Source organism: Ornithodoros turicata, chromosome 5 (assembly GCF_037126465.1).
Source record: "Ornithodoros turicata isolate Travis chromosome 5, ASM3712646v1, whole genome shotgun sequence".
NCBI lineage: Eukaryota > Metazoa > Arthropoda > Arachnida > Ixodida > Argasidae > Ornithodoros > Ornithodoros turicata.
In genome coordinates this window covers 40,066,780-40,210,958 of record NC_088205.1, presented here as the reverse complement: position 1 = coordinate 40,210,958, position 144,179 = coordinate 40,066,780, and the positions used below count along the sequence as shown (strand labels likewise).

Sequence of the window (144,179 nt, the reverse complement as noted above, 5' to 3'; positions counted from 1 at the left end):
TTTTTTTTTTTTCAATTTCTTTGAGGGGCACTAGTTATCACTTTCAAACGATAGCTAGATAGCTATAGAAATCTCGCAGCCATCGCTACAAATTCCGTATCAAATCTTGCGTCAATCTCTTCCTTTTGTGCTGTATTTCACATGAAATGCATGTTTCTCCACAACTGGCACCCCACTTTTTATCGCCTGCATTCAGAAAAGCATCTCAATTTGAACCAGTCCCACCCTGCTTATTATACTACGTGAAACATCTTGTTGGGCATTCACGTCCTCAAAACAAGGAAAACAATGGAGAATGCTCGATTGCTTCGTAAGATGATATGCTTAAAAAATGTTTAAAAACACGACAACAGCAACAACAACTTTATTGCGAGATGATGAATGGGGAGTTTCATCGCCAGGGGCAATACTGTACCCCATTGCTGGTGGTGATGCGGGGAATGAAATAATGAGCCCCTTCACAATAAGGATTGAAGTCCCATGGTATCCATAATAGTGAAGAGAGCTTTGAGGGCAGGGCGTTGGTGGACTGGATGTGGCCGGGGACCAAGCAATTTTGTGAGATAGAGGGGACGAGAGTCTAGCTCGTTAAGCGATCCGGAGGGTACGGTTCGGGAAGGTTGGTAGTGTGGGCAATGGAGAAGAATGTGCTATAGATCTTCTACAGCACCGCAGTGACTGTATTGGGGAGAGTCAACTTGTCTCAAGAGGCAACGCCAATGCGCTGTAAAAGCCACGTCAAGGCCCATTCGATGAACTAATGCGGCATCTTGACGAGAGGTATGTCGAGGCATGCGGAAGGCGAGCGCTGGATCAACTCTGCTCGGCATGGCGGGGGGGGGGGGGGGGGTGAATGTCAGCGGTCCATTGGCGGGTAGCCAGGGTGAGTCACGATGCGTCGAAGTATGGAGCGACGATTTCCTCTCAGCAGCGCAATACGCGTCCGTCTCCGAGATGAGAGAGCTGCTTCTGCGGGGCTGTCGGCCTGTTCAATTCCCTTCGACACCGCAAGTGGCTGGAACCCATTGGAGCCTGTGCCCTGCTTCGTAGACAAGGTTGTAAGCCATTAACACATCCATCACCAACGGTGCGGATGAGCCTCGGATGCCAGAATTTTCAATTGCTTGCATCGCAGATGTTGAATCACTGAACACGACCCATTCCCGTGGGATCAACGATGTGCTGCAGGAAGAAAAATATGGCATAGAGTTCCGCAGCTGTGGATGAGGTTTGATGCGAAAGGCGACGTCCTTCCACTACGCCCTCGGATGGGATGACGAATGCCGAGGCGGACTTGCCATTTCGAAATGCGCCATCGGTGTATGCTGCAGCAGAGATAGAAAACTTCGCGTCTACCAGAGCATAAAAAATGGGCTCGAAGGACTTGAGGGGGACCTGATCTCTTCGTTCCTGGAGGTCCTGAAGACGTAAGAAGGTAGGTGGCAGAGGCAGAGACCAGGGGGCGTGACGTCCTTAGCTATGAAGCCAGTGAGAGCCTGGCGTGTCCTCTGCGCTACGCGATGGAAATCACTTTCAGGACGGTATCAAATTTCCCTGAGGAGCGGGTGACGGGGAATGTGCGCACGCAAACGTAGGAAGTGTCGAGCCGTTTCACGCTCACGAAGAACCTCCACCGTGAGTTCACCAGCTTCAGCCAGGACTTGCCGAGTTTCAGCCATTCTTGGAACTCCAAGGCAGCAACGAAGGCTTCGGGCAAACAGGGTCCGAAGGGTATTTAACGACGTTGTGGAAATCCTGTGCAAGATTGGAAGGCTGTAAAGCACAGTCGCCCTCACCAAAGCCGCGTGAACAGCTAGAAGGGAGCGCTGGTCACAGCCCCATCCTAAGCCAGAAATATGTTGAATTGCACGAAGCCATCGCTGCACTTTGGTTTCATGGTGCTTAATGTGGCGAGCCCAGCGCAGGTCCGAGTCCATGACCACACCAAGGAAGCGATGGGAACGTCCAGGCTCGAGGTACTTTTCACCAACCCAAAGAGGGAATTTTCTCATAGCCTTGCTGGTGAAAGGGAGCTCGACCCACTTTTCGGGCGAAAGGTCCATCCCAAGTCGCGTGAGGTACAGATTGGCATTATTTAAGGCTAGCTGCGCAAACGACGCTGAATGGCTGGTAGTGACTTGCCTGCTGTCCAAAGGGCAACGTCATCGGCATACCATACACAGAGAACGCTACTTTGCGAGGAATTATCGATTTTGGACCTGTCATTACCACATTAAAGAGTGTAGGACTCCGAATGCCTCCTTGGGGTACGCCTTGATGAACAGGACGCTTAGGGCTTTGGCCGTGGGATGTGCGGACAGCGATAGTTCGGTCCGTAAGGAAATCGTGCAGTCAGCTGAAGAGTCGACCAGATACTCCAAAAAAGGGCGAGGCGTGCAGCACACAAATGTGCGAGACGGTATATGCGCGCTTGATGTCCAGGAAAACCGATACGACGATCCGCCGATGAGCACGAGCATGTTGGACTGTAGAGACTCGGTCGAGAACTGGATCCATGGAACTTCGGTGGCGACGAAATCCGGCCATTTCTTGTGGGAACACACATTGCTTTTCGAGCCACCAGTCGAGGCGATGCAAAACCATTCTCTCCATCAGTTTTCCCATACAGCATGTCAGGCTCACAGAGCGAAAGGAGGATAGGGCATTTGGGGGTTTGCATGGTTTCAGGATGGGAACAGCTAATGCCTTTTCCAAGTAGATGGTAGGGATCCCTGTTGCCAGGACGTATTATAAACATGAAGGAGAGCTTGGAGTGACCGCCCGTCAGCGTTTCGCGGTGCGGCATAGGTGATTTTATCTGGTCCCGGTGACGAGCCCACATTCACAAGTTTCAACGCTGTCTTCAGCTCGATGAGAGTGAAGTCGCAGTCCATAACCTCTGGTGGACGGAGCCAGTCTTGGTGAATTTCCGTCGTCAAGCTCTGGACAAAACTGCTGTGTACCGCAGTCGTCGAGGCAGCCGCCGGTGTCGTTAGTACGACGGAGAAATCTGTCGCTAGCGTGTTTTCGTCTACACCCTTAACGATAGCCAATGCCGCGAGAGGATTCCTTTGTGGGGGCGCATGCTTCAGAGCTCGAATTGTCCTCCAGATCTTTGTGGTCGGGTCAAACGGTGAAAGGTGTTGACAAAACCTTACGCCAACGCTTCGGGTCTTCTTTCTTAAGTTCTCGTGTTACTTTAGCTTTCATCCGGCGTTATGCCACAATGTCAGGAAGTTGCCCAGTTCGGCGAGCCCTTCTCTCTGCTCGGCGACGTAATGCCCTAAGGTGGCTAATTGTTGGAGAATGACCGACGTGACCTGTTACCCTTTTAGACAGGACCACCGCGTCCTGAATGGCGCAACGAATGGCTTGCGAGAGGGCCTCTGGGGACATACCGGTGTGCACAGATGTTCGAAGGCCGTCACGAAAGAATCTCCAGTTCGTGAAAGTAATCAGACCAGTAGTGGGTGAGAGAGGCAGTCTATCGTTGCGAAATATACAGGGAAAAGTGGTCACTACCTCGGGTGTCGACATCGATAGCGCACGACAAGTGGAGAATTATGTCTGTTGAGCACCACGAAAGATCCAGTACATCGACTGCCGTTGGCGATCGCATATAAGTTGGCTGTCGGTTGTTAAGTAGGCGCATGTGAGGCTTCCAACAACCTCCTTCCTCATCCGTCCGTCCGTCCGTCCGTCCTACGGCTTCTTCAGGCCGTATGATGAGTATCGAAGTCACCCAGCACGAGAACTGGGGATTCCAGTGAATTGAATAAGCGTTCGAGGTCAGTTCACTGAACCTGTACCGCGGGACGTAGACAGATACTGACGACTGTTAACAGCATGTGCCCAAGGCGGATCTTGCAGGTGACATAATCATAAGAGCGACGACAAACTGACCCTATGGGTGCAGCAACGAGGTCATTACGAACGTATAACGCTGTTCTGCTCTCAGAGGATTGATGAGATCGATAGACTGTATATCCATTAACGCGGTGTGCAGCATCAGTGCCATGTTCGCATCCAGCTATGGCAGGGAACTTGTACTGTTGTAGATGAGATTTAAAACCAGGGAGCGTGTTACGTAGGCTGCGATGATTCCACTGCATCGCTATGGCCTTTCTATACAATTCCATTATGCTTAAATTTCATCATGAAGTAATGATAATGCCTCCAATGCCAGAAGCGCTTGAACATCGGGCAGTTGCGACGCACCAGGAAATGCAGAGACAATTGCCTTGACTGCCGCGAGTCACACATTACGATTCATACGAGTCAAACAAACGCGATTAAAAACACGATATCACTATTTAACCACTCAAATTCACGGAAGAAAAGTTTTTTTAATTCTTTTGTTTTATCTCTTTTTTTAATTCACGAGTTTTCGCTGTCTGTCCAAGTCGTTTTAGCGAACGAAAATCACATTTTAGCGGCCGTTAAGCTTAGCAGGGCGGACACGACGAAACAGCACGTTGGTTAGTTAATTATTAGGTTAGCCAAGTTTGGTGTTATATGCCAAGTTATGTTACTGAAATCTTCTTGTCTTACTTTACATTCGTGCAAAATATTTTGGCTCTACGTAATGCGAAAGCTAGAATAAATTATTTTTTATTTTTGAGAACTGTGACGTCATGTTAGGCTCCAACTGAACGCCCGACTCTCATCTGGCAACGTTGTTGCCCTTCGCGTCCTCCGGGGGGCTCACTTTTTGCACTCCGTTAGCGGAGCCCCACATGACATACCCCCCCCCCCCCCCGACCTTCCAGAAAACACAAGGATTTCCATTTTTCCCACCATTTTTTCCCTCGCTCGATCAGCGTCACGTGACATCTCCACCATGTGACCCTCCCGGAAGCCGGCTTCGTTGCTAGGAGACGAGTGCCCCCTCCAGAACATGACATCATTGCAATTTGCGGGCTAATGATTACGTCACCCACTCCTTGCGTCATGGAAACTTGTGGAGGCTCAGCAGATCTTCAAAAATTGACAGAAATGCACAGCGTTCGTAAACAGGATTGAAATTTCACACACAGAATCCTTGAGGCACCTTCTTTTTATGTACTAAATAAAATAAACGTTGTTTTCCGAGTTCGTAGTTTCACTTTAAGTTTGCTGTTGGCAGTTTCCGGCGCGTGACTGCGCATTTTGCAGTCAGATGACATTTATTTACAGTAGTTTATTTTGCAATAGGGATTTCGATCACCGAGGTACACCAGCCATAAAAATATAAGTTTTTTGCCATTTTTGACTGATTGGATAGCCCCAGAAAGGACCGTTTTGTTGCTGTTCCGCAACAACACAAGGCAGTCCTATGGATATCTGATATATGTCTAAAAACGGAAACGGGTATTTGGATATCCAGCGGATAATGAGTTTCGTCCGTTACATGTACGCTCACGGGTCCAAGTGAGATAAACTTGGAGTCTGCGGGGACGTCCGACGGACATCTGCAGAGACACATGAGAGGACGATGGAGGGATGTTTCATTGACATTGTTATTCGTTTATGTGGAAGGCTATTTATTTATTTGTTTATTCATGTGAGTACCTCAAGTGCCCGCAAGGCCATTACACAGAACTTGGAAATAATTTGAGCAGTATAGTGTAGGGAAAGGGAACCTAAACTATCCCTGTATAATTTTAGAACTATATTTAGCATGGCGTGTTTGAACGCCGGACGTGAGCCACGGGAATCCAAGTTTTTGAGAGTTTCCTCAAAGGTGTGAGGTCTTTGTACGACCCGCATGATGAGACCAACCTCCGGTTGCCTCTACCAACGGTGGGAGTTGACTCCGACGTCACCTCGGGCAGTTCAGACGATGACTAGGACCAACATCATCTGAAAGGCTCTCTTTAGGGCCAGTCAACAATGGCAGAAAAACAGCGTTTTGTAGTGCCACCCAATATGTCAACACCACCAGCAAAACGTTCCTTTTTAGGGCCACCCAATATGTCAACAACAGCAACAAAACGGTCCTTTTTAGGGCCACCCAATACGTCACAACAGCAACAAGATCCTTCTTAGGGCCACCAAATATGTCAACAGCAACAAATCGGTCCTATTTAGGGCCACCCAACATGTCAGCAACAGCAGCAAAACGGCCCTTTTTAGGGTCCACCCAATATGTCAACAACGCCAACAACATCGAATATGTGGCTGTACATTAACGTCCGTGACCGGATTCGTACGTCCGGTGGATACTCCTCAAATATCCAGCGCGGTTGAAGACAATATATCCGTTTAACATACAGCATGGATATCCCTGGGAATGTCAAATACAGCACGCTGTAGTTCCTTCGTGCCGCGCACCGCCATAGTCCGTCGCAAGCAAGGTTTACGAAAGAATTACAAAAAATTGGTCACTTATTGGTCCTGGCAACATTCAGTAAGAGCTGGCATTTGTCTCTCAATAGGCTCTCATAAAAGTACCTGTAGGTTTGAAAATTCCTGCGAAAATATTAGATGTATTAGAGTACCACCTGTTCAGTAAGTTCAGTCACACAAGGCAACAGAAGAAATCAGACCCGAAGATCTCTTTGTGATCGCGTGACTATAAATTATACGCATGTTGCAAGAAAGCCATGCTAAATATAATTCTAAAATTTGCATGGATAGTTTTGGTTCCCTTCTCCTACACTATACTGCTCAAATGAGGTACTCACATGAATAAACAAATAGCATTCCACATAAACGCTCAAAACAACTAGAATAACAATGTCCATGAAACATCCCTCCATCGTCCGCTCATTGTCTCTGCAGACGTCCGGACGTCCCTGCAAACTCCTAATTTATCTCACCTGGACCCGTGAGCGTACATGTAACGGACGAAACACATTTTTTATTTATATTTGTTTATCCGCTGGATATCCAAATATCCGGATTCGGACACACATCAGATATCCATAGGACTTCCTGGTGTTGTTGGGGAATAGCAACAAAACGGTCCATTCTGGGGCTACCCAATCAGCCAAAAACGACAAAAAACAGACATTGTTAGACTGTAGCACGATCCTCCCGTCCCATTTCCCCCACGACCCTTTTCAAAAGTCAGTCTGGCCACCTTCTAGCAGACGACATTCGGTCATATCTCTGGCACGTCGTACATGTGGTGCCGTGTATGGTAAGCAAACGCGCGATGGCGAATGAGAATATTCAGTGGTCGAGAGACTTGACGAACATACCAGATGGTTTTCCCCAAAGACGTGTGGACGCCTTTTGTGAACATATAGTGCATCTGGCACGACTGGCCGCGCTAGCGAGAACAGTTATTATGCGTATCATATACGGACTCTACTTCCATCCGTGTCGCCTTGTCGACTTTCACATACGGTACACCATATTTTTTCATGCTGTATTGTGTTTCCTATGCACATTTCAAGACCAGTCGTGTATTTTGAATGTGGGACCTTACTGTGTTGCATGCTTTCGCCGATGCTTCCTACTATCCTACTATATGTTCAACGCTTTCGCCTGCGAGGTATTTATAGTTCGTCCATTTAGAATGGCAACAGAACGCCTCTGACGATAGTTACTTGGAAAGCCATGTATCATGTGAACTTTAACCGCCAAACAGTTTGTGCACACGCTTGTCTCTCACGCCACGCTGGCTGCAGAAGGGCACGCAACAACAGACTGACATTACAAATGCAGATGGACGATCCACTCATGAAAAGAGCGATGCTTCGATGAGGAAGCAGACCAAGACCAAGACCATACTGTCCGCGCGCGGGCCACGCTTCCGTCCTTGCCCAAAATATGGCGCACGCGCGCGGGGAGCAACTCCGAGACTATCCCCATTGTGCATATTTGACGTCGCGAGTTTAAGGCCTGCCGCACACTCTCCGCTGTTTGTCGAGAGGTAAAGTGTCGGACTTTGGCACGAAAGGTCCGCAGTTCGATTCGAGACATTCACATCTTTTTGTTATTTTTATCAGTACTTTGTTATTTTTATTTTGTTGTTATATATTTATGCTACAATTATTGTTTCTACGAGTCACTGGCGTCTGTGCTGACTGATTATGGAATTTTTAGTTGCTCTTCGTGTTGTTTTACTAGTGCATACTTACGTATGCCGACGTACAAGTGTGATCAGATAGTACGGATGGCAATGTGGGCAGTACACACACAGATGGTATTATAAATGAATGCTGCCAGCAGTGAGTCTGAGCACAAGGCGATTGTCAATTAAGAAATCAAGAAATGGCCAAGGAAAGGTAACTTCATATGCTATCAAAGCTCGCCTGAGATGTCGGTATCTCGGAGACTCTCAACTGGATGTACCAGCGGCTGTAAATTAGGCTATAAACACACAGCGCTTACAATGCCAGTCAGGAAAATCTAGTGCTCGAAACAGTATTCCCTTTTCTTTTTCTTTTTTTTTTTTTTTTTTGCTGCACTCGCTTACATGCAATTTACCTTGATAATAACTCTATTATTCATGCAAAGATAACATTTTGGTATATATATTTCTGGTAAGTAAGCATTATCAAATATTTGAATTCATTTGGTGCAAAATACTTTTCAAAAGTCTCGTCGCAGAATAGACTTCATATTATTACCCGGAAACTTCAGTACGATATTTGAAAGACTCCTTTCCCCCAACCCCCAGTGACAGGGGACTCCCTTTCTTCTCGGATCGGTGTGCTAGCTTGCAAAACCGTACAAAGGAGGTGAAGGGCGATAAAGGCTTCGGGTCGACACACAGCAAACCAACCAGCTCGCTTGCTACCTAACTTTCCTTTCGCAACCAAGGAAGATACCGAAAGGTCGAGTGGCGAGGCCTCGCAGCGGGAGTCGCGATATTCTCAACATAGGCTTTTTTTTCTTTTTGGATGCCAAGAGGAACGATTCGATAAAAATCAAAGGACACATTGTAGATGTTTCTTACTCATGTTTGTACTGTTATCAATTACTTTTCTTCAAATAACAGCTTAGGATATCGGAATATCCAGTTATAATATGATGAGGAGGATGCGATGGACTGAGGACTCTCAAAAACAGCTCAGCGGGGGCACAGCGGGGGCACGGCAGGGGCACAGCGTGGGCACAGCATCGCTCAAAGAATGAAGCACTCAGCCTTTCTTGCGCTGCAGGTTCTGCTTGTTGCGTCAAGCTTATCGGAATCATCACGCTTCATACCAGCATTTTCGACAACTGTTCCACATGATGGCAGAGTTGAGGATCTTCGTCTGATCAAGTCAAGTACGGCGATTTTGACATCTACCACCTGTCAACATTGATCGGAGCCCATCTCACTTCTTCAAAAGGACCGGAACGCCAGCCTTCAGTCGGGGCACGGCATCGCTCAAAGAATGAAGCACTCACCCTTTCTTGCGCTGCAGGTTAGTTATCTCGGTGGTACAGGTCCCGATAAAAGTTTACGGAACACACGAGCGGTGTATTTTCTCCTCGCTACGACACCCTAGCGGCAAGCGGAAGCTGGCCAAATCAGGCCAGTTCACTGCCTCAGAGGGGCGGATGACTGTGCTCTTAGCGACACACAGCGGTAGTTTCAGTATGATTACTGTTGTATGTGCCCGCGAAGTGAGTTGGATTTTACTGTTGTGCTCGTCAACAACTCGTGACTCACGTCAGTTGTTTATCAATCAATCAATTATCAATGTCAGCGTCAATTGTTTATGAGCTCGTCACGCGTCGTCCATAATAAAGCAACTGCTTACAAGATACCTTTCTTTCTCTTGTCTACGTATCATGGCTTTCCAATAAAAGCAATACACCGTAAAGTGTTGCCACCATGATTCATCCTTGTTATCACGATGATAGCGGCGAGCTCCCTGTCTCAACAATCCTTGAATCACGTGTTGTTGGCGAGCACAACAGTAAAATCCAACTCACTTTGAGGGCACATACAACAGTAATCATACCGAAACTACCGCTGTGTGTCGCTAAGAGCGCAGTCGTCCACCCCTCTGAGGCAGTGAACTGGCCTGATTTCGCCAGCTTCCGCTTGCCGCTAGGGTGTCGTACCGAGGAGAAAATACACCGCTCGCGTGTTCTGTAAACTTTTGTCGGGACCTGTACCTCTTCGTTTCGCGGCAATGATATTTATCTTGTGGCGGTGCCGTGCCCAGGCTTTCGGAGGCGCTATGTTTGCTTGCATTGTGCGTTACGTACTTATGTCAGTAGACTTCTCACCCTGTCAGGAGACATTGAACTTAACCCTGGCCCCCCAACTCTCAAATCTCAGGACGACGTAATGACTGCCCTAAGAGGCATACATGAAAGTCAGTCCAACGTACTTCGGGAGTTACACAAGATTCAGGAAAACCAAAAAGTTACTGAGCTTTCCCTTCGGTCACTCACCGATAAAGTTGCGGGTATTGAAACCGAGCTAACTAAACTTCGTGGCCTGTCATGTGAAGTAGCGGCTGTTAGCACCTCAGTATCTGCCCTATCCACTACGTCAACAATGTATCATCTCGTCTGATAGACCTCGAGGACCGCTCGCGTCGCAACAATTTAATATTCTTTGGGCTCAGTGACCCGTCAACCGAGACATGGGCGGAGTCTGAAAGGCTGATAACCTCTACGTGTTCGTTGCACCTTAAGGTCTCGTCTTAAGGTCGCCTCGCACGAGATCGAACGCGCACATCGTCTGGGTAAATACACACCTGGTAAAAACCGCCCAGTCATTGTGAAATTGGTCTCAACTAAGGTTAAAGTTCAATCTTAAGTTAAAGGTTAATCTCAAAGAGCAGTGCCTTTCGTGAAACTGGTGTTTCTGTTAGTCAAGATTATTCGTTAACTACAAGGCGCGCTAGAAGTAAGCTTGTTGAGCACGGGCGAACTCTTGGTCACCCTTTCAAACTCCGCTTTGATAAGCTGTACGCCGCTGGAAAGTGTTTTGTCTTTGATCATTGTGCCAATTGCGTACAGGAAGTACCAATATAGCAAATTGAGAGCAATGTCACGCAAACACGTCCGCCGTCGCCACCACCCCGACAACAGTTATCTGTTATTCTTGCTAACGTGCGAAGTATACTGAATAAACAAGATATCGTTTCAAGTGTTATAGATGATTGCTCGTGTGATGTCCTACTTCTTACGGAAACGTGGTTGACCTCCGCTATTTGTAACAATGAAATCACTTGCTTGCATCCAAACTTTGATGTCTGTCGTTGCGATCGTGCAAGTCGTCGTGGTGGCGGCGTCCTCATCGGCGTAAGGCAGGGCGTCCAGTGTTCACCAGTTCATGTCGAGTCTCCTTTAGAAACGTTATGGGTCAAACTAAAGCTCGCATATGTCGACTTACTTTTAGGCGTTTTTTATAGGCCACCGGACTCTGTTGGTTTTGTACATTTGTTCACTAATGCACTGTTGACACTTATCACACGTCATCCTAATGCTAAGATGTGTATCACGGGAGATTTCAATTATCCGGGTATCAACTGGAACATCCCTACTGGGTCTTCGCGTGAGAAATTTGATTTCGCCGATGTTTGTTCTACTCTTGGTTTAACACAACTAATTTCTGAACCTACACGTACTTCGTCCTCAAGTGCATCAATTCTCGACTTGATACTTGTTAATGACCCTTCTATCACTGGACCAATATCATTCCCATTGCATATTAGCGACCACAAAGCTATTCATCTGCCGCTTCGCTTATGCGCTCCTATTAGACAAGCCGCTCGTAAAACAATAAGGCTCTATGACAGGGCTGACTTTGTGGCAATAAACCACGAGCTACTTTCTTACTTTCCATCATTCATGGTCGGTGGCGGTGAACGTTCGGTTGAGGAAAATTGGATCCTCTTTCGAAATAAACTTAATGAGCTGATTGACAGGCACGTCCCATCAGTTGTAATAAAACCATCTACGTGCGCTCCTTGGTATTCAAATAACCTAAGGAAGCTCCGCAATAAGAAAAAGCGCCTCTACCGGCAAGCCAAACGAACTAGTACTGAGTCCGCGTACTCAAAATATCACGAGTGTTCGACCGAGTACATAAGGGCTATTCGTCATGCAAAGCGCAAGTTTTATTCCACGGAGCTTACCACTACGTTATCTAATAACCCTCGCAAATTTTGGAAAATTATTAATCCACCGGCGCGCGATTCCATCCGCCTGACTAACCCCGACGGATCAGCAATGTGTGACGCCGACTGTGCGACTGTCTTTAACGAAGCTTTTGTCAGTGTGTTTACGCATGACGACCGTCAAAGTTTCCCCCGTGCTCTCATATCCACCGGCGCTTTCACTCCTATGCCCAAAATTGTGGTCTCCCAGCCCGGGGTACTTAAGGTAATTGAGAACATGAAATTATCGCACTCTTGTGGACTTGATTCCATCAACTCTAAGGTACTTAAAAATACCAAAGAACCCTCGTCCATGTTCCTGACCTTCATCTTCACGCAATCACTTGAACAGGGGCACGTGCCCCACGACTGGCGACAGGGCAAGGTCGTCCCCTTTTTCAAAGGCGGCGATACGTCATCTCCCCTCAATTATCGTCCCGTTTCCTTAACTAGTATTTCGTGCAAAATTATCGAACACGTAATTTACTCAGCTATCTCGTCTCACCTCGAAGGCAACAATTTCTTTTTTGATCAAAAACATGGTTTTCGTAAGGGCTTTTCATGCGAAACCCAGCTCTCCCATTCACCTTTGATATCCTCTCCAATATGGATCGTGGAGTCCAAACAGATGCAGTCTTTCTTGATTTTAAAAAAGCATTTGATTCTGTGTCACATTCAGGTCTTTTACACAAACTTTCGCTCCTTAACCTACATTCCGACGTCTTTAACTGGATCGTGAGTTACCTTTCTAAGAGAGCTCAAACAACCATTGTAAACAACTCCTCTTCGGCCTTCCTCCCTGTTTCTTCGGGTGTACCCCAAGGTTCTGTTCTTGGTCCTCTTCTATTTCTTATGTTTATAAATGACCTCCCGCACTCCATCTCGTCCTGCATCAGGCTCTTCGCCGATGATTGCGTATTATACAGTGCTATTAAATCCCGTTCAGATGAAATAACCCTTCAGCAAGACCTTGCGTCAATTTCCAACTGGTGTTCCTTTTGGCGTCTTCCCTTAAATGCTTCCACGTGCTGCCATGTTCCATTTTCTCGCTCTAGGTCCCCCCTCACCTATCAATACCACATTGACGAATGGGTTGTCAACACTTCTGATAACTACAGGTATTTAGGGCTTAGTTTCTCATCAAATCTTTCCTGGTCAGATCACGTTCATACCATTGTAAAGGATGCAAATCGTAAACTTGGCTTCATACGTCGTAACCTTAGGCCTGCTCCCCCGGACGTCAAACGTCTTGCTTACCTAACCCTAATTAGGCCCAAACTAGAGTATGCCTGCAGCATATAGATCCCTACCACTCAACTCTTACGGATCTTCTCGAGTCCATTCAAAATCGTGCAACCCGTTTTATTTTGTCTAACTATTCACATCCGTCTAGTATTACCTTGTTAAAATCATCCATCGATCTTCCCCCTCTTGCACTCCGTAGAAGATACTTTTGTTTGTGTCTCTTTCACAAGTTTTACTTCAATCAAGCCATCCGACCCTCTTTCATTGCACCAGCACACTACGTCTCCGCCCGGACTGATCACACATGCAAAATTGAGCATATCCATTGTCGTTCATCCCAGTTTCTCCATTCCTTCTTTCCACATGCTATTGACATTTGGAATGACCTTCCCCAATCCATCGCCACCATCTCTGATGTTTCTGCATTTCGTAGACAGTTGTGTTCCTTTTTTGAATTATAAAGTGTGTCTCATTTACTTGTATTATTTTATCATTTATGTGTGTTACTGAACATATGTAACCTCGCGTGCTTGTTTATATTAATATATTCATTATGTGATGTATAGTTCTTATTGTATTATTCGTTCACACCCCCCTCATGTAACGCCCCTCGCGGGCATTTGAGGTATTTGCATAAATAAATAAATAAATAAAAACAAGCCTAAACTAACCTAACCCCTGAAAACTAACCTAGGTTCCCACTCGGGACGATTTCTCCGGGGACGAGTTTTTCGTATCCCGGAAATTACAGGAGCGCCGTTGTGAACAGCTGAGGAAACGGATCATAGCCGATGAAGTGCTATCGCGTTATTTGTTTAAATTGGGAGACGGGACTTTTAAATTAACATTCATGATAATGCATAGTAAAACCATTGAACAGGAAACATAAATGCGGTTACACCCGCTGCACCGCTTCCATTGTGCCGATTACATCTGTTCTTTCAGTTCCTCTCTCGCAAAGTTTGCTGAACACAGATATCGCGGCAAGATTCTCCAACAACAAATACATTTTGACTATGCCACGAGGTGATTCGTCACTGGTGATTTTCCAAGGTCCTGCTACCTTCTATGTATTTCTTTCCGATATGTTGGAAAAATGGTAGCCGCGTTCTTTTATAAAGGGGAGTACTACAGAATACTGAACGCAATGAGACATTACCTTCAGTATTCGTACCAATGAAATGAAACGCATATGCCCACTATCCTGAGGATCTGACTTCACGCTCGCTGAACGTGGGTATCGTCGGATCGTCGGACGTAGTTCCCAACTCAACCAGGACAATGATGTTGTAGTTGTTCTCAATACTTTCTATGTTGATGAACCGTATTTTCAGCAGAAGTGGAGTTGTAAAGGCAATGAAACAACTGAATTAGTGGGTGTAGAGCTTTTATAACCCATAAACATCGGCCCAGAAAAAGATGTAAGATAACTGTAACACCTGTGTCTGACCGACAGTGGAAAAATACAAGCATCCAGCGAACGATATCGCCAGCAATCTAATGCAGCGAACTCTATCCATTTTATGTTGCCCGTTGAATGGAATGTAGATTTAATTAGTCATTAACACATGCAAAAAAGAAAAAAAGAACCCTGTGTCTCCCAATTTTAACAGATCCGCAAAGCGAACGATAACACTCGGTCGGCTGTGATGTGCTTCATCGGCTCTATAGATTTCAGTTCTTACTTGCACCTATATTTCAGGGGCTTTTAGTGCACAATTATCCGCACTTCACCCACAACCCACTTTCTTTTCGTAGTAAACATGTTGTAGATTATCGTTTTTCATCTTCGCTGGCTAGTCTATTTGCAGCACAAAATGCTATGCATTCCAGTAATTTGATTTCTAATACAATAGCCACAAAACTTTTTCGTAATCTACACCATCCCATTCAGTGATCATTCACTGGAGTGTCTCCACAGGAGTCACCCTGTGTCTCTTTGGCCTTTCCATTTTCAGCTTTCTTATTTTCGGCCTTCTGACAGTTCGGCATTATGATTTTTCGGGGACTATTCTCTGGAGAGCTGGCATGAGATTTTCCCTTTCCCTCGCGCGCCCCGCCCACCCGGAGCGCGCCAATGGGAGGACGCATGGGCGGAGTCGGTTGAGTGCCATCTGGGAGCAGAGGTTCGAACGTAGACGGAGACGTCCTTTTGGCGATGCTACATCCACTAGGTCGAACATCCACCACGGCCCTGAGTTGGCCCAGAGATGGCGCTGCTCGAGCTGTGAACCTAGGGACGCGCGTTCCTTGGGACCGCGAAAATGGTCGGCGATAAGTACTGAGTCATTATCCCATTACTGTCTCTCTTTTTTTTCTTTTTTCTGTTTTCGTGGAATGATTTTTTTTTTATTGCGTGTTAGCGCCGCGAAGCAACTGTGGCTATGAGCGACGTACAGATGTGGACAGACGGAGAGAGGACAGCAGGAAGGAGTGGGGGACAGGGGGTTTTCGTGGAATGAATTGACGGATTTTGACGGCTCCTGTGTTTGCTTTATGTTTACGTGTAGCACGTAGACGTTTATTAAAAGTAAAAAGCTTTTCATAAACGTTTTATGGTCGGCGTCCTTGAGCGATGCCCGCGTTTGTTTGTTCTTGCTTTTCATGAACGTTTTATGGTGGCTTGAGTTATTGCCTGTTGTTATGCGCGGACTTTGAATGGCGCGTTTGCGGCGTCCTTGAGTGATGCCCGCGTTTGTTTGTTTCATTAAACATACGGAACACGCGTGTTTAGATTGATCTTGATAAGACGCCCGCGGAATCGTTCCGCCCGTGTTTGGGTGACAGTACGGCGTTCTTTGGTGTGTGTGTCCACGTGCCTGAAAAAAGAAAAGGAACCGAAAAGCAAAGGAAATCTGTGCTTCTACAGCCTAACCGCAATGAAAGCGAGGAGGAGGAGGAGGAGGAGTGTCGTTGGGAGGAACCCGAGAGGTCTGCCTGCCTGATTAGGCGGCATGTTTCTCGGGAAGGGAAAGGTGGTGGAGAGGAGGAGAGGAAAAGGGTGAAGTGGAAGACCGAGCGGAATCCGCTCGGGGGGAGGATAGCTGCGTCCATGGGCCGACTTCAGGGGAACTGGCGTTCTTTGGTGTGTGTGTCCACGTGCCTGAAAAAAGAAAAGGAACCGAAAAGCAAAGGAAATCTGTGCTTCTACAGCCTAACCGCAATGAAAGCGAGGAGGAGGAGGAGGAGGAGTGTCGTTGGGAGGAACCCGAGAGGTCTGCCTGCCTGATTAGGCGGCATGTTTCTCGGGAAGGGAAAGGTGGTGGAGAGGAGGAGAGGAAAAGGGTGAAGTGGAAGACCGAGCGGAATCCGCTCGGGGGGAGGATAGCTGCGTCCATGGGCCGACTTCAGGGGAACTGGCGTTCTTTGGTGTGTGTGTCCACGTGCCTGAAAAAAGAAAAGGAACCGAAAAGCAAAGGAAATCTGTGCTTCTACAGCCTAACCGCAATGAAAGCGAGGAGGAGGAGGAGGAGGAGTGTCGTTGGGAGGAACCCGAGAGGTCTGCCTGCCTGATTAGGCGGCATGTTTCTCGGGAAGGGAAAGGTGGTGGAGAGGAGGAGAGGAAAAGGGTGAAGCGGAAGACCGAGCGGAAGCCGCTCGGGGGGAGGATAGCTGCGTCCATGGGCCGACTTCAGGGGAACTGGCGTTCTTTGGTGTGTGTGTCCACGTGCCTGAAAAAAGAAAAGGAACCGAAAAGCAAAGGAAATCTGTGCTTCTACAGCCTAACCGCAATGAAAGCGAGGAGGAGGAGGAGGAGGAGTGTCGTTGGGAGGAACCCGAGAGGTCTGCCTGCCTGATTAGGCGGCATGTTTCTCGGGAAGGGAAAGGTGGTGGAGAGGAGGAGAGGGAAAGGGTGAAGTGGAAGACCGAGCGGAATCCGCTCGGGGGGAGGATAGCTGCGTCCATGGGCCGACTTCAGGGGAACTGGCGTTCTTTGGTGTGTGTGTCCACGTGCCTGAAAAAAGAAAAGGAACCGAAAAGCAAAGGAAATCTGTGCTTCTACAGCCTAACCGCAATGAAAGCGAGGAGGAGGAGGAGGAGGAGTGTCGTTGGGAGGAACCCGAGAGGTCTGCCTGCCTGATTAGGCGGCATGTTTCTCGGGAAGGGAAAGGTGGTGGAGAGGAGGAGAGGAAAAGGGTGAAGTGGAAGACCGAGCGGAATCCGAGGATAGCTGCGTCCATGGGCCGACTTCAGGGGAACTGGCGTTCTTTGGTGTGTGTGTCCACGTGCCTGAAAAAAGAAAAGGAACCGAAAAGCAAAGGAAATCTGTGCTTCTACAGCCTAACCGCAATGAAAGCGAGGAGGAGGAGGAGGAGGAGTGTCGTTGGGAGGAACCCGAGAGGTCTGCCTGCCTGATTAGGCGGCATGTTTCTCGGGAAGGGAAAGGTGGTGGAGAGGAGGAGAGGAAAAGGGTGAAGTGGAAGACCGAGCGGAATCCGCTCGGGGGGAGGATAGCTGCGTCCATGGGCCGACTTCAGGGGAACTGTGCCGGCATACGCCTATTACACATCTGAGGGAAACCCAGGAAAAACCCCAGACGGCACAGCCGGCCCGCGGATTCGAACCGCGGACCTCCCAGTCTCCAAGCGCACGCGTTACCGCTGCGCCACCGGAGCTGGTCGCAATGAAAGCGCCTGTTGGTCCGCTGGCATTATTATTGCCTTCTTCGTGGACGAAGAACTATCCTATACTGTCTTGCCTTTCGCTTCCTTTCTTTTTTCAGGCACGTAGACGCCACAACCGAGGCATTACGGCACGGGTTTCAGAGGACCGCCCTCAACTACATGTACTGTTGTCATCGCCAACAAAAGCCTGTCCATGCAGTTCCTTGCAATAAATGTCATGTGCATTAATTTCGCAGCATGCTGTGGTCAGTTGCATGCGTCTCCTGGTTTCACATAGAAAGACGATGCGCGCCCAGTCGATTGACAGCGGTACGGTGCCACCAAAAGTTTAATGAAATAAACCACAAAAAAAAGTAGTCTTCTTTCGTCATTAGCCAGCATTACCAAACATACGCACAAATACGGCCTGGGCGTCTCGTCAAAGTCATTCTGTAACAACATGTGTGGCATCATGTTCAGTAAAAGGGGGAAAAGAACCAGAGTCTTCTGTCAGCATTATCTAAACATACGCACAAAAACGGCACGGGCATGGAGTCTCATCAAATTCCTTTCGTAACAACACGTGTCGCATGACGCAGTGAAGACAAAAAGGGGGTATGAAACAGAGGGAAAAAAATGCAGAGGGAAACAGTCGATAATGACGCATTGTCCCGCGAAATTACAAGGAAACAAAAACGGGGTATACCTCTCATCGCCCGCGTCCCAGTCCACAGCGCATCGCACACGAATCGCATGACATGCTCAATAAAAGGGAAGGCACGCACACACACACGCCAAAGAACGCCCTACTATCCAGAGTTCGAGATAACTCGTTACTGTAACTAAGTTCCTTTTTCCGATAACTTGTAACGTAACTCGGTACTTTTGCGCCGTGGTAACTTTCGGAGGAACTCGTTCCTTTTTCAGGCAACTTTGCCAAAGTAACTTAAGTTCCAAGTTACTTTTAACTCGCTTTTCACTCACGTCCACATATTTTTTTGCTTTCTCCGGTTCCTTCATGGCATTTCTTGCCATAAAACGTGATATTCAATCAATGACAGTATTTTATTCAGGAAGTGAAAACCGCTGCTATTGAAATGAAGCACCATTGTGCGCCCACAGGGAGTAAGATGCAAAGCGTTCGAAAAGACCTCTACCGGAGAAACGTCATCGTGACATTGCTAGACAGACTGAAACCGAAACAAATTGGAAGGAGAGGGCTGGTTTCCACGAACGGGCACTTGTTCGCTGCCTCCCATTGCAAGAAAAGTAGTACCGAGGGTCGCGTCTTTAAGGGACCATATCGTAATCCCCTCAAGACCGTGGCTTTCGGGCGCGACCTTATTCACCTCTAGCTTCGAGCATAGTTCAATTCTACCAAATTTTGGCGCTGTCGAACACTATGACGTCATTTGTTTACAAACAGGGAGATGTCTATTGTTGGACATAAACGAAAACTATCTAAGCGTGTTGCACTCCTCCGCAGGCAACTCAAGGTCTAACTCAACTGCTCACGCGCGCTGCACATGCGTAATGCTATTTTGTGTCCGAAGTAACTTGGAAGTAACTCGTTCTTTTTTTTAAGTAACTCAGTAACTGCGAGTTACATTTCAGGCTGAAGAACTTCGTTATTAACTTAGTTACATTTTGCACAGGGTAACTTAACTTGTAACGAGTTCTTTTTGACGGGTAACTTCTCAATCTATGCTACTAACACTCAAACACGGGCGCAGCGATTCCGCGGACGTCTTATCAAGATCACTCTAACAACGCGTGTTCCATATGTTTAGGGAGTGACTTTTCGGGTTAAACCCGATTCCGCCCGGTTATTCCCCCCCCCCCCCGAACTGACCTCCGACCAATTCGGGTTAAACCCGATTTCTCCCCGAATTCCAGTCACTATGAAATCCTCAAGTGACGTTTCCACTGAAGACGAACAAAGGTCGTCACGTGTAACACATGTAAGAATGGGTCACTTACTTTCCAAGCAATACACCCAGGTGTGTCAACACTGTCTATGCCTTCGGTGATTACCGCTGAAAGGTCACGATGTCGCAAAAACAACAACAAAAGAACAAAAAAGAGATATTAGGAAAGGACTTAATAGACAAGAGGAGAAACAAAAACACCCGATAATACCAGAAGGCACAATTATCGCCCGATTTCTCTCCGAATTACAGCTTTAAAAATAGCGCCCGATTTTTGCCCCCCGAATCTGAGAATGGCATTTAACCCGAAAAAGTCACTCCCTACATATGTTTAATAAAACAAACAAACGCGGGCATCGCTCAAGGACGCCAATCATAAAACGTTTAGTAAAAGCAAAAACAAGCGAACACAGGAGCCATCAAAATCCGTCAATTCATTCCACGAAAACGGGGAAAAAAAAGAGAGAGAGAGAGAGAGACAGAAATGGGATCATCACGCAGTACTTATCGCCGACCATTTTCGCGGTCCCAAGGAACGCGCGTTCCTAGGTTCACAGATTGAGCAGCGCCATCTCTGAGCCAACTCAGGGCCGTGGTGGATGGAACGACCCAGTGGATGTAGCATCGTCTTCGTCTACGTTCGAACCTTTGCCCCCATATGGCACTCAGCCGACTCCGCCCACGCGTCCTCCCATTGGCGCGCTCCGGGTGGGCGGGACGGGCGAAGGAGAGGGAAAATCTGAGACAAACGGGTACAGGTTTTGGGTCATCCAACGCGCAACCGGCAAGGAGTGTCGAAAGATGGAAAATCCGGGGAACCGGTATCGAAAAATTGGGCGTATCTCAAATTAAAGTGGTCGACGTCCCCGCTGAAAAATAAACTACTGTAAATAAATGTTATCTGGCTATTTGTGCGCGGAAACTGCCAAAGCCCACTTAGACTAACCTGAACGTGAAAATGCAAACACCGAACTTTTACCAACCTAATAATCAACGAACTAACGTGCTGTTCCCTCGCGTCCGCCTCGCTAAGCCTAAGCCTACCAAAATGTGGATTTCGTTCGCTAAAATGACTTGGACAGACATCGAAATTTGTTGAGTTTGTGTGGTAAATAGTGATGTCGGACTTTTATTCACGGCATATCATCGTACGAAGCAATCGAGCATTGTCGTTGGTTTTCCTTGTTTCGCGGACGTGAGTTTGGGTTCCGGAAAAGACAGTTGCTCAGTGCGTGGGCGGAAATAGTTGCGCAGCGGTGGCTTGATCGACTTTTCTTATTGGTTCTCGTGGAGCGTTGATGAATGATGAAAAAAAAAGAAAATAATAAAGATAAAGATAAATCGATCAATAAAAGAAAGAAAGAGAAGAACAAAGAAAGCTGCAGTTCTACAGGATGTTACCCTATAAAAGTCTACCCGCGCCGGCATGCCGTGCTCGCCAATTACTAAACGCAGGCACAATGTGTTGCCTACGTATAAAACTCATAAGGACATTCCATCATGGTAAATATCGAAGTGATTGAGCACCGTAACGCAAAGTTATAGCGCAAAACGTGAGGTTCCCGTAGTCAAAACAGCCAAGATGGCGCCTCTCAGTTAGCAGACGACATCCCTTTTGGGTGTCGTCTGCTGAGTATGCGTCGGCATTTTTCGTTCCTCACGTTGCTTAGTTCTGAGCAAGCTAGGACAGTTACACGAAAGCGAAATGAAAACTGCAGTTCCATCCGGCTGGCAGGATATGCGACACGTTGTCGTGTGGGGAGCAGCATGTCAAGTGCTCTTCTCAACGCCGCCATCTTGTTTGTTTTGACTATGGGAATTGCACGTTTTGAGTTATAACTTCGTGCTACGGCACTCAATCACTTTGAAATTTACCAAGATTAATTGTCCTTATGAGCTTTATATAAAGATCGCACAATGTGCCACCTGCATTGAGTAATTGGCGAATACGGCATGGCGGCACGGGAAGACTTTTATAGGGTAACACCCTGTAAATGCCGTTACCCTGGGGAACATTTATCTGTGTGTAATCCGCTTGCTCGCTGTTTCAACATTACGAACGTTACAGGGCAGTCCTGTTCAACGTTACTGGAATGTTTGTAAAGTCGGCCTTCCACTAACCGTAAATACGAGAGATTCTCGTTATCCTTATGAGACAGTTGACTGAGTAAGCACAAGCCCGAAACGGCAAAATCGGGCAAATTGACGTTTCATGTGGAGCTAATAAACTCATCTCGCGTCTCTATTCACGTAAACGCGGTTTGATGAGCGTGCGCCGCCATTAGTGCGACACGTGCCGCCATCTAGTGGCAGTCGTTTGAACTAGCGCCCGTGGACTGCCTTTTACCAACCAAGCCAAAGCAGCCCAAGTTTGTTAGTTTAATGTTGAATGCTGTCTCGCACCCGCTGCTGCTTGTGCTTCCCGTATTTTTTAGCTTGCTGCTATTATGAGAACACAAGATTTGCTGAAAATTTCAGGTGAGTACTTGTGAGACATTTTATTTTATATTAAACTATTGCTTCGGCTATCGTAAGGTTCTTGCGTAGCCGGCGCTGTATAGGCACCGCGCGCTTACCAGAGGGCGCTGCTGTCGCGTGATAGACAGCGAAACTTGTGACCATTTCGTGCGTAACAACGTGGTACCAGGCCTCCATAGCTCCCCGCATTCGCGGCAGTAGAAAAATAAAATCACGTCATAGTCACGTGGTATTACATCGTCAGGCATCATGACGGATGCCCATTGGCCGAAGGAGGTTGCGCGCTCCGGGATTGGTTGACAAAGTTTCGAAATATCTGACAGCTCACTTTTCGCGGGCAGTCTGGGCAGTCGGCCAGGCGGGCAGCTCCAAGCAAGGTCGCTGCGTCTCCGCAGCTCGCCGATGGCGGTTGACCGCAACGACCAAAGAGGAAGTGTATTCGCGGGTTTGTGCGTGATAGTGACTCTGGTCGTGTACTGATCTCCGATAAAGTATCAACCTACGGACATTCTAGCCGGGTCGGAACTGGAATGCTTGGTGAGCTGACGCCTGAGGAACACTTTCGAGCGCTGTCGCATTTTCAAATACAGTGACTAAGAAGAGAGTGCTCGTAACGACAAAAGTATTTCCCGTGACTGTGTGACCTTCGGTGCATCGCCAGTATGAGAAGATCCTCATCTGTGAAACGCACGCACTCGTGGACTTCCCTCGCCTCCAGAAGTAGACTGTGTGTGTGCTTTGCAAGTTCGAACTTGGTTTGGTTGCAGTCTATTCAACGAACGAAACGTCCTGTACGCACGGTGAATATATGAGTCAAACATTTGAGTCTGTACGTTGCATCAATAAATATGTATTTACCCTATCAAAAATGTCTTAGTTATTTTGGAATAACGGGCGCCAGGTATGAAAACCAGTAGAAGTCAATGGTAGCCAGGGCCGCCCGAGAGCCGAGCCAAACGGAAAGGTTGCTGATTGGCTGGCTGCTAGGCATCACGACGCATTTTCATTGGTCGTATGTCCAGTGTTGCCTGAATTATCTCAAACTATGAGCTCTATGGGGAGCTGTGGGCGCCTGGTGGTACCACCCACGCCGCAGGGCAGGCTTTCGTCTATTTGGTTGCGGAACGTGCGCGTAGATGTGGTGATGGCTTCGCGAATATTATATGCCGGATTTGCACCCATTGATCCACGGGACCATTTTCGTGGGAGCAACTTAAAGAAGGGACATCTCCTACGCAACGCTGGGCACGTAAAGTGCCTGCGAGAAGAAGTTTTCGCGGACGGGGCGTCCAGGATGACCGCGCAGTGCCTGGCGCACACAACCGCGCGCATTTGCAAGATAACAGCTCAGGTGAGAAAACTAGTACTTTTGTGTATAAATGGTAGTTCTTGAATGCCGTAGCTGACGATTCTGCGTAGTCGGCTCTTTCGTTAACCATCTTCTACCTGTTCCGGACTGTTCCAAAATATCTTTTCTTAGATCTTCTACCTAAGATACGTAAGACATGATTGTGTTGCCCTTGGTGTTTCTTCTTTGTCGTCCCACTCATATATTAAACCGCATGCACTGAGATATGGTACCGCAATTGTTGCGGTGAGTCACCTCATCCTGTTGTCATTCATGTAAGTACTGTTGTTGATGATGTTTCATCTGCCTCCTTCATCGCGGTTCGCATTTCTTTTTAAACTTCTGTAGCTTCAGCCACCGATCCCGCGTACAATCGCCGGAGCACATTGTACCTGTAAAGGTGGCATTGTGGGCCGCTGTAAGCACATCGCGGCTGTGATCGTCACCGTGAATTGCCCTGAAGATGATTCCTGCACCGGATTACCACGAGCATGGGGCAGGCCTGGAACGTCACTGTCAGATACGGGTCTAAGGAGACCTCTCCAGGAACTCTTTTCGGGTGAGTAGTAGGTAGTTCACAAACCAATCTGCCACAATGACGTGATGCATGTGTCGTCGGTAATGCTGAAATGCTAAGCTTACCCGTGCAAATTAGCTGCCGCCTCTGCACCAATTTGATGTGCACATGTTGAAGCATGCATACGTAGATCATCACGTGCACCAGTATTCTTGCAGCATGTCTCATGTCGACCCCAATTAACTTTATACACCTGCAACATGTTCACTTTTTGTTTCAAGAACGAGCCAATTTATTCAAGCCAGTATGCAAGCCAGTCTCACCGACCTACATCCTGAGACACTTTCCTGGATTTTGCACTTCATTAGTTCAAAACCTCAAATATGAATATGAAGACCCAGTTCAAAAAGACTGCAGAATTGTGCTCACGTCTCTTGTTGATGCTGGCGTTATCAAACATGATACTGAATTGTTGGCTGAGCTGCTCATTGGTAATCCAACCAGGAAGCTATTTCATGCAATGAGTGTTGCAAGAATTGGGCCAAAACAAAGCTGGTCCTTGCAAGGAAGGACTGGACTAAAGAATTAAATGATAAATCAGTAAGACTTTACAAAGACGTAATAGCTTCCCGCAGCTCAGTTGACGTTGGACTGGATACGCGAGGCCAAAGAACAAATGGAAGGTAAATGTGTACTACGATCTGTACGTAGCTACGATCTGTATTGCTTCAGTTGTGTGCAATGTGTTCATGGTTGTACTATTGTACTAGTGGCAGGAATGTATTGGGACTAAAAACATATTCATGTGCAGATGGTTCCGAGAGAGACAACTCCGTATTGCTAGCGCACAGTCCCACAGAGTATGGACAAGGGTGGATGACTTCGACAAGCTTGCCACAATGCTGACAACAGTTCGGCCACTGAAGATTGCAGCCACGGCTTATGGTAAACACGTAACCCAACCTGTGAATACATTTTGCCACTGTCAAATATGGATATGAAATGACAAGTGACATGACATGCTAACTTATTGGTAATTTAGTGATATAAAAGCCCTTCTATGATTGTGACAGTTGTGGCATGTTGCTCTTTATTTTGTTCAGGAATTCAGATGGAAGGAGTAGCTGTACAAGAATTTCGAAGGAAATTCCCCTCAACATTATATCAGGTATTACTGCTGTCAACATTGTAGTATACGGTGTATGTCATTTTTCTCCCCATTTCCTGTTCCAGGTTGGCCTACTAGTGCACCCCGAGCAAAAGTGGCTCTGCACTAGTCCAGATGGTGTTCTGCGGCTGGATGATGGACTTTATTTACTTGAAGTCGAGTGTCCATTCGGTCACAAGGGACTTCCTATCATTGATCATACAGCAGAGACAAGCTACGTACCATACCTGCGCTACGAAGATGGAAAACTCACACTTAGAAGACGACATCAGTACTGTACTCAAGTGCAAATCGGAATGTATATTATGAATGTTAGCGAGACTTCTTTTTTTTTTTTTTTTTTTCTGAGGCACATCCATCAACGTAATGGTTCCGCGTGATGATGATTACCTCAGTGAGCTTATTCCCAAGCTTGAGATCTTTTATTTTACACACATGTTGCCCAAGATAGCTAGTAACTGGTGATTAAAATTCAACACTGCCAGCAGAGTTGTCTACTTTATTCTTACATAGGTACAGAGTGCAGCATGTATACAACACAATGAATCATAATTAGAGCCCTGTGTTTTCGAGTTTTATTTCATGAGCTGTAAAAGAGGGTATGTAAAAGTAGAAATTTTCACAGTCTTAATTTTCGCGACATTGTAGCTACATAAAGACATATTCTCACATATTCGTTCTTGCCAAACATTTCTGTAATTGCAATGCTACTTTCACAACAGTAGTTTGCTAGCATACCTGATTTCACAAAACTAGCATGTCATATTGTTACGGGATTTGAGTTCACGTTTCAGTTTTACACTAAAACACAGTCTTAATCACACTCAGGTGCACTTACAGTCATGTGAAACACTGCATTCATCACATAGTATACCAAGTGTCCAGTACACAAACTATACAGGTCATTCTGGTGACCTAAAAATTGGTGCTTGTAAATTCACAAGTACTGCACACATTCGAACTATGTCTGTCATGTGTGGAACCAGATCAACTGGCACCCTGTGGTATATAATATTTAATACCTTTAGGCGTTGAATAGCCCTTTCCACATGCACTCTGACCTGGGCAATCTGGTATGTTTGGTCCATTTCTTGGCTGCTAAATTGGGCATTGCCAGATGAAAATGGGGGCATGACTAAAATTGCATCTTTCAGTCCTAGATGTGCATTAATCCCAGCCTTTATCAGTCAGAATAAGGTCACCCGGCTCAACAAGGTCAAGAAATCCACACTGAACTGTGATAGTTGTGTCACTCTCCCGTCCTCCATATGCCTTTGATATATAGGCAATCTGCCCATTGGGTACAATAGCCACCAGAAATTTTACGGTCATGCCTCCCTTGTAATTTGAGTAAAGACTACGCTGCTTCTCGACAGGAGCTGGTGTTTCGGTTCGAACTTCAGTGCAATCAATGATATACCTGCAAGCATGATAGTGTTCCTTAAAAAAGTGTGGCATTGTAGCTCTAACGGTGCTTAGTGACAGAGGAAAAATCCAGTCCCTAGTTGCGGTCACCAGATTCGTGAGGACAAGAAAAAATACTCTACTTGCTGTTGATCGATGCACACCAAACAGCGTACCCAAACTTGAGAACGATACTCCTAGTTTCAATTTCATCAAAAACATTAGCAGCTTGTTTGGAACAGTAATGCTGACTGACTTTACTCTGAGGCTAGTAAGCAAACTAAGAAGTAATGCAAAGCCTCGTAGGCTTATCCCACATAACTCCTGCACTGTTGCTGCATCACCACAAACGCTCTCGTAGCCTTGGAAAATGCAAACACGGTCATCTGGGCTAGTCGAAGATGACTTGGTGTGCGGTGTTGCCTGAACTGCACTTTCAGTACAAGACGAGTGGCTAACCTGCGTGCTGCCCGCGTTGTCCAAAATTGTGCACATCAAGACGGAGAAGGTACCAACATCACACTGGCTGGTGGCTTCTGTCTGCGTGCCCTGCATGAGAGATCATAGATGATTATCTCTTTTGTTATCATTAGAGTGTGGATAAATATGCCCTAAAAACTCTCTAATTATAGGTTGAACTATGCACTGAAAACCTTGGAAACATGCAGTAAAAACGCTGCATATGCAATGTTTTTCCTTGCTCTTGGCAAGAACAAAACATTGATATTCGATAAAATTTGAGCATTTTATTAGTGTTGATGTGGTAAAATAACACTACTGTCGTTCAAGAGCACACCACAGAGAAGGTAGTAGGAGTACATTTATGCGTAATTTGTGTCATCCTATTTTTGGGCTACATGCTACAGCGTATGAAGTCGGGGTAGTTTGTAGGATTCCATGGTGTGTAGACAGCAAAAAGACGCGGGCGACTGCTACAGTGGTGTCAGGTCATACTTACCGTGGATATTAGGCCATGTTCCACATCACACTCAATCATGTCCTCAACATGTAGCCATAAGGAATTCATGTCTGTTGTTGCAACAGGAATTTCCATGTGCCGGGTGGCGTTAGTGTTGCCATCAGATTGGGTATGTTTCTTGGATCTGTAATTTCGGCGGCGAAAGAAAGTGAGAAAATGTCACCAATGGTAGTCAGCAAGTTGCCCAGACATGATAGCCTACCTTTCGTAGCGTTCAATGACATCCACTGGTCTGGCTGATTTTTTCTTGTACACTTCCGGGAAAATCGTTGGAACGTAGGCGGTGTGCGCCTCATCAACGGCCTTCTCATTTCCAACGCAGTGCGAGCTGTATATGACGCTTGTGGGGCTCGGCTCCCAGTCAGTGCCATCCTCGCTGCAAGAAAAGAAAACATGTATGTGGTTAGAAATAAAAGAAAAAGAAACAATTCGATGCAGAGGTGGAGAGTTTTCATTTTCCCGAGGGGGGGCAAGGGCGCACCGCGAAGTAAGTACTCTGGCGGGGGGGTATATGTTTATTAAGAAAAAGAAAGGAAGGAAAGGTAAGCGAGATGGATGTCGGCTTGTTATTCCAAAAAAAGTGAAAGGGGAAGACAAAAAAGACAAAGCAAAAGAAGAAAGCAAAAGAAAACAAAAAGAAGGAAAGAAAAGGAAAAGAAAAATGAAGAACACAAAACTAAAGCTGAAGAATCACACACTCTAGCGGGATCCTATGATGTATGAAGACCTGGTATAGAAATAAGAGGATGGAAGAACAGAAAAAAAAAAACAAAAGAAAAGAAAAAAACAGAGAGAACGTAAACAGTGAACATGTGCACAACTGAAGGCATTACGCCTTTGAAAAGTGAGTGCAAAAGGAACCAAATGCATTGAATCCTCGGTGTTTGACCCGAAATGCGCGCAATATAATGAATATGGTCAATGAAATGGAGCGGCGGGAGTTGAACCCGCTCCCAACGGACATGCGTTCCGAAGATCCTACCGTTACACCTCACTGGGAGCTGCTGGTACCTTTTCGACTGCTTCGTTTCATTGATCTTATTGCTTTGGGCGAAATTCAGGCTATGTATTTTGCCATCCTCTGTGTTTCTTCGCCTCACCTTCTACTGTGATAATGAGTATTGTGGGCGGATACATACAAGGTGTGTGCAGAAAAACGTGACCCACATTTAGGCACATAGCTTGTTGCCTACCTAACTAACGAACTTCCGGTGGCGCACGATGGCGCATTTATGCGTGCGAAATCTGCAGAAAAATTGTGGAAGCCATACTCAGCTTAAAACATAAACGGAACAACGAAAACGTCCGCTTCCGTGCATCAGAATAGGGCACATGGTGGACAACAGGGTGTATGTGAAAGGGCAACATGGTGGACGTAGGAGAGTTGTGTTCAAGTACCGCTAGGGGAGCTATCGGTGCATAAATCGAAACGATGTCCCACATGGATGCTCATCGGCAGTACCCCTAGCGGTGCCTGCACATAACTCTCCTGAGACAGAACTACACTACCATGCACTGTCATGACCGCCCTATTCTGCTGCATGGAAGCGCATGTTTTCGCGCTCTGTTAATTTGTTTACACTGAGTATGGCTTCCAGGATTTTTTTGTAGCTTTCGCACGCATAAATACGCCGTCGTGCGCCACCGGAAGTTCCACGGCTAAGTAGACAACGAGTCACATGTAAACATGCGGGTCACGGTTTTCTGCACACACCCTGTATTTTACAAATTGCAAGATGCATTTTTGGGGTTGGTGCCTCTTCACTTTTTTGACCTGGGCGCGCCGAGCCCCAAAGGTTGGTGTCAGTCTCTAAGCGGGACTTCCCGGGGGAGCCCCCCCCTAGTTCATGTTCCGGAGGGGCAAGGACCCCCCCCCCCCCCCCCCGCAGTCGGCGCCTATGACTCGATGGACCGAATTATCTACATAAAATATATCAAGCAGCTAACGTTACTTACTTGACCCGTCGTACAGCTGTAATCCACCGTCGTCGGCGTTCCTGTTCATACCACTTGTTCGGGAACGAGTAAAACTTAATTGCAGGTTGCTTCCCTCTTGCGTCAGCTCTGTTATTGTGGCATCCAACGACACAGCAGTAATTTCCCTTTTTTCCTTTTACTACGAGGATCCCTGTCATAAACTAGCACGAATCTCGGTGTATCGCTGCCTTCGCACCGTACCGCTGCACATTGGTACCATGCGGTCGCGCCTCTCTTCGCCTCGGCGTGGCGCTAGCGTCGGCAGAAAACTGTCGCGCGCGGTCCCTATGGGCCTGTAGCTCTCGGCCAGGCGGTGTTGCGATCAGCGGACGACAGCGCCGCATGTGGAAGCAAATCGAAACAATGGTCCGCACTCAAGAGTGTTTCGGTTTCGTGGGTTTGGCTCTGGCGCAAGCAAGCAATGTATCGCATCCTGCGTGGGTTTGAAAAGCTGGAGGCCATTGACGATTGGGCCAGTTACTAGTCAATGTTTTCGGCGTCGACGAAGCATCGGACGGTAACGAAATCAGCGAAGTGCATTTCGGAAGAAGTGGAGGACAGCGTGGTTTATAGTGTCCGGTTCGAGGTGAGTCAGCGTGATCGTACGTCAGAGTACATCAAAATGATATACCTGATCAGAAAAACATTGAATGCACATTTTACCCGCACTGAAAGTTGATTTAACTCGATTTCGGTACCTCTCCATCACAGGTGTCCAAGTGTCGATGAACAGTTTATGTTGCGTCGTGTACCTGTAAAGCGGGAATTGCGGGAAAATATAAGCACGCGGCAGCAGTCTGCTGCTACCTGAACAAGGAAGAAGACGCCACATGTACGGGCAGCCACAAAAGAGGGGCAAGCCAAGCTCCAAAACGCAGCTACTTCTACTCTACTACTACTACTAGGGGCAAGCCAAGCTCAAAGCCGCAGGCGTGACTTGACAAAGGGTACCGCCGACTTATTTCCGAGTACGTATGTATAATGTGGACAATGTGCTTTCCTTTAGGCAGGAGCTCGGGTGCAGACCTTTCATATTGTATTTTTAGAGCTGATGAGGCTACAGCCATCTCTGCTGCATCGTTGATCGTTGGCTATTCTGTTAATGGTAATTCTTCAGTATTTTATATGTTTCATCAACCAGTATTGTACCGTGTACTTTATTGCTCTTGGTAATAAACAGCTTGCATCTGATATATTTCTCCTTGTTTGTGTAATGTTTACCTGTACAGGTATATCAACCAAATCTCTCCCCGCTGCCAAAAGAAAACCGCCTGGTGATATCATTCACGCGTACCCAGGCATAGCTTGTCCAGGTCCTTGAGTCTGAACAGAGGGGAGCCTTACAGTGGGACTGTAAAGAGGTTCTGAGGCATTTTCGACAATGTAGTAACGGGAGAGCAAGCGGAGAATCTATTTGATCTCCTAAAGGTCATGAGAGGGACACGCACGGTGTTCCATTATAGCATTCCAACAAAAATGCAGGGGGTAGCTTCATAGCGGATCTCTTGGAGAACATAAGTAAGTAATAAGTAAGTAAGGTGATTGCTTTTTTCGAAGTAAACATCACACTGCACGAAGACCGTCGAACATAGCAGTAAGAAGAACCGGCGGGAGTCGATGTCCACAGTAAGCCTTTCATATTTCCCTCTAATCTGCATGCGTTATGTTAGAAAGTAATAACTGTTTGGCAGAATTTGTGATATATCCAAGTAAATTTCTACCGCAAGTTGTTTGGGTATAACTCTACATTATCTCCAGGTAGAATGCAAAGCGGAAACTTGGAGGCGTTTTTACGGTGTACGGACGCAATTAACGCTTTCCGCCTTTCTGTCTCCCAAGGGTTTCCGAGGAAGCGATAAAACCTTATTTTTTTTACGTTTTGGAATCTGTTATGGTAGCAAACGACACAACAATACTGTGTGCCCGATTTGTGTTGTGGTTTGCCGTGCGTTGGCAATCTGAAAGGCGGCATATTTAACCACGATACATATGCTTGGCTGCCTGGCTGTGCGGACCAGTCACTGCTCCCGCTTGGGTCCCGATTGGCGCTCGCGTCGCCGGGCAAACTTGAGCGCAACAGGCCCATAGGCCTCGTAAACTTAAAGGAGCTCTGAAAGCCATCTCAAAAATTTTCCGTTCTGAACGCGTTGTGGAAGCAGGTAACTTAACTTGATGATTAACACGAAAATTTTCTCTGTGCGCGATGTTTTTCGTAGAAAAAAAGACACTTGAACATCGCCGCGCGTGTTCCCACTCGACTCGCTCCTCCGGGTCAAACGAGGAGGAGAAAGAAAAAAACGTCATTCGTGACGTAATAAAAGTTGAAAGCGGCGACCGCGCTTCTATCCGGGTCAGTGCTGACTGGTTTTCTTTTCTTTCTTTCCGTTTTCTTTCACTCTGCTTTCTCTTTGTCAAGGGATGAATAAGGGAGGACCTCGATATTCATAGTCGTGAAACCCCCGTTCTCGAAATTCATGTTCTGGAAACAAGGAAAAGGGGAAATGCTGCTTCGTAAGATGTTATGCCGCGATTAAGAACATAACATCACTATTTAACCACTGAAATTCAGGAATTTTCTATATGTGTTCAAGTCGCCTTAGCGAACGAAAGGCACATTTAGAAGCCATTTGGCTTAGCAGGGCGGCATGTTGGTTGGTTAGTTGTGTGCTTGCAATATTATGGGTGGGTTAGTCACAGTTTGCCGTTGGCAGTTTTCCGCGCGCAACATGTGCATTTTATAGTCAGCTAAAATTTACGCTAGTCACGTGTTGTTTCAGTGCACGCTGATATGTCGTCGGACGCAAACTTAACCGGCGTTGTCGGTCACTATATGGTGGATAAAACTGATGCACTATTATATGGTGACAAAACAAATGGCGCCGAGCACGGATGAACTCAAACTTGCGTGTCTGCGTCGTCCACATTTGTAGTCTGCATCGGCCAATTCTCGTTTAGCTCGATGGTTGGTAAGTTGACCATAAATTGTGGTGGTCTTATGACACTGCTTGGCTATGTTGGTGTGTAGCTCAGGCAATGAATGTTCAACTCCTGATGCCACGATGTGCCGGCGACGGCATATTGCGATAGATTTCACTGGATTGTATCTGGCAACGTATGGGCAAGAACACTCCTCCAGCTGAATAAGGAATTAACTGAATGGCTAACAAAGTTGCTAGTCAAAGTGACGGGCACTAGTGATCATAGCGAATTAGTGATATAGCGTATATTGATATAATGACATAGCGGACGGAATTAGTGGTCATAGCCATGCAGCCATCATTTCGAGGCGTTAAGTGTAGCAGCGCTTAGTGCCGCTGTGTGCTTATACGTATTGCCACCAACAACACAACAAGAAACAGTCACCACGATAACGAACAGCATACAAAACACAGACACGGACAGAATAGCGTTCAACTGGCACCTGAAGTTTATTTTCATAATCCACCTACTCAGGAAGGTCGCTTTAGGGAAAGCAAGGTCAAGCGGGGAGAGGTTGACCGATTTTTGGTTGACTTCGCTCGGGGAGTTCAATGAAGAGGCCTCTACAATCTCACGGTCTAACCTTGAACAGTGTCTGTAGACCAGTCTTCGTTTACTGTATCGGATAAACCAAAGAAAAAGAAACGTCTTCCACCGTTGCAGCGGGGTTCCGAGTGAAAAATAGCAGACGACGTTCTTCGAAACCAATCAGGGGCTCCACCTTTTTGACGTCAAAATGACGCAAGCGGCTCGACGGCTCGTTCCGGGTTTTGCCACCGTTGCGCACGGTCGCGATTTTCAAAATCGAATTCTGGGATATTAATGCACCTGTTGATAGTATTACTTCGCATGGTGCATTTTAATATACTTATTAACCACTTGGTTAAAAAAAATGCTAGTGAGTGCACATGGCTGTGTCCGATTTCAAAACATTGCATAACGTTTTCTTCTTTGTTTTGCAGCATCACTTCGTTATCCTCACCCATCAGTTGTGACAGAATGGGTTGACATGCGTCTGTGGCCGCCCGTTGGGGAGCATCATATATTTCAGTACCTTGTGAAAACCAAGGCTTGCGACTTGGAAGATGTGAACGCTCTCAAAAGCATGGAATCTTTCAATTATGCGGCAAGCGGAAAAGTTGGGAAAGTTCTGATACACAATGTTTCGGAAGACCATGTGTACGTGAAAGGCGAAGTGACGCCGTCTCAAGCAGCAAATGCATCACCACACAAGCCGTAGGATATGTCTGGATAAAGGAGGGAAAGCTGTTGCCGCCTCCTGTACCTGCATGGCGGGACAGGCATCGGTATGCAGCCACATTGGTAAGAGAGACTTGAATTTCAATGATTACACAGTGGGAACAGTATCTTCAAAATCTGTTTACTCAAATTGGTGCCCTTCTTTGGAAAATGGAATTTGCGCATTGCCTACAGCTGACGGGTTCCTCTTGTACTGACAAGCTGGCCGCATGGAACAAGGGAACGAAGCGCAATGTTGTGCCAGGTCAAATTCATGATATTGACTTCAAGCTACGGAAGACGACAGACTTTCTATCTTGTGATGTGAGACATCGACGTGTTGAAAACTATCCCGATGAGGAATGATTTGTTCGCTGTATGACGACATCTGACATTGCGCCACTATTAAGTGTTCCTGGAACTATTCTTCACAGCAGTGTTCATGGACAAGGGGCTGCACCAAGCTCACTGCTTCCAGAACATGCGGACCACATGACTTGTGAAAATCTACCTCAGGACTGTTCTCCGTGCATGGAATTTTACGCAAAGTATGTAATGATGTCTGACGTTGCCAGGACTGCGCTAGAACAGAAAACAAAAGGAGAAACAAGCAGGTTGTGGCACACAAGCAGACAAATACGTCTAACAGCATCAATCCTCTCTGCGATCCCAAAGAGGAAATCAACATGCCCTTGCAATGCTGTTAAACGAATCGTGAGTAGTGCATTTGCTGGAAATTCTGCCACTCTGCATGGAACAATGCATGAAGACATAGTCATACAAGCGCTTGAGGAGATAACAGACTTCAAAGTTGTTCGTACGGGAACATTTGTATCCAGGAGCCATCCCTACATTTCTGTAACTCCTGATGGGATGATAAACAATGATGTGTGTGTCGAGGTGAAGTGTTTTGTAACTGACGACTGTAGCCTGTTAGTGAATGCTAATAGTGGCAGGAGATACGACGTAGTGGAGGTACAAGGTGGTGGATACACACTATCTAAAACTGGTCCACGAGGCTACTACTTCCAAGTACAATTTGAAATGTTTTGTACTGATACACGAGAATGCTTGTTCTTTGTGTGGTCCAAAAAGCGACAGATCCTTATTTCTGTGGAATATGATGATGCATTTGTTGCAAGCAATTTACAGCGCTTCCATGACTTTTATTTCATGCACTATTTACCTGTCTTAACAAATGAACATGCTTGTGGCAGACTCCCATTGTGTAAAGCATATACAGACATCATGGTGCAGCAGTAAAACAATGTCTTCGTTTATTGCAGTTCTCCTCTGAAGCACTTTTTGAGATGTACATCAATGTCTTCGCTTATTGCAGTTCTCATCTTTCTAAGTACGTTTTGAGATTAGTGCACCCTTGAGGTTGGACAGTCCTGCACAAACTGTAACAATATCATCCAATGCTTTTCTGTGTGATATTGGGAGGGTTCCTTTCAAGATTCTATACGACTTGATTCTGTTGATCAGCCTCTCAACGTGTATGCGAAGTGTTGCGATACGCCTTGTTCTTGTAACCTCGTTCTCTGACAACTGTGACTTGCCTCATGTAAAGGCTGGAACGTTGAGCTGCACGCCTTTCGCAAATAGCTCAGGGGTCAGTGCAAAGCCTCTGTCCGCCATAACCTCATCTCCATGGTTGAGGTAGTTATCCAGGTCAGCTTCTTGCAAAATGACGTTATCCGATGCCCGTCCACCATACACATAGGAAACGAACATCACATGTCCGTGTGGTGCAATAACTACAAGAAATTTAGCAGTATTCTGTCCTGTGTAATTACTATATGTCTGTGCCCTTGCATACAACTGCTTCGGCCGCTGGAGATACACTTCAGTGCAGTCTATGATGCACGTTGTATTTGAGTAGCTACTGCTTCGGAACGACTGTGGTAGTTCTCGCTGGATCACATCGCGTGGTAGCCATACAATAGTCTTTCTTAGCAACCTTGACAGTACTTTCAATGTAGCACGAAATATGTCTCCAGCAAGAGTCGTAGAAATGTTAAACCGGCGAGCCAGATCTCCATAGAGCAAGCCAAGTCTTAACCTCATTAGAGTGAACAAGACTTGGTCATAGAGCCGGGCAACTTTAGTGCCAACCGGCTTAGCGACATTGTTTACAGCCATCACTAATCTGAGAAACATTTCCAGGCACAGGCCTGTGTAAAAATGGCAGTCACTGTTTGACATTGTATCAGCTGCTGTTTGCGGGAGTGTCTGTGTAGATACACACACTGGTGCCTCTTCATCTCTGCTGCAGTAAGAATGTTCCATTACAATTTGCAGACACAGGTCTTCCCACTGCGTTGATTGATCTTGAAGTTCGGGCAAAACTTGCGTCCCTTGATCTCGAAGTTTGGGCTAAACTTGCGTCCCCTGACCTCGAAGTTCGGGCAAAACTTGCGTCCTCTAATCTGTAGCCTGTCTTGTATTCTGATGCTGGCTACAGGATACGGTTCCCACAGCTGTACAGACACTGTCCAATGTGTCATGCTCTTCTGTAGTAATATTGCTGCTTGAATCATCTGTTTGTCTAGGTGACTCCTGCTGGCTTGCCTGATATTCTAATGTTTGCGAAGAGTACCTAGCATTCTTGTCACACACAAAGTCACACACGGTGTCTTTCGCTGATTCACACACGGTTTCTTTCGCAGATTCACACACGGTGTCTTTCGCAGATTCACACACGGTGTATTTCGTAGATTCACGCACAGAGTCTTCCACAGATTCACACATTGCGTCTTCCACTGATTCACACATAGTGTCTTCCAGAGACTCGCAGCGGGTGAGCAGCATGCCACTTGTACTGGCTTCAGTGGCATTTCTGTTTAGATCTTGTTTTTCATGAAGTGGATCCTGTCTCCTCTGATTCCCCATGTGTCGTACCAGCTTTCTCCTGGCAGGCACAACATGTTTTGTGAAAAATAATTATATTAAATTAAAAATTAATTAAATTGTGGCCATTGTTGTATACCTATTTCATTGTTTCTAATTTTTACAGCTGCAGATACTCACTTGAGCGTGTAAATGTGTGTACAGATACCTCACCTTTCTGCTGTAACCCATATGAAGCTGGGGCACTGGTTTCTCTTCTGTGGGCTTTCCATCGACGAAATGAATCGAGCAAACCTAGAATTGCAATAAGACAATAACAGCAATGCATCACTGCAGGGTAAGGTATAAGATGACGAATCTCAGGCAACATAGAACACCGCCGGAGTGATTGCATGCAGTAATGGGAAGCGGTGTGAGCAGCTTACCCTGGCATTTTTCGTTGGTACAAAGCCGACCCTTTTCACTGCTACAATCCATTGCTGTCGAATTGACTGTTTGCTTGGCGCGCTAGGAAATCTGTGGAGGCTGAAGATACCGCACCGGCATTCCTTACGTAGGCAGTCGTGCGCATTGCACGTAGTGACGAGCAGTCTTCCTCGTTTTTTTTTTTTTTTTGTTATTTGTACACTGGTATACCACGCAATGCTTCCCCGACGACGTTTTATATGGAGCGGCGGTGTTTTCGTCCGTCATGCTTCATTAAAACGCAGAAACGCAGCAGCTGTACGGTGAGTGAATGAGCCTCGGCAGGTTTTGGCAGTCCACTTGCAGCGCCGCCACCGGGAACGAGGCTAGCTGGCACACGGGGACGACCGGCTCGTGAGTAACGCGACAATGTCTATACGCGCACCGAAAAAAGAAGAGGGTTGTTGGTCTCGGTGTGCTTTCTCTTTACATTACACGGGCCGCGACAATGCTGGCTCAGACGATAATCCCTTTACGAGCAGCTAAGTAAGCTTTTGTTCTGGTCTCCAAGGCCATACCCCAAGTCAGCGGTCCATGAAAGTAAAGAGGAGAGAGGAGACAGCCGTACGGTGCGCATGCGCACCGCTTGCTCGGCGGAAGAATACGATCCGCGTAGTTTTCGACCTTTCGCGTCGCCAGATGGCAACACAGAATGACGTGTTTCACTGGGCTTTCAGTCGGTGTTTACACGTACTCACATTTCATGCTTTTATATAAAAACGAAAACTGGTAGACATATAAATTTGTTGTCTATCGATTCCTGAAATATTTCGAGAGAAAGTAAATGGGAAGTTTTTTCGAAATGGCTATATGGAAGTTTAATAAAAACCTGTTCAAAGAGAGAAGAGAAAAAAATTTTTTTTTTTTCAGGGTGTTGGAGCGAACCGGAACCGAAAACCGAAAAAAACCGCTATTTTGGTGCGAACCGGAACGGAATCGAAACCGTATACGTTTTTTTCGCTCAGGAGGGAAACCGAAAAATATATTTAACGGTTTTCGGTCCAAGAAAAAACTTCGCCGGTTTGGACTACGGATAGGCGAATGAAACAGACGTCGTGTGCTCTGAAGTCATGTCATGGATACTTTACGAGGGTTATGGTTACGGTGGAATGTATGTCGGTATAGTATGACCCTTAGGCTCCCTTCGTAATGGTTTATAGTTCGCGCACGCACACAGACTTCGAGGTACATGTGACTCTCTAGCAATGTGCCGTAGTGTTCGTTTTAATTTGATCCCCCCAAACTCTCCTCAACTAAACAGCGACCCAAGGGGGCTGCATAACGGCTTCTTTATCGGTAATGTCGCGCAACGCGTCCCTTGTTTGAGAACTGCTAAGTTGAATACATTTACGTATACGCGAGGGCAAGCCCGTGCAAAGTGGCAACTCTTTTGTGGACAGGACACGAAGAAAATAAAACGGAGTCGTGGAGCGCGTTTGTGAATGAAGGTGTTCTGAAGGTGTTCCTCGATTTGCGTCGTACTCGTGCGGTGGTGATTGCTGGCTAGACAGTAGCAACAGACATTATATATATATTGTGATGATGAAGTGGGGAGGTTTTCCACTCTAGGAGTGGTACGCTACCCCATAGCTAAGGGTCTAACTAGGAGTACCAATTTCACAGCTGTCTATTGATATTAAATACCGTGTATGCGGAATAAACGGGTTTGTATTTTGTACCATTGATATTTTTTTGTGGGGATGAATATACCCAGCAGAAGCAGAACCGGTTAAAAACCGGTATGAACCGTTATTTTTTTTGCTCCGGAGTAGAACCGGTACCGGATCGTTTATGATGTAACCAGAACGAAAACCGGAACGAAAAACGTTTCGGTTCGACACCCTGTTTTTTTTTTTTTTTTTCACATTCGTGTCGTCGCCGCAAAATACATACGACATGTATCAGTAATGTATTAAAGTTATCCGATTCATCTCGTCTTCCTCTTTATAGTGAAACCACCCGGGTTAAAATCTGGGCGGTGGTTACCGAGAAAAAGCATAAAATATGTTCCATAGGAAATACATTGTAACGGAGACATGGTTTGTCGCATGTGCGTGCTTGCGAAAACACGGCATAACCGCGCGGCTCTCCAAACTCTGCTTTGCCCTCCTTACCGAAACGTCAAATGCAGGGAAACTTTAAGCTATGAGTCAGTATCTCTCGTATTTAGGAGTATTTATAAAATACGTATTTACGAAAATAAATACAAAAAAATGTGTATTTAGATATAATTATAATTACATTTTTCAAGTATTTGTTTAAATACAAAATATAAACACATGTATTTATATTTTAAATACTATTTTAATTACAAAGTATTTAAATACTGCCCATCCCAGATCTCATCAGGTCTATACAGGCCGTTTTTTTTTCTTTTTTTTTTTTTGCGGTACTCAGCATTTCATGAGCAGCCTTCCCAGAAATACCTGACAAAACCACCAATCATATCAAGGTACAGCCACTGTGATGACTAGAGCCTGCATGTTTAGGTACGAAAAAATGTTGGTTTTAGGCGCGTATAAAAGGCAAACAAAAACCTTTGTAAGGCACTAAAAACGGAGTTATAGGCATCACAAAAATCGCCAATTTTTTCGTGCTTTACATTGAGGCCAACTCTACGAATGTGGAAAGCAGAGAAAAAAGTGGATCGTGATGACACATGACAGACAAAAATGAGCCCTGCAACTACGATCGCACTCTATTATCAGGGCTGTTGGAAGCAACATAAATGACTCGTTACATAACATCTGTACATAAACTAGAAATACTCGAACACATTGCTTTTAACGCCAAGTGACCCGTTCCATCAAATGACGTTATATTGATAGTAAGGAACAAACGACTGACCCAATAAAACCCCAAGCTTGCTATTTATCAGCAGTTTTGTCAAAAGCGCCCCTTCAAGCAATAAATGAGAAGGCGCGACCAGGTATCGTAAAGCTTTACACAAGCCTTACCTGTTTTTGCTGCCGAAAAGTAGGAATAGAGCTTGTTACAGGTGTTTATATCAAAACAGGCACTAACGTCGAGATTGAGTTCCACAACAAAATTCAGCATTTTTGCGGCATATAGACATGACATGCTTTAGCCTCGCCATTTAAAAACAAGAGATGAAAACATCTTTAGCCTCCCAAGCCATTATTCTGTTGTAACCTTTGCGGGTCACTGCACTAAGGTGGGGGAAACGCGACAGGTGAATAGATCTCTCCCTGTTTGTAAACAAATGACGTCATATTGTTCGACAGCGCCACCAGTTTGGTAGAGTTGAACTACGCTCGAAGCCAGAGGCGAACAAGGTCGCGCCCGAAAGCCACGGTCTTGAGGGGATTACGATGGTCCCTGAAAGGGACGGTACCTTCGGTCCTACTTTTCTTTCAATAGGAAGCAGCGAACAACCGAACATTCGTGGAACCCATCCCTCCCCTTCCGATTTGTTTCGGTTTCAGTCTGTCTACCAACGTCATGATGACGTTTCTAGGGTAGAGGTTAGTTGGAGGCGGTGGAGATGAGCCGGTTGTTTCTTGCCTCAGGAATCGGGCAGGGGAGTTTAAATCGGGGGAATCGTGCACCACCCCATTTTTATGGCCACCGAATGTTAATAATACCAACAGACCGAAAAAGTCAACAACAAAAGTTTTTTTTATGACCGCCCAATCGAGCGATCTCTGCACTGGAAGACTCCTGTCACGGCTCCTTCATAATTTGACGTCCTTCCCGAAGAGAGAATACGCTTTTTTATTTACTTATTTTATTCTCTGAACTCTCTGATTTTATTCTGATTCAATTACCTCGCGAAATATTGGAGAGCGAGCCGTAATTTTTTCGGCTTAATAATTAACAGTGAGTAATTAATTGTTGTTATAGGGAACAATTAAATGTACGATGGGCCCATTTGTTGGGTTTACCCCATCTAGTCATAAAATGCCGTGCTCAGTTCTCTGCCAAGAGTTTGCAACAAGCAGCGGGGAAAAAACGCGGGTTAGATCCGACGGGAAGCAGAAAATCCAACGTTATTTTCGGTCGGTGGGACTATTGTCCCATTCTGTAATTTGGGAAGAATTCCACGTCTCACGTAAGCCGTTCCTCCCCTGACCTACTCAGCCGCCGCGCCAGGCGCAACCCCTCTTCGCCCTGCTACATTAGGGCTATTTGAAATGTTACAAAACACTGACCGGTGGCTTCGCAGCCACTACATCTCCCCCCCCCCCCCCACCAACCTGGCACTCTCCAAAGCCAAAAATAAAGTTGTTGTTGTTACAAAACGCGAGCATCGCCCTCCCAGCGCAACACCGTCCTCCTTTCTCTTCAGACTTTAGCATCGCCAGAAGAAGCAGAAACGTGCTTCTCCGCCGTCCGAGCTAGGCGTTGTTCCTCCGCGCCGGCCCCATAGGGAATACATGGGGAGTGCCTTAGCACGCCGCCGATACAGTGCGATCATAAACTTCAATTATCCCACGAAATATTTGAGAGCGAGGCGTAATTTTTTCAAATTAATGAATAATAACAATTAATTAATTGTTTTTGATAGGAATTAATGATATTTATGACGGGTCACTGATTCTGAACTTGATTCTGAGCACTGATTCTGAAGACGCACGAAAGGACCGAGAGTCCCTGCCCTTCTGATGATTTTTCTTGGGACACTCCCTGTCCGCCAACGTCCCCGTGCTATGGAGAAGGTATTGCTGGTGCCTCACAATGTTAAAGGAGTACAGAGGGCCATCCAAAAAAATTTCAGATTAAGACATCTGATGAAAGTGTGTGTGTCATTATACCGAATAGCGCGAAAGGTTTTGATGTGTGCAATTTGTTTCCCAGAAAAAAAACTCACATAAACATAGCTCCGCGCCTTCACCCTTAACTCGCCACTCGAGCTATAACGAGGATGAGGAGGTATGATGGCACGTCACCGATGACGGCATAAGGAGACTCGTTCTGGTTTGCCGATCAGTGGGGGTCAGCGCATTGTTCCTTTGCCGCCGTAAACCTGTTTTGCCAGTTTTCCCGGAGAATTGGGGATACAAGGAGCGCCCGAAGCTTTACCGAGCAAGGAGAAAGGCTTTATCAGAACCCCGAACAGCCGAGTAGCAGACGACAGCGGAGTAGCAGACAACATTTTTCTAGGCCAATCAGCGAGAGAGTCCTTATAGCGTCAGCGCGAGGTTCCAGGCAGATTACAGGCTGGTACTGCTCTTCACCACCGTTGCGCACGGTCGCTTTTTGCGGCATATTTCAAATTCAGTTTCTGCGATAATTATGACTCTGTGGTGTAAATTACTTCGCATGGTGCATCTTACTGGCAAACTTAACAGTTTTATAAGAAGAAAACTGGGTGTTAAAAATGACTTCTGTGCTACTTTAAAGCATTTTAACAAATCTCCATTGTCGCGGGGGCCGTGCCCTGTAGGCAGGAGCTAGGGCGGTCGGAGCCGAAGTGAAGATGACCCGCCTCGTCTCGTATCAAAACAACAAGTGATCTCTTTATTCAACACATGACACATGGATACCAGTTCGCCTAGGCGGCGCCACTGACCGGTGGTTTCGCAGCCACTACACCCCCCCCCCCCCCCCATGAGAGTCACAAGTTTAGACGGTCCGGTGGGATCACACGGCGGCCACTACGGGTGTACACAGCACAGTCGCGCTCACCGTGTTGCAGAACAGGGGTACCGGTCCCAGGTGTAGAGTCCGTTGGTACGGGAAGCTGTAGTACCGGAAGAGCAGGAAGCTTTCGTAGGAAAGGCACCAAGTGCCTCCGGTTGCGCTGTAGGATTGCACCACGCTCTGTTTCGACCACAAAAGATCTTGGACGCTGAGCGGGGCTCAGTACGGTGGCGCGTACCTGCTCTGGACGCACCCAGACCTGCTGTCCAGTCTGAAGTGACGGCAGCTCTCTAGCCTGATGATGCCTGTTGAAGTCCTGGGCCTTCTTCCTTTTGTCGGGTTCATCCCTGCTTGCCACCTCTTCCCTTTTCGGCCATTGTGGGCGAAGTTCATTTTCAGCTTTCGGGACTCGGGTTCGGAGTCTCCTCTCCATGAGTAACTGCGCTGGACTAAAACCGGTCACCCCCGGTGTGTCTCTGTAGTTCAGGAGGGCTAGATGCGGGTCCTTTGCTTTACGTAGTAGGTCCTTTACTGTGCGAATCATCCTCTCGACTTCTCCGTTAGACTCAGCGTAGTGAGGACTACTTGTAACATGGTCGGGAAGCCATAGGAGAGGGTGAAGGCTGCAAAGTCCCGCAACGAAAATGGGGGTAGTTGGGGGAAAAGGGAAGGTAGAAAATGGGGGAAGTTGTCAGCTGTGCTAACAACTTCCCTGGGACCTAGAGCATCTGGAACTGGTAGCGCATTGTCTTTAGTCTTAGTCGTTGAACTCTCGGAGGTAAAATGTCCAGTTCCATCTTGCCAAACAGCGACGCGAGAGGCAGGTGATCAGTTTCCACTGTGAAGGCAATGCCTCTGATGAACTCGTCAAACCGTTGAATCGCCCATGCTGTCGCCAAGGCCTCCTTTTCTGTCTGACTGTACCTGAGTTCTGTGGGAGTCATTGCCCTGGCAGCAAAGGCCACTGGCCTACGTTCGCCAGTTGGATGCGTTTGGATGAGAACGGCCCCGAGTCTAAAAGAGCTTGCATCAGACGAAACTGTGGTAGCATAAGATGGGTGGTACTTGGCTAAGCACCGATCCGACATTAGGAGTTCCTTGATCTTTCTGAATGCAGTCTCTTGTTCATGCTGCCAAACCCAACTGGCCTTGGAATTTAAAAGGACACGAATTGGTGCGGTGATGTCTGAGACGTGTGGTATAAATCGTGCAAGATGATTAACCATGCCGAGTAGGCGCCTGACGCCTGCGACATCTGTCGGAGGTGGCATAGTCTGAATTGTCTCAATCTTGGCTGGATCAGGCTTTATGCCTTGTGCCGAAACCATGACGCCCAAAAACGAAACTTCGTTCACCCGGAAACGACACTTGTTTCGATTCAACGTGATCCCTGCAGCCGCAAGACGAGGCAGCACCTGTTTGAGTCTTGCATCGTGTTCTTCCTGGTTGCGTCCAAACACCAGGACATCATCAATCATGTTGACAGCTCCTCCTGACCTTCCAGAATCCTCGACATCTGTTTTGGGAAATACTCTGGTGCTGAGGTGATTCCGAAGGGGAGCCGGCAAAAGCAGTAGCGACCGAAAGGAGTGATAGAGGTCGCCAGGTCATGTGATTCGGGAGACAGCCTGACTTGATGGAAACTTGCGGTTGCATCCAGTTTAGAAAAGACGGCAGTATCACCGAGAAGACAAAGAGCTCGTTCAACCGTTGGCAAGATGTGGCGCTCTCTGAGAATTACTTCGTTCAGTCGGGTGAGGTCAACGCAAAGACGGTAGTTCCCATCCTGTTTCGGGACCACCACAAGCCCAGAGCACCAGGGAGTCGGTTTGTCGATGCGGCGAATCACACCGTCGTGTTCCAGTTTGTCAAGTTCCTGACGAACAACCTCCCGAAGAGGAATAGGGATTCGACGAGGTGCGCTCAGTGAGAATGGGACGGCGTCTTGCTTCAAGCGGATGGTGTACTCCTCTCTCAGCGTACCAAGACCCTGGAACAGTTCGGCATTGAGCGTATACCTTCAGGAGTGGCCACGGTACCAAGAAATTTGACAACTCCGAGGGCTTGGATAGCCGGAAAACCCAACAAAGGCACTGTGAGTGAATCGACGACGTAGAGACGCTGCAAGCATTCTTTCCCATGCCAGTGAAGGCGTGCCACGTACGAGCCTTGTACGTGTAGGGGTTGGCCTCCAGGACCTGTCAAGAGGACCTCAACCTTGTCGAGCTCGGCTGGAACTGTAGGAAATCCACTCGGGACTGCAGAAACCTCGGCTCCGGAATCTACCTTGAACTGCGAAGTGTAATTGTCCACTGTAATGTCGACAAACTTGGCCTTAGATAAGGGTGAGGAACCAAGAGTGTACAGCTGAATAGTGTTGAGGTTGGTGTACTTCTACTTCCGCGAACGGCAAACTTCCGCAAAATGGCCCTTCTTCCCACAGGAATTGCAGACAGAGTTACGCGCTGGACAATCTGTACGCGCGGGAAGTCCACGACCACAGAAGAAACATGTCGAGTCGCATAACGGCCGTCCTTTTCTCCTGGGCGAACCGTTTTTCGTTTGGCGTTTGAGTGTCGATGAGACGGCATTTTCTGAGTTTGCGAAGCGTCCATGGTCAACACCCGGGATACTTCATATGAAGATTGCTCCATTGCTCGTTGCTTGTCCGCGTCTTCAAACTGACGGGCTTGCGTCCATGCTTCTTTGAGTGTAAGCTTCGCGTTACGACATAACTGTTCTGAGAGCCTTGCATCTCAACGACGAACCTATCGCGGACTAGCCGCACTACCACTGTCCACTGACGAAGGATAGTTGCAACGTTTCACTAACTTACAGAGTTCCGCATAGAAGCCGTCCACGCTCTCTCCTGGTTGTTGAACACGTTTGTGGAAACGTGAGGACTCATAAAGCAGGCCCCCATAGCTCCCCCTCTTCGCGGCTCTAAAAAAATGTTTGCACGTCATAAACACGTGGTATTTCTCCGTCAGGCATCATAGTTGATACCTATTGGCCGAAGGACATTGCGCGCTCCGCTATTGGTTGGCAAAGTTTCAAAAGAGCATTCTTTCGCGGCCTGGCGGTCTGGCGGGCAGTTGCGAGAAGAGAAGAGAGAGAACTGACAGGCGGTGTTGCCACACCTACAGATTTATCATGAGATCTATCTACTTTTTGAAAAATCAGATCTACAGAGATCTCTTGAAATCTCATGATTTTTTGCTCCAACGAATGGATCACTCAACACAGTGTTTCGCATCAGTTCACAAAACGACCACGATGAAAAATGTCAGCAGAACGCGGGAGTGAGTGTTTCACCGACTATTTTTTAGAATATTTTCCGGCGCTAATTTGATAAAAACGAAGAAAAGAAACCGCCTCTCAACGACCACTATAACTGGCCTTCTGCACTCGAAACGCATGCTGTTGGGTCAAGCTGCTTCGCCTTCGCCGTTGACAAGGATTTGATCCGTCGATCACAAAACTGGCGGGGCTCGCCAGAGGAGAAGGACGTCTATGGCGACTGAACCATTGGCGAGCCTCAACGCAAAATCAGTTTTCTTGAGTGTTGGTGTGCGCGTTACCAGTTTGCCTCGCAGACTTGACTTCACTGGCTTTGAAGTGAAACCACAACTTTTAGAGTTCACGTCACGCATGTACGCCTTCATTATGTCTGTGGAAATAATATATCGAGCTTTATTGTTTTTGTGGTCCCTTGTGATCCTCGCTCACTGTGATGGTGGAACGAGCGAGAGAAATGTTCCTACTACACGCGATGCGTTATTCATGTATTGGAGCGGCATAGCTGATGTGAATACACGTGCCAAAGTATTAAAGTCTACGTGCAATGACACTTTTTTATTGTGAGTGTAGCGGACACCTAAGTCTGCTACCATCATAAAAAACGGGACATAGCAAAACGAAACCGAAAGTTCCAACGCGTAATGCTAGAGCGCCGCAGCAATAAATTCCCGCAGTGGTCTTCAGCAGTGGAACAAAATAAGTCCCTGCTCTTCCACTAATTTAGAGACGCAAGCAGATATTCCAGATTTGAAGGCAAAACGTTCAAGAGACTGAGTTTTGAGTGGCTACAGATTTTTAGCTCGATCTACAGATTTTTCAGACTCGAATCTACAGATAATTTTTTTTACGTGTGGCAACACTGCTGGCAGGCGGTGTCTCGACGATGTCCGTTGACAGCACCGTATGACCGCGTTGTTCGAAGAGAAGTCGCAGATTTGTTAGTGTGTCAAAGTGACTCAGGGCGTGTTGAGGTGTTTCCCGACACAAGTATCCTACGTACGAACAGTCTCTCGAGTTCAGAACTGGAACACAGTGGCGAGCTGACGCCTGAGGAACACTTGTGAGCGCCGTCGCATTTTCACATGCAGTTACAACCAAGACAGGATTCGGTGCCCGTGCGACAAGCATTTCCCGCTTCGTTGTAACCTTCGCGCTGCAACCAACGAAAGGAGATCCTCACCGTGAAATCGTATGCACTCGTGTGAGCGTCGCTCGCTTCTAGAAGTAGACCGTGTGTATGTGTGTGTTTTGCGAGTTCGAACTTGGTCAACGGACGCAACGATTTGGACTCTGTACGCACCGTGAATATTTGTGTCAGGCTATTGAGTCAGTACGATGTTTCAAATAAATGTGTATTTTGTCCAAAATTTGCCTTGCTTTTCTGAAATACGGGATAACGAGCGTCGGGCATGAAAACCAGTAAAAGCCGATGGTAGCCAGTACCGGGCCGAAAGGCGAGCCAAACTGAGAGACTCCTGATTGGCCGAATGGTAGGCATCATAGTTCATTTTCATTGGTTGCATGCCCAGTGTTGCCTAAATTATCTCAAACTATGGGCTCTATGGGGAGCTGTGGGAGCCTGCATAAAGTTCGTTGGCCGGATGCACGAAATGCTCGGAGAAATTGTTGACTACTGCGTCGTACGAATGTAGCGAAACTGCGTCCAGTGAGAAAGTGCCGAGAAGCGGGCGAGCTTCGGGCCCCATACAGTAAAGTAGCGTGCGTATTTGAACCTCCGGAGTAGCTTCTTGTAGTCCGGAAACGACGGCATAGTCTTCAAAATGAGTCTTCCACGAGGCCCAACTTGCTGGTTTGTTAAAGTCGAATGGCTCCGGTTGTTGAAGCGTTAGGCCTAACCACGAAGGCTGTTGGCCAGTTGCGTCAGACGAGGTTTTTGCCACGCCGAGTTACCTCGATTCAGTTGCTTTGGGAGTGAAGTTCTTCCAACATCCTGACACCATGTCGCGGGGGCCGTGCCCTGTAGGCAGGACCTCGGGCAGTCGGAGCCGAAGTGAAGATGACCCGCCTCGTCTCGTACCAAAACAACAAGTGATCTCTTTATTCAACACATGACATATGGATACCAGTTCGCCTAGGCGGCGCCACTGACCGGTGGCTTCGCAGCCACTACATCCATAAATAGCTTTGACCACAATGGAATGAGTAAAGTGCATGGACGCTTATACTATATCATGTGGGTTCAACTACTCAATGTGGGTTCAATCAGAGTGCAATTCTCAAAGACGCTCTCCGCTGACATATATGAACTTGAGAAAAATTCAAGGTATATTAATCTCTATATTACCACAATTTAGGAAGTGTTGAGAGGAGTAAATATCGTGTCAGGTCATTGTTCTTTTGTAGAAAATTCTGTTATGCCACCCTCTGCAGAATCACGGTTCCCCTGCACTGAAAGACCTGGCCCTTGTATGTCACGTGAGACATTGTTACAGAACACGTCTCTGCTGCAGCATCAAGACATTGATTCCACTGTTTCGTGGCCTTAGGCGATAAACGCATGGAGCAACTTTTGCCAACTGAATCCGGCCAACGGTGCGCCAACTGATACGAGCTGAGCGTGAACAGAACGAAACCGAAGCGTTGCAGCCGCATGGAGCAGAATCTCCACGATGAGGTTGTCATGGTGAAGCGTCGGACTAGCGCTTACCGCCGGTTGTTGTACGCGATGTGGCAAAGCGTATTTTAGTGAACTGTTGTACGCATTGTCTAGTACCATAGATGATGTTTTATTCTGGAAAAATTACAGTGCGTTTAGAAATCAACCGAATAGCGAGGTATTTACAATAAATGTTGAGATACGAAGCTGTGGTGAAGCTGAGGTCGTGGGGGTGTCATGGGGGCGCCCGCGATGAGGAATACCCACGAGAAGGGCCGTCTGAGACCAAGATCGAGCGTCAGTGATTTCTGGAGGAACACTGGTATGCCGGTATGGTTGACTGCTAGAAGATGGAACACAGGTCGATGGCGTTGATCAGTTGGGGAAGCGGGCAGGACGCTGACCTCAGCTCCAGTACGAACCAGGAAACGGACCTTGGAAACTTTGTCTGATCTTCACATTCACATTCAGTTACCGCAACGAAAACCATCATATCGAAAAAAGTTCCTAATTTCTGTAGCTAAAAATATAGGCGTCGGGTTGCGAGAGTAGCGTCATGAGAGCGACCCGGATGTGGGGAGCGGAAGCGCAGCATACGACGACGTGTTTGAAGGGCGTTCTTGGCTACTCGGTGCATATCGTCGTCTTCTCCGCGTCGCGGTGACGGTGACGAACAGCGCTGGCGGCTGCGCTGCGATGAGATGGCCAAGAACGCGCCCTAGGTTCTACCGAGGGGATAACGGAGGTCGCCGTCAGCGTTCCCCGGTCGCATTTCCCGACAATGAACAAGGCTTGCTCCAGCGGTATGCTTCAGTGCCAAAAGGTGCATGATGCCAACAAATTGCGGGATCGCCAGAATGGGCCGATGCTGGCGAAGGGCTACGACGGGAGCTTGAACGAAAGCGACGGTTGGGCGAACGAAATCTGGAAGGACGTCGATGCTGAGACATGGCGGCCACCATGTCAGTGAGGTGGTGTACTTCGGTACGTAACTGGGCCAGTTCTTGCTGACTCTGGTTCGGAGAGGAAGATGTCGACGGCTGTGGACATTTCCGGTTTGAGGAAAGAGGGCGCTGATCTGGTGTTGCAAGGACCGCGACAGATGATCCGGTAATCTCCATGATCTTGTCTGCGTGTTCGAGGTTCGCGTGTACCAGGTCCGAGAGGGAAAGGGTTGACGCAGTGGTCAATATCATCTGGACTTGCGGAGGTAATCGTTGAAGGAACAGCTCACGCATCAGAGACTCATCGAAAGTGGCGGCTCGGTCACCAATCAGGCTTCTCATTGCCCGAAGAAACTGAGACGGGCGGCGGTCGCCTAGCTCTTCAGCAGTTAGCAGCTGCTGCTGTCGCTTGCGTTCCGATGCAGTGGTGCGTTGAAGTATCGCGGACTTCAGATGCTCGTAAGTGCGGTCGCCCTTCGCCTCTCGCTACATATGAAGGCTTTGTGTAGGAATAACAAAGCATTGTATGTTACAGAAGAAACAAGTGTAGTCCACCTCTCTTCTGGTTAATGAACACGTGGAAGATGTGCCCGTTCGCTAAATGGTTCTGTAGCACGTGTCACTGTGGTTAGAATATAATAGGAGGACGTCAGTAGTAACGTTTAACGTTTAATGCTGCTTAAAAATAAAAAGCCACAGCAGCCACGGTGTTTACATTCATGCTTATATTCTCCTTAGGCGATGCTTGGAAAGGGTTACGTAGTTTATGCGGAGGTTCATTTCCATAGGGGTGAAGATATATTGCAGTCAAAATAGTCGCACTGGGACAACAGCATTTCAATGATGTCGAATAATGTATTTTGAAGTACGTAACACAGCTGATACTTGGAATCCGCCATGTTGCGTTCATATGTTCACATCATGGATTGGCTTGGACCGTGTGATCTCGTGCATGGATATTGAAGTACTGAAGCTTTTCCAGCTCAGTGTCCGCTACAATATGGCCGCGCTCTGGCCTGCCGTTGAGGAGGAAAAGCCAGAAAACCTCCTCCGTTCATCCGCTTTGATCTCCCTCGAAAACGCTCTCTCACCTCTTCTTCTAGACTCTCTCCTTATGACTTCGATGCTGTCGCCGCTGTTCTCCATCACGTCACCCACGACGTAACCGCTCACAGCATGAGTTAAGTGCCTCGTTCCTCCTCGAGGTGGGCCTAGCGATGATGAGATATTCGATTGCCCAAACCCCGAACTCTACCGACGGTGGTGGTGCTGTTGAAAGAGCTCCACTAAAGAGTTCATGTGGGCAGCTGGCACATATTCGCTGCAGAAAAAACGAAACCAGAGATCACTGTCTGACAGAGAAGTCTGTCATCCCTTGTCTCTGGCTGCGTTTCTTCTGTAGTGGAAGAGTTCACCACTGTCGACGTCACAGAGGTGGGCAACGTCTCGACTAACACACTGGGGGAATGTGCGTCCTGGGCACACTTCTAAGGGAACTGCGCTGACATATGTCTAACAGCGTCCGAGGAAAACCCAGGAAAAGCACCAGACAGCACAGCCTGCACCAGGATTCGAAGTAAAAATGAGTAGTAAATGAATTTAGCCTCAAGCAGCTGGATTCTGCATTTCGTTTGCGCACATTCAATATGTACACACACGGTATTCATGCAACGGGTAGCAACAGGAATAAGCGATTTCAGGAAATCCCAGTTCTCCTTTCGCACGCATTGCACCCTGGGGGATTACTATCATGACAGCTTGATCACTATTGCACCTTGACACCTCGTGGACAATCGGCCAAGAGGAGAAAAAAGAAAAGTATGGAGGCCTTCTCCTCCTGTCTGATAAGCCCACTAGCGGCACTAAGCTCTCTGTCATTTTCTGAAGTCGTCTATTGACATCCTCACGCGTGGAATGTGTTTTGTGTGTCATTTTGTGTCAGAAAGTGGTGGATTCAATATGCTCATGCGAAGCAGTCATGGGTAAGTTACAGTTGGGTCATTCCATGCCAAACGCCCCGGAGGTGACGCTCGACCCTCGTCGATTTCGTTGTAAAAATTCATACGGATTCATTGCTTGGGAAAAACCTCTAGAACAAATGTTTTAGCTACCATCGCAAAATGGTTGTCCCTAAGTGTACGGGGTTAGCCCCTGACCACCCCTGCAGTCTACGCATGCCGCCGCCAAAATTATAGAGATATCGCAACTGTTTTCATGCCGCGGTAAGGGAGAAGGGCTCGTCTACCTATCTGGGGGTCGCAAATATTCTGGTTACTCGCAATATACAGTCAACCCTCGATTTATGAACACCCTCGGTTCCCCGAAAAATCGTTCATGAATCGAGGGATTCATAAATCGAAAATTCCGTTAGGTGAGTACTATCGAGCAAATGGAACAGTATTTCCGAGTTGATATTGTGTTTATAATGCAATATATTGTGTAATTTTGCTTTGGACCATGCCTTCTGCTGTATCAGTCTCACAAAACACTGATGTTAGCGCATTCACACTCTGTTTATTATGCAATACTAAACAGTTTAATTTTGCTTTGGACCATGCCTTCCGCTGTGTCAATTGAGATCAGGAACACTTCTGCAAAAATCCGTTTGTTGTTCGGATTTCGAGGGGTTAAGAACCGAGGGTGCAATACCTGGAAAACGTTTTGTCTGTTCAGGCGTCATTCATAAGACCACGAATAATCCCTTTGAAGGTTTTTGTTGGCCTCGGAATGATCCGTTCATAAATTGAGGGCAAAAACGCTGGGCAACTCCTAGCTGGTTCCCAGAAATTCCATTCATTATTCGAATATCGAGGTTCATAAAACGAGGGAAAAATGCATGTAAAAAGTTTGGTTCCTCGTGCTAGTGTTCATAAAACGAGGGAATTCATAAATCGAAGGTTCATAAATCGGGGGTTGACTGTATATTGCGAGTAACCAGAATATCCTGGTATGCTGTATTCTAAAGGGGGTGCGAAAAAATGCTGAAGTTTCGCATTTTTTTCTGGACTGCATCGCTAGAAGTAAAGACACAAAACTACTTTTCACGTTGAGATACGTGTGGGTACTACAAGCCAAAAAAGTTTCGTTGAGAGGCTAAACACAATAATAGAAGAAAAAAATACGCGAAGATGCAACTTTGGCGAAAATACGGCAACTTTAACCTGAAATAACAAAAATGGTGGATCGCAGAAAGAAGTACAGTGAGAGCTGGAAGAAAGTATCATGCCCAAGGAACACAAGGAGCAAGTTTTAAAAATGTATATTTTTTTTATAACGGAGAAAATAATTTTTGAAGTTCGGGGTCCTTGGTCCTAGCACGCGCTACCGTAACAACGCTCTCATGCTCTCGGTGGCAGCCCATCGAAAGTGCACCAGGGGCGCGATGCTCAACTATTCCTTATTCCTTACCTCGATAAGTGCATGTATGGGATTCGTTGTGATGCGTCACGAGCTCTCGCGTGATGAGCAGTCGTATCGTTTCTTTGAAATCACAGCCTAGCGGAAGAGTTTTAACGTGCCGCCACGAGGCGTTTGGAGCGCGCCAACCCTAAATAATAACGACAACGAACGGTATCTTCAATTCTGCATCGGGCCCCGGGTACAGTGTCAGTGTGGTCTGCTACGAGCAGGCAGTATGATGTGATTGGTTCATCCGCTCGGAAAAACCGTCCGAAAAGACTGATTTCTTGAGCACGACGTAAGTGCGGCGCTGACAGTGTACTTGCTTCTGTACGACGTAAACAACGAGAATTAGCCGAGGCAGTCTACAAACATGGACGACATAGACACGTAAGCCTCCAACGCGTGAAGTATTTGTGTATACGACGTAAAGAACGAGAATTAGCCGAGGGAGGCTACTAACATGAACGACACAAACAATCAAGCCTCCAATGGGCTCACTGGCTCAAAGCAGTGGCAGGTGCGTGTGCCGGCCACGGACACTGCACTTTGGTACCTTCCCTTCAAGGAACTGTCTCGTCTCACTTACAAACTGTTGCGAAACCCAAACTGTTTTTACACTTTCGAGACTCCGGTTGGCCCACCCGCAGTATCAACTATTTGAAGTACCGTTGCGAGCTTGCTTTTGCTGCTATGCGTTTCGCCGTTCCTCTCATACAGTCACAGGCCCCCATACCGGGGAAAGTTGCAAACAACTGACAAGTCACAGAAACAACAACAACTACATGAATGACGATGGGATGAGGTGATTCACCGCAACAATTGCGGTACCATACCTCAGTGCATGTGGGCTAACATATGAGTGGGATGACAATGAAAAAGATGAGGCACACACACATGACACACGCAAATGAGATATCACACACGCTGGTCCGTCGTAACTGATGGGGATAGTGGTTCATCCGGTCGGCCACCGGAGATGTAGTGCTGTGAAGATCACATCTCCGCATTCATGGCAAAAACTCTGAGGTCAGAGGAGTTCAAGCAGGCTAGTAGACGTCAAGAACAGATAGAATGAGTGCAGGCATTGACGGTGCTGCACAGGGTTAGAACAAGGACACAAGATCCCTGCAAGGCTGAGCGGTTTTTGTTTATACAGGGTGTCCCAGAAAACGTGTCATTGAATTATAATAAAAAAACTACGCCACCTAGAATCATGCGGTCAAGAACATTTGTCCTTATTAGGTTTTTGCCACCTCCTAATGTGAATGTCATGTACTCCAAGCTTAATTATATAAATATTTGCGAACTCAACTCGGAAATTTGCAAAGTAAAGGTCACTTTTTTACCCCACCAATATGAAGAGCGTGCCGAATTCAGTCAAATCCATGATAATTCACAGTAATATTCACGAGCTATCCCATCGGGAAAAATAGCCGAATATCATGCTTTTCGGAGCACCAGACCATAGCGCGCGATGACTTTTTGAGCGCAATCGCTCTCAGTGAGACGAAAGGAGGTTCCGAAGCCAGCCCACAGAGTGATAGTAGAAAAAGTAACAGTTCCTAAAATTGGGAGAGGGAAAGCATTATCCCAGCGAAAGTCGGACGTCATAAGCCGTGCCTGTTTTATCTCTTTCTGCGATGTCGGGGAGGGCTGGGTTTCCAACCTCCTTTCGTCGGACTGACAAAGATTGCGCTGAAAAATTCATCGCGCGCAATTCTGAGCGACCTCCGTAGAGCATGATGTTCGGCTAGTTTTTCCGATGGGATAGCTCCTGAATATCCCTGTCAATTATCATTAATGTGACTAAATTAGACACGCTCTTCACATTGGTGGGGTAAAAAAGTGACCTTTACTAGGCAAATTTCCGACTTAAGCTCGCAAAAATTTGCATAATGAAACTTACGTTACACGACATTCACATGAGGAGGTGGCAAAAACCCAGTAAGAACAAATGCCATTGACCGCATGACTCTAGGTGGTGCAGTTTTTTTATTATAATTCAATGACACGTTTTCTGGGACACCCTGTATAATGTGATTACTTGGTAAATAAAGTTCTTAACTCAAGCTACCGTCTATAATGTGATTACCTGGTAAATAAAGTAGTAAACCCCAAAATTTTCCCTTTTGATTACGTCATGCCACTAAGGGTCACGTGTCCTAGATGTCTCCGAAAAATAACGCGTGCTTGCTCCTTTTTTTTTACATCTGCCAGATATCCCAGGGGTATAGAAAGTAAGACACTTTTCGAAGTCACAGTGTGGACGTACAGGTAACGTCGCATAGACGTGGCGGACATATGCGACGTGTGCGTCCTTTGTGGGACGCACCTGGGATATTTCTGGTTTACTGGGGTGTTACTTGGGCATGGTACTTTCTTCCAGCTCTCACTGTACGCTTTCTGCGATCCGCCATTTTTGTTATTTCAGGTTAAAGGAGCTATGAACTGTACCAAGCGAGCCCGCCGACTGTGTCGGCTCCAAACGGCGATTTCAACGTGTTGTCTGTGACACCTTTTGTATAGGTGAATTTCATAGGTGCTTATCTTCAGCACTAGCACGCTCTTAGCTAACCGTCTTCCCGAATGACAACGTTCACGCCCATGATTTGTTGATAACGAGAGGCGGAGCCTATTATGTACCTATTATGCGCGGCTAGAAAATGGGCTACGCCTCCCGTTTTCAACAAATCTGAGACGAGAACGTTGTCATTCGGGATGATGATTGGCTAGGAGCGTGCCATGTAGTGAAGTTCATCATGTCGGCACAGTTCCCTTAGAAGTCGGCCCAGGACGCACATTCCCCCAGGGCGTGAGTCGTGACGTTGCCCACATACGTGAGGCCGACAACGGCAAGCCCTATCACCACCACCACCACCACCATCATCTTGAAGAGGGTAAAGGAGAACGTTGTGTGTACCTCCGCGTTTGCGTCTGATTGGATGCTACAATTCTTCAGATGACGTAACGATGGATAGAGGTATCTGGACGGCAGTGCGTCTACTCGCCCGAATACGAAAGAGAGTGCGTTTTTGTATTAACGCTGCACAACTTATGAAGGAGAAGAATTGAACAATAAATTGTAAATATAATTACGAAGCGTAGAAGAACAACATTACATCTATTAAACCCGTAACTAAATACATGCAGATAGGAGTTCTTACCCCCTATAAAGTTGCCGTATTTTCACCAAAGTTGCATCTTCACGTATTTTTTTCTCCAATTATTGTGTGTAGCCTCTCAACGAAACTTTTTTGGCTTGTAGTACCCATACGTATCTCAACGTTAAAAATAGTTTTGTCTCTTTACTTCTACCGATGTAGTCCAGAAAAAAATGCGAAACTTTGCTTCTCGAAGCATTTTTTGCACTCCCTTTACGATATGGCGAGTAACCAGAATATTTGCGACCTTCAGATAGGTAGACAACATTTCACCCTTACCGCGGCATGAAAACAGTTGCGACATCTGTATAATTTTGGCGGCGGCATGCGTAGACTGCAGGGGTGGTCAGGGGCTAATCCCGTACACTTAGGGACAACCATTTTGCGATGGTAGCTAAAACATGCGTTTGTTTTAGTGGTTTTCTTCAAGCAATGAATCCGTATGAATTTTTATAACAAAATCGACGAGGGTCGAGCGAAACCTCTGGGATGTTTGGCATGGAATGACCTGATGAATGATGAATACTATTTTTTGAAATATAACTAGTTACAGCTTACCACGTTAAAGTAACTAAGTTACTTAACAGTTACCTTGTAAGAACCCCCCCCCCCAACCCCCAAAAGCTTGGTTTTCGCGTCTGTACTGGCCTAGCATACTTATACTGTGTTATAAACAGATAATTTCCCATGAGCCTTAACAGCACGTTGGGATTTAGTCTAGGTCATCCTGGCTGCGTATGAGATGACAAAAGTTGTGATATTCCTGATTAGGAAAAACGGCATGGTATTTGTAGCCTCGACAAAGTGACACGCAAGGGAGGTGATGAGTGCGAAATTTTGCAATTCCCGAGTAGTAACTTTTTCGCAGTTACTTTAACCAAAAGCGGTAACAAGTTAGTTACAGTTACATGTTAGTTGTAACTTAATTACTACCCAGGACTGATGCGAAGTAACACACTTTCCTTTACCAGCTCCCGTGGCATAGTGGTTAGAGTGATCGCTTTCCACGCCGAGACTAGGAGGTGACACGGGTTCGAATCCTGTCACCAGCTGTGCTGTCTGAGGTTTTCCTTGGGTTTTCCGAAGACTTTCCAGACGAATGTCGGCACAGTTTCCCTTGCAGTCGACCCAGGACGCATACTAACCCCCCCTGTCCCCCACTCCTTCCTGCTGTCCTCTCTTCATATGTCCATGTCTACACGCCAGTCACAGTTGCTTCGCGGCGCTCATTAGTAGGGTATTAGTCGTTAAGTAGGGAGCACAGTAGAGACACTGAGCCACGCCGACGAGCGAGACCGCCATCTTGGATCCGGCGCAGCTGCGTCGCCTTCTCCGCCGGAGAACTGCGCGCAGTCAAGCCAGCTCGCAACCAAGGAAACCGGTTTTGGATGGAGGACACTCAACATGGACGGCGCGTTCTTGGAAAGAGAAACCACGTGACGCGATCGGCCCAATCGAGGACACCGGGTGGCGGCTCCAGCACGGAAAAGGAATGCGATAATTAGTGACTCTAGGTGTAGAAACAGAAGTAGTTTCTCCCCCCCCAACAGAGCTCCACGGTCACTTGTGGAAATTGCCCGCATCGCAGACTCGGATGTCGCCATCATAATCTGAACCTTACCTGCCAGATCCACTGCATGTCAGAGGTCTCAAGTGTCGTCATTCTATTATCTAGTGTCCATTCCTTCAATGCTTTGTCCCCCCAGAAAAATCCTGGGAACATCCATGACGTCATCCGCAGTGGCGTATCTAGGGTGTGGCAGGTGTGGACAGGTGCCATGGGCGCCAGGTGAACAGGGGCGCCATTATGTGGTCGGGTGTGAATGTGCCAGGTCGTGCACTCAACCTGGCACATTCATAAATGATCTAAAGCACCCGCCATTAGAGAGGTTGTAGTGTGAAACGTAGTGCGGACCACACGAAAACGCATCCCCAAGGACATCATGTTAACCACGAGGTAGCTAAACTGGGCGCGGGACGTATTTGACGAGAACGGGGCACGGTGAGCAAACTGAACCAGCTCAGTGAGCGACTGTCACGGCGGAGACCAAAGCAGCCTAAACAAAAGGGAGATCCCACTCGAGACGTGACAGCAGCATTTGAGGATGTTTAGGTAGCAAGCCGATCGCAGCAGTGGGACTTTGAGAGAGATATCTGAGCAAGAAAATCGACCCGACGAAAAGAGGAGTTCGGACCAACAAGAGGGTCGACCTGAACCCGTGTGTCGGGCTGGGGCAGGTGTAAAGGTGTAGGGGCGATTTCGGCAAATTTTACACTTCCGATGTTGACGGCAACGAGCTGTACGAAGAAATTTTGGACTGCAGAATGTTGCTCGCGAGGCGCACAGAAAACAAAATATAGAGACCCGAAGAGCTTCTTGAATTTATTGTTCACCATGGAGATGAGTATGTCTTCCCGAACCTTCGGGTTGCGGTCCAGATAATGCTTACGATCGCGGTTTCAATTGCCAGCTGTGAGCGGTCATTTAGCAAGCTTATACTTTACAAGCAAGCTTAGCAAGCTTATACTTAGCAAGCTGATACTTTCGTATTTAAGAGCATCAATGGGCCAGGACTGGCTTTCCGACCTTGCTGTCCTAAGTGTTGAAGGAGAAGAAACAGAAAAAAATTGATTTCAGTGACATTATCGACAAATTTGCAGCAGCAAAAGCCAGAAAGGCTATCATGTGACATTAGTGGGCCATTTGCATGTGTAGTAGTTATGTGGACTTCATTAAAGTATTTACAAAACATGAACAACTGTGTCCTCGATATGTGCCTGAACAGGGGCGCAGACTCATTGGTTGCCATGGGCGCAGGTAGCTCTAGATACGCCACTGGTCATCCGATCTCCATGCATGAAAGAGAGGCCATGCCCCATACAGCCTGAGATCAGGGTGCACAGCCGAGCCCCTCGCCTTCACCTTCTAATGTGCCTGCTTACAAGTGCCAAATAGGTGCTGTTCTTTTTTTCTTCTTTCACTCAGATTGGTAAACCAGTGTGCATGAATTTTTTGAAGGGGTGCGTAGAGGGTGGATTTTGTGTTTCCGGTCATAAAATACGCTTCATATGCCCAATCCATAACGCTCTGGACAAGACAAACTGAGCGTCTTAATATTCGCATGTCATTCTCAAGACAGAAATTAAGTGTCAGTGAACTGTAAAATTCTAACACAGCGCTAGCCGTTCGTAGGCACAGTATAGGAGCACCAGCTCCCCTGCTGTGTGCGGTGCGAGCGATATAGGATTTTTCATCGCAGTTCTGTGCAGCTACTCCCGCCCATCTGTCACACTATCCGTTTCAGTCACCAAAGCAAATGAATGAACAACTACTTACATTTATTTACAACATGATGAGGTGCCAACAGTGGTCAAGAAGCATCGCCTTTTAACAGAAAGGCCATTTTCCCCATCAATGAGAAAACTGGAAACTAACATCAGTGAAAAAATGGCTAGGAAGCAAGCGAGCTGGTGAAGATGATGCATAATGTAAAAACCCCGAGACTAGGGAACACGAAGGGACAGACACAACACGAAGTCTCGGGGTTGAAAGAATTGAGACTTCGTGTTGTGTCTATCCCTTCGTGTTCACTAGTCTCGGGGTTTTTACATTATACATTATGCACTAACATCAGGTTTACACATGAACAGGAGCTGGTGTGAAAAACTTTCACTTTTGAACATAAGTTTCTCCAAAGTGGGTAACAAAGGATTGCCAGTCCGGTTGACCCGCTTTCACGACTGCCAGCCGAATATTCTGAGGGTATGAAAGGGATACTGGCTTTGTGCGACTTCGAAAGGACTGTACCCCCATTGAGGAATCCAAAAGCGAATGCCGTTCCTTTAAAGTGTCCTCCATATGATTGTTCGAATACGTGCATAACAGTATGGTATGGCCAGGATAGGCGCGATGGTGCTTTCTGCAAGCCCTGTGTAAACCACACGTCTAGTGCTCAAGAATCGAGAGGGAAGAGGAATGCGGAGAAGAGGTCTGGAGGGTGATTTCAACCACGCATGGGGTAAAAAAAAAATGACAGCCTTTAATTCTGATTTGTGCTCTTTGAGGTTCTCAACAGGAAGAACTGTTGTCAGCAAACATTTTATGGGATATTCGAGAAATTTCATGGTTCCTTTAACTTGATGTGCGTAAGGCAGAAGGAATCACATACTTGCTGTCTGGAATCTCTTTGTTTTTGCTGTTTGCCAACAACAACAACAACTTTATTTCGAGATGATGGATGGGGAGTTTCATCGCCAGGGGCGATACTCTACCCAATTGCTGGTGGTAATGCGGGGAATGAAATAATGATCCCCTTCACAATATGGATCGAAGTCCTATGGTATCCAGAAAGGTGAAGAGAGCTTTCAGGGCCAAGCCTTGCTGGACTGGATGTGGCCAGGCACCAGGCAATTTTGTGAGAGGGAGGGGGCGAGAGTCCAGCTCATTACGGGATCCGAAGAGTACAGTTCGGGAAGGTTGATAGTGCGGGCAAGGGAGAAGAATGTGCTCTAGATCTTCTACAGCACCGCAGTATTTGTAAGTAAGAGTGGATTTGTGCTTGCAAAATGCATCTTTTACATATGTGTGTTGACATCTTTTTGAAATATTTTGATGCATAAATGCACCAAACTCACGAGCTTTGTCGTACAGTATACCTAAAAGTCGTTATCACTATCAACCGTGACTGGCGGTTGCCGTCGGGCTGGTGGCCTAACTCCACCGATTTCTCCAAAATCTTCAATGTCAAGACCTTCCTCTGAACTGTCCTCAGAGCCTTCCTCATCTTCTTCTCCTTCTAAATCCAAGTCTGAGTCTGAGTCCAATCCCTTCCAATAAAGAAAAGTTGACGTGAAAGAAAAAAGAAGTTACATTAAATTTGTAACATGGCTACCACAGACTAGCCATTAAATACAACGGCCATTCAAGGTTGACCGAGGCTTTTGCTTCAGAAAATTGAGTGAGTAAATGTACACAATGAAAGAAAACTTTCGAAGGACGAAGTGCAATCCTTCTAGGGTCAGTGATATGTGCAGCAGCCGCAGCTATGATAGCGGCCAGCAGTGTGTCTGTAGCTGTGGAACAGTGATGCATAATCAAGTCCCTTGTGAAGGAGAACGTCAAACCAGCTGATATTTTGCAAAGATTACGGACACATTATGGGTAGGGTTCCGCGTTTTCGGTTTTAATTGAAAAACATCGAATACAGAGGAACATTCCAGGAACCATGACAGACAAATTGCTGCACATGCCTAGCTTAAGATTTCGACATGCCAAGCAGGCTTTCCTTTATTACTCTTTTTTTCTTGGTACTATTTGCTATGGTTGGATGACCTGCGACCACATTGAATGTTCCAGGGTCAATCCTTTTGTCCCGGATCGGGTGCACTGGTCAGAATCTCATTCTTCTACCATTGTAGGTGCCCCACCGCGCTTGTGAACCTTTTAGGGACGTGACGTCAAGTAGAATCTCGGTCACCGGCCTTTAGTTGTGTTGTGGAGAGGTTACGACAGTACATCAGTGGCGTAGCCAGACCTCCAAGGTAGGGGGGGGGGGGCTCGATACGAACCCCCCCCCCCCCCCCGCTGATCCTGGGTGCGACAACAAACACATACTCATGCACGCCGCAAAATGCGGTAAAAAAAAAACAGAACGGAAATAATTGATTTGGACGTGCACAATACGATTCATGATGTCCAATGAGCTGGTGTCACGAGATTGGAAGGATTTTAAAAAGCTTTGAAATACTATGAAATACTTTTAAAATACTTTGAAAACCATTCAAGAGTGCTGCTTAGACGCCATGAACTGTAAGAACTTTCGCGATCGTCACACTGTTACTCCCCCCCCCCCATATATTATTTTCTGCCTCCCCCCCGTGGCTACGCCACTGCAGTATATACACCTCCACTTTCCACGTACGGCGGTCCTGTCTTTCCGCGGTACCCGAGATGTGAAGAAAAGGGAAGAGGGCCTCGGACTACGTTTCCGAAAATCAAGATTTTGGACTCTCAGCCAAGGAAGATGTCGTCGTATGCAAGTATTGGCATGTGACAGTTAATGTTACCAATAAAATAAAGCACACATAAACGCTTTACACCGTGAGCTCACTAGCCTGGCTCCGCGACCTCACACTCTCTGTACGGGGGGGGGGTCGTTGGGTGCAGTTCCCAATTCAACCTGGATGCTAGTGTTTTCCTATTGTTGGTCACACAGGTTTTACAGTTGTTCTGTCATACTTTCTATGTCGATGAACCGTATCTCTAGCAGAAGCGGAGTTGTAAAGCCACTGAAACAACGAATGAGAAGACAACAGCTTTTATTGTCCATAAATATCACCACGGAAAAGATGCAGTGGACAACTGTAAAGCTCGTGTCTCCTTTTTCTTTTTACATTCAAGCACGCGTGTCTGACCACCAGTAGAAAAATACTATCATCTAGCGAACGATATCGCTAGCGATCTAGTGCAGCGTATCATGTCGCTTTTATGTTACTCATTGAATGTCGTGCAGATTTTATTATCTACTAACAGATGAAAAAGGTCTATGCCTCATTTTTCAACAAATGGGGAGAGCGAATGGTAACACTCGGTCGGCTGTGACATGTTTCGTCAGTTACCCCATCCGCACCCCTGTATTTTTGGGCGCGCAGGAGCCTGGGGGACCATTTTTCTGCCTAAACAACCAGGGACCTTTTTTTTTTTCATACCCCGCATTATCATACGTTTTTGTGCACCCAACGACGCAACAGTTTGTGCGGTACGGCACTACCTTTAGCAGCTATCAATTCAGGCGCGGCGTCACCGAAGCAAGGTGACGATTGAAAGTGTACGAATAGCCCTCGAAAACGGAGCGGACTCACACAAGTTCCTATGGCTGCCGCCAGGATTTTTCGTGGCGCGGCGGACGCTTTGCACGAAGCGTATAAACATCGAAAAACATCGTCGAATCCGCCCAAAAATAAACATCGAAAACGCGGAACCGTAATTATGGGGAACAAACATTGTCAAGGAGAAGACTGTATGAGTGCTGCAGACTTTGGCAAAGGATGGGATATGGTGACAAATGAACCACATGGATATGTTCGTCCAACAGCAGTTTTGCCAGTGAACACCGCAGGTGTTGACCAAGGCATCCTCGAGCACCAGAGAGTAACAGTGTGGGACATTGGAGCCCAGCGTAATATTAGTGTCAGCAGTGTAGAGGCAATCATTCATGAGCACTTACTGCTCAACCGGTTTCAATCAGAGCGGGATGAATTTTTGCAATCAATCATGACATGTGACAAAACCTGGATGCATCAATTCACCCCAGAGACAAAAAGAAACAGCATAGAATGTTGACACAAGGCTTCCCCACAGCCAAAGAAAAGCAAGATGCAGCAATCTGCTGGGAAGTCCAAGGGAACTGTCTTCTGGGACATGCGGGGTGTCATTCATGTGGACTTCTCATAGCACGGGGTCACGATTAATGATTAATGCCCAGTACTAGTACTCCACGTTGATAAAGGGTGCTGTTGCAAACACAATTCATAAGAAAATGCATTGGATGTTGTCCAGAACGGGTGTTCTTTTTCATGACAATGCCTGGCCTCATACAGCGAATTTTACGATAGCAACACTGGCTGAAATGCGCTGGGAGGTTTTGCCCCCTTGCCCTTTACAGCCCAGGTTTAGCCCCAAGTGATTACAATTTGGTTTGTCCCCCTAAAGAGCACCTTGGAGGAAAGACACAGATTGAAGCCCTCCAGAAAGATGTCCTGCAGTGTCTAAGACAGCAGCTCAATTCTTACTACGGCAAAGGCATCGAAGCAACTGCAACGGCGATGACAGCGGTGTCTAGATGCGTACAGTGAATAGTACTACGTCGAGAAACTGACGTAGTTTGGTGCTTCCCGAAGTTTCCGTTGTATATAAAGACGTGAAAGTCTCAGTCAACCTTGAATGACCCTTGTACTTAATCCTTCATGTAACAAAGTTTCCCAGATATTTCCAATTGCGTAGGTACAACAACAAATCACTATAATCCATATTCAATATACTAAAGTTAAAAGCATGAAGTAAGAACACACAAACATGTGGGCATACACACACACACACATACACAGGCATGTGGAGTATAGTACAGACCAGAATTCTCAACAACGGAGGTGCCCCTAAGCACAACACCACTTGAAATTCAGTGCTGAGATGTACTGACTGACGGTTTGCTTTTTCTCTAATTAACGCCTCCAGTGATACCAGTGGTGCAGATAAAGTAAATGTAGGCAGGCGGATGTGACACCTTATATTAAGTTAATAAGTATCCTTATATTATATATACTATATATGGTATATAGTATATATAATATAAGGACCTTAAACCTACACAAGTTAGACATGACAAGTATCAAAACATCATTGTTGTTGTTGTTGTTTTTTTTTTGTCAAGACTACTGCAATTCTGCTTGAACAGCATTTATGTTGTTATCATCCCCCAGAATAACAAATATACTGGGTGTGTGCAGAAAAACGTGACCTGCATGTTTACATGTGACTCGTTGTCTACTTACCCGAGGAAGTTCCAGTGGCGTACAATGGCGTATTTATGCGTGCAAAAGCTACAAAAAAAATACTGGAAGCCATACTCAGCGTAAAAAAATAAACAGAGCGCGAAAACATCGGCTTCCATGCATTAGAATAGGGAGGTCATGAGAGTGCATGGTAGTGCATGGTGGTCTCAGGAGAGTTATGTGCAGGCACCACTAGGGGTACTACCGATGAGCATCCATGTGGGACATCGTTTCGATTTCTGCACCGATAGCTCCCCTAGCGGTACTTGAACACAACTCTCCTGCGTCCGCCATGTTGCCCTATTCTGATGCACGGAGGTCGAAGTTTTCGTTGCTCTGTCTATTTTTTAAGCTGAGTATGGCTTCCACGATTTTTCTGCAGATTTCGCATGCATAAATGCGCCATCGTGCGCCACCGGAAGTTTGTTCGTTAGGTAGGCAACAAGCTATGTGCCTAAATGCGGGTCACGTTTTTCTGCACACCCCCTGTACTTCATACTTTTGTGTGAACAGCCCTCAACAACAACACCTTCGAGTCAACAAGTAATTCATGAAAAAGTGAATCAGTGCCAGGGGATGAACCCTCCTGATTACTGATCAGGGATACCCCCTTTACTCGACATTGGCATGGCCTCCTCATGAATTGGGGAGCCTCATATAATCGGGACAGACAAGTCATACACTGCTTTCCAGACATTCATACATGAGGCATGAGGCTCATAGGAACAGATAGGCACACAACACATATTGGCTCGCATTGGCTTTTTCATGAATTACTTGTTGACTTTGTCCCTTAGGATCTTTGAGGCTCAACGTGTTGTAGTATGTTAGTAGTAGTACATAGTACACCCGACATATCAAGTGATAAACAGACATGAAATGCCACTGAGCGTTTTCTGTTGAAGCAGAAAGTGCATCAGATAAACAGACCCAGGCTACAGACGCAAATTCAAGGATAGGTACAACAATGGAACAGAACAAGCGACTGAAACACTCATGTTCTGTAAACTTTTCGGTAGCCGGTGAGATAATCCCCATATTAAGCATGGAAAAAGTCAAAAACTGTTGAAGAGGACCCAGGACGTCAACAGAAGATTCCCGTCTAATATTAACAGAAGCAAGGAAATACATAAGTGAATTACCTTATTTTTTCTGGTAAAAGACATAACAACGGTTTTTGAAGTATTAAATAGTAAGCATCTTGTTAGAACACCAACCGTGAACACGAGTGATATCATCTTGCAAAGCAATACAATCATTGGTGTCATCAATGGATAAAAATAATTTGATGTCATCAGCATATTGTAGCACTTGGCAGTTCTGCACACAGTTAGATAGATCATTAACAAATAGGTTAAGAAGTAGTAGCCCTAGGGTGGAGCCCTGGGGCATGCAAGAGGCCATTATGTACAGACACGAAAGTTCGTTTTACTATCCAACAGTATTGGATCAATCACAAATATAAGAAGAAAACTTTTTGCATACACATTAAAAAGTTAATTGATGAATTTTAGGAAATTAGTTGTCCAGTGGTTATATGTGCTTCCCCACATATATCTGCCTGGCTGCATAACCATCCTGCAAATATGGCATCAGTGCTGCTCTCACAGCTTTTGTACGCCCAGTATATTAAGCTTTTATTTCACCTGTTCTCGATGCTTGCTTGCCTTTGTGCACTGGTGAGCGCTACAGAAGGGGCGTGACACTCGTTACAGCATTGATGAAGCCCAATCGTGATTAAAGGTATGCTTATATTTAGAGAGTGACTTTTTCGGGTTGAACTAGATTCCGCCCTGTTATTCCCCCCGAAATCACCTCCGGCCAATTAGGGTTAAACCCGATTTCTCCCCGAATTCCCGTCGCCATGAAATCCTCAACTAACGTTTCCACTGAAGACGATCAAGGTTCGCCACGTGTAACACATGTGAGAATGTGTCACTTACGTTCCCGGAAATACACCCATGTGTGTAAGCACTGGCTATGACTTCGGGAATTAGTGCTGGTAGGTCACCCACAAAAAAAAAAAAAAAATTAGGAAAGGACTTAATAGACAAGAGGAGAAACGAAAACTCCGGATAACACCCGAAGGCACAATTACAGATTTAAAAATAGCGCCTGATTTTCCGCCTCAAATCTGAGAAGGGCATTTAACTCGAAAAAGTCACTCCCTGCTTATATTGTGTTTTGGTCTTAAAGCATACTGTGCACTTCAAGACGAAGGAACGACTCCAGTAGTTGTTTGCTTTGCTATCAAAATGGATGCTGAAAATTAAGAGATAATGTAAAAAAGATTGACTGACAAAGAAGGACTGAAAAAGGAATGACTCAGACCTGATTCATTCATGAAAATAAATGTTGAAACTGGACCTCAATCCCGCTTGGAGTCCAAATAACTGCGAGGCAAGAATCTGGGGCTCGATACTCAACTTTTCGTTATTGGACTTTAATAATAATAATTTGATAATGCATGGCTTTGCTGTGACTCGTCACGAGCTCCCGCGCAATGACAAATCGTGTCGTTTCTTTGAAATCCCGGCCTACCGAACAAAATGGTTTTACGTTCCGTCACGTGACTTTTCGAGTGTGCCAACATGAAATAATAATGTTACCAAACAGTATGTTCAGTTCACCATTGGGCCCCTGGCCTGCAGGCTAGCTCAGGCCCGTGCAGTGCTATAGAAGCATTGCAAGCCCACTTACGCATCACTTTATAGGTACTAAGGTTCTTTATGTACGCTCCGCAATACACCAGTTGCAGTGAAAAGAAAAGTAAATTGTTGTAGTGTGTTACAATCGTGTTCAAATTAGGCAGTGATGTGACTGCTGCACCAATTGCGCCAAACTGCGCCAAGGGGCCAAACCTGCTACATCTACATTGTCGCAAAATATCAGGAGTGTGTGCGAAGTCTGCGCCAAACATCCACTTGCGCTGTTAAAAGCGAAGGCAAGCCTCCAGCTGAGCCCCTCTGGTTGTTTAGCCCGTGTCTATAGTCAGCGGGAAGCGCAAGTCATCGCGGGATAGCAGCTGTGTCTCCTATTCGTACAGTATTGCTTCTGTTTTGCGTGCGCTAAGCCGGCATCCTGCTGTTAGGAAACCTTTCCTGTCATGCTTTGTTTAAAGGGTCAAACTGCTAATCAGTTTGTCGCCTACCTGTTGCGTCCAGACAATAGTGAAGTGATAGAGATAAGATCTTCCCCACTGGAAGGGCTAGGAATATGACAGGATGGAAGACGCAGGTCCAATCACCATCACTTTTCTTTCATTGTGTTAAACCTTGCCGTGTTTCCGTGCTGTGTTGCCTTAACTTGTCGCAGGTGTCACACGATGTCACTAACGCGATAAGGCGAAAGATTGCGAAAACACTTGTAACAGACCATCAATTAGTTGGTATTATTGTGGAACGAGAAACCGGAAATAAACATTGGACATGTTCAGCCTATGTGATTCTAGCACTATGTGAAAGCACAGTGGACAAATTGAGCGCGGAAATAACTAAAAAGATAATGAAAAAATGGCTAAGAAGCAAGCGAGCTTGTGAAGATGATGCATAATGTAAAAACCCCGAGATTAGGGAACACAAAAGGACAGACAGAAACACGACGTCTCAAACACGGCTGAAAATTTTACTTCGCATACAAGAAATATATACAGACAGAGGGAAGAGAAACAACCAGTTGAGGACAAAATAGGAGGTCATTTCGGGGGAATGAGCAGTCTGTTCAAGGCCCGACCGAGGATTACGTATGGGTTGCTGACACAGTTCCCACAAGAGGTTATGAAAAGGGTCTCTCTCAAAAGCCTTCTGTGAGGGTCCACTTCGGATACCTTTACATATACGTTAACTTTGAAAAATTCTGAACAACTTATTTCGGATTTACAATTGTTTCATGGAAAGAAATGCTTTGCTTTTTCCTTAGATATCAAGGATCTATACTATTCACTGCAAGAGAATGTGTTGTTGAATAGAGTACGCAGATTTCTTGAAGATAACTTGGTGCGCTTTCAATCGAAAGTTGGTATATCTGTGACTGAATTTTTGCGCTTACTAGAACTTTATCTGAGATCAACTGCCATAAGTATTGACGGGCATCTGTACACCCAAAAAACTGGTATCTGTATTGGGTCGAGTATCGCGCCTGTTCTTTCCGAGATTTACCTGAGTGTAATTGACAACGCTGTATTATCCTTTATATCCTCTCTGTCTTCAAATGATGTCATTGTAAGAAGGTTTGTAGATGATCTGGTTTTCGTTTCCACCAATGAGAGTGTTATTGATCAATGTAAAAATGTAGTTGTGTCCGCGGCCCCAGAGCTTGTGTTCACTATTGAGTTCCCCACTGTTGGCGTGCTTCAGTTTCTTGATATCAGGCTTTTGTTACAACCCGCTCTTTGTTGGTCTTACGGCAAATCTCAAGCTAAACCAATTTTGCTTGCTTCAAGTTGCCACTCTAAAACTGTAAAACGGGGTTTGATCACAGGTATCCTATCAAATGCCGCGAAAAAATCTTGTTGTCATCATATCATTCCCTCTGCTGAAAGTCAGCTTCTCTGTTTGAATGATGCTGGTTACCCCATCACATGTTACTTGGTGCTTTAAGTGTTTTCTTAAACACCTTGCTTCCTAGTTCGCCTCAAACAAAGCCGTCTGTCCCCAAACGTGTGGTATTACTTTACTCTCACAAAGTGTCTCACAACTTGTTAGCCGTTGCGAAGAAATTTCAAGTCAACCTCGTTTTCAAGAACAACTTCCGTCTTGACCGCCTCACGCCTTTCGCCAAACCTGAAGTTACTTGCAAGAATCATCTAGAAACGTTGTTGGTCAGATCCCCCTAGCTTGTGGTTTCTGTTATATTGGCCAGACAAAATGTTGCTTAAATGATCGTTTGAGAGAACATTCATTAAAAGTAAAAAATAAAGCTCCAAACTCTGAAATTGCCAAACATTTCGAAGAATGCACAGATTGCTTCCCTCTATGGGATGAAACAATTGTAAAGGCATCCGAAGTGGACCCTCACAGAAGGCTTTTGAGAGAGACCCTTTTCATAAGCTCTTGTGGGAACTGTGTCAGCAACCCATACGTAATCCTCGGTCCGGCCTTGAACAGACTGCTCATTCCCCCGAAATGACCTCCTATTTTGTCCTCAACTGGTTGTTTCTCTTCCCTCTGTCTGTATATATTTCCTGTATGTGAAGTAAAATTTTCAGCTGTGTTTGAGACTTCGTGTTTGTGTCTGTCCCTTCGTGTTCCCTAGTCTCGGGGTTTTTACATTATGCACTAAAAAGATGTCATAGTGTTAAGAGCACACATAATACTTTCCCACAAGTAAGATAGCTTTGGCAGTTTCTTTCACTGTTTCATTTATATTTGGCACTGTAACTGTAAAATGTCAGGGCATCCTCGCAGTAATCTATATTCAATTCTATATTATACTTCACTTGAAATAGGTATTCAAATTTTTACACAGCTGTGTCGCTGTTTGCGAATATTGTTGAAAATCCTGGTCTAAAGTTTGTCATTACACGTAAGCTACTTCAACTGATTGCAGCGCATGACAATCGTTACAAGGAGTTGGTCTTCGGCTTCAGTGACCACATCTACGTCACCGTTTGGAAAGTACGAGGGTGTTCAAGTCAAACCGGGACTTTCTCTCTCCTGAGTGTAGAAATGGCTCGCGCTACTCCTTTTTTGTCATTTTCACACGCGACAGACGTCCGCGTTCACCACGTGGTGGTCCACAGTTTGTGCAAAACAGAAGGCACGTGCTGGACAAGATGTCCGGAAACGAGGTGAGCGTGCACATCGAACAGCGAATTGTCATGAAGTGTCTCGTGAATGAAGGCGTAAAGTCATCTGAAATTCACGGAAGACTTCAGGTTCAGTATGGCCACGATACACTTAGCCACAGCAAAGCGTTTGAGTGGTGCAAACGGTTCCAAGACGGGATGACGCCGAAATAAATCATGTAAAAATAAAACGTTCAAAAATAAATCTCTTAAATATAAAAATTGCAAAATAAACTCTTCAATATAAATCATGAGAAAATCCACACTGTCGAAATAAACTCTGAAAAATAAACTTTGAAGAATAAACGCTTCGAAATAAATCTTTTAACATCCATCGTCCCTGACTGGTGGACAGCCGACGGCTCTACGTCCGCCGCGGAAAATAGTACCCTCCTCGCGCTTGGGGCTAGCCAGGGCTATAACTGTGAACAAGGATTTCGGTACACCGGATGCAAGCTGTCTGTCTGTATGTGATCCGTGACCAGTTTTGACAACTTAGTAGGGGGGAGGGGGGGCTGATATCATTCAGAATGACGGATGCCCGGGAGCGTATTATTCGATGAAGTTCTGTTTTAGCAGTGCAAGTAACGTGGGACATCGGTGTAATATAGTCTAATATAGAGACGACTATCAGGAGAGTTTGGCCATTCTTTGGTATGTTTTCTGATTTTGCGTTTGTCTTTTTCGGGTGCGTGCGCGCTTTCATGGCCTTTCTTTTACCAGTGCGAATGACCGTCGCCACGCAATCCGTCCACAGCGTTCAGCTGGCTCAAGGATCATGAGCATACCTGGGTAAATTACTTCTAAAATGTAATTAAATTACATTCATCATTACTGTAATTGAAACGTAATAAAATTACATTACAATTACTACTAGGGGTGTGCGAGTACCAAATTCTAGACTGCGAATAGTTTTCGAATATTTAAAATTCACTGCGAATAGTTTTCGAATATCTAAAGTTCACTGCGAATCGAGTACAAATAGTTGGAATCAGGATTTCGAATACTTTTGAGTAATAAGAACTAACACGTCACACATTTCTTATTTATTTTCTTCCCACAAATGTACATTTTGGAGACTCTCAAACACACTGAAATAGTTGAACCTTCACTTGGTTTTAAATTCAGGCAGTCTTGGCGCACTGAGGTACACTTAACACAACACTTCTTAGTCCAGTCTAAGCACACTGGAATACTCTGTTCAGTTGTTGTTCAACAGTTCACAGGTTGTCGTGCAGAAATGTCAGCTGCCTGACATGCTCAGGGAGTAAGGCAGCTCTGCATGGTGTAGCAACATTTCCTGCTGCTGAGAATGCCCGTTCACTGGAAGCTGACGTTGCTGGAATGGCGAGGTACTTGCGTGCTAGCCTGGATGTACAGGGTGTTACCCTATAAAAGTATACCCGTGCCGCCATGCCGTACTCGCCAATTACTCAATGCAGGTGGCACATTGTGCGATCTTCATATAGAGCTCATAAGGACATTTAATCTTGGTAAATTTTGAAGTGATTGAGCGCCGCAGCACGAAGTTATAACTCAAAACGTGCAATTCCCGTAGTGAAAACAATCAAGATGGCGGCGTTGAGAAGAGCATTTGACATGCTGCTCCCCAGACGACGACGTGTCGCATATCCTGCCAGCCCGATGGAACTGTAGTTTTCATTTCGCTTTGGTGTAACTGTCGTATTTTGCTCAGAAGCAAGCAACGTGAGCAACGAAAAATGCCGAGGTACTCGGCAGACGACACCCAAAAGGGATGTCGTCTGCTTACTGAGCGGCGCCATCTTGGCTGTTTTCACTACGGGAATTGCACGTTTTGAGTTATAACTTCGTGCTGCGGCGCTCAATCACTTCAAAATTTACCAAGATTAAATGTCCTTATGAGCTCTATATGAAGATCGCACAATGTGCCACCTGCATTGAGTAATTGGCGAGTACGGCATGGCGGCACGGGTATACTTTTATAGGGTAACACCCTGTAGATTGGAAATTTATCCAGTGGTACGTTCCAGTCTTTCACCATGTCGCGGAGAACCGATGATATTTGCGTCGCAGTATGCCTTCCCGAAAAACTACGCGTGTCCAAGTTGTACCGCTTCACTTGAAAGCTGTGATCGACGAAGTGGCACGTTAGGCTTATGAAGCTGGCGTTCGAGCGTGACGTCCACATGTCGGACGTGAATGACATGGACTCAACACCATTTTGTAAGGCTGTTTCGAGTTCTGCTTGAACTTCTCACCTTCTGTCGTGAAAGAGTTTCGGTACTAGCGTCCGGGATAGCGTCGTTCTTGAAGGAGGGCAGTAGTCTGGTACCGCTTCGGCCAGAAGTTCTCGAAACCCGCGATCCTCGACCACCCGGTACGGTTGGTAGTCTAGGGCTATCATGCGTGCCACTTTGACATCCAATGCTTCTTTACGAGCACGTGGCAGCTGTCTCTTTGTGGCGAACTTGTCGATTCTTTGCTGTTCCGCCTTCTTAGCCTCATGTTTCTTCTTAAACTCAGCATAAAGTAGGTGATGTCGCTTCAGATGATTCACGATGCTGGTTGTGGACTCCGATGGTGTCTGGATGCGCGCAGAGCACCGAAACTGCCGATTCTCTTTGGAAGTAGTCCCACACGGCGCTTCTGTTTGTTCGCTTCGCTGCCGCGTTATCCTGCACAACTTCACAATCGTGTCCATCATCCTGCAGTTTTTCAGTTGTACACACAGCCGAACTTGCCATGCCCTGCGCGACTCGTGACTGCGTCTCAACGGTTTCATCAGTTGCACGTGGTTTCGCTTTGGGAGAGGAGTGGCGAGGAGGAAGCTCACGCGCGGTGACGTCACGTCACCACGCAGCGCTACCAGCCTAGCAGCACGCGCGGGTGTCTTCGCGTGCATCTCTGCCGGTCGGCAGATACTCGAAAACTATTCGAAAATTGCGAATAGCGAATATCCTTTGCGAATATCAACCGAATATAGCGTATTACTCGATTCGTATTCGAAAATTCGAGTACTCGCACACCCCTAATTACTACGAAAAAGTAATGACGTTACAATGCCATTACTTTACCATTATTGGCATACATGTTCCCGAGTTTGTGGAAGGCACAAGGTACACACAAGTTGACGAAACTTGCCTGCCCCGAAACTCGAGGAAAAAAATGTATGCTTACAATGTATCAACAGTTAGCTTGTACTCTTCAATTTGTCTCTTCTACATGCCATGCTAGTGTGCCCACGTATGACGTATCGTTCCACAATGTAGAGACCAAGGAGACACAATGTATCACGACAACAGGATGATTGTGAGGAGGATGGGGCCCGCAAACAATGGTTCTCCAGGGCTACAAACCGTTGACCTAACAACGTTTGTTTGTGGGTGCCCTGCCTAAGGCAACTGGCTCGTCGAACGGAATTGACGTTCCACGTGCCGATTGAGTGCGTCACCGTTCATAGTGCCGTTGGAATTCTTTTCACTCGCCAGTCCCCCAACTCTCTTTCTGGCAAGTGCCAACACAGAACACACACTCGATTCTTTTGTAAAAAGTCATGAGTAAAAGTACAGCCCAAATGTAATTAAGTTACATTACAAATTACCTAATATCAAATGTAATGTATTACATTACAAATTACCAGAAAAAGTAATTCGTTTCTGTAATTTCATTAGAGTAATGCTATTACTACACAGGTATGATCAAGTGTGCGTGTCCTGTATTCATAAGCGCATCGTCGTCATCACTTTTAAGCTGGATATTTCGAAATCCTAAGTTGTTATGTAATTGATAACAATACAAACATGAGTAAGAAACATCATAATAGCATGTTTCGCCGAAAAGAACATCGTGTCGGCCATACGACTATCACTACTATGATACGGAGCGTTACCTTCCTAAGCCTAACCATGATTTATTTTAACAGCGTTTATTTTGAGGACGTGTATTTTTAAACGGTTTATTTCAGAAAATGGATTTCGAAGGGTGTAATTTTAAGCATGGATTTTTTAATGTTTTATTTTAAAAGATTTATTTCGGCGTACAGCCTCCAAGACGGCCGTACATCAGTGCAGAATGATCCTGGCCGGGGCGGCTCAGAACATAGTGTCAGAGTTCCTGAGAACGTCCAACTTGTGAAGCACCTGATCCTCAAGGACCGATGAATAACATGTCTCGAACTGGCTCGAAAGACAGACCTTTCTGTGGGAACGTTGAACACAATCATTCATGAACACCTCCAGTTTCGCAAAGTTAGTGCCCGTTGGGTCCCGAGACAGCTCTCCGTGTTTGACCAGCAGAGGAGACTAGAAATCTCCCAAGAGCTAAGGTACCATTTCGACACTGAAGGACAGCCGTTCCTTGATCGGATCATCACGTGCGATGAAACGTGGGTGCATCATTTCACTCCTGAGTCTAAACGCGCATCAAAACAGTGGAAGCATCCGGGCTCGCCAGCTCTCAAGAAGTTCCGAAGCACCCCGTCTGCGGGTAAGGTCATGGCCACGGTATTCTGGGACAAGGCTGGCGTTGTTCATGTTGATTTTCTGCCCAGTGGTACCACAATCAATAGTGCATATTACTGCTAGGTTCTCAGGTATCTGCATAAGCCACTGAAGCAAAGGCGGCCGGGCCTCATCACCAAAGGAGTCCTCTTCCTACCAGAACAATGCACGCCCGCATACCGCGCATCTCACAACAGGCACCTTACAGAAACTTGGCTGGGAGTTGCTGCCCCACATCCCCCTTACAGTCCAGACCCCAGCGATTTCCACCTCTTCGGGCCACTGAAGGCGTTCCTTGGGGGCCGCCACTTCAGCTGCGACGACGAGGTCAAGAATGCAGTCCAATCATGGCTGCTACGCGCCGGTAAGGATTTCTACGCGGCTGGCATCCAAGCCCTCGTGAAACGCTGGGACAAGTACATTAGTGCAGCTGGAGATCACGTTGAAAAATAAAAACTAATTTCTGGCCTGTAAGTTCATTTTACTTTTGTGAAAAATGAAAAGTCCCGGTTTGACTTGAACACCCCTCGTATATTAAAAATAAAGTGTATATGACTGCACATGATAAGGTAGCATATTTGCTCCAAAGTGGATTTTTTCCTGCTCCAGAAGGTGCTCCAAAATGGGTTGGACCAATCACATCACTGCTTAAGAAGGAAAATAAATATAGTTTGTCAACTACATACGCCAGTGGAGATAAGGAGACGCAATAGCGCGCCAGGAGAAATACTGCAGCGCCACCACGCACCCTCAGTAGGGCAGCGCACTTTCTGCCACATCGTAGTGTCATGCGGCGGTCTTAACAGCCAATACAGAAATGGTGTGGGTATGATGGATTACATTATCTGGCGCAGGAGGGAGTGTAAGTGTAATGACTCTCTGTGTCCAGCCATCCTATCACGGCAGTATATTTTGAGAGCTGATAGACTAGTTATCTTTTCCTTCTTAAGTTGGACACAACTATAGTCTCTTGTTTGTTGCCCATCCCCTTCCACTTTTTGCAAATATGTATCGGGAACGATTATTGAGAATCAGTACTATTGTAACAGTGAACTGCCAGATATAGTAAACTTTTTATTGGCTTCAATTTGTTGTTTGTTGTTGTGCTTAAGTTGTGTCGCCGCACTTACCCTTTCTCCCGTCATTGACCCGAACACAAGTTTTCCAGCTGCATCCCTCTCAAGCCCAGAACCTGTTTCACGACAACAATAAAGTAAATTGGTATCCAACTGGGTTGGGTTGAGCTAACAAGACATTTTTATCAGTTTAGTCAGTTCATAATTCAAATCAAACATAACATCAATCAACCTAGGCTTTGAAACTCCGACCAGTCCCACGACAGTATAACACACTTTAGCTCAGTGCTCCCAAATCACAGCCATGAACAGATATCAATTGTTAGCAACCTACCTACACATAATGTTTTCGCAGCCAGCTCAAATGCACTTAAAGGGCTTTTATCAAAATGACTACTTTGTTGCAAAACTGATATTATTTTTGGATTGAAAACAACACAAATAAAAACCTATACAACAACCATATTAAATGTCCTTCACTTGGCAGACAATTTTTTAGAACATTGTTCTACAAAAGCAGAAGTCACAGGAAGCTCCTGATATAATTATATCTTCATCTACTAAAAATGTGACCATATGGGCTGGCTGTGAACAACACCACTGCCATTTTTTAGATAAACACCACCATTAAAATGTTGGCACAGTTTCCTCTGAAACCGGCGTACGTTGCACTACCCCTGAGAGCAGTATGCTGCTGTGGCTGACAGACTGCTCAATAAATGCACACAGAAACACTGAGGTGATGCTCCACGGGTGACTCCAACATCTGCTTACCATATGAGACTGAGTTTGAGATCATTTCAGCCACATCAAAAATGCTACTTTGAAAATGGTTTTACAGCAGTTTTACGATCTTACAACTTTTTATGACACTCATGACTAAGGCCCCATGATTTCAATCGAATCTGCTAAAATTCGCGGAATCCTTAGTTTGGCACGGAATTTCGCGGAATCCCTTATTTAGCTCGAAATTTCACGTCATTTTGCATGGAATTTCGAGGAAATCAGATTGAAATTTCAACTGATCAATTGTAATTTTGCAACGTTTGAATATCGTAACGAACGTTGCCGCGCAATTTCCACCCCCCAACTTTTCTGACTTTTTTGGGGAGAAAAAGTGCAGAAATTATGCGAGTAAATACGGTAATTGGGTTTTGGAATGGAATGAGGGTGCTTGCTCCGAATTTAGCGTCTATTGCGATCAAGTATTTGTCAATTCCTTTGAACTCCGTAGATGCTGAAATATCTTTCAGCAGATATAAAATGATTGTAGGCGAAAGACGGCATTCGCTGTCAGAGGAGAATACAAGATATCATGTAATGCTGAGCCACAACATTGCTTTGAATCTGTAAGTTCATAAAATATTTTTTGTTTCCACATTATACCAAGAAACTAAAGTGCTTCCCATTTCAAGCAGCCGTTGACTCCTTGCCACGGAAAATCGCGCAATTTACAATTTGAATTTGCCACAGCAGAAAACCAGGGGACTTACTTACAAGGGTGGTTCCATAAGTTTCCGGCCCGAGGTAGAAAATGCGCGCGAATTTGAAAATGCGATTAAGGACGCGTGGCGCCATCTGTTGGAGGGCCGGAGCACCACCCTCAACCCTCTCCATGCTTTTGTCGGTTGGAGAGCGGCATTTCAAACAGCCAGGGTGCACTCTTCAGTTAAAATGGAAACAATCGAGTACCGCGCTGTGATAAGATTCTTGACAAAAGAGGGACTTTCGCCCAAAGAAATTAAAGCGGGACTGGACAACGTGTACAGGGAAGCCTCTCTGTCGTACACAACGGTAAAAGACTGGGCTAAGCAGTTTCGACTGGGGCGAGAGTCCTTTGAAGATGATCCACACGGTGGTCGTCCAGTGGAAGTGGTGACACAAGAAAATTTATCTCTTGTCGAGGAGGAAGTGCTGAGCGACAGGCGTCTGAAGGTGAAGTAAATCTCAGAAAGACTGGGGCTTTCCAAAACAACCGTTTTTCTCATCATCGGCGAGGGCCTTCATATGAAAAAGGTCAGTGCGAGATGGGTGCCACGACTTCTCTCGTCAATTCAAAAGCAACAGCGCGTCGTCTGTGCCAAAGAGTTTTTAGAGTTCTGTCAAGAGAACGAAGAAGAAATATTGAAATCAATTGTCACAGGGGATGAGACTATGGTGCTCTACTATGATCCCCTTTCGAAAAAGGAGTCGATGGAATGGTGCAAACCAGGAGAAGCACCTCCAAGAAAAGCCAAGGTCACACAACCCACAAAGATGATCATGGCAACAATATTTTGGGATTCCTCCTCATCAACTTCAAAGAGAGGAACACCACAGTGAATGCAACTTATTATGCTTCACACCTGCACCGACTGCGAGACACCATCAAGGAAAAGAGGCACGGCAGGTTGAGTCGAGGTGTCCAGTTGCTCCAGGACAATGCCCCTGTCCACACGGCTTCTGTTGCAAAGGCTGTACTGAAAGAGTCTCAAACTTGAAGAGGGATCTCAGAGGACGGAGATTTCAAAACGATAGTGAGGTGCAAGAGGCAGTTTTCCAGCATCTTGCGGACAAAGCTTCGGACTATTTTTTCAAGGGTATAAGAATGCTGGTTGAAAGATGTCAAAAGTGCATCGAAGTTTAGGGTGACTATGTCAAAAAGTGCTACACTTGTTTCGTGTCTATGACTATTAAAAGTTGGTCGGGCCGGAAACTTATGGAACCACCCTCGTATGACTTTGAAACGACGACCACTTTCACCAAAATATGTTTTAGACAACATGTTCTGGATGAATGCAACTAGCTTTATGACCCTGCTTTTCATTAATGGTGTCCACTGAATTTGAGGTCCTTATATTTTCATGAAATATGCTTCATGTTGCATTACTGTTCTGACAACAGTATTTTCTTTAATTTGTTATGTTTATTTTGGTTTTCTGAGGATTACCTTAAAACCGAACAACCACTCATCTGCCTTTTACGGATCTCTCCTGGAGGTAAAACAGTATTCTCTGTGATATGTTTGTGCTCACCTGTAGATGCTTTTTTGGCTGCACTTTGGTTCCCTTGCTTCTCTCCTATTGAATGCTTCACATTTTCTTCTTGCTGCAGTCTGTTTACAAGCCTTTGGATTTGTTGGTCTCGTTCCTCAAGTTTGAGGGAGTTACATTATGTGTAAATTTGTGCAAGAGTACAGTCATTCCCAGTATCAAGAGGCCCTTACTTCTGCTGATTCACGTTCATTTTGTTCCAGTTCTTCAAGCTGTGCATCCAGGTATGCAAGACATCGAAACTTGAGAACATATTGCTGATGCATATTTTCAAGTTCTTCTTCGAGACGTTCAAACTCATCCATAAATGCAGGTCTAGAAAAGATAGAAGGACAGTATTTTGCAGAAGAAACATCACAATTGTGCACATTGACTGAAACAAATCAGGCTAGTTTTCCTTCCAAACGTACATTTCATAATACTAGATGGATATCTAAGAAAGTCTATATATTATTAGATATGTTTGTGGCAATGTGTTGCCACCAGCGGGCAGTTGCCCAGTTTTTCCATGGGATCTTTTTTTGTCTTCTGTTTAGTGATCACATCACGTGTTTCATGCCATGGTTGTACTTGTTCTGCCATTAAAGCTTGGCGAACATTGTCGTTCATCATGTGCTGACCGCTTTTTTTTGCCGTGCTTACGCTCACTTTCTAACAGGTTATAGGCCCAGGGTACTGCAATAATGTCTAACACTGGACAAGCGTGTGGCTCAGCAAACCAACCAAGTAAAAAGTTAGCAGCAAAGCAGCATGGCATTGTCAGACGAGTTGAAGTTCTCTGAGCTCACATCGAAGAACTACGATGCTTGGTCTATACAAGCCAAAGCAGCACTGGTACAGAAAGGCTGCTGGGAAGTTATGAATCCAGGTTGTTCAGGAAGAGAAATGACGAATTACGAAAGGAAGGCCAACAACCAGGCCATCATTTATTTTTATTCGTTTATTTCCTTGGTGGTGGAAGACACGTTACTTAGATGACATTTGAGCCTGCCCTAGTGCAAGAGAGGCATGGGAAGTTCTGAAAGAGATCCACACAAAGTATGGACCGTTGTACATCTTGCAGTTGTTGCGTGACTTTGTTAACGTAAAGAAAAAACAAGAGGAACCCATGAAGGAGTACCTAAGAAGACATATAGATCTGCACAGAAAGTTATCCAACGGAGGATATGGGTTCACCGACAAAGATGTAGCCTTGGTAATGTTCATGGGCTTGCTTGAAACTTACGCACCGCTCATCCTGAAATGGAGCAAGACGAAGCCGCCCTCACAACAAAAGAGATCAAGGCGAGGCTTCTTGTTGAAGATAAGCGAAAATGGAGACGGTTTGAAGAACAGGAGATTGAAGCTAACGGAGACACAAGGGCCCTGGTGACTAAGAGGAAGTTCAAGGCAAGGTACAACAAGGCGAAAAATGACCACAGCGATCAACCTTCAGAAAAGAACTCCAATGCAGGAATTTCAACAAGATGTGTGAAGTGATTTCACATGTGGGAAATTCAGACACATTGCTAGAGAATTGCAATCAGGATTCTGTCGAGCATGGGTTGGAATCTCATGAGAGAAAGAGAGAACGTTGTATGCCAGAAAAGGGATTCATAAAGCACTGTGTGCACAGAGTGCAAATATACCAGGAAGATATGGTACTTGGACAGCGGAGCCACAGACCATATGACGCCCAACGCTACCAACCCTGCTCATTGGCTGTGGAAGTAGCCAATAAAGGGCGGGCCCTGAAAGGTCTTGAAAAAGGGCAAATTAAATTTGAACTTCTCTCTCAAGGACGTTAGGGCTGTGCGAATATTCAAAGTACTCGATATTCGTATCGAATAATGGTTCTGCACACTGGATATTCTAACCAAATGTCACTTTCTGGAATACTTGAATATGTTCGAAGTTTGAATGCAGGTGATGCAGGCACATCGTATTTGGGACAGCGAATTTCAGTTTTGCCAAACAGACGAGTTCAGAAAATCCCAGAGTGCTTAGCGTTGCTTTGAACTATGGGAGTTTACTAATACGAAAGAAACGAGTGGCCCCCAAACTGTTCCGACCTCTCCCCTACCGGTCCACTGTCCATGACGTGTCAAGGTCAGCGAAAGCGAAATGTGAAGGATTATGCTTCGTTCCCTCACTCAGCAAGCGCCCAGGACGCAATGCGTGCACAAAGAGCACTGGGATTTTCTGAACTCGTCTATTGGGGGCGCGCCATTTCCGCATTTGCAACGAATCCAATCCAATCCAAGCCTATCCAACTCTACCCAGCACCAAAGACGTCAGCACAAGCGTGCACGAATGAGCGTCGTCCACGTTTGAGTGCGTTGCAGTTGCAGTTTGCACATCTTGCTTGTGCAATTTCTGCAACGCTAAATGTAACTGATGGTGGAGTTGTCAAACTGACAAAGCTGCTGTGTTCGTCCAAGCATGTGCGATTCTGGACGCAGTTGTGTGTGGCGCTTCTTCACGAAAGCTTGCGCCAATGGGGTCTATGTGCAATGCTTGTAATTTGCGCCTGAGGACACCTTCGGGTACGACAACTCCACAAATTAACTATTTAATGAGGCACCCATCTTTGTATGAGGAGGTCGAAAGAGAAAAAGCCGCGAGGAATTACCAACAAACGGCACTGAAATTAAACGAAAGTGAAATGCGACAGCCCAAAACAACTGACTGCTTTTCTCCGAGGTTGAAGTCAACAGACATAAGATCAAAAGTTATGACGAAGAAGGTTGCTCTGTTTCTCTCACGTGGGCTGCGCAGCTATAGCGTGGTAGAAGAGAATGGGTTTCGTGACATGGTAGACTACACTATGCCTGGATACCAAATTTTATCCACAACGACATTTTCGAGGACAATAATACTGGAAATGTATTTATCGACGAAAGAGGCTGTGAAACAAAAACTGAAAGAAACCTTCCAAGGAGATGTACAGGATTTTGTCATTACGAGCGATGGTTGGATGTCAAGGGCTGGCGACGGCTATGTCTCACTTAGCTGTGATGTCGTAGATGATGACTTCAAGCTGCATGTTTATGCAATTGCATGCAGGCCACTTTCGGACACTCACAAGGCTGAAAATCTTCGAGAGCTAATAGCAAATGTAATGGAAGAATTTCAACTTCCAGAAGATAAAGAAATCTTCATAATCTCAGACAACGCAAGGAACTATGTATCAGCGTTACAGAACACTGACTGGACAAGTCTGCACGGTTTTGGACACACACTTCAACTATGCATCAACGACACAAAAATGCAGCTTTCTGAATTTTCAGAACTTTGCTTTAAGGCAAGACTTACAGTGGGCCACTACAAGAAGAGCTCGCAGGATAGGAATCGACTGCATCAGATTCAAAAGGCTATGGGAGCAGAACACTGTCTGCATGTGACTCGTTGTAGCAGGAGTTAAAATACCCTCTATGGCCCTCTGCCGGGGAATCCAAATTATTCCGCTCTATCGCAAATTTCGTTATATCGCATTTCGTTGTAACGAGGTTTGACTGTATATATAAGTAACAAAAAGATTAAACGAAATTAAAGATTACCAAAGGTAACAGCAAGTTACCAGAGGTAATTTAATGTAATCAAAGGCAATTAATGTCAATGAAAGGGAAATTGAGAGTAATTAAAGCAAGTAAGTGTAATTAAATGGAATTAAATTAAATTCAAGATTACCTCAGGTAACCTGTGGTTAACTTTGGTGATTAAAGGGTAATTGAAAGTAATTGAGGCAAATTAAAGGTTAATTCAATGGACTTACACATAGAAATTGAAAGTGTCGAACCAGAAATCAAGTATAGACTGGAAGTGGTGAACCGGAAGTCAAGTCTGGACAAGAAGTGGACAACCGGAAGTCAAGTATAGACCAGAAAAGGCACTTAATGCTAACGTATTTTTCTCGCATTTACCGCTAAATCGCCACTGATTTCTTTTAGGGTTATATCCGGTCGCGCCCGATATTTAACCCCCGATTCAAATCAGCAGAAACAGTGTTTGACCCAGTATTTCCCCGAAAACTGCAAATGCAAGGAGAGTCACTGAGACTTGTTAAAGGGACCATGAAACGATATTTGACAAGCCTATGATCATTTTCAATTAGTTTTTATGTACTAAAGTATTCAATATGTAAAATATGAAGTTGAAAATCTTTCAAATAGTGGAAATATTCGATATTAACCACGGCCGTGAATGGCAGCTGCTACGACCCGCCTGCAAGGCGAACTGGCTGTGACATCATATACAGAGGACGTTGCCGAATCGCGAACGGTCTTTTGCGAGCAAACTGCAAAATTCGCAAGCAAGCTTGCAAACTTTGCCATGAAATATGTTTTAATTTGACCTGGAGCTAAGATAGTATCTAATCGTTGACACAGAATCCTACCCAAAGTGTAACGTAACCGCTGATTGTCAGCATGGTTACCGGAGCACGTTTTCTTCTCTGAGCTTCCTCTTCGTTGGAAAATGTCTTTGTCGGTGGCCTTTTGGGAGCTGCTGCGTATGGAACGATCCCTGGACGCTGTGTGCACCGCATAACCTCTTCCTCCATCGCTGACAATTTGCGTTTCGCCATACTTCTACTAATTTAGACGGCAGATATACGATGTCGTTGTTGTCCAAACCAAAACCATGCACTCACGTGGTCCCGTGGGGTGTGTGCTCCTGGTCGTCCATAATTGGCTGAGAGGACTGGGCTTTAATGACGTAAGCCCGCTTTGAGGTATCCGGCGCTCATGCCCCGCTATTTTTACGATCGCTATTTTGTGGCTCAGTGCACTGAATACGGTTAAAGTCTATGTGTGTATGATAGTGAGGGGTCATGAGAACCGTTTCCGGCAGAGTACTCGGAATTCAGAAAATCATTTCATGGTCCCTATAAAGAGAAATTTTCGCCAGTGATAAAGCTAAAGTCAATCAGCATCCTGCTGGCATTTGCAGTCGAAAGAGGGTGGGCTACGCATCACAGCTGCCTATCTGAATGGGCCGTTAGAGGAAACAATCTACATGGAGCAACCTGCCATGCTCTACAAATGAAATAAAAACAATGCTTGTCTTTTGAAGAAAAGTCTATATGGATTGCGTCAATCAGGACCACAGTGGAGCCTACGACTGGACGAATTTCTGAAAAGCATGGAGCTAACGAGATAGAAAGCTGATTCTTGTGTTTATTTCAACCACAAGGAAGAAATTATTGTAGGAGTATATGTGGATGACATACTCATCTTGGCTCAATGCAGAAAAAATGTCAAAGCTTTCAAAAGCAACATTGGAATGTTACATTTTGTCTTGAAGAATGCAAAGACAAGGAGACGAAGGACTCACTTTGGATCAGACAACTTATGACGAAGAAACATTAGAAACTTTTGGGAAGAATGACACCAAGAGTGTGTCTTCACCACTGGATCCCGAATGAAGTTCCAGACGAGCACCTCCAAAGGCGATCACGCGACGACTTCGTTCCACTACAAATACCATTAAGGTGCCGGCGGGTTATTATTCGCCTCTCCAGCTGGCTGCTCGCCGCCTAGCAGACCCCAGCAGAAGCATTGAATGAATGATAGTAACAGCAGATGACAGGTACATTTCGCGCTGACCCGAAACTGCCGCAACTTCCCTTTGTGTGCGATGGAGTTTCCTGGCTTACAGAACTCAAACAGCAACAGCACTGCTCAATTTCGCAGTGCAAAACTACTGTGGAGAAGAATATTCAATGTCGGGAAGAGGAAGAGGAAAAAGATACTATCACAGGAGCGGCGTGAGCGCCTTGCGCCAAAGAGGTCTTATGGCTAAATCCTATTCACACATTTGTAGCACTCCTGCATACATCTTTACAAACTTCTAATGTGGTTGGTAGTGTTATGGTTTTGTTTAATATCCATGGTATTCATTCTTCCCCAGATAGCTATTATTCACTCTGACTTTGCTCTCAGCTGAGATTTCACAACAAATGCACAGGGATACAAATGTACTGTCTTACAAATATTTAGTGTCCCCTTGCTTGCAGTTTGAACACTGGTTGGCTTGACCTCTAAGGCAAATATATAGGCTTCAATATCTTTGTTACCCACAATGTATGCAGGTGGAATTATACGGGACAGCGACATTGGGATAACTGTGTAATATTATGTGTAACTTCGGAGTGTTTGCCCACCTGACTGATTTCAAAGTGAGAAGTCTGTTTCGATTTCTCTCAAGTTCCAACTTCTTTTTCTCAACTTTTGCCTCCAAGTTTGCTTCATCAGCTGAGACAGTTTCCATCCTGGCATGAAGTTTCTTAGTTTCATCCTGCGAATATATAAATAATTAAAAATAAATTAAATTAAATGAAATAATAAATACTTAAGAGGGCATACCAGCTCTCCGTCCCAATGTATTTCTTATGGAACAGTTTTTATGCTTTTTCTCGATAACCGCCGTGAAGATTTTGATGCTGGTGGTTTGATCATAAAGAGGAAGACGAGATGAAGAGCATTACGCTACCAGATTTCTCATACATGTCGTATGCATTTTACGGCGACGTCACGAATGCAAAAAAAATACACAATTTTTCTCCTTCGTCTTTGAACAGGTTTTATTAAACTTCTATAGACATTTCGAAAACAACTTTCCATTTACTTTCTCTGGAAATATTTCAGGAATCGATAGACATCAAATTCATATGTCTACCACTTTCCGTTTTTATAAAAAAGCATGAAACGTGAGTACGGATAAATACCGTCTCAAAGCCCCGTAAACCACGTCATTCTGTGTCGCCCTATAGCCGTAGCACAGGAAAAACCGCGGGGAACATTTTGACCGTATCCATCTGCCGACCATGCGCGCCCACGCGCACTGTAGTGCTCCCTCTCTCCTCTTTACTTTCATGGACAGCGGACTTAGGGCATGGCCTTGGAGACCAGAACAAAAGCTTACTTAGCTGCTCGTAAAGGGATTATCCTCAGCCAGCATTGTCGGGGGGGGGGGGGGGGGGGAACGTTGGGTCGACGAGCCAGCATTGTCACGGCCCGTGTAAGAGACCACCGAGACCAATAAACCTCCTCTTTTTTCGGTGCGCTTATAGAGAAGTGAGATGAGTTTATTAGCTTGACATGAAACGTAAATTTGCTCGATTTTGCCGTTTCGGGTTTGTGCTTACTCAGTCAACTGTCTCATAAGGCTAACGAGAATCTCTCGTGTTTACGGTTAGTGGAAGGCCGACTTCACAAACATTTCAGTAACGTTCAACAGGACTGCCTTGTAATGTTCGTAATGTTGAAACAGCCAGCAAGCGGATTACACACAGATAAATGTTTCTTAGGATAATGGTACTTAGAACTGCAGCTTTATTTGTCGTTTCTCTTTCTTTCTTTTATTGATCGATTTATTTTTATTTTTATCTTTATTATTATTTTTTGTTATATATTATTATATATATTTATTTATTGGTTCACGCTCCACGTGAACCAATAAGAAAAATGGATCAAGCGGCCGCTGCACAATTATTTCCGCCCACGCAATGAGCAACAGTCTTTTCCGGAACCCAAATTGACTATACTTGACTTTGCTGACCAAGAGCGAGGGAGGCTCCGCCCCCAAATGGTGCGCCAATAGGACGACTCGGGAGGCGGAGCGACGTAGCGTCTGCTCTTGCCTAATAGATGGCGCATCGGTAGCGCTCGGCATGGGATATGTGAGCCGCTGTCGTCTGCTTCTTCCGGTAGAGCTACGACCTTAAAGCCTCTGCTCTCGCGTAAGAGATGGCGCAACATTGGCGCTCAGTAAGGGCACGTGTGGTCGCCATAACTTTGAGCCTCGACCTTGAGACTGGCCGGTAACCTAAATTCCGATGACGCGGCGATAGCAAACCATAGTGCGTAGTTTTGACGATTATGCTTCATGGATGTGTCATTACATTACCAAATTTGTGGCCAGTTCGACGTTTCGCTCCGCTCTTTTGCGTAAACATTGTCTCAGCTCATGAAAAATGAAAGAAATATTTGTTCTACTCCTCGCACTGAAATAAATCATTTAAAATAATTGTACTGTGTGTTTCTTTTTTCTTTTTGCAAGTGGGTATGCAAGTATGTAAAAAGGAAAGAAATGTTGCTGCTTGTTCTACTCCTCGCACTGAAATAAATAATTTAAAATAATTGAACCTCTGTATGCAATAAGGGGATAAGTCGAAAAATCTCAAAATGAGAAAAAGGGCCTGATATGATTGTCTGTCCCATTGACACACATGCATTTCCCATTTTTTACCATGCGGTAGCGGGCCAACAAATCGCAAGGTCCTAAGTTTTCATTGGCAGGTGCATACTGGTATGTAGATGTCATTGCAACAAAAATAGTAAAAAGAGGATAAGTCGACTTATCCCCTTATTGTATACAGAGGTTCAATTGTACTGTGTGTTTCTTTTCACGTTTTTTTCTTTTTGTAACTAGTTATGCAAGTATACTGCGTAGTTTTGACGATTATGCTTCATGAATGTGTCATTCCATCACCAAATTTTTTTGGCCAGTTCGACGTTTCGCTCCGCTCTTATGTGTGAACATTGCCTCAGCTCATGAAAAAGGAAAGAAATGTTGCTGCTTTTGTTCTACTCCTCGCACTGAAATAACTCATTTAAACTAATTGGACTGTGTGTCTCTTTTTTTTTTTGTTGTTGTTGTAAGTGGTTACGCAAGTGGGATGACGCCGAAATAAATCATGTAAAAATAAAACGTTCAAAAATAAATCTCTTAAATATCAAATTTGCAAAATAAACTCTTCAATATAAATCATGAGAAAATCCACGCTGTCGAAATAAACTCCGAAAAATAAACTTTGAAGAGTAAACGCTTCGAAATAAATCTTTTAACATCCATCGTCCCTGATTGGTGGACAGCTGACGGCTCTACGTCCGCCGCGGAAAATACCGGTAGTACCCTCCTCGCGCTTGAGGCTAGCCAGGGCTATAACTGTGAATGATGATTTCGGTACACCGGAAGTAGGTTGTCTGTCTATATGTGATCCGTGACAAGTTTTGCCAACTTAGTAGGGGGGTGGGGGGCTGATATCACGATGCCCGATATGACGGATGCCCGGGAGCGTATTATTCGGTGAAGTTCTGTTTTAGCAGTGCGAGTAACGCGCGACATCGGTGTAATATAGTCTAATATAGAGCCGACTATCAGGAGAGTTTGGCCATTCTTTGGTATGTTTTCTGATTTTGCGTTTCTCTTTTTCGTGTGTGTGCGCGCTTTCTTGGCCTTTCTTTTACCAGTGCGAATGACTGTCGCCGCGCAATCCGTCCACAGCGCTCAGCTGGCTCAAGGATCAAGAGCATAGCTGGGTAAACTACTTCTAAAATGTAATTAAATTACATTACTCCAGTTAGAATTTAATTAAATTACATTACTCATTACTGCAATTGAAATGTAATAAAATTACTTTACAATTACTACGAAAAAGTAATGACATTACAAAGTCATTACTTTACCATTATTGGCATACATGTTCCCGAGTTTGTGGAAGGCACAAGGGACACACAAGTTGACGAAACTTGCCTTCCCCGAAATTCGAGGAAAAAAATGTATGCTTACAATGTATCAACAGTTAGCTTGTACTCTTCTATTTGTCTCTTCTACATGTCATGCTAGTGTGGCACGTATGACATATCGTTCCACAATGTAGAGATGAAGGAGACACAGTGTATCACGACAACAGGAAGATTGTCAGGAGGATGGGGCCCGCAAACAATGGTTCTCCAGGGCTACAAACTGTTGACCTAACAACGTTTGTTTGTGACTGCCCTGCCTAAGGCAACTGGCTCGTAGAAGGGAATTGACGTTCCACGTGCCGATTGAGTGCGTCACCGTTCATAGTGCCGTTGGAATTCTTTTCACCTGCCAGTCCCCCAACTCTCTTTCTGCCAAGTGCCAACACAGAACACACACTCGATTCTTTTGTAAAAAGTAATGAGTAATGTCATTAAAATTACAGCCCAAATGTAATTAAATTACATTACAAACTACCTAATGTCAAAAGTAATGCGTTACATTACAAATTACAAGAAAAAGTAATTCATTACTACCCAGGTATGATCAAGTGTGCGTGTCCTGTATTCATACGCGCATCGTCGTCATCACTTTTAAGCTGGATATTTCGAAATCATAAGTTGTTATGTAGTAATTGATAGCAATACAAACATGAGTAAGAAACATGATAATAGTATGTTTCGCCGAAAAGAACGGATCCAGGACAATTGCTCACCGGACAATTGCTCACCACAGAACCACTGAAGCCGGACAATTGCTCACCGCCTCTTTCACCGCACTTATATGTAATGTTATTTCGCGTTCTTATGTGATGTGATTTTATTTCTCGTTTATGGCGCTCATATAGTTGACTTTTTTTTATGTTAACTGAACTTTGGTGCACCTCCGACCGAAATCCCCGTTGCAAAATAAATTACTGTAAATAAATGTTATCTGACTATAAAATGCACAGTCGCGCGCGGGAAACTGCCAACAGCGAACTTAGACTAACCTAATAATAAACTAACCAACATGCTATTCAGTCGTGTCCGCCTTGCTAAGCCTAACGGCGCTAAAATGTGGCGTTCGTTCGCTAAACCGACTTGAACAGACAGAGAAAATTCGTGAATTTTAGTGCTTAAATAGTGATGTGTTTTTAAATCTCCCGCGGCTTGTGTCTCGGTGACGCAGGCATGGGTGTACCGAGAGAGGGGCACGGTCACTTGTGAAAACTGTGCACTATTTCTTTTTTCTCATAAGTCATAATAATGTGAACCTGTAAACACCCGCACAGTCCGCACAGTCCGTCCCCAAGGAAGGAGGTGAGGGGGTTGCACGCTTTGCCCCACTGGAAGCACTTTACTGTCCCCTCTTGGAAAAAAATCCTATATATGAGCGCCCCATGGATGCAGGTTCTGACAAAGACGCTTCATGCGTGCCTGCAAGTGGACGACCTCTCGCCTCACCCTCTTCACTGGTGGATTTCCTAGATCTATTTGAAGCAACTTAGACAACTAAAAAAGAAGTTCAGCTATAGCATAAAAAATCAAGCGCCATAAACGCGAAATAAAATCACAATATAAGTCTGGTGAAAGAGGCGGTGAGTAATATTGACCGGCCTCAGCAGTTTTTTGGTGAGCAATTGTCCGGTGAGCAATTGTCCGGTGAGCAACTGTCCGGTGAGCAATTGTCCAGTGAGCAATTGTCCGCGCCCTGAAAAGAACATTGTGTCGCCCATATGGCTGTCACTACTATGATACGGAGCATTAGCTTCCTAAGCTTAACCGTGATTTATTTTAACAGCGTTTATTTTGAGGACGTGTATTTTTAAACGGGTTATTTCAGAAAATGGATTTCGAAGGGTGGAATTTTAAGCGTGGATTTTTTAATGTTTTATTTTAAAAGATTTATTTCGGCGTACAGCCACGCAAGTATGTAAAAAGGAAAGAAATGTTGCTGCTTGTTCTACTCCTCACACTAAACTAATTTCTTTTTTCCCTTTTTGTAAGTAGTTACGGAAGAAAATAATTGTACTGTGTACGTGTGCGTTTCGTTTTTATAAGTACAGAAGTACGTAAAAAGGAAAAAAATGTTGCTGATTGTTCTACTTTTTGCACTGAAATAAATCATTTGAAATAATTGTACTGTGTGTGTCTTTTTCGTTTTGTAAGTAGTTATGGAAGAAATTGTTTCGTTTTTGTAAGGGATTCCCAGACATTTGATCGAACGTCGTTTGGTCAAAAGCTGTCGCGGGACATTTGGATGAAAGCCATTTGATCGAACACCGTTTGATCGAAACGGCAGCGGTCATGAAACAGAACACACAGACAACGTGACAAGATTAAGAAGCAATTCCCCAAGGCCCTGATACCTTCTGCATATTTCCTGCAGATATGTTGGAAAAACGCAGCGAACCACATGTCTCATGGGCGTAGGAAAAAATTGTCCCAGTTTGCGGAGCATTTTACCAAATGAAATGTTTGGACGTACTTTTAGCAATACGCTGAGACAGTATCAGCCACGAGGACATGAGAGTGGAGCTAACCGTCTAATTTTACTTTCAAAGCTCCTGAAAATGCAGTTTCAGCAAATGCAAATAAATAGCGGGGAAAAAAAAAAGGCACATCATCGGATCGCCTTCTGGATGCGAAAAAGTGGATTAGGATGAGGAATGTGTTTATGGGCGAGCGGATGACACAGAGTGAAATATTCCTTGGGATAACAGCATTTAGAACTGAAGCTTTCTTTTGTTGGTTTCTTCTTTTTTGTTTCATCAACGCTTCAAGCGAACGAATAAAAGAATCGATCAAACGACCGCTACCGTCTCGATCAAACGGTGTTTGATCAAATGCCTTTCGACCAAATGTCCGGCGTTCGATCAAACAGCTTTCGACCAAACGACGTTCGATCAAATGTCCCGGAACCCTTACAAAAAGGAAACACACACACAGTACAATTAGTTTATTCCATAACTATACTTAGAAAAGAAAAAAAAAGACACACACACAGTACAATTACTTTCTTCCGTAACTACTTACAAAAATGGAAAAAAAGAAACAGAGTATAATTATTTCAAAGGATTTAGTTCAGTGTGAGGAGTAGAACAAGCAGCAACATTTCTTTCCTTTTTCATGAGCTGAGGCAATGTTCACGCATAAGAGTGGAGCGAAACGTCGAACTGGCCAAAAAATTTGGTAATGTAATGACACATCCATGAAGCATAATCGTCAAAACTACGCAGTATACTTACGTAACTACTTACAAAAAGAAAGAAAAAGACACACAAACAGTACAATTGTAAATTATTTATTTCAGTGCGAGGAGTAGAACAAGCAGCTACATTTCTTTCCTTTTTACATACTTGCATAACTACTTACAAAAAGAAAAATGGAACACACAGTACAATTATTTTAAACGATTTATTTCAGTGCGAGGAGTAGAACAAACATTTCTTTCATTTTTCATGAGCTGAGACAATGTTTACGCAAAAGAGCGGAGCGAAACGTCGAACTGGCCACAAATTTGGTAATGTAATGACACATCCATGAAGCATAATCGTCAAAACTACGCACTATGGTTTGCTATCGCCGCGCCATCGGAATTTAGGTTACCGGCCAGTCTCAAGGTCGAGGCTCAAAGTTATGGCGACCACACGTGCCCTTACTGAGCACCAATGTTGCGCCATCTCTTACGCGAGAGCAGAGGCTCCAAGGTCGTAGCTCTACCGGAAGAAGCAGACGACAGCGGCACACATATCCCGAGCCGAGTGCTACCGATGCGCCATCTATTAGGCAAGAGCAGTGGCCGCAGCGCTCCGCCTCCCGAGTTCTCCTATTGGCGCACCATTTGGGGGCGGAGCCTCCCTCGCTCTTGGTCAGCAAAGTCAAGGATAGTCCATTTATTTACAGTAGTTTATTTTTCAACGGGGACTTCGATCACGTTATTTTAAGATACGGCCAATTTTTCGAGACCGGTTCCCTGGATTTTCCATCTTTCGACAATCCTTGCTAATTGCACGTTGGATGACCCAAAACCTGTACCCGTCTGTCTTTGCACGGCGAACAAAGGGAGGCCTTCTAAGGAAGATAAGGAAAAGCTCCGGGTCACGGGGGCTCTCCACTAAACGTTCGATCAAATGACTTTCGACCAAATGTCCCGCGTTCAATCAAACGGCTTTCGTTCTTGTGGAGACAATTTCTCCGGGGGACATTTTTCCCTGGGGACGGTTCTGCCTGGGGACATTTTTTTTCCAGGGAAGAAAATCTGGCATCTCGGGCGAGCTTTGATTATATGAAACGACTTCTACGTGATCATTCCTTCATTTGCAAACTAGCGCTCATATTCATCTCTGGAAACCCCAATTTTGTAATTGCATCTGTGTTGCCCTTCAAGAATAGTGATTTTCCTAAAATACGCATAAATTTGGCTCACATGGTGTCCAGTTCTTCAGCTTTTCCACGACCAAATTTCACATTTTCAACTTTAGATTGAATTAACTGAGACCTCAGCATCCAACACAACGAAATCTGGAGTAAAAATTTACGCTTCAGAAATTCTTCTAAAAAAAGAAAGGAATGCATATATCACCCTGTCCCACATAATAAGGAGGCCGAACTGTACTTTTTTGCCACACTCAAACAAGAACCTGTTATGTTGTCAGGTGACCATAGTTATTATTTTTCTACAATGTGTCCTTTTATTTTTTGTTGAATCGTTCCTCTTGGCGTTCAGGAAGAAAAAAAAAGACTGTGTAGGGAATATCGCGACTCCCGCTGCGAGGCCTTGCCGCTCAACCTTCCCATATCTTTTATCGTTGGTTTCCGTGTGTCGACCCGAAGCCTTTGTCGCCCTTCACCTCCTTTGTACGGTTTTGTAACCTGGTTCACCAGAAGAAAAGGGGTCCCCTGTCACTGGGGTTGTCGACTGACATCATTTTTCTGAGCGGGTGTAAGCTAAAAGAAAAAGAAGGGAGAACATGGAGGAAAGGAGCCTTTTAAATATGTTACTGAAGTTTTCGGGTAATAATAAGAAGTCTGTTCTACGACGGAAATTTTGAAAAGTCTCTTGCACCAACGCCTTGTAAATGAATTCTTATATTTGATCATGCTTACGTACCAGAAATATACATATCAAAATATCATTTTTGCATGAATAATAGAGTTATTATCAAGGTAAAGTGCATGTTGTAAAAACACTTTTGGGACCCCTTATATAGGACCCCGCTTAGCGAATGCTGCTCTTCTAGACGCAGGCGGGTTAACTTTGCTGTGCATTTCTCACACACAAAATATGAACTTTGTCGCAGGCAATGCTATGTACCTCGTAACTTTAATGAGCTCCCCTTCGACAGTTTTTCTTTGGAATCGAAGTACAAACTAAAACAAGCGTTACGGCAACTTTATCATAGGATCTAGTAACTTAATATGTTCATATACTGTCAAACTGTATGCCGCTGGCTGCTTCAGGGCGAGTGCCACAAGCCTTTCGGCTTAGACAGGCCTGTTTTATTATATTTGTAGTTTGCTTTCTTGAGTAAAATTATTATTATTATTATTATTATGTAAGCGAGTGCAAAAAAAAAAGGGGAATACCGTTTCGAGCATTAGATTCTCCAGACTGGCATGGTAAGCGCTGTGTGTAGGCAATGTTTATAGCCTAATTTATAGCCGCTGGTAGATCCAATTGAGAGCCTCCGAGATACCGGCATCCGTACTACCCGATCACACTTGTACGTCGGCAACTCGGCATACAGTAAGCATGCACTAGTAAAACAATACGAAGAGCAACTAAACATTCCAAATCAGTCAGTACAGGCAGTAGTGACTTGTGAAAACAATAATTGTAGCATAAATATATAAGAAGAAAAAAATAAAAATAAAGTACTCATGTAGCAATAGGAGACAAGCAAAAAGACGTGAATATCTCGAATCGAACTGCGGACCTTTCGTGGCAAAGTCCGACACTTTACCACTCGACAAACAAGGCAGAGGGCGCGGGCCGCCTTACACTTGCGAGGTCAACCATGCACAATGGGGATTATTTCGGGAGTCGGAGGCGAACGGCGTGATAAGGACAGCGAGCGTGGCGCCATCTAGAATCGGGAAATCGTGAATCGGAGTTGCTCCCCGACTGGTATGGCCTCTTAACTATAGCGTTTCAAAAGAGCAGAGCATAACATATCCAGATATGGAAACACAATTATATATGTTCATTGCAACTCCATCACTGAAGGGATCAAAGCATATTAGACCAGAGCCATCTCGAGGCCAACTTTCAGCTGGGGCTGGACGACCATCAAGCACCCCACCACAATACTGCACAATAGCAAGGAAAACATTTTGGTGTAAAATTTACGTATGTGCTCTCCATCTTTAGATATGCCTTTAAAACAGGCAATTTATTCTGTTGCATCAATGTTTTGCACATTAAAGCTGATGAAAAACTTAAAAGAAAAAGTGGAAAGCAAATTGGAAAAATTCCCCTCCCAATTCTACAGCGAAAATTGTCTCCCTTTACTACCTAATGCTACGAGCTTCCAAGATTCCTACCTACCAGCTGCTCGTCTAGGGAACACGCCCAGAGCAGCTGCTCTCTCACACCTGCATTGGAATGGTTCTGGCTCAGAGGATATTATTTAATATCTAAGCATGTTTTTAGAAGAAAAAATTTGCCAGGCAGGTTATCGCCCAATGCCAAATGGTAGTGGTTTCAGTCCAGGGGCGCTTATAATGTATCCTGACTTATCGCGCATCAGAACAAGGAATAAAGAAGATGCGGTGGGGCAGCCAAATAAATATGCCGACAATTATTTGCCGCAATCAAGTCTGCTCACTTGTCATATGTTATTCATGACACTGACTCAGTGCAGGGACCTAGCATTTAGCCGTGTTCACCTCCATCCGAGGTACAATGAGGCCCAAGTCCCTGGGCTACGTCCGTTGACTGTATATGTAGCTTCCTTTCTTTTTATTACTTGAAGGTTGGCTTTTCTATCGTTTACCTTACATGTCAGGTCCGAGATGTATAGGTGGTTTGAAGCTTGGATGGGCTGTACATATGACTACAAAGCCGTGTCTAATCACGCTAATATGAAGATGTCCAAGTTTGAGTTTTATTTGTTTGCCAAAAAATTGCTACACTTAGCACGGGAGGCCCGATGTAACTTCAGATTTTGTACGTAATTACTGAGTGTTAGCTCTATTTCCTATGTTTGTTCTGCAATGTTTAGAAAATGTAATTTTATTTCGTCTTGATTGAGTGTTATCTTCTCCAATGTTTCTGAAGAAAAGTGGACTTTCTTTTCCATTGTTTGTCCACCCCTTTAGACTGTAAGACGTAACTCTGTAAGTAAAGGTGTTCTAGGCATCGATGCATATACAGGGTGCCCCAGAAAACGTGTCATTGAATTATAATAAAAAAACGACGCCATCTAGAATCATGCGGTCAACAGCATTTGTTCTTATTAGGTTTTTGCCACCTCCTGATGTGAATGTCATGTATACCGTGAGTTTAATTATGTAAATATTTGCGAACTGAACTCGGAAATTTGCCAAGTAAAGGTCACCTTTTTACCTCCAATATGAAGAGCGTGCCCAATTCACTCAAATTCACGATAACTGACAGTGATATTCACGAGCTATCCCATCGGAAAAAATAGCCGAATATCATGCTTTTTGGAGCACCGGACTACAACGTGCGATGACTTTTTGAGCGCAATCACTCTCAGTCCGACGAAAGGAGGTTCCAAAGTCAGCCCACAGTGATAGTAGAAAAAGTAACATTTCCTAAAATTGGGAGAGGGAAAGCATTATCCCAGTGAAAGTCGGACGTGATAAGTCATGCCTGTGTTATCTTATCTCCTTCTGGGATGCTAGGGTGGGCTGAGTTTCCAACTTCCTTTCGTCGGACTGACAAAGACTGCGCTGAAAAATTCATCGTGTGCTATCCTGTGGGAGCTCCGTAGAGCATGATGTTCGGCTATTTTTTCCGATGAGATAGCTCCTGAGTACATATCTCTGTCAATTATCATTAATTTGAGTAAATTAGACACAGTCTTCACACTGGTGGGGTAAAAAAGTGACTTTTACTTGGTAAATTTCCGACTTTAGCTCGTAAAAATTTGCATAATTAAGCTTACGTTACACGACATTCACATCAGGAGGTGGCAAAAACCCAGTAAGAACAAATGCCATTGACCGCATGACTCTAGGTGGTGTTGTTTTTTTATTATAATTCAATGACACGTTTTCTGGGACACCCTGTATAGCCGCACTGGGATGTGATGGTGACCGGCAAGACGGTCATGTACTTCATGACGATATTCCGGCTGGAATCGCCAATGAACGTCACAATGAACAGCATGATGAAGTATGCTTTGAGTGAGTGAGTAGCACATTGTGACATGTAGCATGAAAGGCACAAAATGGGCTGACTACAGGTTCGTCTTGACCCCCTACGGAGAGATTTAGACTTTTCAGAGCGCATCCCAGACATCTGTTCCACCCTCCTCCCCCCAAAAAAGCTCCGTTATTGGAAATGAATGAATGGCTCTATACTTGCAAAATCTAAGTGCATCTGACGTGGAACTTGCTTCTTGAAGCTCATTTCAATTCGTGTCTGTATATAAATGCAAGTACAGTTATACACGCTTAGTACAAAAGACGATTGTCATCTTTTACATATTGTTGTGCATATGCATACTGAATATTTTTTTGTTTGTTTCATGCATATCATGTTTTCTTCAGCAAGGGTGTACGGTGAGAAGCTTATTAGCCCTTTAATTTTATTTTTTTCTAACATCAACATAAACGAGATGATTTCATCGCTTATTCATATGGTTACTTTATTGTATTCATTTGATTTTATGGTTACTCATAAGTATAAATTCCTGGGTTGTTGAATCTGAAAAAGGCCATTTTGAAGTTCACGGCTCCAGGAGACCACCTGTGTTGTGTATACGAGGTAGAGTTCATTGTTACGGATCAGGAAGAGTGAAAGGTTTCTACCCGTGGTTTCTGCAGGTTGGAAGCAGAACCTGATGTATACGAATTGATAACGTGTTCTGTTTGACAATTTATTATTTGCATTGAAGATAAAGTATCTTGAGAAGATGTTGAGTCGCACGAAAACTGTTCTGTTTCAAACCTTCTGCTACAAATTTCACTGCACGAGTCTACACGTTTTGCTGCATATTTACATGCATATTCCAGGGGTATAAGCAATATGAATTTTTATTGTGCTAATAACGACGCACACGCATTTGTCATTATTTATTTTTAGCTTGCTCACCTACACGAGGAACAAAAAGGAAGGAAGAATTCAAACAGTGTGTTTGTAAGTCAAGTAAACTAAGTGAAGTGTCTGCGTGTCTATGAGTGTACCTTCACTTATCCAGCATGTCCTCTTTTTTTTTTTTTTTTGATATTCCTACCGTTCGTCACTCTATTACGTTGGTATATCATCTCTTTTACACGTAGGTGCAGGTGGTGCAGACTATGCCACCAGGGTGGGGATAATCCTTATTCCTCGCTATTTATGTTTCCTTTTTGTCGTTGTTGTTTCTTGGAACGGAGGATTTCGTCTTCAGGCATATATGTCCACTTTCTTCCAACCCAAATCTGTGGGAAAACTGTTGTCATCCTGAGTCCCCAGGTGAAAAATGCCTGCAGTCCCAAATGGTTTATGAAACAATTCCCACTTGCAAACCATCTATGTACAAAGGGGTTCAAAATGGTTTCAAGTAGAAATTGTTTCATAAACCACTTGTAATTGAAAACATTTTTTACCTAGGTCACCAGATATCGGCTCGCTCGTGCACAGGTAAAGCCTAACTCATCATCATCATCATCACCAGGTATGCCCTCCCCCATTGATTTCAACCCCGCGTAATGCACTTACATGCTCCCCCCTTTGAAACTATACAAATAACAGTCGACACCATTGCGGACTTCACTTATCTAGATCACGTGACATCCAAACAGGGACAGTGCAAACAAATTTCAGTTTGCAGAGCCTCAGAGTTTCACCTATCCGAATGCCCAGCTATCCAGACATTCTCTCCAGGAACCGTGGGTGCCACGTAAATGAGGGTCAACTGTAAGTCGCCTTTTGCTGCGAACGACCTTCATTATACGAGTACAAAGTACAGTTTTACATAAGTACAGTTTTTTTGTTTGTTTTTTTCCTTTTAGTCCATACTTATAGTGTTTTACATTTCCTTCACTCCTGTTGTGACATTACTTGTGCTTTGTTGTTCCTGTTTACAATTGATAATTTCCGTGTCTGCTTTGTATAGGTGTACTGGCTTGCAGGCGCTAATCCAGCAGTTGTCAAGCATCAGGTCAAATAAATTACGATCACAATCACAATCACAAAAGAGATTAGCTAGGAGAACTTTTAGGAGAACCGGCTCGCGGGTCTTCGAGGCAAAGTCACGAGGCTGTGGCGCCCCCACAAACCAAATATAGAACTACGACAGGAAAGGGAAGAGTGGAACCGAAGCCTTCAGAGGCCATACCAGTCGGGGAGCAACTCCGATACACGATTTTCCCGATTCTAGATGGCGCCACGCTCGCCGTCCTTATCACGCCGTTCGCCTCCGACTTACGAAATAATCCTCATCGTGCATGGTTGACCTCGCGAGTTTAAGGCGGCCCGCGCCCTCTGCGCTGTTTGTCGAGTGGTAAAGTGTCGGACTTTGCCATGAAAGGTCCGCAGTTCGATTCGAGACATTCACATCTTTTTGCTTGTCTCCTATTGCTACATGACTACTTTATTTTTATTTTTTTGTTCTTATATATTCATGCTACAATTATTGTTTTCACAAGTCACTACCGCCTGTACTGACTGATTATTGAATTTTTAGTTGCTCTTCGTATTGTTTTACTAGTGCATACTTACTGTATGCCGACATACAAGTGTGATCGGATAGTACGGATGCTGGTATCTCGGAGGCTCTCAATTGGATCTACCAGCGGCTGTAAATTAGGCTATAAACATTGCCTACACACAGCGCTTACAATGCCAGTCTGGAAAATCTGCTTGAAACGGTATTCCTTTTTTTTTCTGCACTCGCATACATATTAATAATAATAAATAATAATAATAATAATAATTTTACTCAAGAAAGCAAACTACAAATATAAGAAAACAGGTCCGTCTAAGCGGAAAAGCGTGTGGCACTGGGCCTGAAGCAGTCAGCAGCATACAGTTTGACAGTACATGAACATATAAAGGTACTACATCCTATGATAAAGTTGCCGTAGCGCTTTTTTTAGTTTGTACTTCGATTCCAAAGAAAAACTGTCGAAGAGGAGCTCATTAAAGATATGAGGTACATAGCATTGCCTACGACAAAGTCCATATTTTATGTGTGAGAAATGCACAATAGGGCAGCATTCACTACCGGGGTCCTATATGAGGGGTCCCAAAAATGTTTTTACAACATGCAATTTACCTTGATAATAACTCTATTATTCATGCAAAAATGACATTTTGATATGTATATTTCTGGTAAGTAAGCATTATCAAATATCTGAATTCATTTACAAGGCGTTTGTGCAAAAGACTTTTCAAAATTTCCGTCGTAGAACAGACTTCTTATTATTACCCGAAAACTTCAATAACATATTTGAAAGGCTCATTTCCTCCATGTTCTCCCTTCTTTTCTTTTACCTTATACCCCCTCAGAAAAATGATGTCAGTCGACAACCCCAGTGACAGGGGACTCCCTTTCTTCTGGTGTACGAGTTTTCAAAACCGTACAAAGGAGGTGAAGGGCGATAAAGGCTTGGGGTCGACACACGGAAACCAACCAAAAAAGATATGGGAAGGTCGAGGGGCAAGGCCTTGCAGCGGGAGTCGCGATATTCCCTACACAGTCTTTTTTTTTTTCCTGAACGCCAAGAGGAACGATTCGACAAAAAATAAAAGGACACATTGTAGAAAAATAATAACTATGGTCACCTGACAACATAACAGGTTCTTGTTTGAGTGTGGCAAAAAAGTACAGTTCGGCCTCCTTATTATGTGGGACAGGGTAATATATGCCTTCTTTTCTTTTTTTAGAATAATTTCTGAAGCGTAAATTTTTACTCCAGGTTTCGTTGTGTTGGATGCTGAGGTCTCAGTTAATTCAATCTAAACTTGAAAACGTGAAATTCGGTCGTGGAAAAGCTGAAGAACTGGACACCATGTGAGCCAAATTTATGCGTATTTTAGGAAAATCACTATTCTTGAACGGCGACACAGATGCAATTACAAAATTGGGGTTTCCAGAGATGAATATGAGCGCTAGTTGCCAAATGAAGGAATGATCACGGAGAACAAGAGAGAAACTGATGTTCTGAGGCTGGAACAACATAGAAGGGACAGATACAAACAAAGCCTCAAATTGCCTAAGAAATCAACGATGAAAGATGAAAGTCACTGAAAAGGTTAGCCAGCTGTAGGGATCGAACCCACATCTTCTGGATTACCGGTCCAGGGCTCTACCAATTGAGCTAAGCTAACATGCCTCTCCAGCGACTTTCGGGGTGCGTCATCCGAAGGGACGACAAACCAGCCACTCACTCTCATTCACCCTCCTTTCACTCTTACATTTTTTGCTCACTCATACACACATTCACACGACGGAAATCGACGCAAGCGGCACCTGTTGAACAAGAGAGAAACTAATGTCCTGAGGCTGGAACAACATAGAAGGGACAGATACAAAAAAAGCCTCAAATTGCCTAAGAAACTGGCTGGAGCTGGAGCTGGAGCTGGAGCTGGCTAAGAAGCTGGCTAACCTTTTCAGTGACTTTCATCTTTCATCGTTGATTTCTTAGGCAATTTGAGGCTTTGTTTGTATCTGTCCCTTCTATGTTGTTCCAGCCTCAGAACATCAGTTTCTCTCTTGTTCAACAGATGCCGCTTGCGTCGATTTCCGTCGTATGAATGTGTGTATGAGTGAGCAAAAAAATGTAAGAGTGAAAGGAGGGTGAGTGAGAGTGAGTGGATGGTTTGTCGTCCCTTCAGATGACGCACCCCGAAAGTCGCTGGAGAGGCGTGTTAGCTTAGCTCAATTGGTAGAGCCCTGGACCGGTAATCCAGAAGATGTGGGTTCGATCCCTACAGCTGGCTAACCTTTTCAGTGACTTTCATCTTTCATCGTTGATCACGGAGAAGTCGTTTCATATAATCAAAGCTCGCCCGAGATGCCTGATTTTCATCCCCGGAAAAAATGTCCCCAGGAAGAACCGTCCCCAGAGAAAAATGCCCCCGGAGAAATCGTCTACGCAAGAACAAAAGCCATTTGATCGAAACGGCAGCGGTCGTTTGATTGAGTTTTTTATTGCTTCGTTTGAAGCAGATGCATACTATAAACAAGATTGATCTAAAGTTTTATATGGCTGTTAATATGAAGAAATTCTTTAGATGATGTACTCTTGTCAAACGGCACCCGCCCTGATACACCCACCCTGCATGCCACGGAACCTGTTACCGTTGCCTCGTCTGCATCTGCCCATGATGGAACCGACACTTGCTCCAAGGACGACGTGCTTGCAATTCTCCTGGCAAAGGTAGATACGCTAACACACACTGTTAACGATATGAACCAGAAAAACGAGCAGCTTTGTCATACCGTTCAGTCACTCGAGAAAGAAACAGCTTTTTTGAGGATAGAGCTTGCAAAGACAAAGTCTGAACTTTTGGAACGTGTTGATACTCTCCGTGCAACCCAGTCGTTGTTTTCGTCCAACAGAGCTTCATATGCAGACGTCTTCGCTGGAAATTGTACAATCCGCTCCTTGCAGTAGAGATTCTCCAGCAGTTGGAGCGCCCCCTACCAGCCACGTGTTAACATTTGAGTAGTAACTTCGGGCGGGTCTCCTGCTTTCCTTCGGTTTAACTTGTCCCGCTCAATGGTGTCCACTCAAGCGAAGCTTATTACAATCGCTCAGTACAGTGCACCTTTATTTAGTGGCTCTAGGTTAGACGAAGTTACACTGCACGTTTGTAATTCTTTGTAATGAAAACGTGTATCAGACGCGGCGAGCTTGCTATGCATGACTCTAGCCAGGCAAATCTCGCCGAAATGAAAAAGGAGCCGAATACTCCAAATTTCTTCCGTGGGTTTGACATTTTTACGGTTGCTGGCTTTTACGGGTTTCTTTTTCTTCTGATACTTCTTTTTTTTTTTTGCGGTGGGTTTTACTTCTTCATGTTTCTCTTTTGATACATTCCTTGTGGAATTCGAGGGAGAGGTGAAATTGCGGTACTACACGATCATCCTGATAGGAAAGGCCCGTAATAGATAATAGTGAGTTTTAGCACACCGTACGCTGTCGCTTTTGCGTATACGTAAGGAATAGCCTCTTGGTTCTGCGCAATGCACTGCTTGTATCTTGCGCGTGCGAATCACCAACGCTTTCCCTTACGTGCACAAGGGCGACAGCGTACGTTATACCACGGTTATACTGGAACACACTATTAAGTGTGCAGCAAATTACGCGGAAATCCACCCCTTTCATTACAGGGCTTTCTAAACGGCAACAACGAAAGAATGTCTAAAAATTGCTGCGTAGTTCTGCATTTTCGAAATTTCATTTTCATTTCGAACGTTTCTGCAGAATATACTATTTAAGTTGTGCAATGCGCTCTCATAGGCATAATCGTATCTCTATTTGTGTGTGTGTGTCGTTGATACCAGAGAGCCACCAGGCCAAGGAAACGCCAGCTCAGTCTCCGCGGCAATTTTAATTGAAATTCATTGTCACCTGTACCGTTTGTGAATAGTTTATGCAAACTCAGGGACCAACGCAGCCGTGACCTACCTCTCCGCGTGTTTTACCTCTACATATCTAACAAAAACCATAATAATACCGTAACCGTTCAACCGCAACATAACAATTGGGCAAATAGACAAGTTCTGAGATTACATGCGTGCGGAAATAGAATTCCACAAAAGTCAGGGATTTTGGCATGAGTCCAAGCCAGCACACGTTACGACAATACCCCGGGAAATCTTCAGCCGAATGATGTGCATTCACAGATCCTTGACCCTTTGACAGCGCTACTCTGTCCAAAAAAATATCCAGGCAGTTCATGGGTCAGAAACAGTGTCATAACAACAACCAACAACTTTAGCTACAGTATTTCTGAGGCCAAGTAGAGCAGGAACTGCCGCAACGCAGTCAAATCGTGTAGTCAAAGCAAGCGAGGATACGCACCCTTTCGCTACCCAACATTTTGCGCAGCGCCGGTAGGGGACATATGACGCTGGCTCCACCTGCGTGGTGCAAGGAGCGGATTCCCGGTTTTACGAGTGACAACTCGGTAGCCAAAGACCAAGAAGATAATGGCTCTGGTGCTCGACAACGCCGCACGTCGCAATCCATTTCAGCTGTCCGCAACCCTAAAGTACCGTTCGACAGTTCCGCGTTCCCTAGGTTGTCTTCTCGTCAGCCATCTGTGCCTAGTGCACAGAATTCAACCCGCGACAACCGTGACAGCCCTCATGTATCGCTCGACAGTTCCGCGTTCCCTAGGTTGTCTTCTCGTCAGCCATCTGTGCCTAGTGCACAGAATTCAACCCGTGACAACCGTGACAGCCCTCATGTATCGCTCGACAGTGCCGGGTTCACGAGGGTGTCTTCTCGCCAATTACACCGGCCGTCAGCACCTCGTACACAGAATCCAAACAGTGACAACAGTGACTTTCGTGGTCCTCCACGTCATCCCTCGCCATCTGTGGGTACGGCAAAGTCATCGACTCTGAGAGTCGCTCAGCGCCCGCCGCAAGAAAGGTCGTTATTTGTAACGCATTTGGACCCGTCAACTACAACTGATGATATTAATAATGTGGCACGCTCTGCACTTGGTGACAGAGCCTTCCGTTGTGTGCAACTCAGAACGAGGGTAAATACTTATTCCTCATTTTGTTTGACCACTAGCGCTGAAGATTTTGAAATGATTAATACGCCAGAGATTTGGCCTGAAGGCTGCCTGTTCAGGATTTTGCGAGGCAGACTCGATCCCAACCAATGATGACACAAGACTCAAAATACTAACGATAAACGCCCGCAGCGTGGTTAACAAAACAGAATAAATAGAAATGATACTGTTGGTATATAACCCTGATATACTTTTGATAACTGAAACCTGGCTTCATGAGAATGTCCAGGATAGAGAAACTGTTCCCCCATCTCATGTCCTTTTAAGAAAGGACAGGTCCAGCAGGGGTGGTGCAGTAGCTATTGTTCTCAGAAAAGAAGTTCAATATAGCCTGATGCCTGAAATTCAAAACGTTGTATCACTCTGGGTGAAAGTTTTGTTTCCGTTTGGGGAGATGATTGTTGGCGTGGTGTATAGGGCTCCTAACTCTGATATTGGTGTTCTTTCTTCACTGGCTCGTTTCTACTCTCAGTACTGTTCTACTCATCCTTTTATTATAATAGGCGGAGATTTTAATTTGCCTTGTGTCGACTGGGATAGTTGTACTCCTCTACGTGGGGCTTGTGCTAATACAGTATTTTTTGCTGATTTTATATTCTCATCAATGTTGTCCCAGACTGTCCACAGTCCAACACGTATCACGCAAAGCGGTGGATCTATTCTGGACCTCGTTTTCTTATCTTCTCGAATCGCCTCCAAGCCCTTTTCCGTGAATATACATGATGGCATATCAGATCATCGTATAGTGTCTGTTTCATGCGAACTGGCACAACATGCCTGCTTGTCCCCTGCATTTAAAATCCTTCTATGACTTTAACCACGCTGATGATACAAGTATTATCGACTATCTTGCTTTGAATTTTGACGGTTTCGCGGACATGTTGGGCAATTGCGATAACATAGACGAGGCCTGAATAACTTTCAAGGCTGTTGTTGACACGTGTATGCAGCTGTTCGTACCATACAGAGTTAAGACAGTGCGGCAAAATAACCCTTGGATCACTCGAAATGCCTTACAGCTAAAGAGGCGGATTTTCAGAATGCGGAAACGTAAGGTTGACAGCGCATGTCTATCTAGATTGAAACAATTACTGAGGGCAGAGATTAAGTCTGCCAAATTTTGATTTTTTAATGTTATCATGCATAATTGGCCGGTTTCACGTCAGTTCAGGCAGGGAGGTCCCATAGACCCCTTGGATTTTCATTATTTTTTTATATTTAGAAGCTCATCGTACATGATGACCAACAGCGGTAAAATGAATAATTTCTACGAAATATTTTTCACGCAAAAAAATCCAGAAAATCCGGCCTTGAATTCGAGTGTTTCAGTTTTGCAGTGTTTGCACGCGTATATTTCCCGAGTCTTAAAAGATACTGCAGTCAATTTTTTTTTATGCTGCAGTATGCCTACAGGCCAGCAGTCCGAGCGCAAATTTTGGCGCGCGGGAGCAACGCTCTGTGATATAAAAAATGGCGAACATGCTCTCTCGTGCGGTTTTGTTCCAACTTCGACGCGTGATTTCTCTGACTGTAGATGTTTCTCACTACCCTATTTGATATCACTTCACTCAGCTTTTAATGCTCTTTCATCTGGTACATATATTGTGCGTGTACCCCCTACAGGTATATGCTGAGACAAGCAAATATCAAGGTATATTTCGAAAAAACAAGGATTTTGAGCGTCCGTTTCTCGAAAAAGCCCATTTTTATTTCTTTTATATTTTGCCAGGACATGGCCCGATGTTAGACCTTCCATCTTACGTTAAAAAATTCTGCTTCAAAAGGCGTACACTGGCGATTAGCACGTTAAAACGCGGCCCTAGTCTGCGTGCGTATTTGTCGGAGCCTGGCTGCCTGTACCGCGGGATGGCGGGCCTCGTGTTGATGCTCCCTTTGTTTGAGCAAGGTTGTCTGGCCTTAGCCTGACCTGAGCTATTTGTAGGCAAACTTTTGACGTCCTGCTGAAGAAATAATTCACTTCTGGGAGTTAGTGATTCCCAATAAAGCATCATAATGAAATCCTACGTTGCCGTAAAGCCGAATTTCAAAGGCTAGGTCAAACTTAATGGCCAGCGAAGGTAAAACTTCACTGTTGCAAGCTGCGTACACGGTGATACCAATACTGCACAAATAAATATCGAGTTAGGAATTGCTTTTTTCCAGGGTTCCCGCCAGTTCCTGCGAAGCTTGGTTTACTTCATTTTACGATATTTTTAAGTTATGCAGAGGGCTTTTAGCACGAAATGCGTGTGTGTGCTGAACTTGCAGCAGTACATTCCTTCTCAGAGCTAGGGAAGTGGGCGGGTTCTCGCATTTGTCATAGTTACATTAGATACATTCAGAGCAGAGCCATACGGGATACGCACCTAATGCACTTCGATTTCGCTCAAAACTGGACAGTATAGCCATACATAGCGAAATACAAGCGTGCCACTGTGGAAAACAGATTTCCATATTCACATGTGTGGTAATAGCTGGCACGGAAACACACAGTTTTGGTGTGGTGAGGGAAGACTTCTGTCACGATTCAGCACAGTCACTGTTAGCTTCCATAGCTATTGAAGAATGTCTTGACGAGAATGTTCCTCTTGCAGCTAATGATTTACGTGTCAGATGGAGCGGCGAGCCATTCTAAAAATCGGCATAAGCTGTATGAGCTCTCCAAATCTACTTTTGTGAGCGCGACATGGCTGTTCAGGAACAGGCCACGACAAAAGTGCGTGTGACAGGATCGGTGTGACAGGAATCAAGCACCATGTCATGACACCTAACTTGCGTTCAATCGAGCGAGACGTCATCTCGTCATCTTATAGTCACAAGATGCGATAACGTGCTTGCCAAAACACCTAACGCGCGTCCATTTACTCCACATGTACGGGCTGAGGAAGTGGCTTCTTTTACAATGCAAAAAAAAAAAAAAAAACAATGGGTAAACCTATACCGCATCAAAGTGGCATACAGGGTTCGCATGCGTGGCAAAGCAAGACACCGGAAAGTCTAGGTCGAGAAACGTTTATAGTTAGTACTGTGGACAGTGAGTGCAGAAGAGTGACATTTTCATAGAAAATTAGTGAAATCATTTGTCGCTGTCATTGCAAAATACTGCTTTTTCGCAGTCTTGTAAATATATCGACATAAACTACCACTTTTGATTACACAAAGTTGTCCCTTTCTTGTACGACATCGACAGGAGGCCCGCCATCCCACGGTACCGGCAGCCGAGCTCCGACAAATGTTCTAATCGGCAGTGTATGTCTTTTGAAGCAGGTTGTTTTTACGTAAAATGAAAGGTCTAACATCGGGCCATGTCCTGGCAAAATATAAATGAAATAAAAAGGGGCCTTTTCGAGAAACGGACGCTCAAAATCCTTGTTTTTTCTAAATATACCTTAACATTTGCCTGTTTCAGCAGATAGCTGTAGGGGGTATACGCACGATATATATACCACATGAAAGAGCATTAAAAGCTGAGTGAAATGATGCCAAATAGAGTAATGAGGAATATCTACAGTCAGAGAAATCACGCGTCGAAATTGAAACAAAACCGCACGAGAGAGCATGTTCGCCATTTTTTATATTATAGAGCGTTGCTCCTGCGCGCCAAAATTTGCGCTTGGACTGCTGGCCTGTAGGCATACTAAAGCATTAAAAAGATTCACTGCAGTATCTTTTAAAACTCGGGAGATATATGCGTGCAAACAGGGCAAAACTGAAACACTCGAATTCAGGGCCGGATTTTCTGGATTTTTTTGCGCGAAAACTATTTCGTAGAAATTATTCATTTTACCGCTGTTGGTCATCATGTACGATGAGCTTCTAAATATAAAAAAATAATGAAAATCCAAGAGGTCGATGGGACCTCCATGCCTGAACTGACGTGAAACCGGCCAATTACCTTAAAGAAAGTCCCGAAAAATTCTGGCGCTACCTAAGAGGTCCGAAATCATGCATTAATCGGATCACGCATAATAATGTCGAGACCGATTATCCAGGGCTTATAGCGAATGTTTTTAACGATTACTTCTCAAATGTTTTTATAACAGACAATGGAGACACGAACTTGACTATTGTTGGTAAGACTGTTTTCATTCCTGATCTTGTTATATCTGAGGAAGGAATTTTGGTGTCATTGTTAAATCTGTCTGAAAAAAAATCACAATGTCAAGGTGACCTAGCTGCTGCATTTTTAAAACGGTTCCCGATGTGGTGTGCCAAGTACCTGTTTTTGCTTTTCAACAAATCCTTCTGTCTTGGCAAGATACCAACACAGTGGAAGTGTGCACACGTTGTACCTGTCTTTAAGTCCGGGAACTCTGTGTCCTCTCAATTACAGACCGGTATCGTTACTACCGGTTTGCAGCAAGTTAATTGAACATTATGTCTGTAATCACATCATCTGTTATCTAGAGCAAGACGGCTTTTTTACCAATGCTCAGCATGGATTCAGGCGTGGGTTTTCAACTACTACCCAGCTAATTGAAACTGTTCACACACTAGCTGACGCATTGAATAATAATGATCAGGTTGATGTTCTGTTTTTGGATCTATCAAAAGCATTTGATCGTGTTTCTCATGTTAAACTTATGAAGAAGTTGTCTTATATTATCAATAACGAACGCTTAGTTAATTGGTTACAATTTTACTTGAAGGATAGGTCGCAATTTGTTGTCGTCAATGGTTGTTGTTCGTCCAGGGCAGAAGTGCGCTCCGGGGTACCGCAGGGTTCCATCCTCGGTCCCGTACTTTTTCTTATTTTCATTAATGATTTAGTCAGACGAGTATCAGTACATTGCAAATTGTATGCAGATGACTGCATTGTGTTCAATAGTATAAACTCTGTGCAAGATCAGGTAGTACTTAATGACTCACTCGATCGCATATCTGAATGGGCCACGGAATGGCAGATGGATCTGAATCCGGTTAAGTGTGTTCAAATGACAATTACACACAAACGCTGCCCCCTTTCTTACTCCTATTTGCTAAATAACGTGCCACTCCGTGTTGTCGATACTTACAAGTATCTCGGAGTTATAATATCTTCAGACCTGCGTTGGAATAACCATGTGGATTACATCACGAGAAGAGCAAGTAAGCGTCTCTGGTACCTTAGACGCTTCATGCGACACAGTACCCATACGACAAAATTAGCAGCGTACCAATCACTCGTACGCCCTATCCTTGAGTATGCTGACGTGGTCTGGGACCCTTACACAGTGTCCAATATTACAAAGTTGGAACGCGTGCAAAGGCTCGCCCTTCGCTTTATCTGTGGCTCATACGATATGCGATCATCTGTTACTGCTCTATACAAACAGGTTAGTATTGAGCCGTTGGCACACTGTCAGAAATTGCATAGACTGAAGATGTTTTTTCAGATTTTAGCTGGCGAATTGAAAATTGATTATCGAAATTTGTTTTCGCTGAGTTCCACTCAACAGAGCAGAATTCGCCATTGCCGGCATGTAGACATTTTTCGACCGAGGGTGAATTGTTATCAGTATTCTTTCATTCACCGCACCGCTATTGAATGGAATGCTCTTCCAAACAGTGTTGTATGTGCCCAGTCGTCGCAGTCTTTTTGTGATAGATTAGATGCTACATATACGACTTAGTGAAATGTTGTTGTACGTTGAATGATGTTGTATGTACATTCATGCCTTGGCCGACCTCAGTTGGCTGGCATTATAGTTAAATAAAAAAAAAACAATAAATAAAAAAGAAGAAAAAAAAAACAATACAGTGAAACCCGCGTACAGCGATATTGACGGTAATCGCGAATTCCATCGTTATACGGGGTACATCGTTAGACAAGGGTTGACCTAAATAGCGCGTCCCCGAAAAGTCGCGCGCCACCCCGCGTGTAATAAAAGAAAAATAAAACAGATGCTAAAAAAACGCGAAGCTGTGTGACATCGCACTGGCTTGTGAGAACAGAACTCGTGGAGGGAACCAGGGAACATATCAGGATTACATGTCACCATTCCGCAAGTCGGCTTCACCTAACGCCTGCGCGCTTTAGGAGAAGCTCGCTTTAGAACACTGTCGCGCGACGCGCGGGAGGAAAGCACGTGCTGGGCCTTTAGAGTCATCGCGCGCATTTGAGCAGCATTGACCAAATACCGAGACACAAACGCGTTACCACCGGCCTCTTTCACTGACAGTATTGGAAAATTCGCTGTCTATTTTCTTGCCGCAATTTTTATTTTGATTTAATTCTTTTAATACGAATTTCGGATGTTACGAATTTTTTCCGCTACCCCGTGAGATTCGTATCATCGACGCCGCTAGGTTACCCGCACGGGACAGCGTCCAACATCGTTATACGAGTACTCGGAACCGCGGTCTCCATCGCTGTACGCGAGTCGTTTCCCCATAGAAACAATGTATATTTTGACGGTAAAATCATGAACCATCGTTTTACGAGGGATATCGTTATCCACGGGTTTTACTGTACCTGTATTTTATACTATGGCAAAATTTCCTTCTTAGCATTTATACTTCGAGTGCCTTTCGTGCACATATCACTATCCCATTTCGGATCCCAGCAATGAAAAGGGTGCAGAGAAGAAGCACAGACTATTGGCTGCTCCCAACTTGAAGACATTTTCTTCGGTACGTGTCCTACAGCTAAGCGGGATACTTCCGCATTGTTCTATTCAATTCAATTCAATTTTATTTCCTTTCGGGTGGGAGAGAGTAAAAAGCCAGAAGGCTATGCTGTTCGTGAATGACCAATAAAACCTTTCTGCAAATGACCAGTGGTCTCCCCTCTTTAGCTGCAAAAAAAAAAAAAAAGCAAGAAACAAACAAAAAAGGAGAAGACACTGATTGCCTCATGCTCCATATGTTCGAATCAAAAGTTACAGAAAAAGAGGTGCTAAGGACACGCTGCGAGCATCGAACTCCCTTCGAAAAAACGTCTTTCGAACAGACGGCGTCAATCAACCGGCTTTCGACCGAACGGCTTGCGACCAAGCGGTCTTCGATCAAACGCCTTCTCCAAACAGCTTAGGATTTCGGAATAACTCCTTGAACTCCATCTTTATGTATAAATGTACAAGATAAAATGAAAGGAATTGACGTATGACGAGGTCTCGGAGCACGATTTCCGTCTCATAACGCTTTGATTATTACCCGGAAACTTCAGTACTATATTTTTAGACACTCCTTGGTTCTCACAGGGTACTTCACATTACACCAGACCTTTCGTTCAGCGTAGACACTAGTTCAGCGGAGAATCCCCAGTGACCCAGAGCTTTTCCTTATCTTCCTCAGAAGGCCTCCCTTTGTGCGCTGTGCAAAGACAGACGGGTACAGGTTTTGGGTCATCCAACGTGCAACTAGCAAGGATTGTCGAAAGATGGAAAATCCAGGGAACCGGTCTCGAAAAATTGGCCGTATCTCAAAATAACGTGATCGAAGTCCCCGTTGAAAAATAAACTACTGTAAATAAATGTTATCTGGCTATTTCTGCGCAGAAACTACCAAAGCCCACTTAGACTAACCTGAACATGAATATGCAAACACCGAACTTTTACTAACCTAATAATCAACTAACTAACGTGCTGTTCCGTTGCGTCCGTTTCATTTCTCTCCTATTTCTTAATTTAATTTATTTATTTATTTATGTATTTTTGGAATAGCAAGCCGACGTCCCGTTTGGCTGACCTTTAGCCCGTTTTTTTTTTTTTCCCTTTTCGTCTAATAAATATATCCCCCTCCCCCGTCACTGTCGTTGGTTGTCGTTGGTTTTCCTTGCTACGCGAACGTGAATTTGGGTTCCGGAAAAGACTGTTGCTCATTGCGTGGGTGGAAATAATTGTGCAGCGGCCGCTTCATCGATTTTTCTTATTGGTTCACGTGGAGCGTTCATGAAAAAAAAAAGAAAAAGAAAATAATAAAGATAGAAGTAAAAATAAATCGATCAATAAAAGAAAGAAAGAGAAACAACAAATAAAGCTGCAGTTCTAAGTACCGTTATCCTAAGAAACATTTATCTGTGTATAATCCGCTTGCTGGCTGTTTCAACATTACGAACATTACAGGGCAGTCCTGTTGAACGTTACTGGAATGTTTGTGAAGTCGGCCTTCCACTAACCGTAAATACGAGAGATTCTCGTTAGCCTTATGAGACATTTGACTGAGTAAGCACAAACCCGAAACGGCAAAATCGAGCAAATTTACGTTTCATGTCAAGCTAATAAACTCATCTCACTTCTCTATAAGCGCACCGAAAAAAGAGGAGGTTTATTGGTCTCGGTGGTCTCTTACACGGGCCGTGACAATGCTGGCTCGTCGACCCAACGTCCCCCCTCGACAATGTTGGCTGACGATAATCCCTTTACGAGCAGCTAAGTAAGCTTTTGTTCTGGTCTCCAAGGCCATGCTCTAAGTCCGCTGTCCATGAAAGTAAAGAGGAGAGAGGGAGCACTACAGTGCGCGTGCGCGCCGCATGGTCGGCGGATGGATACGGTCAGAATGTTCCGAGCGGTTTTTCCTGTGCTCTGGCTAGAGGGCGACACAGAATGACGCGGTTTACGGGGCTTTGAGACGGTATTTACCCTTACTCAGTTTTCATGCTTTCTTATAAAAACGGAAAGTGGTAGACATATAAATTTGATGTCTATCGATTTCTGAAATAATTCCAGAGAAAGTAAATAGAAAGTTTTTTTCGAAATGGCTATAGAAGTTTAATAAAACCTGTTCAAAGAGGGAGAAGAAAAATTGTGTATTTTTTTCGCATTCGTGACGTCGCCGTAAAATACATACGACATATATGAGAAATCCTGTGGCGTAAATCATTTCATCTCGTCTTCCTCTTTATGATGAAAGCACCCGCGTCAAAATCTGTGCAGCGGTTACCGAGAGAAAGCATAAAAACTGTTCCATAGGAAATACATTGGGACGGAGAGCTGGTATGCCCTCTTAAAATGAAGTGGATTTATGCCATTCACTAAAAATTTGGACTCCCCAATAATTCGGACCGATTTCATGGCTCCGAAAAGTCTCAAAAATCTGTCGCCGACTGTACTTACTGGAAATTACTTACACTTTTGAATCACTTTGGAAGCAATGGGGTACTTTATTACTTTTCTACTGTAACTAATTCCACAAATATGTTGTGTGTGATCAGGGCCCATTTGCACAAAACTCATTGAGGGCAGTCCTCAAAGCTTTCCTTCATCAAACCTTTCCGTCTACAAAGAAGTGCTAAAGTAGAATATGCAATCACATAGGATGGCATATACACAAGCCAGCTTGTGGACGAACCCCATCATACTTGATGGCTGAGTCTGCGCAAACAGACATACACATGAGACTCAACACACGATCCTCATGTGCGTGTGCATTTGCTTGCCCAGACTCAGGCTTTTACAAGTATGATGATGCAGTCACATGTACTGTACGACATTGAATGAAATACATCAAGTTGTGTGATTCCAAGGCAGACCATTAGGTATCATTTTGGCACCCTTTTGGAATATTTGCCACTGAAGAATGAAAGTCCTTAAAGCTTTTCGTGCAAGTGTGCCCAGATACTATAATGCAGGACTGCAGATGTGATAGAATTGTCACGGTTGAACACACCTTACAGTGAAAAGTAATTTGACACACAACAAAACACACAATTTAAGAGTACTTTTAGAGGATAATTTTTGGCATATATTTGTGTTTTTACAGCATACCGTAACTGTGCTAAATAATAAGCCCCTGTCATGATGGCACACAGTCAAATTATAAAATGTGCTGATATTTGTGTACAGTCTCTGCATACCTTCACAGCTTGTATCGCATCCAGAACACATTTTTCAACTTCATTTATTTCCAGTTGCCTTGTCAGCACGCCTGTTCGTGACTCCTGTATGTGAAAAGCAAAAGTATTACTGATAATGTCACACATTCAATATAAAGGGCAAAGTGCATAGGTATAAACCTCTTCTGCAGGTTAAATAAAATATGAATAATCCCTATTATGTTTAAGACATTTTTTGAGTATTTAATTATTTCAAATCTCTATTTATTTGTATTTTAAAGTAGTGTGAAGGCCTTTCTGAAGAAAAATTTAATGCTTTTCACATTTATGTGGAAGTTCATTCATCCCTGTGTTGCTTTTGAAACACTACGATATCATGACACAAGTCACTATGTCACAGAACTTGAATAAAAAATTGCATTCTTGCTCAAAAAAGATAATAATTGCAGAATCATATTGTTTAAAAAAATGAGCAGCCTCCATTTCTTCACAAACCATCTGCCGTGAGATTACTGAGATGCATTGAGCAGATATGTACATGAGATAACACTCCTGAAAAAAATTAAAATGTGAGTTTTACATATATATTATTTGTCAAACAGCCAACATGTTAGAAACTATACTTGCTCACCAGTCATCCAACTTGCCAAAGAGAAAAAGGATAATAGAAATAGGAATACTAGGACAAAGACAAGGACTAGGAAAAAGAGAATAACGACAGAGGGGGATATGTATCAGGGCCCCTACCTTTGCAACGTCCATTGTTTACAAACGATTTTTTCAAATCCTCATAATCAATACTGTCAGTCGGAATTTTTATACTGTACCATATTCCTCCGCATCAGCCAGCATGCCGCATACAATCGGAGCAGTCCAGCATGCCCCAAAATCCCGTATTTTGCGGCATGACGTAAAATCCGAGGTGAATTTTCCTTGGTGATAACTAGTAAAGTAGCAGTCACCACAGAATGTTCCTTCCAAAGAGAAATATCCCCAGGAATGGCTATGTGTGACTCATGCCAACATGTTGGTATGTCACTGATTATGGTTGATAGCCGCATTGACATTTCTGTCCTTCAAGTTAAGTGCTAGCACAAGAAGCAATGAAGATGGACGGCACAGACAGCTCTCGTGACAATCGACAATGTCAGCACCAGGAACATCGGCTATAGATTGTGATTAGACATGTGGGAAACAGCGGGGACGATCTCACACCCAAAGTTACTCTATCGCATTCAAGCTCAACGTTCTGCAAAGACGAAGAAGTCGGAGGTGACATCAGTGCTGCTGCAAGGGCGTTTGGAATTCCTCGTCAATTGCAAGACTGGGTCAGATGTCAAGACTGTTATGTGTAAAGTCACTAGCGCCCCCATACCTCGTATGTATCGAGAATCTATCTCGATCGCGTCTCGTGGACTTTGGTACTGAAGGCAACGCCTTGTGTGGCGGATGTGCCCAACCCGCCAAAACTTATAACCTAACAAGCTGTAACCAAGAACGTTAGTAAAATGTGATCAAAACAATCACAACAGTTGGTGACGAGGATGCTCACAACGTGAGTACGACAGCGTTCATCACTGTGGAATAAGCTTGCAAGAAGTCTAAGCCGGACGCACTGCGTTTCGAAACATGGCGGCGGCGTTCTGAGAGTTCAACGAGCAACTAGAAAGCTGGCCAAACTACATAAAAAGGCTACGACAGCACTTCATTTTCCATGGCGTAGAAGCAGAGAAACAGAAGGCTGCTGTACTGGCGTTGAAGGAACCCGCCACGTAGAGTTTGTTACAAAACCTCGTGGTGTCAGCGCAACCCGAAGACAAGACTTTCGACGAGATAGTCCAAATTTCGAAAACTCACATGAATCCTGTCCCCAACAAGTACGCTGAACGAATCGAGTTTCGGGAGCGGCGGCAAACGGAGAGTGAGAACATCCAACAGTTCGCAGCGGAACTGAAGCGTCTGTCGGTCAACTGTTGCTTTTCCGGAGGTACACTGGATGAAAACCTCTACGAGCAATTCCTCATTGGCCTACGTGATGAAAAAATCAAGCAGAGACTACAATATTGTTCCGACAAGCTGGATTTCGGGAAAGCACTTCAAGAGGCAGTTGCAATGGAAATAACCACAGAGGCAGCTTCCAAGATGGACAACGGGAAAGACGTGCACGCCTTACGGCAGGACGAATCTCGCAAACCGAAAACCGTCCAGAACAAAAGCGAAACACCTAAGCGAAAACCTTGCTACAGGTGCAGAAGCAACGAGCACAATTCGCAAAAGTGCCCATACTTGTCAGCAATTTCCCACGGGTGCCAAAAGAAAGGACACATCTTGAAGGCGTGCTGGGCAAAAGACAAAAATAAAAGCAAGGACTAGCCGAAGCCAGTATTTGGGTTGGAAGCACCAAACCACTGCAGGGCACAGTGAGATGGTAATGCAATCAAAGTGGAAGTCTGCATAGAAGATGCTGGGTATGCACTCATGGAAGTGGATACAGGAGCCGCAGTTTCAAGTATGCCCATCAGTAGATTCAGAAGAGTCCTGCTGGTGTAGTCTAGGTCTGGGTGCAGCTAAATGAACAACGAAAACAATTACCACTGCACTTGATGTCTGAGGATGACTTTCCAATGCTTTTGGGCAGAGATTGGATGACAGAGATCACATTGCTATGGGCAGAAATTTTCCAAGTTGACACTGCCAACAGCACAAGGAAAATGGACATGCTATTGCAGAAGTTTCCTGAGGTCTTCAAAGACAAGATCGGCAAAGCAAAAGGCATCTGAGCAAGACTAAAGCTTAAGGAAGGAACGGAGCCAATTTTTTGTAAGGCAAGAAGTGTTCCCTATGCCCTGAAATCACGCATTGAAGAGGAGATCACCAGGCTGGAAAAATTGGGAATACTGAAAAAAGTCGAGCGCAAGGACTTGGCAACACCATTGGTGCCAGTAGTTAAGCCAAATGGAAAAATAAGATTGTGCGGAGACTTTAAAGTTACTCTTAATCGCTGCCTGGATGTAGATAAGCATCCTCTACCAAAACTGGAAGAGATCTTCAAAACACTCAGTGGAGGCAAGTACTTCTCAAAGATTGACCTGCAACAAGCATACTTGCATCTAGAAGTCGAAGAAGATCAGCAGAAACTCTTGACACTAAACACCCACCAAGGACTGTTCCGCTTTACAAGACTGCCATATGGCATTGCAAGTGCCCCAGCAATCTGGCAGAGAACCATGGAACAGGTGCAGCAGAGAATTCAAGGGCTGTCTGTGTTCCTCGATGATATTTGCGTAACTGCTCCATTTGAAGATCTCCATGCCCAGAGACTGGAACAAGTGCTGCACAGACTACAGGAGTATGGACTCCATGTCAACCGACAAAAATGTGCTTTTTTTTCAGACCGAAGTGCAGTACTGCAGCTATAAGATAGACTCAGAGGGCGTACACAAAGCACCAGAAAAAGTGCAAGCTGTTATAGATGCACCTCAACCAACGAACACAACCAAAGTGAGGGCATTCATGGGCCTGGTTAACTATTATGATCACTTTGTACCGAACCTAGCAATGATCGCGTACCCTTTAACGAAGCTCTTGAAGAAGCAACAGAAGCTTCACTTGGACAAAAACTGCGAAGGAGCATTTCAAACTATCAAGGATGTCATGGCATCGGACAAAGTATTGGTGCTTTACTGTGACACCTTACCAGTACTTCTAGCAACGGACGCTTCACCATATGGTGTATCAGCGGTGCTCTCACACCTATTTCCAAACGGAGAAGAGAGACCCATCGCCTTCGCATCCCGAACATTGTCCAGCATCGAACAGAGGTACTCTCAGATAGATAAAAAGGCCTTAAGCATAATGTTTGGAGCACAAGCCAACACCAAGCTGCATGGGAATGCTGTTGCACTCTCTAGACTACCTCGCACCAGCGAAGAGTGTGCCCAAATGCGACGAGGCTGAGCTGTTCCAGCTCGAACAAGTTCAAAAGCTCAAGTTCAAAGGAAAAAGGAAATAACGGTAGGCAGGGCATATGTACCAGGGCCCCCACCTTCGCAAGGTCCATTGTTTATAAATGATTTTTCAAATCCTCATAATCAATACTATCTTGTCAGAATTTTTATACTGTACAATATTTGTGCTACTGCAAACTAAAAACCAGAACAGAACATAACAAAAGTCCTCGAAATGTGACGAGTATCTCGATGTCATGGCATTTGAAATTTAGTGTAAGTTGAAATAAGTCAATTAGTATTTTTTCCAAGATTTGCTTCTACATAAGCTGAAGTGTATCAACGTTAACACATTACCCAACGTAGCACGCACAATAAGAAAATAAATGTTTGATTCTTTCAAGGGCAGCATTTTTGAGAGACGAATTGGCACTTGAAGGTGTAGTATTCTGTCTTATATGTGGACAGTATTGAAATATACACCTGATAAGGTCTCCTATGAAACCTATGATTGGTTTAACTGTGGTACTTTTTGCCATTTGATATAAAGTGGTTGTTGTTGTTACCATTTCCTTTGTAAGTCACTTGAGTATTTTCGAAAGCACCTTGAACATGTATGTTTTCAAAGCATGATTTATGTAACCACTATTGCAGAAAATGAATATAGCCCCATTACACCTAAATTTTGAAAGGTGTATTTAACCTGATATTTACCACCTCCACCGGTCTTACTGACAAATATAACTAGAAAAAATCAGGCTCTACTTACATCCTATCTCGACAAATGAATGTACTTAAACGATTAATAAATATATTCCATGGAGAGCTGGCAACACATGAGTGTTGCACAACAGAAGATGTCGGTTCGAGTCTTACAGCTGGCTAACCTTTTCAATGACTTTCATCTTTCAACACATGAGTGATGAGTTTGTAGAGTAGGCAATAAAAATGACCATGCCCAACAGATGTGGTGTGTTAGTGTTACTGTTCTGTGGTATAAATAAGAGAGAACAAGTGTTGTATTTTGCGAATATACTTGTAGTTCTATGTTAAAACGGCAGGTGGAGTTCGGTTGTGTACAAAATGGAATGAATGACAATAAAGTTAGATTTCCGTTTCGTGGAGCTTGAGCGACTGGTTGCCTGCTCTGTTCGTGTGGCACATGCAACCCGATAGAACATTCTGGCGACGATTCGTACAACGAAGGACTGATATGCCTAAGCTCGCAGAATTCAGGCCTTCAGAAGAAGTAATTGGAGGTGCCTGGAGCGATTCGAAATATTTCTGTGAGTGAGTGTCATGAAACCGGAAGACAAGGTGGACAACCTCTTGCACTACATAGACAAAGCAATGTAAACGTCTTGAAGAACGTACTCATTCCGGACTCACCCAGCAGTAAGACATATGCAGAACTAACTACATCGTTGAAGGCACACTATGCTCCAAAGAGGCTCCTCATTCCAGAGAGAGTGAGATTCCATAAGCACAATCAAGAGGCTGAACAGTCTATTGCGGACTACATCGTGGTGTTGAAGAGACTAGCACAGATTAGCTCATTTGGAAACTACCCAGTTGGAGCATTACGGGATCAACTCGTCGCAGGATGCTACAACTTGGACGTTCAGAAGGCGCTCCTCGAGTTAGATGACAAAAAGTTTGACACTGTGTACAAGGTTGCCCTAGCTAAACAGCCGTCTATCCACAAGAGCAAAGAAATACAGCGAGAATCTACTTGGCACTTCCAATGTAACGATGAGTACAGTGCCCAAAGAGAAGCAATGCCAGTGTACCAACAAAAAAACAGTATTGGTCGGATAATGCTTTCATCGCGCTTCGGTCAGTTGAGTCCAAAAGGCAGCACAGATGTGTTATGGCCCTATTTTCTCCGTTCACCCAAATTCTTCTTTTGTGGACCCTCCTCAGCGTTTGCACAATTTGACTTCAGAGGTGGCGAACAGGAAGTCAAACCGCAGCTTCACAAATGGCCGATGGGTCAATGTGGGTCCAAAGCTAGAGACGCGAAAATCACAAAACAAATTCTCCAACAAGCACAACAGGATCGCAGCACTTCTACATGTGACGTGCAAAAGAGCAGTATGAAGCGAAAGGCAGCATACATCTCGGTGGCTGTGATGTGCATGCCTTGGAGGAGGCAACTGACCCTTTTGCACCCCCTGCCGACACCCATGTTCTGGTGGATAGTTTTTCCAAATGAATCAAAGGTGTGCTGATGTCTTCTACCACAGCAGAAAACACCATTTGCAAATTGAGAATGATATGGGCACAATTCGGGCTCCCTGAAGAGGTGGTCCCACATAATAGACCGCAGTTTGTATGTGACCACTTTCAGTGCTTTCTACAACAACACGGCATTACCCATATAACCTACCTGCTTTATCATGCACTGTCAAACGGACTTGCTCACTGGATTGTCCAGTGAAGGAAGCTTTGCTGCAACAGGTACTCAAGGATCACGGACAGAGGCATTCTAGAATGCTACAGCATAAGCTTGACAACTTTCTGTTGCAGTACAGAATCACTCCTCACTCATGCACCAGCAAGTCCCTGGCAGAGATTTTTCTCGGAAGATTACCTTGTACAAAACTTTCCCAGTTGAAACCAGGATCTGAAGATGAACATATGCTCAAGAAGCAAGAAACTGTGAAAGGAAGAACGGACAAACAAAGGAGGCCAAGTCGAAACATCAAGGTGGGACAAGCTGTCTATGTACGGAGGTACACGTGGAAGAAATACTCTGGCAGGAAGGTCAAGTCAAAATAGTGATAAGTAGCATCACATTTCTTCTGTACATGCTGACCAGTTACGCGCCCGGACCTCGGCTGTTGAACAAAACCCAATGCTACTACAGAACGGTGAAGACACTAAAGGGTACGATTCTGACATCGACACGACGAAAGACTGTGAACAGCGAGAGTCGGAGTATGATGATGGGAACACAGAAAAATCACATGTGCGACTATCGCCGCGGAGAAGTACCTGACCATCGCGAGAACCTGATAGGCTTGCCTACCATTAATAACGTATTAGCCCTACAGATGTTCTGTGTTGTATTCACTGAACTGTGGTACTCATTAAATAAGAAAGAAGCGTTGTATGTTGAGAATACTTGTAGTTCTGTGTTAAAACGGCAGGTGGAGTTCAGTTGTGTACAAAATGGAATGAACAACAATAAAGTTGGATTTTGGTTTTGTTGAGCTTGAGCGACAGACTACCTCCTCTGCTCGTGCGGCGCATGCATTTTCATGATCATCTGCTTAATAAGCATTGAAATGTTATCTTTTTCATTCAGAAGTCGAAGCTCTCCACGTATGGGCAAATCAGTCTAGCCTACATGTTGGGAATCAGATTATGAGCTGTCCTGGACCAATGAGAAAGCACCCCGCAATTATGGATCAATCATAGACGGGTATGTGATCTGCCAGCCAGTGGGCTTATAGAGGAGTAACCAAAGATTTGAATGAACCAATTTGAGGTCTATGAGTCGACTTGTAAATGAGTGGAATTGACCAATTATTAGTTGTCTATGCTGCTGCTGGAAACTGTGTACCAATAAGCAGTGGAGCTCTATGACGATGCTCAGAAATCTAAAAATGAATGGCTCGATGACGTGGCTAGAATTGTGAACCAATAGGTACTTGGAGTCTACTGGACTATGAGGCAGCTTGGAAATCTAGAAATGGGTGGCTCTCTATGATGTAGCTAACCCGATATAACATTCATCATGATAAATAAAATGTGCACAGGAAGCATAAAGTATATGTACAACCTTTAGTTCAGGTTCCTTGGCTAAATGATCATATAGCACTGCTCCTCGCTGGGTGATCTCAGACGCTAGCTGTCGGGTCACCTTCATGTCAGAAAGCTGAAACATGAAATGAATAATGTGATAATTTGGACATAGAACAACACATTTATTTTATTTATTTATTTATTTATTTTTATTTTACAGATACTACTGGCCTTCATCAGGCCTAAGTAGGAGTGGGAACACAAAACAAAACACAAAAATAACCACACAAATTCAATTGATAAAAGATGATACATTGTGATAGAAGGATTGCACTGTAGGAGAGTCAACTACAGCCTGTGGCAGTTCATTCCACTCTGTAATTGTCTGGGGGAAAAAGGAATATTTAAAACAGTCCTTTTTTGCTGGGACATAAGTAACGTTTGATATACCGTTAACCCTCGTTAATAAGACCAAGGCCGTTCCCACGGATTTTGGTCATACAGCGAATTGTCATATTAATGAGCAACAAGCATGTTGCTCCAGTCATAAAGGAAGTCTGTTTGGCTCTGTCTCATCTATTGAAGACGCAGCTATTGAAGGCACAGTATTTCAATTCAATTTATTTTACCAACACAATTTATTATTTAAGCCATACAATATATTCACAATTTATCAACAAAAGAAGTCCGTTAGAAGCGTCTGCTTAGAAAAACTGTCAATATGTAGATTTTCCACTGACTCAATTGCATGGGTGATGGCTAAGACATACTGCCCGTACGTTATCCCTTGTGGGTCAGGAGGATGACTCAGTAGAAGCGGAGTCGTGACTTCGGCATTCACCACGCCTATGTTTTCCCGGGACCACTGAACTTTTGGGTCAGGAGGATGACTCGGTAAGTGGTGGACGGTCACAATAACGGGGGAAGAATACATGTGTTCTCCCCAGTTCATTCCATGAAATGTTGGTCATAGTCGGATTATCAAGTTGTCATAATAACGAGGGGCCTTTACACAGGAACTCCATTGGGAACAAACGGTACCCCAGAAAAGTGGTCATGAAGTGAGGATGTCATAGTAACGAGCGTCATAGTAACGCGTGTTGACCATATTTGGTTTTGAGGGGACATTCCTTCGATTAGAAATTTGAATACTATAGAATTCCAAGTTCAATTTGGAAATCGAGTTGAATATACAATTATTCGCTTTGGTATTTGAAAAATCTGAATATTTGCACAGCCCCAGTTTTGAGCCAAATAAGGAATATCAATTATGTTGACAAGCGCAAGTGTGGAGAAAAGCAGCATAGAAGAAAAAAAGTGGGAAGTTTTACAAACATAGCGACCTTGTGATGTTTTAACTACACGTTTGCAAAGCCTAGAACCTCAAGAAGCAGGCAAGCAGTACTTCACAACACTGACAATGCCTAGAAAAAAAATCAGCCATCTGCTTTTAACCCTTTGAGGGGTACGGGTGCACCAGTGCGTCCAAAGGCCTTGGTCTAAATTTTCGCCTGCGCCAACAAGCAATGTGGCACTCTCAGCTATGGAAGACTACAGAATTCATATTCGTTGAGTACGACAAAGCCCTCTGAGTACCGCAGTGCCTTCAAGTAGTACCACACTCTCGCGAACCTTTCTAGACAAGTAGAAAAACACAAAACATGTTCTGTCATACATAACCAAAGTGCAAATATAAGCAATATGACTATCAAAGGGGCATAGGATATTCATTGAAATGCTCTATAAATAACTTTCCACAATTCATCATGTGTGTATGTTGTTTATTAAGCCTTATCCATTTGGTACGCAGTTGTAATTTTTGCCGTCCTTTCAAAAGGTCAATAGATATGAAGACCTGTAGGTTGAGAACAAGTACAGTGCTCAAAGGTCATTTTGTAAAATGTAACAGTGATTTTCTTGAGAAAGTATAGACGATTTTCAACTACTTCACCAACTGATGTGCTTCCTAGACACTAGGCTTGTACATATTTTGGAAAGGTCGACCAGACCAACCTGCCTGCCTGATTTGGCGTGAAATGATCCTTTAACAAACTATCAGCCAGAATTTCACAACTCTGAAAAAATATTATGAACAATCGTCCAGCACACACTTATGCATACCTGTGAGTTAATGCTGAAACTGTTGGTGAAGGCTTCACTGGCTGCCTCAGTATCCGGCTCAGAGTTCTGATGTAGACATTTTGTGAGCACTGCTTTATAGAGTATTAGGGCAACCTTCAGCAATTCTTTGACAGCATAGCCATCTGCCATATACAGCTTCCGAGCGTTAAGCTTCACATGGGCCTTGATTGCCTTGTAAAACAACAAATTGTCATTGATTTGCAATAAGGTACACCGAAGTACACAGTGATAAATGTGATCACACTGGGAATAATTACCCGCTTAGTGGATGTGGGTAACGCAGGTTTACCTGCACCACCCACAGATGCATGTCATTGGATGATATGCCACGGAGTCACCTGCCACCAACAGTGGCATTGACTTTATATTCGCAAATACCAAAACAGAGCAGGCATCTGCAGGCAACAACGTTCGTGATGTACAAGTGTACATCTTAGCTTCTTTGATGTATCTTGCATGCATCCTCATGGTGCTGCCTGTCAATCTTCTTGACAACCATGAGGATGCATGCTAGATACATCATAAGATGTACACTTCATGCCGCAAGGGGGTTGTGTACCCTCGGTTGCAGCCGTGTGTATGTGGGACAAACTGGGCGGTGCCTTAATGTAAGACACCAGGACAGTTCCAGCAAACTTGAAGAAAAAGAAACAGTTTTGCTCATAGAGTGATGACTACAATGAGTTTGTTGAGGAACTCAGTTCCTCAACAGCCCAGCCAGGAACTCAGTTCCTCAAGTGAAATTGAAGATAATGACACGGCCATATACTTGTACATCTGCAAGCAGTGGTGCAAACGGGACATAAACAATGTCCAGGGCTTTTTTTCATTTTGACTGTACCTTTTTTCTGTAGAAGTCCCCGACAGTACCATCAGTGCAGTATCCATTCCACATAAGCTTGCATCTAATGATACAGTGGTCAGGAATGACGGGCTGTATCGAACCAGAAAAATCTCAATGACAGCAGCGTCTTGATGACAGTGAAAGCTGCTTCTTGTGCATCACCCCATGCCCATGTGACTTCTTTCTTCTGTAGGGCACGAACTGGCTCAGTGATTATGTGAAGCGACTTGGTATGAAACAGGCTACATGATTCACCATCCCAAGGAGCTACTAGATGCATTTTACATCCTTTGCAGGTTGCATGTTTTGAACTGCTCCAACTTTCTGTAGGTCAGGAGCAATACCGTCTAAGCTGACAACCAAACCCAAAACTTTACACTGCTTTGGCTGAATGTGCACTTGATTACATTCAATGTCACACCAGCCCAGCCCAGAACCCTATGCAAGCGTCGATCATGTTCTTGTTGAGATGAACCAAACACAAGGGCGTCATCTACCACGCAAACTACTCTAGGTAGGCCATCCAAGACACAGGACACTTGCTTCTAAAGAAACTCAGGAGGTGAAGCGATTCTGAAGGGTAGGTGACAGTAACAGTAACGTTCATAGGGAGTTATGAATGTTGTCTATCCCTGACAGTCCTGTGAGAGCTTGACTTCATGAAATCCTTAATTTGCATAGAGTTCCGAGAATGCCCAAGCGTCATCGAGCATTCCAAGTACAATATCTGGTTGATGGTACGCACAATGAAGCGTTCACAGAGAACAGCTTGATTAAGCTTGCCGAGATCCATGCAGATGCGATAACCTCCTGTAGCTTCAGGTACGATGATCATGCGTAAACACCATTTCGTTGGGTGTCCCACCTCTCCGATGACACTTTGGCTTTCCAGTGTCAGCAATTCATCCTTTAATATGTCAAGTAGAGGAATAGGGATTCTTGAAGGTATGCTGAGTGAGAAGGGGCGATACCAAGCTTCAGACAAAATGCTTACCAGGAAAAGTTCCAAGGCCGCTGAAGAGCCCTGGGTGAAGACTGCATAAGCAAGACCTCATCTACATACCTGTATGCGTGGCAATGTCAAAAAACCTGATGAGGCAAAGGGCAAGACTAGCAGAGTAGCAGAGATGCCCACTGTGCCCATAAGTGATGCTCCACTGTGGCTCTGTCATGCCATGTTAGTTTAGCAATGAATGTACCTAGAAACCTCAGACAGTTGTTTCCAGGTCCTCAGAGCTACTCACCATCTGGCTGATTTAAAACTTGGGGTGTGGTTGAAATGATTCTGGAATCGGAGACTTCTGCTCCTGCGTCAATCTTGAACGTGAGCTGTCGACGTTAAGCTCTATAAATCAACCTTTACACCAACAGAGCATAGTTGAACAGAGCTCATACCTTTGGTTTTCTTCTTGGGGGGGACTGCTTCGAAGTGTCCTTCATTGTGGCAAAAATATCATAGAGCTTTCCTACTAGGACAGTCTTTTCTGGTGAAGGACGTGGTGATTGATCAAGCACGGGTTATTGATGTGTTACGTTAATTCTAGTCTTACTGCACATCGATTAGGTTTACGAACGAATATTTTGGCACTTTGATAAGTACCAGGTATCCAACCTTTGTATTCTTTGGTTCTTTGTATGTGAGGGGGAAGTTCTTGATAGTGATACGCTGGTATGCCACAGTAGATGCACGTGGTGGAATCCAGACTGCTTTGAGCATCACTTTTATCTCCCTTCAGAAGAGGAATGCACATACGCTGTTTCTGCCTAGCCACTGCATCAAGAGTTGCAGTGTTTGCAAGACTTGCTACATGTCATTTCTTTTCAGTGCCTTCATGTTGCCAAGCCCTGGCGCTGTGAGCGGCGTACAAAGTGCTCTCAGCATCACCGGCTTGCTGGGTGCATTTTGTGGAATCGATAGCTCTCACAGACTTCATCGAGAGGAGACATGAAGAACGTAGTGACGTTCTCCTTGATGGTGTTGAATGAAGTGTAAAACTCTTCTTCAGAAATAAGTGAAGTAAAAATGCTTCAAGTTTGAGCACCCATTGTGTACAGGAGAGTGCATACCGTATAAGTCGTACTATAGGACGAGGTTTTTTGTAAAAAAGTGAACCGGAAAAACAGCCCTCGTCTTCTAATCCAGTTTCCAGTAAGATTGCAGTTCCACCCTGGCCACACATATGCATCACACGCATCACATGGTCAGCACGAGTGGGCTGAGCAGGCTGTGTGGCGTGCGCTTATCTTGTGGTCATTTACGACATTCTCGACGACAGCCATTCTCGGTTTATGCCCCCTGCATGGCAGCCATGCGACAACAGTTGACTGCGTGCTTCAAATTTTGCTGAGGAGCACGGCAACATGTGTGCACAGCGCGGTTCAGCATGTCGGAAAGAGTGTCCTCTACTGGAGGCAGCAAAACACTGCACCGAGTTGAATGATGGCAGTTGAAGAACAGGCACCAGCACAGGATTTGAACCCACACCCTTTGATTACCAGTCAGAGATGCTACCGGTCAGACATTGAAGCATGGAACTGGGTGTTTGAGGCTTCTGGTGTGTTTGTACCTCTGTGTTATTGAAGTGCACAACTGGGCATTGTGAGGCTTGTTTTGCAATTGTCCTTCTATGTTTAATAACCTCATCCTACTACAACGTGACTGCACTGAGTGCATACGTGCAATGCCAAATGGAAAGCGTCCCGCGGCTGTGCACCATTGCACCTACAGACAGGACGATCTCGCCGACTTCGTCCATGAGCAGTACCAATGATCGCTTCCTGTGACTTGTTGATGATGATGACGATGATTTCAGTTGTTATGGCGCACGAGCAACTAAGGCTTCCTGTGACTTGTGAGACGATTACGAGTCATAACCAGATTCGGTAACATCTCATTCAGACAGACAGCAGACCTTCCGCCTTCGAGTGCTTCCAAAGAATCTTTATTCAACCAGCCAGCGACATAGACACACTTGCGCATGCCCCAATACCCTTGTCTTCTTCCACTACACAGAGTTCAAGACCTAAAGGGTACATAATATTACCAAGAAAGTAACTCAATGTTATTTTTACAAAGTAACTTGTGAGGTTGGAGTTCATTTTCGTAACTTGTTACTTTGTAAGTAACTTAGTTACATTTTCTACACAGTAACTTAAAGGTGTTGTAACACTCTGATGCATTTAGTTTATATTACATCATGCACAATATAAAACACACACAAAAAGAATTGCACAAAAAGAATTATTTTTCTACGTGTCATACTTGGCAAGATGTAAACCCTTGAACACATGTACGCGACACGCTCTGACATCTGAAGTGAGAGGGCTACGGCCGTCCCCATTGGCAGTCGTAAGCATGTGACCTCTCTCATGCTGCCTCACTAGCGGAAACGCCTGCTGTGATGTCAGAGCTGGATGAGCTTCGGTATGCGCAGTGCTGGTTATCTACGTGTCTTTGCTATAAAACTTCAAATCCAGGTTCACATCGATGCAAGCAATCATCTTTTATAATTATCTGGGATATCTTGGGACAAAGTGTTGCAACATCTTTAACTTGTAAAGAGTTCCTTTTGTCAAGTAACTTCCTCGTCTCTGGCGTAAAGGATCTTTGAGTTCGAGGGACACGAAATGATGGTACATCACGACTTCCCTGTTGTGTCATCCCTTTGGTGTCCCTTAAGCAGGGTCAGCGAAAAGGGGGGGGGGGGGGGGGGGGGCTCAACTGGAGATGGAGCCCCAGGGCCAGCCTGACCCAAGGCTCGATGGTTGCTAGCAGTGGTTTATCCAGACCACTCAGTTCTGGATAAACTACCAGCTGCTAGCACAAAGGGCTAAGTTGATACATGTGGTTGACTGTGACTTAATGAGCTCACATAACTGTATAAATAAGACACACGTTATAGAGACGTAAGGACGAGGACTCATCTCCGGAGCCCGTAATTTCTCGTCCGTCTGCCTTCGAGCTCAAGGTCCCCTCACACCACGAACATAAGGTGAGTGAAATATGCTTGATATAAAAATACTCACGATAATGTGACAAGCTGACTTGATGAACATCACCCTGTCTTGTTCCACGTCTATGTCCAAAGGAATGTCGACATCTGGATCGTACCTGAAACAGAGAGGTTACATCTCAAGTTGGTTCGCGGTCATCAAGTTACAAAAAGTAAACGAAATCCTAAGAAAATATGCAGCTTCGTGCATAGGGTAAATGGCATACCTTTTTACTAGCCACAATGCGATTTCCGCTACAAGTGGGAAGTTCGGTACTCGAAAGTTCTCCAAAGAAATTAGGCGTGGATATCCAAGAGCACGCATTATTTCGGTGAAATCTAACGTAAAATAAGAAATGCACCCAGGTTAGAACGCATTAACCTAAAGATCAAACGAAAGTCTAGTTTTCTTACTTCTCAGCTCTCGGTGTGACATCCTGAGCCCTTGGTTTTTGGACAAACACACAACGCTATGGTTCGGTAGCGCTATGGGCTATGGAAACGGTAAAGGGTAACGGATAGCGCACTTGACCGGCACTCAAGATCCAAGTTGGTTTTGGCCGTTTTTACGTTCATTCCCGTTTCTAGCAAGCATGCCTTCAACATTCCGACAACATATGGTTACCATGACAACGTGCACCCATGGATGCCGTGCCGTGTATGCCAAAGCACGACCTACTACTATACCACTATACTAGAGACCTGGCCTGGACAGCTGGCGATCCCCTATGGGAGAGACGGGTCACGGGTTAGTTACGTTAGTGACCGCTGCAAGCGCCACATAGCATTATTGGGGAGAGGAATCACCCTCGCCACCGCCTTTAGTCTGCTACGCAGGGATACACAGGCTGTTGCTAAGCACGCGCTATTATCTCTCTTATACTGCTTCGTCGTTGTCAACACAGCCTACCATACATCGCCGCGGTTTCGACAAATCACGTGGTAACGAATAGTGCGAGCTAGCGCCAAATCCCATAGCCAAGCGGCGATTGCCAGAACTACTACCCCGGTGCTGGGAGCATTGCGGCTGTCCAGGTCTCTAGTATAGTAGTAGGTCATGTGCCAAAGGGAGTCTGGCCATTAATGGGACCTGCCTATACCTGGAGCTCCACCCACTTTTTGAGCTCTCTGGCCAATCCACTGATCTCTATGTATAAAGGCTGGATAGCGGATGGGTGAGGGTATCGCGGGAAAAGGTACGACAACCGGCCGCCATATTGCGGTGCTAAAAAAAAAAGAGCGATTACAGCCCATAGGAATGCATGTAAGCTGTGACAAGTTTTGCTCTTTGCGAGCGCCTCCCTTGCTGCTTCGCTAAAATTTTGCCACGGATCGCTGCAGAAATTCCTCGTGATTGGATTCCTTACGTTTTTTTGTGTGAAATCGCGTCACATACATGTTATTTCCTGTCTATGCTGTACTCGTGTGTGCGCGTGTCGTTCCAGTCTTGTACTTTGAACTACGATTATGTGATTTGCTGGTTTTGTGTGGTGTTGTATTTGTTGTGTTACGTTTCCTTTGTCGTCGGTCAGCGTGTTGCTTCTCGTGTTTCTCCCATTTCCTTTCTGCTCGGGGGTGTGGAATGCCAGGGAGCAGTATTCTCAGAATTGACTCTTGGCATTCAGCAATGTTTGGCACGTTTGTTTATGAAACCACCTTAATATGCTTGCATTACATTATGCTTTGCACAGTAAGTTTAGATATGACTAGTTATGACACGAAATGCCGAACGGCACTAAAGCACTTCCAAAGGACTAGAATGAGATAAAGTATGTGATATAAAGGCTATATGACGCTAAAAACATATCGACTAGAAATATGTGCACTGGGGAGGTAAATGGCGGTAAATACAGTTCAAAATGACTAGAGGTAGAGTGAATAAGCCATAAAAAGGCTAAGTAGCAAGGTCTCCAACATCGAAGTATCACAAGTCCAGTTACAAAAGCAAGTTTGAAGCAGTCAACCATGGTAAGCGAGTAGTGTGCATTACTGGTTGTTAAATACGATCAACCTTGACGATTTCTTTCGCAGATGAGGCCTGGCTGTCACCTTCTCTGTATATTCCTTGGCAAGGTAGTACAGTCTGATCCTGCTGTAGCACTGGGAAACTTCTTTGATAAGACGGATCACATGGTTTTCATTTGGGCTGCATTCAAACATATGTTGTTGCAAACTGGGGAAGATGCTGGGCAGCAGTGATGTTGATGAGATATGTTGCAAGACTGCTCTCGTTAGAAGCTCCCCAATCTCAGCATGCTTGGTTGCACTTTCTGTGTGAAAATGTAAAGGCAGATATTGCAAAATGTTTGTGTTCGTCAGTTGTCAGTTATCCTAAGCAGGGAGAATAAAGAGTAGACGTTCGAGGTTGAAAAATTATTTATTGTCTGAGTAAACATTCTGGAACGCACCAAAAAGACTGTGGCTGGTGTGTTAGTATATCTCACAAATGAGTTATGTTGGGCAAAATTTTCGTGCAGTACTTTTTTCAAATGCAAATTTGCAATACAAATTTTCATGCATCTTAATATTGTCCTATGCAATATGGAGTGGCTTTTAACTGCATGTGAATGCATAATTCAGGAGTGTTTTCGTATATTGGACTAGCTGCAGCATAAGGTACCCTTCATGCAGTACTGGTTCTAGTCAGCAACCATCGCTTGGAACTATAACTAGGGAACATGATTCATAGTGGCCAAATTTTCATGCAAATACATACTTTCAACTCTGCATGCTTTTTGTACACTGCATAATGTAAGATCCTGTTGCCCCAGCAAATTTGTTAAATGTTTTAAATGCATGCAAGTGCATTTCTAGAGGTGCATATATTGAGCAAGTATAATGACTTTTTCATGCATATGTGCTCAACCAGCTTTTAGTGCATATAAATCTGGCCTCTACATATGATGCATGCATTATTACTTTTTGGAGGTGCTCTGGGAAGTCGAACTTGGTGGGCACAGCGTCAGACCTCAAACGAACGATCTGCCCCGTTCTGTCGAAGCAGCTGTGTTCATCCAGGTGTTCTGATCCAGGCAAGATACCGTGATCGCCAAACTCAGTGGCAGGTCCCACACCTGACAAGTGCGCTTCAACACCTGCTGCGTGCTGAGACCATACAGAGAACTGCATGAAGTCTGTACTATCAAAGTTACTATATCCGCATAAAGTACTGCTTAAAGGGACCGAAAAGTGAAAAATAACCCCCATATTTTTGCCCACTGTCGTGCACAACATCGTTGTTTGATAAGATACAGAAAGCATTACTTATGAATTCCGTATATTTTTTACGTATAAATATTTTGAAGATTGCCGGAACATGGACGGTGCTGCCAGCGAACGGCGAAAAAGAGCAACTTAATGGGTTTCAGGTCCAGGGCTCCCAGGGATTGGTCAACCCTTACCACGTGAGAGTTAATTTTGTAGAGAACAAAGCTGACGCACATTATCTTACAGCTAAACACCATTTTAAAAATGACGCTCATTTCCATAGCTTTTACGTTAATAAAGCGTTCAGCTACTTCGCCGCTACGAGCTACGATCCGCCGCGCCATCTGCGAGGCCGTCTGTGTTATCGCGTTTATTGTTTACTTCGTGGGTGGTCGTGTTGGTCGCGCGAAGAGAAGTGAATGACATGTTCGTGGTTGTTGTGTCAATTATTCGAGAGGCCTAAATATGCCTGGTATAGTTTTGGTGTGCGGGGATGCAAAAATCATGTTCGTTCACCATCGGCGGCGGGCGTTTTCTACCACAAGATTCAAGAGGAGAGTGCGCGAAAACGAATGTGGTTCGAAACACTCGGTTATTAGATGTAGCAACGCGTGCGCTTGGAGACTGGGAGGTCCGCGGTTCGAATCCGCGGGCCGGCTGTGCCGTCTGGGGTTTTTCCTGGGTTTCCCTCAGATGTGTAATAGGCGTATGCCGGCACAGTTCCCCCGAAGTCGGCCCATGGACACAGCTATCCTCCCCCCGAGCGGATTCCGCTCGGTCTTCCACTTCACCCTTTCCTCTCCTCCTCTCCACCACCTTACCCTTCCCGAGAAACATGCCGCCTAATCAGGCAGGCAGACATCTCGGGTTCCTCCCAACGACACTCCTCCTCCTCCTCCTCCGCAGTCGTGTCGTGTGTGCTGAGCTCATTTTGCTGCCGATGACTAAGAAGATGCCGTAGAAGGCGAATTGCGAAGACGTCCGAAGGAAACTGCCGTTCAGTAACCAGTGATTTTGCTTCACCGAGGTGACGAGTTCAACACAACGTCTTAGGTATGTACAGGCGTCACACATGTATAAATTATAATATAGCGACGACGTATTCCATTTAACTTATGTTATCCTACTTGTCCCGTACTCAACATTGTCAACATCAACAATTTTTATTTTAGGGGCCTTCCAGTGTTGAAGTGGCGCAAAACTGTTTCGTGTCCCAGATAACACAAAATGATCCGAGGAATGTCTTTGGGACGTCCCTCTGCGGATGTTGAGGACGTCCGAGCGATGTGCGAGTTTGGTTCAATAAAAGTCCGAAACGCGTCTTTATGAAACTCCGATGGATGTCGCTTAAATGTTACAGGGACGTCCATTGTGATTTCTACTGGGCTTCTAGGAGTCCTTATTGGGACGTTATGCATTCACTCGAAGCGGGCTTCCCTGGACAGCACGTCAGCTTTGCAGAGGTTCTAGCCTTATTGTTATTACCGCGTTCAACATGGTAGAGGTTTTCAAACAGCATCGATCAGGACATGTGCTGATCGATGCTGTTTGAGAGGAACCTTGCTGAAGCGATTACGGTCATCAAACAACAGAAAATGCTCACTTGTTCCGACATAATCAACGCTTGTCCTTCATTAGTTCCCCAAACGAGTTTACATGTATAATAACAGTGATAAATTCAATAGCTAAGGCAGTGGCGGATCCAGACCATTGGCTAGGAGAGAGGGTGGACCCTTTGTCGGAGCGCGTAGTGGGGAGGGGAGAAATGCAATGCATAAACTAATGTTGTTGTTTTTTGGGGGGTGCGATAGCCCAACCGCCTTTCTCCCAGAAACGTCACTGCACTTACCAGAGTATAAAACCAGGGTTGCATCAAGCATCGTAGCTTGCTATTGGCCTACTTCATCACAGATCACTACTGTAAACACACACAATAAATATTGCATCACTAAATCCCCATCAGAAAGTAATACGAAAAAATATCCGATGCATACAACAATCATCACTGTCCTCCTTCAGATTCACTGTGTGTTGCACTCCCCCAGTAACTTGTCGTGCGTGGTGCAACCTGCACTGTGCAACCATGCTGAACTTGCTTGAATGCTTGCTGAACTTCAAGGGTGGCATCATTGAAGAAGCACCCTGACCTTCTGTCAAGCAGTCTGGAAACAAAGCAAAAACGTACTCAATATTTGCAAAACCCATACCTAATTTATGTGTTGCACAGTCCAGGAATCTTGTCCTATCAACCAAGCGCTGTCGCACACAAGCTCATACACGCGCCGAGTCGGACAAAAAATGTTGTGTAGAGCGACCAGATCATTGCTAATCAAACAACAGTACATAATTTCACATTTAAGGAATTCGAATGTCGGAATCGGCTACATACCTTACTCGCCATCTTGCTCTCGCCTGTACCTCACAAGCTATAGGCCGGCACACGCACTGCCAACATGGAGAACATGCCAACGGAAATTTGCCTTTCCGCCACTTTCAAAGATCAGTTTCAGCAACACACACGTCTGTACTCGTCCTCATAACGTGAGCAAACACCAGGAAGTATTACCACAAACGTAAACATACCGAGAAGATTGATGTCGACCGCAGCGGTGCTTCGTATTCTGCTCGGAAATGCGATGGAAACTCAATCAAACCAAATGGCATCAGGGATCCGTTGTCGCGCGGACGCCTCACGGCCTCACCAGGCGCCCACAGCTCCCCATAGAGCCCATAGTTTGAGATAATTCAGGCAACACTGGACATACGACCAATGAAAATGCGTCGTGATGCCTAGCAGCCAACCAATCAGCAACCACTCCGTTTGGCTCGGCTTTCCGCCGGCCCTGGCTGCCATTGACTTCTACTGGTTTTCATACCTGGCGCCCGTTATTCCAAAATAACAAAGACATTTTTGATAGGCTAAATACATATTTATTGATGCAACGTATAAACTCAAATGTTTGACTCATATATTCACCGTGCGTACAGGACGTTTCGTTCCTTGAATAGACAGCAACCAAACCAAGTTCGAACTTGCAAAGCACACACACAGTCTACTTCTGGAGGCGAGCGAAGTCCACGAGTGCGTGCGTTTCACAGATGAGCATCTTCTTCTCATTCTGGCGATGCACAGTGGGTCACACAGTCACGGGAAATACTTTTGTCGTTACGAACACTCTCTTCTTAGTCACTGTATTTGAAAATGCGACAGCGCTCGAAAGTGTTCCTCAGGCGTCAGCTCACCAAGCATTCCAGTTCCGACTCGGCAAGAATGTCCGTAGGTTGACACTTTATCGGAGATCAGTACATGGCCAGAGTCACTATAACTCACGAACAAACCCGCGCATACACTTCCTCTTTGGTCGTTGTTGTCAACCGACATCGGCGAGCCGCAGAGACGCAGCGACCTTGCTTGGAGCTGCCCGACTGGCCGCGAAAAGTGAGCTGTCAGATATTTCGAAACTTTATCAACCAATCCCGGAGCGCGCATCCTCCTGCGGCCAATGGGCATCCGTCATGATGCCTGACGATGTAATACCACGTGACCGTGACGTAATTTTATTTTTCTACTGCCGCAAATGCAGGGAGCTGTGGAGGCCTGGCCAGGCTCCAACAGCTCCCCATAGAGCCCATAGTTTGAGATAATTCACACAACACTGGGCACACGACCAATGAGAGTGCAACGTTGTAGAAATTATGCAATGCCAGTCGGCCAATCAGGAGCCTTAACTTTGGCTGACCTTTCGACCGGTTCTGGCTACCATCGACTTCTACCGGATTTCACGCCTACCGCCGTTACCCGATATTCAAAATAACCGAAGGTTCTCTTGGCTAAAAGAAATATTTATTTATTTAAAGCACTGATTCAAAGATCTGATACATGGGTACACTGTGAATACAAAGTCCACTGTGTTGCTGACGCACTGTAACTAAGTTGGAACTTGAAGCAAAACGAACACAGCTCTCGCAATCCGACGGGGCCGGCGCTTGTTCTTCACTCTCCAACCGCTCCAACTCACGAAGCATTCCAGTTCCGGAGTTGATAAACTGTTCGTGGGATAATAGTCGTGTCCAGGAGCAGCACAACACACGTTGAATCACATCGACGCATGAATAAACCAGCGAACACTTCTAGAAACTGTTCTGCCGATTTGACATCATCGAAACACGGAACACAAGAGGACGCCTTGCCGGCCGATTTTATGATGAGCATCTTCTTTCGTTGTTTCCAGAGCGGAAAAGACGCTTGTGTGGCACGTAATCGTAATCCTGTCTTTGTTGTCAGGCCTCAAAATCCGACGGCGCCCGAACGCGTTCTTCACGCTCCAACCGCACCAGCCAACGAAGCATTCCAGTTCCGTAGTTGATAGACTGTACGTGGGATAATAGTCGTGTCCAGGAACAGCACAACACGCGTAGAATCACAAACTGTTCTGCCGATTGACATCACCGAAACACAACACAAGAGGACGGACGCCGTGCCGACCGATGCGAGCTATTTCGAAACTATGCTGAAACTGCTGAAACGGCCGCCGGGACGCTGCACACACATGCGCGCGTACAAAATGCGATTTCAAAACGTTGTCGACCAATCGGAGCGCGCACACAGTCTGGGCCAATGAGCTTGCAACGTTGTAGATTGGCGCAGTGGTACATACTCTACAGCCGCATCCTCGGTTACCTGAGGAGGACTGGCCTGGCCTCACTACCATCAGACCATCTGCTCTTTCCCTCTTTCTCTCAAAAACTTGGGAGAGTGAGAGGAGCTCGCGCTGCTTCGCCGCTTCGCACTCCGACTAACATTTCTGGGGCTTCCTTAGCAAAGAATACAAGGGACACGTCCCAGGAACGCAACTTCTGGGACCTGGGACTTTGGGACATTTTTAGGACGTCCGAATAAAGTTTCGTGTTGTCTGGGGTGTGTGTGTGATCCATGCACTGACATGACAGAAATAGCTGAAAACAGGTATGCAAAGTCCACAGATGGAAGCACTAGATTTGTTACGTGTTCCAGACTTTGTGACATTTTTTTTTTTTAGTCTTTGGACAGGTGCAGAATATTCATATGACGTCAACAAGGGGAGAAGAAACTGGTGAGAACTACTAGCTTGTTTGAAGGGTACAAGAATACTTCCTGTTGAGATGTAGTTGTGACTTTATGACTAAGGAACGCTAATTAATTTTCTAGAGATGCATCCTCTACACTTGAATGCCCAGTGAAACAGCAAACGTTCGTTGTCTTTGAAGTCCCACTACTGGAATTGTTCAATGTGTGTCAGAGCTGCAGTGAGCCATGCAAGGTTACCACATCATATTGGTCCTAAATTTGCAGAGTTCCCCTATCTCGGACGCAACTGTCATTTCTCTTTATTGCTCTTCCGATCCTACCTTCTCAGAGATTAATGTGGTTCACAATACACTGCATGGGTACTGCCTTTCTCTATACTCATGCTTTCGGTTTCTTGTTCTGTTGAATAAATCTTCACTTGAGTTTGAGAGCCATCACGCTGTCTACTGTGTTTGCCCCTCATCTATATTGATGTGCTGTAACGGTATAGCACATCGACATGCCAACAGCCTATCAAACAACCTTGCTTAGTCCTACTTTTGGATGGAAACTACACGATGTGGTAACATCTACATATATAAAGTTTTAATCGACGGAGATTTGCTGTTTTTGTACAACCTTCATTGTACATTTCTTTTGTCTCACTTAGCAGGCTGAAGAAATGTTCTGATCTTCATCAAGATGACAGGTCATTGTTCGATCTGCAGCATTATTGTTCCTGTAATCTTTTCACCAACAGAGAATACAAAAGTGAACAAATGGTAAAATATAACTAGCTTGTTAAATTCAAAAGGGAAAGACGAAACTGTTTATATGTCTCTTGTTTATTTTGTTGCAGGTTTTACAACTCTATCAAGTACGTCAAAACATCAGAGGGCAGGAAGTCCTACTCTGTTTCCTAAATCCCTGGACAATAAAAAAGAGAGATATAGTTTGAGTTGTGACAATATGTTGCTTCTGCTCTTATATTATATTTCAATTAAATGTTACGATGCATTTGTAGTGTACACTGAAGCCAGTTTCAATTTTGCCGGGCTGTAAAAGTACTTTACAAAAGTACATCTCAATTACAGTAACAGAGAACCTATGCAATAAATTATTTAGCCATTTTGGAGTACTATGCACACCAATGGTGCATGGTTCACTTTGAAACCAGATCAAGGGTTGATAATACTTGAAGTCAGCCCTCAAGTCCTTCTTTACAAATGTCGGTTGGTGACGTCTAATGGGTGACGTGATAATGAATGAGTTACAAGTACTACTCCGTTTAGCAAAACAGAGTTAATTAAGTGTTAGATCCCAATCTTGGTTCAATTATTAGTTGACATTTGGAAACATGGTCACTAAGAAGTATACTAAAAGGTTATGAACACAGTTCAAGTGAATGACACTGATGAAAATTATCTTACTTACTCCTCACATGAGACTCAATTGAGACATGAGTATAACCTACAAATACATCTATGCCCACAGGTTACTTAACCCTCCAGGAACAAACTAGTAATTATAATATGCTGTTCCTGAAGAAATAAGGGGTTTCCGTTCAAGTAGCGCGTAAAGACCACACGGCGCTGCCGTGTATGTTGCCATGCTCTTCGGTTTCTCGGATGTATGTAAAAGACACTTGCAGTACTTCGGTGTCAAGGCACAGTATTTCGAAATATTCGTTAGTTCTGATGCAATCGTCTGTCTGCTTTTCACACGCATTCTCTACCCCTCGGCAGCAAAAACCGTAGTACCCATCCGTAGTATCCGTCGGTTTGCATTTCACACATGAACCCCTGGACGACGAAAAAACAGCGCTTGTTTCGGCTTACACAAGTGCTTCTCCCTGATACATGGAAATTTCACAAAGCAGTTCATGTTCACGGCGCGGTGAGCTACTGCTGAGGACGAATATGACTCCGATTAATCTCTGGACGAGGAATCTTCTGCTGCGAAGAACACACTTTCCAGCACGCTAACGCACGAACAACAGTTCTGTGTGAGCGACAATTCTCGAATGCGGAATTCCAGCGCACTCATGTCCAAGAGGCTCGACATTCTCGACGTAGAAAGTGGTCACAAATGCCCACTGCCATTTTCGTTTTCGCCGGATAAGCGCTCGGAAGTGCGCGTATTACATGCGTCCTCGACAGATGGCGCGGGGGCGCGGGGTCATGCAATTGTTGACAGACTGCTCGGTTTCCTACTAGGTCCCCGGACATGCAATTACGGAAAATTCGATTACAGAAAAACTACAGCGATTTCAGCGGAGTTCTTTGATATTTGAACTTTTGAAGGTTCAAGCTTTTCGCTGAACATAAAGTTTCGATAGGTTTATATTTACTTTTCGGTCCCTTTAAAGGGACAGTCGCATCGACCACAGATCGATTCCGAAACCACAGTGAAATGAGATTCCCCGTCCTTCACTGACCATGACTCCGAAAGTCCCATTCCGATCGACGGAATACTTTTTGCATAATTCGTGTGTAAGCGGCGCTACAGCAGACGACGGATGCGGTCGTCAAGCGGAACTCCCTGCTGAGAATCTTTAGCAACGTCACAAGGAATCTGACCAATAAGAACGCGGCGAGCCAGAGGAGTCCCCGCGGCTTGCAGCTTGCATGAGCAAGGTCAGGGAGACGAAGGCGATGGCACATACGGAGATGGCGGACTCGGAACGCGGAAGTGGCGAATCGTGCTGTTCAAATGCCTTTAGTAATAGCTCCCGTGACGAATATACATGTTTGATGACGGCCCATATTCGACGGATCCCCTTCTTCTCCAATTCGCTGGTGATGTACGTGCCGCAGCTGCGTTAGCGCAATAGAACGAGCCTCAGGACCACTGCTTTAGGTACGTTCATGATCGGAGTGCTCAATACTTAATCCCGTGACATTCACACTACGACGCAGGAAACAATCCAAGTGTTTGTAGATGGGTAGAAATCCAGCGAACCGGTAGAATGTAGGAAGGAAGTTGCCTCAGGACAGAAGCCGCCGATATTTCGAACAGAGACTGTTCTTCTTCTGGGCACCGTCCTCATCATTGGCATGGTATTTAAAGGGTCCAAGTGTTTGTGCGGCGTCTGTGCTCCCCAGGAACCGAATGAGTACCTATATGCTGCAGTGCTGGTGAAGTGGCAGAGTTGTGCAATGACGGCACGAACCACACGCACGCATCACACTTTGTTCCCAGCTCTCTGTCATCGGCCAGAACTTCTGCTGGTGTATCCACCGCAGTATTGCAGCGACGATCACGGTCTTCGCCTACTGTGCCCACGATCAGTGGCGTAGCCAGACCTCCAAGGTAGGGGGGGCTCGATACGAAAACTCGCCCCCCCCCGCTGATCCTGTGTCGACAACACACACATACTTGTGCACACTGCAAACTGAGGATTAAAAAAAGGAGCGAAAATAGTTTATTGAGACGTTCACAGTACGATTACATGTATAGGCTGTCATGACCAATGAGGTGGTGTCACGAGATTGGAAGTATTTTGAAAAGCTCATTGTGATATCTGATATCTGTTTTCAGGACATTATCTGTCATGAAAGTTGAAGGCCATGTGTTGTTTTGCTTCTTGAGTGATCACATGTGTTGGGGGCGTATCGCGTTTGTCTCTATTAAAGGAAGCACACTCGTGCGCCCGGAGTGCCTTTTGTAGCGGCAGTGCTAGCCGCGTACAATGTAACTATCTTCTCATGCAAGTGCATCCAATAAAGCTTGGCTCTGTGCAACTAGACGTCATCCTCTCTAATGAAACACCACATAATGGCGACGAGGATGGGATTCAAAGACTGGTGCCATGACGTCTGAAGACCAGAAGTCCTCCGGAATATCATCAGCTGCGTCTATGTCTACAAGCAGCGCTCACAGGGCCATGGCGCTAATAGGGCAAGTAGAGCCTTTCGACGAATCTATTTCTCATTGGCCGTCATATGAAGAGCGGTTAAAGTCATTTCTTCGTGTCAACCGCATCCCCGACAATGACCATGTTGACGCCTTTTTGAGCATTGTGGGAGGAAAAACGTTCGAGTTGTTGAAGAACCTGTGTTCGCCGGAATTGCCCGCTTCCAAGACTCTGGACGAGTTGTTAAAAGTGCTGAGAGACCATTTGTCTCCGAGACCCTCCGTTATTGCTGAACGTGCAAAATTTCATAACCGTTCACAGCAAGAGAATGAGACGATGGCCGAATTTGTTGCGGAGCTAAAACACCTGGCAGAACACTGTAATTTTGGGAGGGTGTTAGACGAAATGCTTCGGGACCGATTTGTGGCAGGACTTCTACGAGTAGATATTCAGAAATCTTTGTTCACGGAAGACGATTCTTTAAGCTTTAAGAAAGCGGTAGAGAAAGCATTTTCTCTGGAACGTGCAACGAGAAATGCTGCTGAATGCCACGTTAGAAAGCCAAATTCGTTTGAGTCAGGACTACAGAAATTCAGCACGCAAAAAGATGCCAGTGTGAAGAAGAGTACATGCCATCGTTGTGGTTCTGAAAGGCATGCAGCCCACCAATGTTCGTTCAAAAACGCAACATGCTTCAAGTGTCGAAAAATTGGGCATATAGCGGCTGCCTGTGCTAGTGTAAAACGCCAAAATAATCAGCATAAGCGTACAAGTCGAAACACGCTTAAGAAGTTGTCGCCTAATGCGGGGACCACGCAAAGTGTATTGAAGTCTTTAAACAGCATGAAAGGTCCAGAACCTATTACGTTTGACATGGAAATCGAACGAGTGCCTTTGCGTATGGAGTTGGACACGGGAGCTGCTGTCTCCGTTATCTCATGGAAAGACTTCAAGCAAAAGTTTCCAAAGTTAAAGTTACTTCAAACGTCGTTGCAACTGAAAACGTACACCGGAGAAACAGTGATTCCTTGCGGTTTAGTTAACGTCAGTGTTAATCACAAGGACTTTCAAGGTGTCCTTCCATTGCACGTGCTACCCCAAGCGGGACCACCGTTAATCGGCAGAGACTGGTTACGGCAAGTTCGTCTTGATTGGCAAAGTTTACATCAAGTGAAAGTAGCTGAAAACAGAAGCGTGACGCACCTTCTGCAAAAATTCAGCCATATCTTTTCCGATGATGTGGGAATGATAACGAATGACTGTGCTACACTCATTTTGAAGCCAGATGCGACCCCACGTTTTGTGAAAGCAAGAAGTCTCCCGCTATCCTTAAAACCAGCTGTTGAGAAGGAAATAGAACGATTGATAAAGAATGACGTTTGGACTCCAGTACAGACAAGCGAATACGCGACACCGATCGTACCCGTCGTGAAGAAAGACGGGGGCATACGTCTCTGTGGAGACTATAAGGTTACACTAAATCCTCAACTGGTAGCAGAGAGCTACCCGCTGCCTCGAATAGATGAAATGCTTGCTGCGTTAGCCGGTGGAAGGTACTACTCAAAAATCGACCTCAGTAGGGCCTATTACCAAGTTGTGATGAGTGAACAATCTAAACGTCTTCTTACTGTGAACACACATAAAGGGTTATTTGCGGTCAACCGTCTGCCCTTCGGTGTGGTGTCTGCACCAGCGCTTTTTCAGCGAATTATGGACAACATGCTAAAAGGATTGAACGACGTCGTCTGCTATTTAGATGATATATTGGTCATGGGAAGAACGCAAGAGGAGCATTCGAAAAACCTGGAACAAGTACTTCAGCGTTTGAGCGACAGAGGGGTTCGAATAAACAAAAGCAAGTGCGAATTCGTGAAATCAGAACTGTGCTTTTTGGGTCACATCATTGGCGCGAACGGTGTTTCGACATCCCCGGAAAAGATACAAGCAATTGTAGACGTTCCAGTGCCAGAAAATCGCAAGCAACTTCGTTCGTTCTTAGGGATGGTAACTTTCTACGCAAAGTTCATCCAGGGACTATCAACCATTGCTGGCCGACAGTGGACTCCGACATTGAACGTCAAGTTCGTACTTGTCACCCATGCCAGCAACAACGAAGCACCAGCTACCCAGCACCGCTGCATCCCTGGGCCTGGCCCACAAAACCTTGGAGTCGCCTTCATTTGGATTTTCTTGGACCTTTTCAACACTCATTCTACCTTGTGGTAGTGGACGCCCATTCAAAATGGCCAGAGGTTTTCAAGATGACAACGACAACAACTGAAGCAACGGTGAGGAAGTTGAGAGAAATGTTTGGACGTTTTGGTTTGCCCGACACCATAGTTACAGATAACGGTCCACAATTTTGTGCTAAGGAATTCCAGCATTTTCTCAACGAAAATGGCATCAGGCATGTGAAGTGTTCTCCGTATCACCCATCTAGTAACGGTCTAGCAGAGCGTTTTGTGCGCACAGTAAAAGAAGCCTTGCGGAAGGACATGCAAAAACCTCCGGATGTTCGCCTAGCGAATTTCTTATTAAGCTATCGAAATACTCCGCATGCAACGACACAGCAATCTCCAGCGCAGCTTTTGCTTGGAAGAAATCTGAAAACTCGGCTAGACTTGCTCAGACCTGACTCTTGTGAGGTGATTGTGCGTCGTAAACAATTTAGACAAACTTTGAATGCTCGCGGGAACGAACGTACCTTCTTGCCTGGTGACCGTGTGTATGTAAAGAATTTCAGGTCGGGACCCAAGTGGCTGTCTGCACAGATTCTCGACAAAGTAGGACCGGTAACCTACCGTCTACAGGTATCAACACCTGGTGGGTCATTCGTGTGGAAAAGGCATGTCGACCACCTGCGAAGAAACGGCTCAACGGAACCATCTGATGCAGAGCCCCAATTCATCATCCCGAAGCTCCATCCAGCTGTTGTATCGTACCCTGCTTCGGAGGTACCGTCCGTTCCAGCATCGCCAAGTGCAGCATCCGTTCCTCAGGAGGTCTTTCCAAACGATACTCCGGTCACAAACGACGAAGCC

At 45.0% G+C, this 144,179-nt stretch overlaps 3 protein-coding genes and 1 long non-coding RNA gene across 4 annotated transcripts; 2 read left to right on the top strand and 2 right to left on the bottom strand.

Annotated features, from left to right (window-relative positions):
• Window positions 1-35,212: 35,212 nt before the first annotated feature.
• On the bottom strand, window positions 35,213-37,468 carry LOC135395569 (uncharacterized). Its single transcript, XM_064626700.1, has 3 exons — window positions 37,186-37,468; window positions 36,974-37,054; window positions 35,213-36,821 (listed from the first exon to the last, which is right to left on the bottom strand). Exons 1-3 carry the CDS (start codon window positions 37,191-37,193, stop codon window positions 36,335-36,337), a joined length of 576 nt encoding a protein of 191 aa, XP_064482770.1. The 5' UTR covers window positions 37,194-37,468; the 3' UTR covers window positions 35,213-36,334.
• A 22,107-nt stretch (window positions 37,469-59,575) lies between these two features.
• LOC135394397 (clusterin-associated protein 1-like) lies at window positions 59,576-129,996 on the bottom strand. Its single transcript, XM_064625126.1, has 11 exons — window positions 129,443-129,996; window positions 129,256-129,367; window positions 129,063-129,147; window positions 124,172-124,363; window positions 122,088-122,183; window positions 114,375-114,458; window positions 85,320-85,453; window positions 79,351-79,492; window positions 79,160-79,274; window positions 76,200-76,261; window positions 59,576-61,080 (listed from the first exon to the last, which is right to left on the bottom strand). Exons 1-11 carry the CDS (start codon window positions 129,462-129,464, stop codon window positions 60,910-60,912), a joined length of 1,215 nt encoding a protein of 404 aa, XP_064481196.1. The 5' UTR covers window positions 129,465-129,996; the 3' UTR covers window positions 59,576-60,909.
• Window positions 129,997-130,254: 258 nt separating this feature from the next.
• LOC135394396 (uncharacterized) lies at window positions 130,255-138,212 on the top strand. The gene is made up of 3 exons (XR_010422881.1): window positions 130,255-130,996; window positions 131,060-138,064; window positions 138,142-138,212. It is a non-coding gene; the product is annotated as an uncharacterized LOC135394396 (long non-coding RNA).
• A 2,881-nt stretch (window positions 138,213-141,093) lies between these two features.
• LOC135395758 (uncharacterized protein K02A2.6-like) lies at window positions 141,094-143,146 on the top strand. Its single transcript, XM_064626852.1, has 2 exons — window positions 141,094-142,950; window positions 143,138-143,146. The coding sequence occupies exons 1-2, from the start codon at window positions 141,094-141,096 to the stop codon at window positions 143,144-143,146; spliced, it is 1,866 nt and encodes a 621-aa protein (XP_064482922.1).
• Window positions 143,147-144,179: the final 1,033 nt, after the last annotated feature.

What these genes read in the sequence shown, in the direction of transcription:
- LOC135394397 (XM_064625126.1), bottom strand. Translation starts at nt 129,464, where the DNA reads ATGTCACACCGAGAGCTGAGAA. An exon ending in GTTTCAGCATTAACTCACAG is followed by an intron (nt 122,184 to 124,171) that starts GTATGCATAAGT and finishes TTCATGTTTCAG; the next exon opens with CTTTCTGACATGAAGGTGAC. An exon ending in ATGAACGTGAATCAGCAGAA is followed by an intron (nt 79,275 to 79,350) that starts GTAAGGGCCTCT and finishes CTCAAACTTGAG; the next exon opens with GAACGAGACCAACAAATCCA.
- LOC135395569 (XM_064626700.1), bottom strand. An exon ending in ATATGGGTTACAGCAGAAAG is followed by an intron (nt 36,822 to 36,973) that starts GTGAGGTATCTG and finishes TGTGCCTGCCAG; the next exon opens with GAGAAAGCTGGTACGACACA.
- LOC135395758 (XM_064626852.1), top strand. Translation starts at nt 141,094, where the DNA reads ATGACGTCTGAAGACCAGAAGTCCTCCGGAATATCATCAGCTGCGTCT.